Below are 144,179 nucleotides of genomic sequence, written 5' to 3'. Positions count from 1 at the left end.
TAAGGAGAGGTCGCATGGATCTGTAGGGGTTTGATTCAGTGGGCTTTGCAGACAGTACCCCAGAGGTCTAGGAGAATGGAAGTGAGATCTGAGAGCGTTGGTACCTCCAAGAGAGGTTATCCTAGGGAGCGGGCAGGCAGGTGATGAAGACTGAGAACTGCTGCACACAGCTAAGCCCTTTGTAGATCAAAGACTAACCAAGGTTCTCTGGTGGTCATCATGGTTGTAATCGGGGGTAATCATCCCGCTAGGAGAGATGAACAGGTAGCATCCATCCCATTCGTCCCAGCCACCAGCAATATAACATTTATTAATATTTTGCTCAATGCCCAGTTGAGGTTGTCAGCTGAACTGCTCTGGTGTATAAAGCTTGTAGAAATATAGCCAAAAGAAGTTACAAAGAACTAAACAAACAAAAATAAACAACAGACATATGGTTCTGTGCTTTTTCATGCTTTCCTTAAAGATAGGTAACAGGTCTTTCACCTAACACCCTCCCCACCACGAAAAACTTTACATTTGTTGTAGTACATGAGAACAAAGTCATTTCAGGCACTGATTATTTCTGTTCTTTGTCATTGATCCAGATTCATGGAGTCTCTGGGCCCAATGGTGGGTCTGATATCAAAAGAGATAGAGACGAAGACCTCTATAATCCGCCAACTAGCCCTGCTGTCTGAGAAGAGCCCTGATGCAGAGTTTGGCCCAGATGCACACTTAGGACACTCTACTAATTCAACAGCCCAGAAAAAAAATGTTGTTGGGATTTCCCAGGATACAGGGGCTTACCGTTCTGTACGTATAATGATCCGGACAGAGCTGAGTCAAGGCTTGGTCGATTTCAACCATCAGACGGACTCTGGATGTCGGACCCTTTTGCGACTGCACCGAGCTCTGCTCTGGCTGAAGCTTTTCCTGCACAAGCTAGCAGATACACCAACAACCGGACGGCTCAGGAGCCCCTCTGACCTTTGTCGAGAGGCTTACCAGAGCACCCTCGCTCACCACCACACTTGGTTTGTCCGAAGAGCCGCCGAGTTGGCCTTTATTGCCCTGCCGGAGCGGGTGTTCTTCTTCAGGCTGGTGTGTGTGCAGAACCAAACGGAACTGAGCGTGGTGTTAACCAGAGTGGTTAATGCCATCGGGGAAATCTATAACAGGACACAGAAAGCACTAGAGGAAAATGGCATGCTGGACTTACCTTAAAATGTAAATCATCCTGATCTTCTTTGCTTTTGCCAATAGACTTTCAACCAAACAAGATGCAAAGTTATGTTTTGAGGTCAAAAGACAAATGTCTCCTCTGCCGATCGGTACTGAGAGATAATTCAGTGCAGCAGACGACATATAGAGATATTGACTCTCCTAATCTGCTGTAATTGACGGCATTTTAAAACATTTGCACTAAACAAGTCCCAAAGGAGGTAAACAGTAAGTAATCAAATCAGATTTGATACTTTCATGTTTTTTAATCTTTCTGTATTCTTAAGGAAACTTTTCTATAGATGAATTATTTATAGGAATACGTGCAGATACATGCAGATAAATGAATGCTCCCTGATGTTGCACGCTTCCTCTTAACTATCTCAGTCCAGATACCTAAAAGCTGCTGAAGGATCAATCGCTTTAATTATTGATGTCGAATTTTAATCAATATGTACTAAACAACTACATGCCATGTTTTAGAGTCTAAATTAAGCTCTGCTGAGTTCTTTACAAGAATGTGAAAAATCTGTGTTATGTTTAGGAAAAATAAAGATTTAGTTAGATAAGAAATTGATACACTAGCATTTGCCTATTTTTTAAATACCGTAGATGTCAAGAATCCTGTTTGTAAAAATTTTGAATTTTATACATATAAAAAATAATCCAATCTTGGATAAGTATATAATCCCTTATGAATTCTTCCTTGAAACCTGAAATGCACTGGGAAAAGGACAGCAGTGGTAATCTGAGTCTGGAAAAATATTGAATTTCTGCCACATGCTGATCAACTGTTGTAACGTGATCCACCATCCAGCAGAGGCTTCCATCTCGACTAATTGTTTTGATTTTAACCTCTTGGTGTTAAAACCTTTATTTTTCTTGCATCTGAACTGACTATGGATAGAAATAAAAGAAAAAAACCAACTAAATAGGCTTTACAGTATCTTGCAAGAAAACTAGTCTCACAGCTAACATTTACAGTAGCAGCCAATCAAAAGTGCCCTTCCCAGTCGAATGCCAGCGGAATGGCAACCTATTTCCCTGCAGCTCCCAGCAAAATCCACTCCAAATTTCCAGCCATTGGCCTTCTCCTGGGGGTGCATATTTTTTACTCTGACTCCACCGTTTCACTGAATTACAGGGTCTGACAAGGAGACTGAGCTTCTCTTTAGATCTTTAATGTCCACAAGCAACGACAGAAAGAATATCCTCTCTAAAACCACCAGTGAACCAGTGGATGTTAAGAGGAGAAAATGTATAAAACTCCACCAGTAAAAGTTTGACCAATATAGACATGTTAGACATAATTGAAACACCTAGATTCTCCACAATTCAACTACCATTCATTGTTCATTTTGTGAACACAACAAGCACCAAAGCACAAGTAAAACAAATATAGTAACTTGAGAAAATATAAACATGACAAAGCAGCCACAACTACATACATATGAAGGCATCCAGAAGCCGTTTTATAAATCCAATCTTCAATTGTTTATTCTCCATTCGTCCATAAGGGTCCAGAGATCAAAAGTAAACCAGCATATTTGTAATAAAAATATTCCATGATGAGAACATCTCCCATAACATCCTGTTGTTGACATCAGAAAAGTTAGCTAGTCATAGCTAATGCGCAGCATCTTGCTAATATTTACTTGCTAATACTTATTTCCTCGGTTGTTAGCCCACGATGTTTGGCACGGTTATTTACCTCGTCTTCTTATCTACAAGACACAAGCATCTTTTTATGATGCGATTTGAGCCAGATATAGTCCCAGAAATCTCACTTCCGGTCACTTTCTGTAAGCCAGTGACGCGCGTTATTACGCCTTATAGAGTCCTGCTGTTATTGGTTAAGACCACGTAGGCTGTTGGGCTTTGTAGCCAATGAAATAAGGTTTCAAACAAGGCTACGTGCATCGTGGGTATTTAAAAGGAACCGTGTTACAAGCAGAGAGACACAGACAGCTGCATCTGGAGCCATGCGTGTGGCTCCAAGCTGAATGATGGTCCTTTTTTTTTGTTTGGATGCTGATTTTGTTTTATTACAATGCCTAAGGCTGAAAAAATAAATAAAATACAGCTCAGAAAAGGCACTGGGGCTTATTTTAGCTTGAAAAGCAGCAGTTTCACTATATTTTATTGATTTTTATGTTATTATAGGTGTAAAAATTCGACATTTTGTTATATACACTGATTGTGAAAAAAAGTGGATAATACTTGCTTAATAAACGTTTTGTAGCCATCAAAATGCTTCAGTGTTATTCTGTGGGTCAAATAGTAAAGGAATGCATGGTAAAAGCATTTGTTCAAAAAAGTTCACAAAAAGTTCAAAGCCCCACAGCTTGGAACTGTTGTAGCTAGAGGTCTGAAATTTGCTGCATTTGTGGCTGACATGATGTAGAGCAAATGTAATGCAATGAGACCTGCCTTTTCTCAAGCATGTCTTTATTACTGCTATTCAAAAAAAGACCATTTTCAAGAATAAAAAAAATAACTTTGAGTCATGTTTGAACTGTTGCAGCTTAGTCTCTGTGTTCTACTCACGAAATTTATATATTCATTCAGACATATTATTTGCTTTTCCATTTCGGTATGCAAAATAGGCGAGAATTTCCCCAAAATGAGATGGATGTTAAAAGGATATTTTAGTGCAAAGATAGATGTTTAAAAAGGAATTGTAGGGGACCAGCCAAGGACCAGCCAAACACCCATCATGGAAGGTGGGCAAATTTTAAATGGCTATGACTGTAAACCTTTTTTTTTTTATCCTTCCTGCTTTATTCCATATCTCTTTCCGTGGAGGGTCAAAAAGAAGGGCGCGATAAAGAGTCTGAAACCATGAAGGTCAGCAAGCAGAATATACTGTATTAGTAGAAGAAAGCCAATCGTTTGGAAGTGTTTGCATAACTGTTGAACATAATATTAAGCAGTTTTCTGTTAAAACCATCTGCCTGTGAGGTTATTTAAAGAAACTAAATAGAGATAAACATGGTTTGTATATATTTTGCCGGACTATCTGAGCTTGTCCAATGATGACATTAGACAAGCAGTTTAATGGAGAAAATGTAAAAAGCATCGAAATTGTCTCAGAAAAGTCATAAAAACATTTTTCAAAGATGTGTATTGGCATTCTTTAGTGAGTTAAGTACAGAAAGTAGTTTTAGTACCAATATTACGGTATTTATTGAAACCCAGATGTATATCTGGCTGCACAAGTGCAAATGAGCAGATGGTATGGATCATGCTACCGGTACGGATCAGGTAAGGACATCCAGTACAGTAGGACCTAACCGCGTTATCTACCCAGGATGCACTGCACAGGTGAAAACAATGGCGATTGCCATGGATGGAAAATATGACAAAGAATATATATGTATTTTTAAGTAAATATGACAATTTTTAAGTTAAGAGGAAAATGAAAACACATCTAGCCCAAAATGTGTAACTTGTCATCAGTCCATTTAACAAACTCAACTTTACACATTTGGTATCATTTTAAATTATCGTTTCCCTTATGGATGGCTAATAAACAGGTTAAAAATATGTTAATCTTAGTTTGTGAACACTTTATAACTCATTTATTTTGCATTATTTATGGAGGAAAAGAGACTAAACTGTCTTGTTCCCAAATAATGAGCCTAATTTGTTCATCTACATATTTATTTAAATGTTGCTTATATTCAACATATCAGACTAAGCTAGTACCTTGTGAGCACATTAGCATTTGCAAACATTACTAGCTCAAATTACATGCTGAATAAACACATAAATAAACTAGAAAGTATTTACAGATTAAATATGAATTTATCTATAAATTAGCCACCTATATGAGGAGCAAAGATATTTTGATAACAAAATATCTTTAGCATTTCTTTAATATAAAACAAAGGATAACCTCTGGTGTCCACTGAAGCAATAGATCATTGAGATGCTGCTGAATCAGATTTCAGATTATACTCTCTTGAATCCTCATTGAATACTCTGAAAATGTTATATCATAGTCTGACAAAAATCATCTCATAATCTGACAAAATAAACCAAAAACTGAAAAAAGTCAAAATCAAGTTTGAGTTCCTTTAATTTACATTTATTTATTTTGATTTTTATTTAAACATGAGCAAAAATAGACATAAATTGAGAGTCAAAAATAATAATTCAGGATATTTTCATTTATTTGTCTAGGTAGGTATCTTTAACAAGTTTCATAAATGTATATTTCAGGACAATCTTTTGAACCACAATCATAAGCAACAGTGCAACTTTAAGAAGATATGTGTGGGCGATGATATATTCACTGTTTGAACCATGAGTTTCTTTCCAGCTTCTTCTGCTCATGCAGCTTTGCAGTTTCTAAAAGTCCTTTGAGGGTTAAAGTCCTGCTAGTGAGCTATTGTGTGAGCGAATCTGTATTAATTAAACAAAGATAAGCACAGACTAAAATGATAGAAAAAAACCCAGCCCTTTCTAAACAAACCATTGACATTTAGCCTTTTTGTTTAACTCATTAAGCAAACTCCATCATATAGCTTTCATGTCACATCCTTACGCTCTAATCCATTTACAGCAAAAATACTCTGTCATGCACAAACCATTTTATTGATTACCTTTTTAAATATTGCACCTATAATTGTCTGAACATAGTCCTTCTTTCTCTACTTTCCTCTAAACAGCCACACATACAGTATGCACAGGGGATAAATATATATTGCTTTTGATAAAAACCCCAGATTAGCACATAAAAGATAAAGGGATAAATTGAGAAAGGAGAAGGAAACATTCTGTGAACCTGGAGAACAAATATGTCTGTCCACCAGGAGGCACTGTGATGCTGCAGGGGAACATTTTCCACTTGTGCGCTCTTTATGTTGTTTATTGTGTAACAAGACACCTTAATGATTCTGTTGGTTTTTTAGATGAGGATCCATCTGCAAAATTCATTTCAGTGTAAATTACCATTAATATCTTTGGCAGAAGAATAAGTGATCTTGAAATGTAAATGAGGAGAAAGTCATAAATTAATGGCTGAGGGAATTATTAAAGGAAAGTATGGAAAAATTAGAATTAAAAAGGTGTTCTGAAGGAGAGGACTGGGAATCTGATGCTTGGAGCATGAACGACAAAGTAGGGTAAAGAAGTTCAGCGTGCCTGCTTTGGATTAGTTGACCAGATTAAGAGATTACAATGAAATTAAGTAAGAGCTGAAAGCGGGCCAGAGGAGGAGTGCACATATGAGCCCTTCAGTGAAGTTCTAGGAAGCTAAAAGAGGAGAGCACATCAGTCTGAATTAGGATCTCTAGATTAAAAAAATTAGATGCTAATGTTTGATCTTCTTGTTGCTCTTGGATCAGATAAAAAGCCCTGTTTGCAGCACAAAGAACTAAAATATAAACCAGCAAACTCAGATCTTAGACAAAAGTTTAGTTTCTCTACTGCCAGTTTCAGTCCCCATGGTGAAGTTTGTAAGAGATTTTATCTTTAAATGTCTCTTTAATCGCAGGAGCATTGGTTTTTGTTGACATTATAGAAATAAAAAACTAAATATTTATTTACGTGGGTTTTACTATATTATATTATATATTTACTATATTTTTATTCACCAAACTGAAACAATACAGCCCTAGTGAGACTTACTATAACTAACTAACCCTAACCCTAGTTTGTTTATTTTTTCAAATTCCAAAATAAAAGCATATTTGTTAGTAACTCAGAAACCAAAATAATTATTAACTAAAATGAAGGTTTTGACAAGGAAATTTTCAAAATAAGTTATATCATTATTTCATCATAAATAAGTCATTGGAAATAAAATAAAATAAAATAGCCAGGGATGCTGCTCTTTGAGAGCAGAAATTTTGGACAACCTCCTTCTCATTGAATTTGGAATCTAGAATTGTTACTTTCTGAGAGTTTCCATAAACATGATGGAAAATCCTTCAAATATCTGGAAAGAATTGTTTTTATGAAATTAATATTATTAAGAAACCTTTAGTAGTTTGAGGTATCGATATGACATAGTATAGAGGTCAATTTCTCTAATCAGTAGTTTGAATTTCCATTAAAAGGCAGATACTCTAGTAAACTGATCTGCAAATGTCAGAAAGTAGATCAAAGACACATTTCCACTGTCTAGAGTGAAAACACTGATAAGGGAGACCATTTATGCTAAATATCTCTATAGAAATATTCCCATTATATAAGGACCAACATTATGAAAACCTGGCTTATTTTTTAGGCAGTTTATTGGGTGCCGCACAGTGCAGGGAATATCACCTTATATCATTTTTTTATTTATTTATATGCCAGTAAATCACTCTGGTATCATAAAAAAGATTTCCACATCCCTCTGACCTATTAATTTTTATTTATGTTTTAGGCTTTTTTAGCTCAGTTGTTTAGTAAATAAAGCCCTTTTTACTAGTTTACAATAACAAAAAAGGTGAGGTACTGTGCACGGGTGCAGGGAGTAAACAAGGAAGTAGCCTACTGTGGCTAAGCCAATTAGCACCTCTTAGGGAAGTGTGAAAACAATGAAGAAATAAAAGATTCAGTGTGAAAAAAATGCAAAAAATATATTTCATTTCCAAAAGTCACAGTCTGAGCGCTGGTTAGGAAGCTAAAGCTTGAGATGTGGCTGTTTTATCCTGAGACATTGCAGGATCTCTTCATCTGTCTTTCTGATGGTTCTGTGGTTTTGCCATCAGATGGCGCCATATCTGTTCATGTCTGCTCATCCCTTCTAGTGCTGGAATTCTATTTAGGCTTAACAAGAATATCTAAATACGATCAGGACGGACGCTTGGTGTATATAACCTAATTTTATTAGGATCAAATGGTTTTTAGTCCTTTTTGTACAAGCTTATAACATGACTCTACACATGTAATGGTTGTGATATTGGTTAGATATTTATGGTGACTTCTTTTCTCTCAAAAAAGGAAAAAATAAATAAATAAACATGTGGTTAGGGAAGTGTGTCTAAATGCTCATATAAGCTCAAGAGGATGTAAACTAAACACCCTGATTTGCTGATGAATAATTTGTCGGGCGATCATGAGAGGGAAAGAGAAATAGAAAACTAAATAAATAAAAGTCTACATCCTTCTCCTCCTCCAAAAACTGCAAGTGCTTTTATTAAATGAATTCAGCTTCACAAAAGAAGGAATAAAAAGCACATTTCAAGTGCAAAACAATAAAAAATGTGACAATGACATCTATTCCCGGTTTAAAGGAAATAGATGGATGAGAGAAACATGAGAGAAAGAGAAAAATAAATAATAATGTTTTAATGACTAAATAAACAATGAATCTACAAGACATATAGCTTTGGGTTTACCTTCAGAAATGACACTGTACAGTGAGAGGAAAGAAAAATGAATAAATGTTGTCCAAAAAAAAAACTCATGTCTTTTCTAGAAAAACCCTGCATGTTGGGAATCCTTTTTATTGTTTTATGATAAATGTGTCCGTGTTTAAACATCACAGAAAAATGTTCCTGTTTGTTTTATCAGCAGCTGCTCTGGGTTCAAAGTTTAAACATTCAGGGTAAATGATATGCCACAGGAGAGCCATCTGATGAATGGATACATGCATTCATAATGAATGCCTCTTAATGAATATTGCACATTGCATGCAACTTCCCGACCTACAATAAGAGATGGAATATGGAAATGAAATGCACACGCACATACACTCTAACAGAAAACATAAAAAAACAAGCTTAATCTTTTTTGGAAATATGCACTGAGGCTTAAAGCTTGTGTTGTGGTCCTTCCTGGTGGTCAGTCACCTAACATTAACTAGAGCAGAGAGGTGGGACACAGTGCACCTTTTAAAAGCACACTTAAGACAGCACACACATGCAAATGGCTTCATCTCTCCATCCATCTACGGAGATATATGCAGGTTTGTTGGGCTATTCTTTCAAGTGCAACAAAATAGACAGACCGATATAAGGTTATGATGTCATATAATACTGTAGATATACACTTTCTTGTATTGTAGATTGTGTATATTCAGATATATAGAGGAATACCCGAAGGAAGCAGCGGGAGGTGAGCAGCAAACACTGCAAACGTGGTGAGATTGCTTGCAAATACTGAAAACAAAAAACAAAAGCACGTCCTGTTTATATCCCCTAGTTTATCATGCAGTATAAATAGAGGTCACCTCAAACTAATTTACAGAAAATAAACATTTTGAAAGCTCACTGACAGAACTGACCGCAGCATTTCCACCCTCTCGTGCTCGTGCTAAAGGAGGGTGCAATCGACACGCAGGAGGGGTGTGAATGCTGCGGTTTTTATTTTTCTGTCTGTTTGCAGACGATGAGAGAGGGGGAGAAAAATTCTGGGTTTTGTAGGGGAGGTGCAGACTATTTGTCGGAGTTGATCCTCAGCCTGAAAGACACTCTACCAGCAAACTTGTCTCTTTCATTTCCAATGGGGATGTTGTTGGAGTTTATCTTGCACTCAATGTTGACGTCTTGATTGACGGTGATGTTAAGGAACTTGACGGCGACCAAAGGCTGTGAGTAATTCACCTGCAGTAAGAAAGCAAAGGTCATTTTTAGGGGCAAAGCTCAGATTTAAACAAGCAAAACTGTTAAAAAGTTCTGAGTCAATGAGTCAGTTTTGCTTTAAGCAAGCAAAGAACATGTTTTTTTGTAAAAGGAAATTAAAAATAAAATTTTTGTAAATTTAAATTTGACAAAATGCAACAAAGACATTATAAAAATGTTTAAATAAAAAAAAAGTTTTGATAGTAGCATTGCTATTTTCTCAGTTTGTATTTATTTATTTATTTATTTAATTTCTTTACAGATTTTCAAATTTTCCAATGCAACTTTTTTCATTATTTTTGCTGAGTTTACATTTTCATGTGTCTGTTTTTCATATTAAATTTCACTTCGAGTCCAATACAGATCCTCAGCCTTTAGCATTAAAAACGCTGTTGCTAATGTCCTTTAAGACCAACAGAAATACGTTTTCTTTCATCACTCCAGAGAAAAGCCTGTCCTCAGCAGTGAAGAGAATGTAATTTGTAAAACTTAATCTAAAAAACGGAATTTTGAAAAAAAAAAAAGGTTTCAAAGATTAAATCTGTTGAAAAAATAATTGAAAATGTATATTATTTTAATCTTTAGAAAAGAATTATTGAAAGAAAAAAAAAATATATATATATATATATTTCTGGATTGTTTGTTTTTTTGTGTCAAATTTCTATTTACAAAATGTGTTTTTTGCTTGAAACAATAATAGGAGAAAGTCACCCCATATAGTTGCAGATGTCCATTAATTGAAGATATTCCCTACCTGAGCTTTCTTTCCATAGTAAGGGTAGTACATCAGATCGAAGGTGCCGTTGGAAGGAAAGTAAAGCATCTCCCCAATTTTGTCAGAGTCGTCTCTCTGAAATGGAGAAGCAGTTAGGAACATATTTCAGTTTTCTGTTTCCTCTTCCTGAGCTGCTTAGAAAATATGCCTGCTACCTACTTCAAGTCTAATATACACTGAATACAAAACGTTTTAAACTTCCAATAATGTGCTGCACATTTTCATTTAATCCCCCTTCAGCAAAGAACCTGGGTCTCTATTATCAGGCAATGATTGGACAATTTGATTGGATGATGCTAAAACCTAATTTAGATTTTTTTCCATTGTAGCTCTGACTGTATGTTTAGAGTCATTGTTGTCTTTGAAGGTGAGCCTCCAGGTGAGCATGAAGTGTTTGTAGGTTTGTTTTAAAACTGTCCAAAACAACATCAACTGTGGTGTGTCTCTGTTTCGCCTCAGCAGGGTGTCATCATTCAATAAGGATATGGTGAGGCAGTGTTAGTTTGGTCTCCTTTAACTGGAGCACCCTTATGTTTGTATGGTTCCCCAGAGCATGATGATGCAAACACCTATTTTTGTTTTCTTCTGAACAAAGCATACTGCATGTTCTTCGGTTCTATCTGACCAGAGCTGCTTCTTCTATGTGATAATCTGGCCCCAATGACTTTCTTCAAATATTAGTATATTTGCTTATTATGAAAAGAAAAATCAACTAGCAATTTTAGCATTGTGTTTTAGTCCCACAGACAAATGTTTGAATAGACTGTTGATAAGAAAACAAGTGACTAAATCCAACCCCTCAACATGTCACTGTCCGCTTGTAGAGATGCTCTGCATTTTATTCTGAGTATCTTTAGTTAAGAGAAGCCAGACTGACAGGCATACAGGAGAATACATTTAAGTACTCTGTTCGCCAAGGCGGGATCATCCTTTCTTATAGGTCACAATGTTTAAAGGGATCAATGAACAGTTATAACGGCAGCATTTAGTATCGCTGCTTCCTTTTCTATGTCTGCTTCTGTCTCCTTGAAGCCCAGCCGGCCTCAGCATATGGCCGCTCACATTTCTTCTGGTTCTGCTGGAGATTCCTTCCTGTTAATAGGGAGTTTTCCTCTCCACTGTCGCTACAAGCATGCTTGGTGTGAGGGATTGCTGAAGAGTCCATGAGTCTATGCGATCAGCTGGTTTTCCTTAGATAGAATACTTTGAATCAATTTGACTGTATGATCTGGTTGAATTGATTTTATAAAGTGACCTGAGATGGCGTTTTGTGAATTGGTGCTATATAAATAAACTGAATTGAAATTTATTTAAGAAATATTTATTTTCAAAGTGAATACGACACTGTAAAATACTGTACGCCTTTTAGTTTTATAAATTGAAATAAAATACTGTCACACAGATGATGCTATGTTGCTTACACAGCAATACATATAACGATGATGCTATGTTGCTTACACGGATGAAGATGCTATGTTGCTTACAGAGCAACGCCATTTACTCAGAATGTATTGCTTACACAGCAATACATTCTGAGTAAATGACGTATAGGTCCTGTAGCTGTAGCTCTGTCCAACTAATATAGCAATGAGTAACCTTAAACCTTTTCTGTTTGAACTGGAGAAAGTGAACTTGCTTTAAAAAGCAACACTTATCTACCCATAAATGGCAAGTGGATCTTATTTTATTCAGGGATATGAAAGTAAAAGGGGGTGATAACAAATGCATGCCACATTATTCAGTTTTTGACCTAATTTATCACTACCTGCTAAGCCACTAAGCATCTACATTTCACTAGATGCAACTTCTTTGCTGATCTTACCCATTCGTCCTTGCCAACTTTGTATTTCTGATAGGGAACAATTTTGTGGATTAAAATGAGAATAAAAGACAGCAGCAAATATATAGATGATCATTAAGAGGAAACTAAAGGGGAATGGTAGGTAGGTACAGAAAGATGAGAGGAGCTATGAATGGGCTGGACTCCAATTGGTTGTGTTCAGGCTTTCATTGTGAAGGACATAAAGGGATTACCTTTGCACCACAGGTGACAGACGGAGGCTGTCCATCCTTTCCTGGCAGCATACCAATCACCTTGTGGGATAGAAAAAAAAACAAAGCTCTGAATTGAACAGATGTCTCTGATAAGTACCTGTACTCTTATGCTGCTTTCATGTGGTGTCGTAATCATGGTAAATATAAGAGACCAACATGCAAACTGTACATAGACACCAACTCATGCTGTAATTCTGCTGGAAAATTGGAAATACTTTATGATCCCTGAGTTGCAGAGAGGAGGTCAACTTTGACCTTTCAACATGTGAGAGAGCAGAATTCTGTATGATGAGTACTGCATTGGTAATCTTCTATCCTGTTGTGTTTGTAGCCTACACAGTGCTGTGACATACTTTATAAAAAAATCTATAATTTAAATCTACCATTTAAACTTGTGTCGTTTTTGAAAATGACCATGGATATTTAATTTTAGGAAGTTGCCCAAATAGCAGGTCAGGATAATATTTGGATCCGCCATATTTCTCTTCTCTACCACAACATAAGCACTTAAACACAATGAGCTGGTAATTTCCACTTACAAGTGGAAAGGATCCTCTTTACCACATGAAGAAAGTATTTATTCAAACCATATTTTCTACTCTTTCCCAGCCGGTCTTTTTTTTTTTTATTGTTTCCCGCACTCAATGTCTCTTAGCAACAGCATCCAGTTCCCTTCTTTTTTTCCCTTCCTTTCATACCCGATTCAGCTTGATGATGATGCACGGCTTGCCCTCCTGGTATCCATAGCTACGGTCCTGGAGTCCGGAGCATTCCTCCAGAATGGTGCGGTTGAACTGACAGGAGCGCTTCGGGTTATTCTTCACCTCGCCGCTGTCCTCCTGCAGAAAGTACTGCTCCGGGGTGCACTCGTGGTTTTTCTGGGCCTGGATGGAGTCGTTGTAGGCTGCAGGGGGGAGAGGAGTGTGGTGGTGGGGGTTACTCTGTGAAGGCTCATGAGTCAACTGAAGCTCTGCCGCAAGGCAACCTCCTACTCACTGACGGTAAAAAGAATGATACATTATTAGAAAGAAAGCAATTTGGATAATCCACAGCTGTAAGTCCATCGAGTTAGTTCTGGTAGAGCACAGCAGTCCAACTTACATGACAGGAACTCATCTAGCTTCTGAGGGAACTTGTCCCAGCTCTCAGTTTTCTGAATGGTGTAAATGATATCGTTGGTTTCCTGAGGTTCATGATGGGGCCTGATCACTAAACCTGCGGGAGACAAAGAGGAAACAGGAAGGTGATGATGGCTCTATCTGAGTGGGTTCTGCACCCACGCTGTTTGAACTCGCAGTATCTGGCACCTGGTGTAGAAAGGCGGTCCTGCCAGGTGGGTTTGTGGTCATCCAGGGTCTGCAGCATGATGTACATGGTGAGAGCAAAAAGGCCCGCCAGGAAGAGGTAGAAAACTATATAGAAGAGGATGATGAGACCTACAGAGGATGAAGGAAAATATTGTTATATTATGTTTTAACAGTTTTTCATTAATTCAACAGGTCAAAAAAGAAATCTTACACTTAAAAAGACACCAGACAAGAAATACACAATAAACTATAGCTCAAGACGTTTCAGTTCAAGTTAAGTTGCATTTTTTATGCTTTTTAGCCTTAAAAGTAAACTAAAAACACACGGTCATGGAATTAAAACAGTCATAGTCTAAATAAAACTTTTCTTATTAAGATGCAAACATGGTAATTGATGATGAAAACAAGAAGTTTAATGTTTGACCAAAACAGCATTGATTGATTCCCACCTTTTCAATGTGCATAACCAGAATAATCTCAATCACCATGTGCTGACATTAAATGACACATAGAGAGCAAGATTGTAAAAAAAGAAAGTTTAAAGTCTGTTGATGAGCCCTAAGTTTTAACCGAAAAATGGATGCTTTTGCATGACTAATTCAAAGCTTTATAGTGTGTTTATTTAGATTATTTTTATGTTATTTATATGCATTTTGTTTCATTAATGTATGTTTTTGCAAATTAGTTTGGTAATACTTTAAACAATACTTCTTTTTCTATTTTTTTTTATTCAACTTTTCCAATTAAGCATATGCTCTTAATATGCTCTTCATTAAGACAAAGGCTCAGCTTCCCAATTTAGTGCTTCAGCTGAACTTTGATCCACCTTCAACCCATCTTCTCCTTCGCTCATAGTCCATTCTTCACCTCTCTCATCCTCCAGCTTCTTCACCACCAGTGTCCGGGTCCCAAGGAGAAGACTACTCTAATCCACCCTAAAAAGTTATTGATCCAGGCTTATGTCTACTCATAGCTTAATGTCTCCTACCGGGGTCCGAGTGCGAAAGAACTTTGCATTCATGTCAATTAAATCTTTTTAATTTTCTTTTTACATCAGGTCCTAAAAACATCTTTTTTTGTTTGTTTTTTTAAAAGACATGAAATATTTTCACTGATCAAAATTAACCAATAGAAAAATAAACGCACACAACATCTATATTTTCCAGTCACTGAAGGCAGACAAGATTTTCCATAGGGTCCTTGCTGGTGAAGCTGTATGGATATGTATACATTAGTGCCATTGAAATGAATTCATGGTTCTGCATGATATATAGATTAAATGGGGTTTAGAGAAGACTCTTAGGTAGCTGAGGAAACAAATTCGCCCCTAAACCTAGGATACAATTCATAACAGTGCAAATATTCTTTATTAGTCCTCTTCATTTGTAGTATATTTTTGTGACTGATTTAAAAAATTAAAAATGTCAAAGTAGGAAGTACTTTAAAGTACTTTAACATACATTAACCATCACAAATTAACTACTTGTAATCACTAATCCTCTATTGTGTGCTGTGTTCCGTAGAATCCAATTTTTACCAGAAGAATGAGCTACACTCATCTTTTTAGAAGGATGCTGATGACGATTCTCAGTCATCCAGGTCATAGAGTTGTCATTCCAAAAAAGTAAAAAAAATAAATAAATAAATTGAGAAAGCTTTCTGGATGGGAAGCCAAATGACTTCAAACTTGGAAAACAAGTCCAGTGTTTTTTTTTTTTACTTTTTTGGAATCTTTTCAGGAAGCCATTTTTATGCTCAGCAGAATGAGCTTCCATCTCTTGATATAATACAAAATTCTAAATGAAAAACTATTAAACTATTAGAAAACAGTGGTTAGTTACTGACAAATGTCTGTCAGGTCAAAGTGAACAAAACTTTAGTTTTCTCTGTGATTATAAAATAACACTGAGTTATGTAAGTTATGTAAAGACAAACCCCACAAGACCAAAATTACTTTCTACTCTATTTTTTTTAAGCAAAGGATAGAAATTAAAGAAACAACTTGACATGTTTGTGTATTTTTTTACCATCAATTACTAAAAGATTGTGAAACCCACTGCTGGAATCTTTGTGCTGTTGTCATGTCGACCTCCCCAGTATGGCCGCCATAATTTATGTGCTGCAACAGCCAATGCAGGATCTTTTTTATACAAGAACAGCATGATTAGACACTGTTTCCTCAGAATTTTCTGTGTTTTTAACCCCTATATAACAATCACAATATACAGTGTCCTGCAACTGAAAGTGAAATACATTTTATGCCGTGACCACTGTAGAAAAAGGGTAAAAATAAGCAAAAAATGTGACTAGTGTAAAAAAAAAAAGAGCATGGAGCAGATAGGACTTCTGGGTCAGCATGCTTAGTTGAAATCTGATCATTAAAAACGCAATAGTTATTTGATACAAAAAAAATCGGAAGACAAGGTAACATTTTGTTTCAAACGAAAAAATAAACTGCCTGAATATACCTGGATGAAAATTTCCTTTTAATGAAAGTAATAGCATACAAATACTTGTTTTAACTAGTTTTGATGAGTCCAAAATATTTTGATATTTACTTAATATGATGTCTACAAAAACATACAAACACATGATGTAATTGCAGGAAGAAAATAGAAATTTATTGAATAAATGAACCATTTTTCTCTTCAACATAATTTTGATAGCAATATTGACTTGACTTACAAAGTAAATTTAAAGTTAACTCATAATAATTGTATTTGAAAGTCGTTTTTTTTAAAGGAGATTGTAGATCATCTTTGTTCAACTACTGACTTGAATCCTCTAATCCATCAAAGAGGGACTGATAATACAATCTCACCTTAAATGATATTATGAAACATTACAGCTAAATTAATGATTTTATCACTTCAGGAACCTGTGGAACTCAACATGAAGGCCACATTAGACCAACCTCTCTATAACTTATTATACAAAGTCCAAAGTAGATCTTATTTTTAAATAAATAATGAGATTGGGAAATTTAGCTACTTAGGAAACAATCCAAAATAAATTCTAAGTACTGCTAATGTGTGACTCAATACTGTACAAGCTATTATTTTTCAGTGACCTGGATTATTTAATTGTGGAGCAATACGACTATCGCCATTTTGTTCCGCTTGATTTATGCATGTAAATAGCTTTATTATATTTGATGCAGGGAGTATTACAGATTATATAGACACTGCAATGGGAAAGTTAGCTTCTACAAATCAAAACACATTCTATTATCTTATTTTTGAAACAATGCACTTCATTCTACTACTTTCTATGTTTATAAACTCCTTCATTATAATCCTACAATGAAGGATCTCATGGTTTTTGTTCTAAGATATTTAAGCAATATTAAGAAAGCATATTTTGAGTTTTGTTTTCTTTTTTGGTAAAAAATGTCTAGAGGAAGGATTCCCAAACATTTCAATCTGTGAGACCAGAAATAACAACAGACTGGAGGCGCCCTAAAACTACATATTCACCTAAATACTTCACTCTATATTTATTTATACAAATAATTAAAATAAAATTAAAAACTGAAATAAAAATAAAGTATTTGATTTTTTATTGAAATATTTCTTTATTAATGTGCCATTTAATCATCTAATTGTACAATATCATGGTATCTTTAATATTTGAATCTTGTTTAGGATAAATTATTTAAAAATAAATTCAGCATTTAATTGTTTTCATTGGATATTAAGGTTAATGTCTACTGTCCATATACCCCGGTGATCACATCACAATGATTGTGAAAACCATCTTGTGACCCGCCAAGCTGGAAAGTTAACCCGAAGCTTTAAAGGTTTGGTTTGTTTGGTTTAGTTTTTTTGGTTTGATTAATTTTAATTTATTTTAGTTTAATCTGGTTTGGTTTAGTTTGATTAATTTTACTTTAGTTTACCACTTACTAAATCTTTAATCAATCACACATTTAAGAGATGCACTGTACCAGACTATTGTTCTAAGACCTAATTTCCACCTGCAGTCCCTGAAACTTTAAAAAACAGTAAATAGTAAAAGATTCTCATAGAAAAATATGCCTGAATACAATCTATATCCAGAAAAGCATAATCACTTTCTATAAAATTTGCTATAATATTTAAGAGCATTAAATCTTATGGCTTGTGTGCCTTTATGACTGAATATTCACCAAACCCCTTTTGCCACTCCTTTTAAATATTAAAACACATTAACTCTTTAGTGGTAACATGTCTGGATAGCTGTTAAATGTTTTCTAAAAATCTGGCTAAAAGAGTTTGTAGTCTTTACATAGCTTTATTTATGATAGGAGTTTGTTCCAATCAGTTATATTTTTGAGGGAAAAAGCACATTGGCAGTAAAAGTCATGTCCTGAGGAACATCACCAGCAGCACTGGGAAACAGCTGAATGCCCTGTGACCCTCTGTTTCTGCTGGAAGCCCCCAGCGAAGCGCTCTTTCAGCAGTAGTGTTGCATCTACCTCCCCTGCATAAAACAACACTGGTAGTAATCCATGACTAAATGTCAAGGGGAAGCTGATCCAAGGGAGGGCAATTACAGAAGGGTTCCTTAATGATTCAAAGCCCATGTGGTTGTCCTTTTTTATCCAACTGTTTCCAAAAATATGCAGCCTTTGTTAAATCAAATCAAAGTAAAGTGGGAATCAATGGCTTTATTGTGGAAGAACAAGTTATCAGTCTGCAAGTCACTGAGCAGAATTCAAGATGTCTGGAAGAGGCAATGACAAGACAAAGTGCTGAAGCATTTCTCTTTGTCTTCATGGGAGCAGATTGTGCTGACTACAACGTTACACCACCCAGGGGAGTTTAGAGGTGCAAAGTGGCACACAGAACTGAGCATGCAAGCATCCCTCATCAACGTATAGAGGGTATTAAGTTCACAGCGTGCCCTCCCAGAACACACAGATGATGGACGGCGAAATTCTCTTTCTGCCGTTTGCAAACTATAAATGAGAGCTGCTTAGTTGCTCTATATCCAAGAAGATGGTGAAGAGCAACTAATGTTGCCTCAGAAAACTGGATCAAAGCCCTCTTTGAGGATAAAACAAACGTAATGCACACGGTTGCATTTTTTTGTTTTGTATGCCAGCCTGCAGAGCTGGCATACACACAGAAAACCACATATTTCCTGTCTATCGAAGACAGGAAATATGTGGTTTTCTCTCAGAGAAAACTGGGAGCTCATGCTGCGTAATGGCTTTGTAACCCGATATAAAACAGTCTACTGAACTCAAAAGAAAGGCCCAAGGAAACAAACTAAATCTTAGAGCTTAACTGTAAGAGCAAGAAAAAAATAAAATAAAACTGCTTTCACTTTTTTGGCATTGCAGTAAGAGCACTACCCTCTTTTCTTTTCGGAGATGCAGAGGACCAAATTAGCCTTGTCTAAATCCCAGACTCAGAACCTGTTTTGTCAGCTGGTGGTCCTGTGTATCATCAAACCTTTTCTGTGCAGGCTGGCATACAAAGCAAAAAACGCAAACGTGTGCATTACGTTTGTTTTATCCTCAAAGAAGGCTTTGATCCAGATTTCTGAGGCAATATTATGCAGATTCATTGACCCTCACAGCAAGATGAAAAACAAAAATCTACTTCTGATGGAGCTGACCAACTAAATAGTACTTCAAAATACTATTGAACCAAGTAAAAATAAAATATATGCTTTCTACTGAATGTTAAAGATTATGTAGGTTTGAAAATTATGCAGGAATATGTCTATATTGTGCAATCTTAATGGGGTGACTTTATTTTCAGTGTTGCCCTGTAAAATGCCAAGTGTATGTCCTGTAATAAGTGACAACAGAAATAGACTAATTACTAAGCCTTAGAGAGCACAGATTAAACAGGCCGTAGGACCTTGGAGCAATGGGGACAAACTGAGCTGGATTACATTTGCCTCTGTGGGAGACAGAGCCGGCCCAAGGCGCAAGCGAATTTAGCTGCTGCTCAATGCCTCCAGAGCAGCAGGGGGTGTTCTGTGGTAATCCCTAATGTTTATGAAGGAACTCATTTCTCTGTTCCTACTTTTATAAAATAATAAAGAAAAAGTTAAAAAAAAATCAACTATTCTACACTATTTCAGATTTGATATTGCTGATAAAGTCTAATAATTGTTGCAAATGTTATTGTCTTAGCACTTGCGCCAGAATCTTTAAAACTGTTTCCAAATCAGTTAATAAAATAAATAAATTCCAATATAAATCAGTGCTTATTAAGTCGTTACTTACATGTGCAACTTGCCTGTTTTATTAGTTTTGGGATGACTGGTTGTTGGCCGCTCTTTGCTATGCTCCACCCTGTTAATTAGAGGGAGCAGATGCACTGCCTCTCTATCAACATCGCTCTCATTCCACCTACCTACCTCTTTCAGGTATTCCCCACGATATTGTAACTCACATTACACTCACTGTATTCTCATCTGCTTCTGACTCTGGTCACGTCCTAGACTGTCACTTCCAGTCAACAGTCTGTTTTACCATCATCCGTCTTCTCAAAGCCTGCCACCAGCCTGCCTTCAGCCTCTCAGCCATCTTCCATTCTCTCAAAGCCTGCCTTCAGTCTGTTCAGTCATCAACTGCGTGCTCAAAGCTTGTTACCAGGAAGTCCAGCCGGTCACCAACGTGTTCTGACTTGCTCTGCCTTCTCAAGCCTGCTACCAGTCAGTCCGCCAATTATTCCAGGCCATCATTATCAAAAACATTTAATAAACATTTTACAAGTAACACCATGTCAGGCTTAAGGTCAGGTTCCTAGAGGTTCCTCTTAACAAGATGTTGCATTTACTGAATTATGACAAATGTGACTTTGAACATAAGGGTGTTCTGTGGTCTTCTTCCTTTACTGGATTTATACATTATAAAACAACATTTTACATTGACTGCACCCAGATAAGTCGATATTTTCAAAATATCAAAAATGGTATTTGTTCTTCCTAGTCCTTTGCATTGCCAGAATGTCCTGAATTGATACCTTCTTCATGAGCCTATGAAGTCATTAGATTAGGATTAAATCCCTATGCTGAACTACACAAGCCAGGCGTGGCCAGGTTGAGGGTGATACAAATAGCATTTGGCCCTCGGCTTTACCCAGATTAAACTGCCCTTGGTGACATTAGAACACAGACATATGGGTGCTGCTATTTCATGAACCTTTGAAACCATTGAAATGCCTCTCTATGATTGGGAGGGGCCTCAGAAAATGTAAAAAGGGGGAGGGGTTGGATGAGGTGGGGGCACTGATCATCTTAGTGTTAGCAGATTTAAAAACAAAAGCAATAGAAACATTTTAAGGATTTTCCCCTTTATTTAGGGGCTGGAGAATGGTATAAAGGTATAAAAGAATAAAAAATGAAATATGTTTAAATGAATAAATGTTTAAACAGCTTTGGGTCAACTTTGTTTTTTGTACCAACATACCCATAAAACAAATTGTTATGTGCCAATATACCAAAATCATTACAAATGAATTTATTTCTCTTGATGATCAAACATTTTGATGTTTTAATGTAGATTTGTTTTTATTTAGAATGGAGAAAAAAAATTAAATCAATAAAAGACCATTTATTTCCATTGAAATAATTTAAAGGAATTGTTTAGAGAAACTGCATCCAGCTAATTTCTTTTTAGAAACTATTCCTTTATACTAGTAATTAATATCTGAGTAATATTGTTTTATCAACATACTTAAGCATTGGTAATCTGTTTATTTTTCTGTTACTGAAGTATACTCTGAGCCATAATGAAGAAACAAAATCTTCAGAAAGAAGCTTAAATCTCTCCCCTGATGTAATTTAATGCATTTTTTTTTAAGATATCTTATTACGCCATGTTGCATTTATTATGATTTTTGAATCCCATTTAATCCATTTCAGGACTATTAAATATGACTAATTATGAGAAGTAACCCCAAACCAATCCTGGGGTCTTCGAATCACTGAAATCTGCTTAAAAGGAAAATTAGAACATGCAAAACTTGTTCAACTTTTTTTTTTTGTTGAAGCTGGGGACAGAAATGCATCTCAGTCACCTTTAGGGAATTATTTGGACCTGAGACTTTTGCATTTTGAAAAAGTTTGATATGAAGTGACCAACAATTTGTAAGCAAGATCACCAGCCCTTGTGAAACCCGATACATCAAAGTTTAAGATTGTATTCAGAAATAGATAGGGTTGGACATATACAACTTTCTTACAGAGGGCAGTAAGTTTACAGGTGTGGCCATCCCTCCCAATGCCCCCCATACTAGCAACGCCCCTGTGTAGGTGATAAAAAAAGAAGTTGTGGCAAACAAATTATCAACCCGCATCATATTGAATGTATTTTTGACAGTTGGATGCAAGGAAAGTAGTTTCTGCTTAACTTAAAACAATTACTTCTTAGAAGAAGGGCTTATCTTCAACAGGGTTCAGAGTAAACCGATGTCAAGCACTTTGACTACAGCGTAGAGCTGCTGTAATCTAGAAAATCACATGGAAAAAGAGAAGGACACAGCATGACTTCACCCTTAGGTGCAGCATTATAGCCCGGAAAAGCTCTGGCCTATATAAGTAATAACCCTCCATGAGGGAAATGATGTGCCGGCTTCTGCGCGGAGCGGTGCCGCAGTCAGATTTCAGCACCACAGCTCTGGACAGCGACAGTCCCCTCATGATCGGAAAACCTCCATAGATAAACTTCTGCAAAGGTGAATTTCTGACATTGTCACACAAATTTTAGTGATTTTAATGCACCCAAACCCCCCACCCGCGGCGCCTGAGGGATATACTCCCTAAGAGCGACCTGTTACAGAGCCAGGGGGAGCTTGTTTGCTGCATTGCTGTAAGCTGCACAGACTTACTCACCCCAGCTGCTCGCCGTTCTGCCCAGAAACTCCCTGGTCCTTGGGTTCCAAACACACTCCTTCCATTCGCTTTTCTCTCCATCCTTTGCCATTCTGTTCTAAATTAGTTTTGTTGTTTTTTTAACCTACAAAAGTTGCGTTGCAATTGCTCTACACTAGAGGTTGCAACAATTGCCCCTGACACCGGTAACAAAAAACAAAAAAGAAGCCAAAAATTAGAAATGATGAACTCAGACGCTCAGTGCTAAACAGATGGTTGGAAATGAAAGTAAAAAACTGTAGAGAGGCCGGTCTGATGAGAGGGAGCATCCAGGACAGACCTAATAAGTGCCCTCCCCTCGAGCTATAGCCTGCATGCCGCAGAGTTTTGATGAGTGGTGCAGAAATGTAGTGATACTGCGGTAAAGCACTCCCTCCGCCTCTCTCTGTACGTCTCACACACACACATTTACACACACGCACACAAACCATGCCTCATCCTCCCTCCCTCTTCCTGCAGGCTAAGCGAATCATCTGCCCTCCATCCCCACTCCTCAATGTCCCATGTCATGAGAGACAAGTCTATAAGCAAATTGTATGACCGGCCTGGCTCTTATTTTATTGGAGCAGGATGCATCATATATCCACACAACAATCAACAAATAATCCCACAGGGCCTCTAAAGGGCTCTACTTTAACATACTCCTATCTACTAGGTTTTTTTTTTTTTTTTTTGAGTTAAATTAAAGAATCCAAAACACATATTCAGCAACTAAATTATTCTAGAGGTATTTTAGGCACAACTAATTAGAATAAATATGTTGTATTTTCAACCAAATATTACAGTGAATCTTATATAGAAGTTTTTAAGCCATTTGAATGCACCAACTGCAGACATTATGTCAGAATAAATAAGACTGTTAATGAAATGTTTAAAAAAAAATAAAACTACTAACATCATCCTTTGCGACAGTTTAACAGTAGTTTGCATGACAGACACGACGGAGGAAATAAGGAGTGAAGGTAGCGCCCTCATTTGGAAAATGTAGGCATTGCAGGAGTGCAGAAGGAACAACATGTCCCCTTTTCCCCTCTGCTGCAGCTGCTGCAGTGCAAAGCCTGATGCATAAAGCTGTTCTCCAGGTCTGAAGAAACAGCATTAGATTAAAACCAACAGTATGCTATCAGTGTCTTTATTGGTTTCTGGAAAGAGACTGACCAATTGTTGTCTTTACAGTAAAAAAGATTTAAAAAAAAAAAGTTACTTACACAATAGATTTCAGTGTGTGGAAATAGATAACACTGAATAATAGTTGAGGAAAGTAACCTGTGGGGTCCCACGAGGCTAAGTACCGGGACCTAAGTTTCTCATACTTTAGCTAAATTCTATTTGTAGAGCCAAATACATTAAAAATTATGTCATCAGATGACACCAATTTAATTTTTCTTAATCTGAATCATTTATTCAAAATTTAGTTTTCAAAAACTGTTCGATTTTCACACTAAATAAAAACAAAATTCAGGGTGTTTGGTGGTAATTGCGTTGATACTTTAAAACCCTACCATTCACTACAAATACTGATCTATAACTAAATATAAGGAAATCAAATCTCAAATCAGGATAATAACCCTCACTTTGAGCAGGTAAATAAGATGATCTGGCAACAAAATTAGTATTTGTCCCTTAAGATAAGATAATTACCTATTATACACTGGAAATAAGATAATTATTTCAAACATCAATCTTCTTATTCCATTAGTAAAGTGTCTTACTTGCCTGATCAATTAAGGGAAAATAAACTTAAGTCAAGAAAAATTGACTTACTTGAAATTATTTTATGGTTAATAAACAATGCCTGATATGAAAAAGCATCTAATCAATTATTTTTAAAAGCTTTCACCTTCAATTATTTGACATATATTTACAAGTATTGGGAGTACTTGTCCAAGTAATAAATAAATGTCTTCATATTTGAAATCAGAATCTACTTATATTAATAAAAGGATAATATAATTCAGGAGGATAAACTATTTCTGAAATAATTAAAGGAGGAACTGACATGAATAATAGTTGTGTTTCAGATTTTACTGAAACACAGAATAATAAATGCTGATTTGAATTTAATATAATTAGGGTTTAAAAGATTATTGAATGATTGTGAAATTCCTTTTTTTTTCCATGTCATTCAGCCTGTGCCTTTTTCAGATATTAATTGTAAAACTTTTTAAAATATACATTGTGTTGTTTTTAAAATGGGTTTATTTAAAGTTTATTTATTTGATGTAATAAGCATTAATAATTTATTTCAACTGCCTCTTTATTTTAAATAAAAACATCTGTCCATAGTTTTAGGGGGCTGCACTCACTCAATAACTAAAAACATATGGCTTGAATTATATTGACTTCACAGTATTTATATGAGTTCACATCCAATAAAACAAGGAGACCTTTTTTTTATTACTAGTTTGGAACAAAATATTGTTGTTGCATATCAATTGAAATAATCTAATAGAATAAATAAAAACAATTCTGAATTATGCCAGCGTGGTATTTTGTTTTCTGATCTTGACCTAATGTAAGTTGTTTGCATTTACATACATTTAAAAACAAAACATTTCTGGTTGCACCTATTTGCATTCAACCCGATAAGTTCGAGCTGATGTGGGATATTGCTGATCTGAAACATGGTTTGTGTGATAGATCCATAGGGGGGTATAATGCTACAAAATTTGACTAAAGATGCAAAAATAGAAATATTTTTTCTAGCTTGAATAGATCATGGTTCTCCTATCAAAGGAAAACATTATGGAACTGATTTGATTTTTGCACGAGATTGGTGTTATATGTGGGTTCTTATCATCATCAATAACAATAATAAAAAAATTATTTGGACCAAAATCTGAAGTCTTTAAACATGCAAAAAAAAAAGTATTAAAATCCATTGTTTCATTACTCCATCCATCCATACCAGCTTATCCTCGCAGCGTCACTGATGACATACAGGAACATGGACCACTTTTGCTTGTTGTGTAAAGTTCATTATATAAAATTTATTTCCAATGACAATATCAATGCAAATATAGCAGTACAGTGATTTCCAAGGTACACCGTATCTTACCATATCAATAGAGTATATGGCACTCGTATAATGGCCACTGTTTCAGAAGACACACAAAACCAACAGCCTCTGTAAACTATTCTGGAAACAAATAAAAGGTATCCAGTACCTTAGGTTTCGATCAGTCCATCAGACGTATAAGGTGATTACTTGGTATTTAAACTCAAACTGGGCACAATAGGAAGTATCATTTGGAGCATTTCAGTGTAAGGAATCTCTGCATGCATTGCACTTGCCCATTTCATCCGAGTTGGCCTCTTTGTGTGTGTTTTTGTTGTTTTTTTCCTTTATATGAAATGGACTCAAAAGGCGTAGTAAAAATTAAAAACCCTCAAACACGAGCAGGAGGACGTAAACAAATAATAATAAAATAAAAAAAAGGGGATTAAAGAGTAAGTCATACATTTCAAATAGGTCTTTTTCCACTGGATGTACTGCACTGTACAGTTTGGTACTATAACTATTATAAAAAAAGAAAAAGAAAACAAACAAGAGACATTCAAGCGCCTTAAAACTATTACAGGAGAGCTGACTTTTTAAGATACAAACTTAACTTCATGTGGCTTCCTAGACTCCTCCCATCCAAATATATATATATGTATATATATATATATGTATTTATAACAATAAGTATTATCTCAATAAAGTTTATCATGGCAACATTATGTAGTCCAATGAACGACACGGGTATTAAAATAGCAGCAAAGTATTAAAAATGTTAAGACCAAAAAGCAGTTGAAATCTGTACACAAATAAAAGTGAATGTAGAAAAAGGGGGTTGAATAAATAACAGAGCTTAAAGGGAATCTTGCATAAAATTATATAAACAACTGTTGTATTTTTTTTGAGAGGGCTCATTGTTTGCAATTCGAACAATAAGTAATGCATGGGCTGTCTGCAGCAGGTACTTAATTATCTTAGAAAAAGAACAAAAACAAAGAAACAAAGTCATGTTTATACAGTCTATGCTACATAATATGTATTGATTACAAGTATGAAAATGGAGATAACTGCTACATTTTCAATCAACTTGTACAGGTCTATTTACAGTACACTAGGGGTGTGAAGTTTGTCCTCTTTGTGCGGATCGTTCCAGCATTCAGTTTGAGGTGATGTATGCTCACAGTCTCATTAGTTGCCTCGTGTTGCACTGTCTTTGAGCTCATGGGTGTCAGTGCTCGGTGGACCAAACGCTAATGTGCAACGGGATAAAAAGCATGACCGGTGATGGAGTTTGTTTTCTTTTTTAACTCTAATTTGTGTCTAAGTATAATCGGCTGGACTAACCCCCCCTTTCAGTGGTAGATTCATCTTTTTCCCACAACCACACAGGACCAAAGTGAAGATCAAATTTTTTTGTTTGTTTGTTTTTACACTTACAGCACGGCATGTCTACTTTTTGGACATGCAGAGTATGACAAAGTAAATATGACTTTTTCAAGTCTCAGATATGCATGTTAGACTAGCTGAAACAAGTTTTTTTATTCTAAATATGTTCCTTCAGTTTTTTTTTGTTTTTCTTTTCTCCAAAACGTATTGCTGTAAATTTGCAGAAAGGTTGACAAAGTAAATCGATCTACATTACAAAAATGCAAATGGATACAGTAGGTAGTTTTTAACTTCTCAGTGATGATAACTTGCATCCACAATGACAATCTATTGATACCAACACGTCTCATATACATTCACGAGTTTCAAGAAACACTTCGACCTCCGTAGAGTAGTTTTTCGATACTTTGTTGGAGTAAAGTACATGATTCCTTTGTGTCTCAAGTAGTCAGGAGGATATTTGGCAACACCAATCTAGTGTATTAGCGATTATACTGGTGTTTGTGGCAAAAAAACAATAAAAAAAACGACTCGTTGGCAATCAGAACACATCAGTGCAGTACGTAGTACAGAGGAAATACAAATCAGTTGGGTAAGAAAGTAATCTAGTCTGATTGTACCTATTTACTATATTTCCTCACCTCTTTTTTGTTGCTCAAGTTCAGCGTCTCCACTAACCACATGTGGAGATGAGTTTTTAACGAGTTAATAGTAAAGTTTTTATTTCATCTTCATCTGAAAGATCATGTCATGTAATCTGCTCCTCCGGGGAGGAGGGGTCAGATAGCTGTGTCCCACACGACGGCCTGTGGCCTCTGACATGGTGGTGTGCCGGTCTTACGCGGCTCAGGTGTCCGTCTCCAGCTGGGGAGGATGGGCATGCTGTCCTGTTTGCACAGGCTTTTGTCGGGCCGTCTGTGCGCCTTGATCTCCTTGCACAGGCAGCGCTTGCGCTCGATGACCTCAAGCAGCTTGCCATCCCTCTGCGTCTGCGCAGACGGAGTGGTGCCCCCGCCGGCGGGAGGCTGTCCTTGTGCCAGTTGGGCGAGCTGCTGGAACTGCAGCTGTAGGTGGTGCTGTTGCTGAAGGTGCTGAATCTGCTGCTTTAGCTGCAGCTGCTGTTGATGGAGCTGAAGCTGCTGCTGCTGCCGCGACACGCCAGGGCCACTGGGGCTGCAAGGAGCTTGAGCAGGGGACACACCATGCAGCTGCAATGAAGCAGAATGCACATGAACAGATTAAAATCATTATATAAATGGTATATAATGTGTGAATTGTGATCAATTATTGTTGCAGAAGCAGAACGTGTTTTAAATTGAAATAAAAGAATATAGAAATTAAACTTTGAGATAAACTTTACTGTTTTCTCACATTTAATTGTTTAAATTTTCAATATTATTTCATTTTTTTTATATTTTATTTGTTTAAACTTTTATTATAACTTTTTTAATTTCATATTTTCAAATTAAATTTTTTCTTTTTTACTTTTTCAAATGTGGGGCTTTTTTTCTAATTTCATTTTTCCTATAATGTCTTTTTCAAATGTCTGTTTCTCAGAGTTTTATAAATTGCATTCTTTTCAAACTGTTACACAGATCACATTGTCATCACTCATGGGGGCAGGATTTCCTCTGCACTGAGGAGCAAAGACACATTTCTATTGGTCCGCGTGGATGTTAGCAACACATGTTTATTGGTCAATAGTTAGCGTTTGTATTGGCCGTGAAGTGAAGAGAAGACGTCTGTAAAACACAATCAAAAATGTTATTTGTAAAATTCCATCTAAATGACAGAACAAAAACAAGAAACTAGGAAATCTTTTAAGACATTTCTCTTTTAACAATTTTGAAAAATAAAAATCGAAACCATCGATAAAGTTACTCCCAAATACGTTTTTTTTTTTTTATATTAAGGTTTTCAAGTTTCATTTGTGGATTGCTTTTTTTTTTATTATTTAGATGTACAAAATGTTTGCAAAAGCAATGGAACAAAATTCCCTCCATAGAATTATGGATGTAGATTCTGCAGATGTCAAAGAGAGTTTCACTTCCCAGAGACAGCCACTAGGGGGTACTGTGGCTGCACACTCTACAGTGTGAGGCTTATAGGCATGCAGATCCTCTCTGCAGAGCAGTTAAACTGCGTCAGCAGTTGCACTACAGCCAGAAACTGGACAAAAATGTGAGACCAGGACACTGCAGTTCACCCTCCTGATACAGCTGAGCGTGTTTTCATGTCCACAAAGCATTCCTTCCTCACTGCGTCTCTGTTTTCCATCAATGCCCCAATTTTTTTAAATTCACAGACAGACCAGATCCTTATTCTGCTCTGTGGGCATAACGACCAGCTATAAATAGATCAGAAGAAGAAGTGTCTCCAACAGAAGGGGAGAATTTGTAACGAGAACAAAATTTATGTTGTCTTCAAAATAAACAGTCTGAAATGTACTGTCGTCTGCAGCTGTATGGCCAGTGGAGATATATTCACCTGATTCAGGGCTTCTCGTACCGGCAGGCTGCTTTGTCTATGGACGTCTCCTCCACCCACCTGTCTGACTCCAGCAGCAGAGGAGGAGCGGCCCAGCCGCCCCACTTCTGCAAGCAAACAAATGTTACAATGCAATCATTTATCAGATTATCAGAATGAAACATGGAGGTATAAGAGACAACTAAATATTATATATACTGAATATTCTTTCTACTATTTTTAGATTATTTGATTACTTCTGACCATGACTGTTAAAACCAAAGGAAGACCCAAAAGAACTATTAAGATTACCCTATTAAGCAGTTAAACCTACTGTTTGAGTAATAACTGTTGTAAGATGAACTTTAGGTAATAACCAGAGGCAGGTCGTCATCCAAAAAACTTCTTGAAAAGTAAAAAAGTACTTAGAGAAAAGTACTGCTCAAATTCTGAGTAATTTTTGGATCATAACATCTGATTTAATCTGATTCTAATTTAAAGTGATTCAATCAAGACATAAAATTATGTTCAAACTCTGTTTTTTTTTTTTTTCAAATAAGACAAAATGTTTTATTAAAACAAAATGATAAATAAATAAATAATAATGACCCATTTCAGCTAGGGATAAGTTTTCTAAATATAAATTTTTAACATAAACTTACAAACCAATCCTAATGGCATGTGTTAGGAAAGATAAAGAACTTCACATTTCTACACTTTATTGTATTTTCACCCGATCTCCAAATATCTCAGGTTACTGGTGGTGGATGGATTAATGGAAAATTACTTGAGTAAGAGTAAAGTAAGAGTACTAAAAAATACTACTTAAAAAAAAAAGAAATTACTCCTTAAAGGGATTTTTGTTCAAAAGGTTACTTAAGTAAATGTACTCAGTTACTACACATAATAGTAGCAGGGCGTGGGGGTCCTATGATACAGCAGATGGGAATTCAGCTAAAGCTGAAAGAGTAATGCTGTGATTTTAAAATCATTATCGATGAGAACTGAAAACTGCTCCAGGAAACCTATCAGTTACAGTTTTTGCAACAGTTCATATCATCCGCATAAATTGATTTCCTGTTATTTCATAAGAACAGGAGTGGCATGGGCCACCATTGAACCCTCTCTAGAACCACCTATGCTTAATAATGTAGAAAACAAAAACTTAAATTCTTTAAAAGTTTTTTTTTTTTTTTTTTTACAAATTGCACTCAGGAAGTGTGACACACATTTGGAAGGAATTACCTTTATTCTGATTTACTATTATTCTGATTCTAAACTGGCAACCACAAAGCCTCTGGTGGAGCGCTGCAAATATCTAATTAAATACTTTAGTTTTTTTAAGTCTGCCAAATAAAACACACTGAAGTTTGATCGAATGCAGTAATTCTAAGGTGGAGATTGACTGACTGTTGTTTACAGGCTGATACTGATTTTGTTAACAGCAGTCTAACCGATCCCAGATATGTGCTGCCGATTTTTTTCAGCTGATACTGTTTTTACTTCTAACTTTTACCTGTCAAAACTGATGCTGTAATAACAACTATTACAGAAATGTCAGCTTAAACAAAAAAGGAAATGTTAACAAATCAATCAAAAATATGAACTATGGAAAGCAGATGGAAGCAGTGGAAATGCATCTGCATCATGTGATCTCAAGTCACTGCTGCTGAATGCACTAATGATTTAGCAAACTCATGCACATATAGAAATAAAAGACACTAATACTGGCCCAAAATATTTATGTCTAAGGTATACATTTGGAAATCCTCTCCTAGTTACTCAAGTGGATTTATTCACAGAATAGAGCAACAGGAATATGCAAATATTAGGTTTGCTAACCTCCGTTACGACAGGCAGGAAAAGTCTGGCAGGGAAGAGGGAGTCCTGCTCTGGGTAGCGCTCTGAATCCTGGGTTGTTGTCAACACCTGCCAAGGACTCGCTGTGACCTAAAGCCCTGCTGGTGGCACCGCTATAGTGAACAGGGATTCCTGAGTGGCCTCCTCGAGAGCCCAGACCAAGATCCTCCTTGTCCATCCTCAACAGTGCGTCAGTACTGCCATTCCAGGCCCGCCCTTCGTCTTCTAAATCAGGGAAAGGATAAAAAAAAAAAGGTTTGAAAATTAAAGACATACCAAATAAGAGCATTGATTCTTTTTCAACAACTTTAATGATTTCTTGTGATTTTTTTTAACCCTATAATGCCAAATGTATCGTATTTGATACATGCGGTTTCTGAAATGTTTTGCATCTGACACCTTTTGCATAATTTAATGGTAAAAACTTTGCTCAAAATCCTATTGTACACAATCAGATATACCTGATAACAGCCAGTAGAATACTACACAAAAAATTATTTTGACTTATCGCATAGTAATGAAATATTAATATCAAAAATGTATTTCTGTTTTTTCTTTTTACATATTTTGTTAGAAGGGCAAATAAGGAATTCAAACAAAAAAAAAAGTAATTTTCTGTTTTGTTTTATTCTTGGATCGGGCTTTAAAGGGTTAAAGCACTAAAATGGTATGAGCAGATGATGTGTTAGCTGCAGAAGGTAACCGAGGGGGACTTCTGTCAACCTTAAATAACTCAAATCACTGCAGAAGGTTCAAGCAAAACAAGTTTTGGGAACCTGTTAAAGAAATATTTGGTTTGTGTTTTTGGCATGTTTATATGAGCTGTTTATTTAGGAGTTTATAATCTTCATAAATAGGTGCAGGATAAAGTGCAGTGGCCGAGGGGTAAAAATGCTGTGTACATACATGATATCCCACCTAATTCAAAAAGTCCTACTCAACAAATAGACTAGCAAAAATGAGCCAAACGCACAAAACACATGCAAAGGAAAAATGATACAACTAGCAAAAAACAACTACTGGGGGGTCAGTCAGCAGACAAAGACAACTTTCTTTTCTTTCATTGTTTTATTTTTTAATATTTAACTTTTTTCAATCTAATAATTTATATTTTTAGTCTTGTTCATAGGTATTTAAAGATTGGCTACCTATGTGACATGCAATATAAATTTAGTATAATCATTGTTTAAATATTTTTTATCATCACCTAACCCACTACCTGAGTTAGAGCCTCGTCTGTTTGTAGCGATCGTTCTCAGACTGCCTGTAGATCACGCTATCTGCACATTTTTATGGGGCCAAACCAAACCAGTATTTCTGTCTGAACATTTTGGCAGCAATCATTGTTGTAGAGCTGCAACTAATGATTATTTTGCTAATCGGTTAATCTGTTATTATTTCAATGAATCAATTATTTATCTGATAACACAAAGTGCCTTTAGGAAGATTTTAAACAGATTTCATGCAAAGTAAAGCTAAACCTTTGCCTCTTGAGGAGTTCTGGATAGAGCTTAATCACAGATAGAAAAGGTCTTCCACCTTAAAACTAGAGCGTTTATATATATTTTTTCAGTTTGGCAGAATTGCTGCTCTGAGCGATTTCTCTTTCAGCCACTGGCATGTTAGACTTATATCGAGTTAACTATTCATGATTAATAAATAAGATGATTATTTCAAAAATGTATTGTTTCAGATCATGTTTGGAGATCACGGGCTACATGCCAATTCATTCCATTGCAAAAACTATAAATAATTTGCACAATCTAGCCTCAATCCTTATTTTGAATCTTTGAAGATCAGGCCCCAAATCTATCTTAGAACCTCCATTTTGTCTTTTCTAAGGCTCTGGTTCCAGTTGCACTTCTTAGCAGCTTTTCTTAACTTGCAGTTGTGTTTGCTCCTCGCAGTATTTTTCCTTTGCATGTGTTTTAGGTGTTAGCATCATTTAGGTGTTAGCAGCGTTTTCTATCATGCTGCTCTCTATTTTCCCCTTTTCAGATTTTTTGTTTTTTTGCCTCTGTTCTTTGAACTACTCTTATTTTTGAGTTTGCAGGACCTTTTGAATTTGATGCATACATTCACGTGCACCTCTTGGCCACTGTAATACAGGCATAAAATAGGGTTAACTTTAATTGCTGTAATACCTTTACCTTATTACATGGTTACTCAGATGAGCTTTACATTGTCTGTTCTTAGACAGGAAGAGCACCAGCTTCTACTTTCATTCATGCTTCAGTATGAGTTACCACCCAATAACCAAAAGTTTAAAGGTCTGTAAAACTCTCTTTGCATAATCCATTTTGACAATCTATAGTTGATCTAAGCAGGTTCTCACTTACAGATAACAAAGCACATGCTTGTTAACCCTCAGTTAAAATATCCAGTTATATCCCTTCAGGTCAGAGTTTAAATAATGACTTACTCTCTGCCTCTCGGCTCCCATGGCTGAAGGACAGTTTCCTATGCATGGGCCAGTAACACCCTTCATCCGTAGCTAAGCTGGAGCTGCTGTCCCAGGGCATAAAGCCAACTTTTGACTGTGATGAGGACACGCTGTTGCTTTTAGACGTGCCCTCACCCAGACCAGTGAGACTTGAAGGCTGTTGCAGAGATGGTGTCTGAGAGCTGGCCCTCAAGCTCTCGTATGCCGGCGGCCTCCGAAAGCCGCCTGATGGGTAGGTCCACAACAGCGGGCTGTCTGAGGAGGGCGGCTTGTATGCTGGTAGGCCGTGGGGTGTGTGAGAGCGGAGGTGTGGGCGAGAATGAGGACGCTGGGAAGAGGACAGCGGCGTAGGAGTGGAGCTGGTGCTGCTTTGAGGTGTTTGGCTGCTAGAGGTGGTGACGCTCTCTACTGGTAACGAGTGTGGTCCTCCATCTCTGTCTCTATCCCTGTCCCTTTCTCGCTCACGTTCCCTGTCTTTATCTCGATCCCTGTCCTTGTCCTTGTCTCTGTCTCGCTCCTTGTCCCTGTCTCTGCCCCTGTCCCGGTCTTTCTCCCTTTCACCTTTTTCAGACTTCAAGAGGAAGCTCACAGACTTGCCCTCCTTGCCTGTACTTGAGGTTTGCGTCTGGACCGTTGCCTGGTTGGACGTCTGAGAGCTGCTCTTGGTTGGAGCAGGGGAGTCTCCTCGGTCTGGCTTGCGGTAGTGATGATAGTGCGAGGGGCGATGGTGAGGATGGTGGTGATGATGAGAGAATGGAGAAGTGGATTTGGAGGAGGGAGGTAGTGGGGTGGAGTGACTCCTGGCCCTCAGTCCAGGAGCGGGACCTAGCTGGGAGTCTCGGCTGTATTTGTCCTGCTGTGATGTGCCTCCTGATGATTCTTTTGACCCGGATAGGGTGGTGGAAACATTAGAAGAAGCTGATGATGAGGTGCTGGCTTGAGTTGTTGTGTTGGATGTTTGGGCTTTAGCTGAAGACGTCTTGTTTTGAACCCCAACCCCGCTAGAGGCAGCTGCTGGCTGAGGAAAGGCAAGCAGAGGGGGCCTATGCTGCAGGAGATTGGGGAACGGGGCAGGGATCTTCGTATTGGACTCTGACTCCGATTTGCCTCCTTGTAGCAGATAGGGCGTTGGAGCTCGTGGTGTGTGGGGACTGGTGGACAGGACCTGGGGTACAGGAGTGGAGGACGCAGAGGAAGGCAGCGGAGACGAATGGGAGATGGAGACTGTAGCTTTGGGTTTGTTGTAGGATGGGGACGAAGAGGAAGGGCGAGGGAGAGAAGAACTGCTGGAGGAAGAAGTGGTGATATGGTAGTGCTTCGAGGATTTTGGCTTCTCATGCTTCGGAGGGAGATGCCTGTGGGAATCTCTGTCCTCCTGATGCGGGTATTTCATCTCCTCATAGATTGCCTCACTCTGGTCAGAGTCAGAGTCGGGCGTGGTGGCCACGGGGGTGACGGGGTGGGGCGTAGCCGTCTGGCTTTCTCTTGTGAAGACTTGGCCCACCATTTCTATGTAGACTGGCTCATCCTCTCCATCTCCGGTCTGAATCTGAGAGTCTGCTGCCTGGAAGGGCAAGGGGGTGGCAGAGGGAGGCACACGTGGAGGAAGTGAGTCAAATGTCAGCTGGGTACTGGGACTCCTTTTGGGTTTCAAAGGAGGCACCTTCTTTGCTCCAATCTCCCCAGAGTCAGACTTCTTCATGGCTGCAAGACATACCAAGGTTGTCAAAAAAGTGGCTATTTTTTCTTAAGCAATGAACATGAGCAAAAGACGCACTTGTACTCACAGTTTTTCTTTTCTGAGTGCTTGGACTGCGAGCTGGAGCTTGAAGGTAGCGGCGGTGTCTCAGGGGGTCCTCTGCTATCTGCAGATGAGGAGCTGAGGCGGGTACTTGGATGGCGTTTGGGTTTGGCTGGGGGGCAGCGGCCGCCTGGCTGCGACTGAGTGTCGGAGTAATCTCCATTCTCAAGGCCCGCATCCCCACCGCCAACCGCGTGGCAGGACTGAGAGCGGGGTGCCATGGCAGAGGCACAGGTGTGAGGGGACAGGTCCTGGGAGGCTGGCATGGTCATAAAGCCCATCCGGAAATGCCGTCGGAAAGAAGCCAAGTCCCGAACTTTACCCACAGTGGCTGATGGGTCATTCTGGGTGGAGCTGTCAAATGGTAGGTGAAGAAAGGAATTTATCCTATGAACAATCAAATATAAATTAGGGTTGCAAAAAAAAAATGATTCTATCAAATGTCATGATGCTTCATTAGACATTATTTGCATTGATTTAAAATAAGGCTGATTGGATCTTAAATGTAAAAAACAAAACTTACAAGCAAACATCTGAGTCATTATGTAACTTTTTATGAAACTCCCACCCACTAGTTGGCAGTGCACCACACAGAGCCTATTGTCTTGCTGAACTGCACCAGTCTCAGCAAAGCAACCTTGAGATATAGAAAGGTTTTTTCAGAGGTATATTATTTTAAAAATTACCAGATATTGTCTTTGTTATTATATTGTGATATATTGGGATAAATCACATTGTTACAAATGCATCATGATACATATCGTCTCACCAAATTCATTACAATTTGTACCCCTAATATCAATATCTGGGCATTTTACTGATGACTTGCTCACTTTTAAGCCCCATGTGGAAAATATCCGAAATATCCGAAACAAGTGTTTTTCACATACTGCTAGTAAGCAGCTCATTGGTGCAACTTTAATGACTGTGTGGGACTATGGAGATTACTTGTACATCATTGCTTCGTCACAATGTCTCAGGATGCTAGACTCCGTCCATCTCTCTTCACTGAGATCCATTGCAAACTGCAAAATGTCAACGCACCACAGTGATTTATATTTCTAGGTTTCGGCTGCTTAAAGGAATTCCCATTAGTTAATTCTTATATGCAAGGAATAACTTGGACTGTTTCTGGCCTAAATCTGTTCTAGAGTCGAGAAATGTAGTTTCATCTCCAACAGTTTTCTGTTTCATTCAGTTCCTTTTGCTTGAACTGAATTGGCCAAGGAAAGCCTCCGATCACTCAGCTCCGCCCTCCAGGAGCTTGCTTTAGAAAACTTTTAATCAACTCAGTTTAGCTTGTGAGGCTGATTCAAAAACACTTACCTGTTTTTCATAACGTGTTGTTTTGACTTTTGACCATGTAACTTTGTGTTTTATTTATTGTTGCCTCTTGTCCAGGACTCACTTGAAAAATAGGTTTTTATCTAATCTAATAAAATGTTAAATTAAGAAATAAAAAAAAATCACAGTTAAGTAATAAACATGGTATTCCATTTGTACTGACTTGTCTCTTATGTTTCTTCTCTCTAGATCTCCTTGCTCTTCAAAAATTCCCTTTACATTGAAAAAAAATGGCCCACGGGGGTTCAAGTGCAAGAAGCAAAGCTGTGCTACTTTGTTTTTGCTGGACTCAAAATACAAAATCAGCTCCATTGTCAGAAGCAATTTAGCAGCGTATGGAAATCCCCCTGTCTTTTTTACATGTCTACATCCAGAACACGAACCTGTAGCCTGAGCGAAAGGATCTCCCGAATCATTTTGTCTGTTACCATGGGAACGGTTGTGAATATGGTATTTGATGCTGGGGCTTTGAAACGACCAATGACACAGACTCAAACCGTCATAAATAAAGCAGCCAAAGAAGATCAATCAGACAAAGTATTCTATATTTCATACGAAGCAGCAGCTGGAGCTGCAGTCCCTTCTCTTTAAGCATATGGTCCTCATCCTTTCTTAAAATGTGTACTTTTCCGTGATTTGAGCAGGCAAGTAAGACAATCTGCCAATGGACCAAGATTATTTACCTTTAAGATATAACACAACAGCTTTATTATCTTATTTCAAGTGCATAGAATCTAATTATTTTTTCCTTAGGATCATAAATACTCCATTTACCAATCGTCTTATAAGCCTTCTCAAATTATGGTGAAATGCATTTATTTTTCAGAAATTGATGCTTGATTTTGTTTTTGAAGTGCAGTATATTTTCTTTAAATGCAAACATTACAATACAAGTTAGTAAATTTTACTCTTAATTTGAGCTGGTAAGAATTGCCAATGGAAAACAATGATTATTATCTTATTTCAAGTCTATAATATCCCATTTTATCAGCAGATCATCTTATTTATCTGCTCAAATTATAAATACGTTGACTTTCAATAGACCTTTACTTATTTTTAGATCAGTTTCCGCTGTGAAAGTGTTTATTAAAAGAATGATCCTCCCTTTAATTATATGACAAATTTTTATAGTTGCAATAAAGGTTTGCAATTTGGATTTTTGCTGTAAAAGAAAACAAATCACTTTTTTTGGTAGATATGAGATTATTATCTCTATAGTGAGGAGGGATTTCAGATGAGTTTGTCAGGTCAGAGGTTCAAACTACGGAAACAAAGCTGAGAAGACCAGAGCCCTGCTGAGCTAACCAAAGGTTTACAAATGTGTTCTGACAAGCCTCAGCTTGCTTCTACTCAGCTGAGTAGTGTGCTCTTCAGAGGGGGTGTTACACTGCTTCACCCCCCAACAGCATGAGAGAAGTCCCTTAAGTCATTATCGAAGGGTTACTGTGAATCTTCGGGGCTTAGCAGAGAAACTTTGCTTTTGTAATAGATGACATACACTGCCTTCAAAACTGTTAACACTTATTGCATCTTTTTCATTTTGTCTTCCAACAACTTTTGTGTATATAACCTTAATTTGAGAAGGTAAACAAGATGATCTGCTGGTAGAATGCGTACTTTTGCCAATAGAATATGATGCTTAACTTACAAAATATTGAGACAGAGTTGTTGTTTTTTCTTATTTCAAACATAAATTACCTTATTTAATAAACAAATTGTCTTACTTATCTGCTCAAATCAAGGGAAAATAAACTTATTTCAAGAAAATTAATATTACGTAGGACTTCATCAAAAATTTATCGCACGGCCTTAGGTAAACATATTACCAGGGGGATATTTTGATGATCCACCTGGAAAAAAACTATTTAGTTATGCTTCATTTTTTGCAATGCAGAATAAATCAAACTGATCTAAGACAGACTTAGTGGTTTGATAGAGTACTTAGATGATAAGCATGATCAGTTCGACCAACAATGCAAAATTGTCCCTCTAATCAAGTCTTACAATCTTAAATCTAGCCCAAAAAGTCTTTTTGATCTTATTTTGAGATTTATATACTAAGCAAGAGTAGATTCTCAGATTTTCTCAAAACAAGAATTCTTACCAAGTGCAGTTGCCTTTCTGCAGGGGCAGATTATTACAGAGATTCTGAGTAGAATTTATTCAAAGGAAGAATTATAATCTGCTCTTCTTAGCATATCTCTAAACAAGCTTATAAGAGCCTTTTGACTAGATCTAAGATCGTAATACTTGGTCAGATTGACAGATTGATGACAAAGTTTTAAAGAAGTTTAAAACTGAGTCTGATTTTAAATCATAACCCCAGAATAAAGGATCTCGTTCAATCTGTTATCTGAAAATGGCTGTAAATCTAAGCAATGCTTAAACTAAGTTTACAGGCAAGAACAGGATCAATCCAGATGGATACACAGCAGTTATTAGCTGCTCACCTGCAAAAGTGACGAGAAGAAAACTGTCATTGAGACAAAAGCCTGTCTGCAGTTTCTCGTAAGCAAAGTAGTGAACGAGGTAAATGTGGGGGGGGAAAAAATTAATCCAAACTGCTTGGTGGAAAACTGAACACTGAGCACCTTGGAAAGCATAGTGAGATATGGTGGGTCATCATCATGCTGTGGGTAGGTTTTTCTACAGCAGGGACAGGAAAGGTGGCCAGAGTTTATGATAATATTGTGGTGCTAAAAAACAGGGCAAACAACAAAGAAAACAGAAGAGCCTGTTTAAAACACGCAGCAGAACCCAGGGAAATCCACTCAGAGTTACTGTGGAAGGGAAGCATGGCATATTCAGCTGTAGGGAAAATTTAGATAAATTAAATCTACATGCAAGCCTTTAGGGATGCATTTTTGTTTTCTATTAAATCCAACTGATCCTTAGTCACCCAAAAGACTAGGAGTCAAAATGACAGTAGAAGATGCTTCTATAAACTATAGCCTAGTAGGGCTATAAACAAATTCACGCCTCACTTTTCAGATTTTTAATTCTAAAACATTTTAAAAACAATGCAGTATGCATTGCAATGCAAGTGTTTAACTTCTTTGTGTTGATCTGTCAGATTAAATAAAGTATCTAAATTATTCTTCAAGACACTGAAAGATACAAAAAACCAACAAACCACAGAAGAATACACAAGTTTCCAAAGCACCAGAAGGAGGGACACACAGGCTCTCATTTCCTCCACTTGTATCAGACGGTTCTCGCCTATGTACCACTCCTAATGTGATGGAACGCAGACGTTCATTTGTTTGCGCCCTTCAATGCCTGTGGAGAGTGACTCCTTGCAATCAGCATAGATACCAGAAAGACAAATTTAGCTTCGGACAGAGGTTGAGCATTTCCCTTCTCACAGCTCCAAGCTCACTTTTTTCTCCTCCTCTTGTTTCTTCAGACGTAGAATCAGATCAAAGACGGTTGTTCAGAGAGTATCAGGACTCACTTCTTTTTATTTTGCACTGCCTTTCATATGTTTTAAACCAATAATCTGCAGAAGCTAAGGTAGAGATAAAATAGAAGAACAATAATCTCTTGTCAAACTTTATTTGCTCTTTCAAAAAGAATCCAGTAGCAGGCTAGAAAAACCCTAATGTACCGTCTGTAAATACAGAGATTGAGATAGGTGGACTTTTCGCTTGGCTCTGCTAAAGAAGAACCTTTATAACTAAATTGTTCACTGACTGAAAATTGCTCCTTGACACTGAATTGGATTTAGGGCAGCACAGAGACACTTGTTCTGCTTACTGGGATCTGAAAGCTATGTAGAAACCAGTTTTAAATCGAGACTAGAACTCATTCAGCAAAATATGACAAGATAAATGTAAATACAATAAAATAAAATGGAATTTGGTCCTAATAAGTAGCAGATCATTAAAAAAACTCTGAAAAACAGAGAATAACATCTAAACAGCGAAACATAGAAAAATAGATCAATCAATAGACAGACGGACGGACGGACGGCAGACAGACAGACAGACAGACAGATGACTTTCTAAGGATTTTCATCCTAACAAAACACAACCAATTAGTGAATTTCAGACCCAATGACACACTCACAAATAATGTATCATCCCAAAGACAGACTACCCAAACCAAATCTGGGCGCCATTGTTAATGCCCGGACGCCTACAAAGGAGTAAGCAAACAACGACTACATAAACGTATGGCGCAGCACAGGCGAACCAGCAGTTCTGGTTAAGATTCAGCCGTACAGCAGAACCTGAAGAACAAATGGCACATATGGTATAAGATAAATGTCAATAAAATTTATTAAAAGTATTAATTCCTTGTCAGCTCATACATACTTGTGGCATTGGAAGTAATGCATACTCATAAATGTGTTATTTACAGTTGTAATTTTGCAAAGTTGCAACTTTTATTTGTAACTTTTAAACGTGTTTTCTCACAGATAATACAGCTGATCTTACATCTATGTATCAGTTGAGAACAAGAAAGAATTACAATTTTGTTTATATGTATTGACTTACACTTGAAAAGTTCAGACACCTTTAATGACATTCATCTTACAACAAAGAAAGTTATAACAACGCTGGCGTTCTGATCTTGGGGTGTAGAGGATAGATGGTTTTAAAGAGTGATGGAAGCCATCTTTGGCTATAATTATATTATTATGATACTTAATTATTATATTGTGATACAAATAGCCAAACCCAGAACACAAACAAAAAAACATGTGTTTAAAAAAGATCAAGGCTCCAACTACAGATAGCTCTGGTGCGAGATAGACTTTTGTTTTTAGAGAAGACTCTAAAGGGGTCGATTAACATCCTCAGCAAAAAGTGAAAGTCTGGTTAGCTCTGATTTCATGTACAGCTTGCAAAACTAATTCTATTTAAAAAGTAACATTTGCAAAGCAAAACAATTGGAGAAATGATTAATTTATACCTGCCGTTGACCTTAATGAGGATGCTTTTAAAAGCAAGACATCTGTGTGTGGATTTCTAATTATTGGTCCCCAAAATTATGAAATAAATAACTTTACAAATAAAAGCCTGTTCTTTGGTGAACTTCCTCCTGCAGTTATTGTAAAGAAACTACTGAAAGTAGCTTTTTATGACCTTCATATTTAAAATGATTGAAGTTATCCAGAGCCACAGTCTGCAGAGCCCTGTCTTAGCCAAACCAACAGGCTTCTCCTGTCACCTTTAATCTTGATTTATTATATTCAGATATTCAGAATATTGTCAACTTTACAAAAGTTTTAATGATTTTAGAGAAATCGCATCTTTGGAAAAAACAAAACAAAAAAAACATACAAAAAACATACATAACGTTTCATTTTTAACTAATTTTTCTAGGCCAGATTTGGAGTGTGTTTAACCAGCTAAATACAATAAAGAAAAGAAAAAAAGCGTGACTGAGAATATCCAATCTGGTTTAAGGTCAAACTGGTCCAGTTATGTCACCTCTTGTCAAATGCTGAGGTTAAACACCAACATCTCAATCTGGAGCTGTCCTTATTCTCCGAGACCCACTGACACAGTACATGCTTGTTTGCCCTTAAGTAATGGGTTGATAATCTATTTCCATCTCTTTTCCTTGTCAGTACTATGCTGGTTTTACCAAGAGTATAACTCCTACCTTCTGGTCCCTTTGATGCTGCTGGTGAATGTTTGGCAGCATGTGACCATTAAATATCCAGAGGCCACAAAAAAGTCAAGATAAATATGCTTAGTCATGAATGAATTACCACGAGGAGAGGAATTCGTTAAAACCATCAAAATAAATCAACTTTAACTGAACTTTATTTTTTTATTCAGATAAATATTATTATATTTCTGATTGCTAACTGATGTAACAGTGTTTTTTTTTTATTTAGGTACCTGAAGTATCTGTAATTCATCCTTACCTGCCCAGTTGTCTGCTTAAAAAGGTTTAAAGTGAAAAGAAATGTGCTACTCTTGCTCATATTTCTGTGCTGGGATCAGTAAAGCTTTGGCTGATAGCGAGGTTTTCTCCCACCAGTCGTCTCTATTGGGAATAGTCTGTCTGCCTGTATTAGCGCCATAAGAAATTGACTCTATTTTTAAAACTCACACTGAAACTCACCTTTTTACCATCCTGCAGCTCTCTCCTGCTGAATGTGATTTCTCTCCAAAGGCCCTACAGATCTCCGTTCCAGTCTATTCTCTAGTCATTGGTCCTTCCACGCACGCTGCATTCCACTTCCCACTTTCTGTCCCTGAAGCCTCCCACACAGCTTTGTTTTAGCCGTTCATCGTGTCGAGACTGTCCCACTTGCTGCACTGCAACTCAGCCGACCCCAGATCCAGCAATGACATTGATCTGTGCTGCTAACATGTGGACCGCTGCCTTACCATTCAGAGACAGAAAGCATTCGCTGGAACTTCTGCATTCCCCTCCACAAACAGCCAGGAACACAGTGCATGTTTTGCTGGGCTGTAGGTGACTCACAGCTCAACGTCACATCTCTCCTCTGATGCTCGGATAAACAAGATACACTCACTCGGTGTGAAGCGTTTGGTCTTCACCACATTACTGTCATGTGCAAACTGTCATGTGAGTGTGATGACAGAGTGTTGTCAACACCCTCTGCAGGACACTTGTTTGTTGATGCCACTGAGTGTTTGTTGGTGTTTTAGTAGCTTAAGTTGACTATGAAAATCCATACATAAAAGTCTAGAACAAAATGTTTCTAAAGGTAAACTAATCTGCATCTTTGGGGTAAGATAACTGTCAATATAAATGATTACATAGGTGTTTGAATATATAACTCAATAAATCGAAGTATATTTGCAATTTGTATTTGTTTGTTGTCATTAACTCTTAGACTTAGACAACTTTTATTGTAATTTTGTATACAGAACAAATTTCGTTCAGCACAGCTCGCATGACATTCGATTTCTTAAAGTGCAGCAGTACAAATCAAGTACAAATCAAAAATGTACGAGTACAATTTAGAAATTTACAAGGGCAAATCAACAACCACTGATGGAGCTGTTTCACTCCCTACCAGTATGTAGCAGTAATCTCCCCTGAAAGATGTTTGCAAATGTCTTTAAGCGAGAAGAAATGGGAGAAGAAAAAACAGAACCATCAACTGAACCCTATTCTTCACATATCTCGAAAATAACATCTTGGCAAAGTTAGATTGTTCACTCGATGGTTCTCTTTTCTTTAACATTCTTTTCTTGTTGTTTAATGTTAAATGCCGAAGAACTTTCAGGGGCTTTTACAGCCACCAGCTGATAAGAAGTGAAACAGGTTAGTCAGGAGCGGTGGATTTGTGTACATTTGTGATCTGTTGTCCTAAATTTGTGATTAATTCTCGTAAAAAAGAATAATTTATTCCACTAAAATTTGATCATAATTGTAAATTTGTTATTTGTTCTTGTAGACTTTTGATTAATTGTTATAGTTTTGGGGAATATTAAAACTAAATCTCAAATCTAATCACATTTATTGACATACATATACAAATTTAGACACCTATGCAAATGTTTTTAGTGACAATTATCTTACCCCGTAGGTATCCTGTCTCTTGATAAACAAAAGGCTTCTCAGGCTATCCACTATAAGTAAAGAGTGTCTTGTTAAATTGACCATAACACATTAAATTTTCAAATTTTGGCACCAACATAAATATCGACATTTTTCACTAGGATTTTATTTTATAGATAAATACATGGAGCCACATATATTTATCCACCTTTCTCCTTCACTCTGACTATGTTTTACTCCACTAATTAACCAGACAAGAAAAAAGGAATTTGTTAAATATTACTTTCATTTGGCCTCGAAGGCAAAAATACCTTGCAGGTCAGCTGGTTAAAAAACAATTAAAATGTTAACCATACCCAATCACATTTTAAAACTGAACAAATTTTTACATAAAGTATATTTTCCCTCAGTTCGTCCTTCATTTGGCCAATCTAAATCTCTTCCTAGACTCAAATTTTCCATGAATTGGATAAAAACAGGAATGGAAATGTATTTATTATTATGTATTATTTTATTATCTTTTTCTGAGCCAGGTGATTTAAGGAAAGTCAAAACAGATTCTGATAAAACTTTACGAAAGGCTCATTAACGTTTTACACCAAACTGGAATGCAAATCATATATCCTAAATTTTTTTTGAGAACTTAAGGTGGTAGGCTGGCCTTTTTCCAAAATCATACAGACGAGTCTTTCCTGTTGGTGACAGTGTAAGTTTGGAGTAGGAGTTATGAAAGCACATAATTAAATCCTCCACCACCTGACCAGGTGAGTCATCATCTTCCTGTAACAGGCTGTCAATAACTGTGTCATCTTTAAACCATAAAATGTGGCTGGATCATATCAGATAGGAAAGAAAAGAAAAATCTAAAACCAGCAACCAGTGCAAAGGAACAGAGGTCATCAGTAATTACATGAATTAAGGTAAGAGATGTTAAAACTGCATCTTAAAATGTTCTATCATGCCTGCAGACAAACTGTAATCAGTTGTTTTTTCAAAGCTATTGTCACTAGAGAAGTCAGAGCCAGACGTCCAAAATCATAAATGTCCTTAGAGGACCTGCTTTTTGGCAGAGGGATAATGGTACCCCTCTGGAGCCTGTCTTAAAAGCCTGTGAGTTTTGCCGGAAGGCCTGGAACCAGAGACTGGATGAAAGCAGCTCCTTCCATGACGGCCTCACAGATCCTACAGCAGTGAGGTCTCACTCAGCCCCCCCAGTACCCCTAGCATCAATAGATATACTACTTATTATTATTTCAGGAAAATGACATAGAATTATTTATTTCTTAGAATCAAATATCTAAATGGTTTTTGATTTCTGATTAGGCAAATAATTTTAAATAAATGTCATTTTACCTGAATGATACTTAATCAAAATTTTGGACTTGTAGTGGTTAATGATTCGAACACATTCAACTTAGTTGTGACTGGTAAAAGCTGAATTATCTTAACATTAAACTCTTCAACATAAAATTTGGTTCTCAAACACAAAACTCATGCCGAAATGTGAATTTCCCTATGATTTATGGTTTTCAACCAACTATACAGAAGAGATTTAGTTTTAGCTTGGTTTCACTACTAAGTTTTTAACAATAATTATCTGTGACCTTGTAAATTCTTCTATTTTAAATTGAATTAGTTGCAATTTTTTTTCCATATATTTGCATAGTTAACGGGCTGTTGAGGATTTGAACTTGATTCACACTTCCATCTGTTGTTTCTAACACAATGCCAGTAGGGGGGAGTGTTCAAAGTTGGCTTTTCTAACATCTTTTCAGCCTCTTTCCCTCTCAGCATGACCCTTTTTTTTAAATGTGCATTTCATTATCGTAAATCACGTTTCCATCCACAGCTAAAGGATAATCTTTCACATTAGAAGCAGGAATAGATGACTGCTCCCAAATGTTCCTGTGACCACACACCTGTGAGGGAATCTCGCTGTGGATCTAAATGAATAAACAGAGAAAAGTCAATGCATCCCACTGTTACACTGTTTTTGTTTGTATTACCTCCTTTTTAAAACTATAGACCTATTCACAAAGGAGACAGCAGAGATTATCTATGTGCTCCTTTTCTCGCCTCAGTAGTAGAGATCAAGTGCTTTTTTGAAAGAGGTTAGTCAAATTGAAGGGTGTGTAAGTCATGTGACAACATGTTATAGTGTGAAATCTATGTTTTTGCCAAAATCTATTTCATATCTAGTTTTATAAAATAGCTTTAGATTTTCCTTTTTATTGGTTTATGCTCAGTCAGCCCTCATATTCTCACATACAGAACATATTAACTTCTCTTTGTGCATTCGTACAAACCTCCTTTGACTTTATGAACTGCACGTCGAATAAGGATTTTGAATTTAAACTCTTTCACACCAACTAAGAGGTTTAAGTTTCCTCCAGCTGAGCCTAGCTGTAATCCCTTACATGCAGCTCTCCTCGTCCACTCACCTCTTCTTACTTCCCTCTTGCTCTCTCTGCCTCCAGTCCAAGCGACTCTTGCGGTACAGCAGGTTCATGTCGCTACAGGATTGCTCCTCCTCGCAGCCTATCACAGCGCAGTGTAGCCGCTTGCTTCGCCTCTCTATGTCACGCAAGAAATGCTCGACTTCCACATCCTGGGCAGAGCCAGAGCTCATGGTACAGGAGAAGACTCAGGAGCGGGCGTGTGCCGAAGGCAGCTCCCCTCTGGAGGAGAAGGAAACAAGAACAATGTTTGATCATTTATGAATTATTAAAAAAAGATGTTCAATAGCTTCCCACGCTGACTGTAGATGCTAAGACTGACAGCTGTTATTCACAGTGTGTGTAAATAACAAAATAAACCCAAACAAACTTGAAAAAGAGATAGTTCATTACAATGCTTATTGTTGCGCATTAAACTTTCCTGTCAGCCATCACAGTGGGGGACAAATGGAGAGGACAAAAGTTGATGTTTTGTTTACTTTGTCTGCAAGTGTATTTATACTTTCATTATTCAGTTATGAATATTTGAGTAAGCATGGTAACTCAGCAGCGGAGCAGCTTTGGCTGCAGGCCCTGGGATGGCCTATCTAAGCTTGCCTGCTAAGCAGACAGTAATGTGGTTTGTCATATGTAGCGCACGCACAGCTTCCCGTTCACGCTAACCCTATGAGAAAACAGGCCTGTTGTGGGGCAGATAATTGAGAGTCCAACCGTGCATTCATGTCAGAGGATGTGAGTTTTAGAGCACAGTTGGTGAAGAAAAGAACAGCTGTCAGCTGATGAAGCATGATGCCAGTGTTTTTCCATCAGAAATAGAAACAGAGTTTGGAGGTGTTTTAGTGAAGGAAAGCAAAGTGTTATCACTGGTTCTCCTTTGTTAAGCTGCGACAAATATGAAACTATATTTGAAATAAGAGGTGATGCTACTCAATTCAATCTTAAGTCAATACGCAGTGGATTTCCCCTTTTATTGCAGTTATCTCCAGAGATTGATAATGCAGATTTTTAAAGGTCTTATTCCAATATATATATTAAATATATATATAATATATATACACTATATTGCCAAAAGTATTTGCTCACCTGCCTTGACTCACATATGAGCTTAAGTGACATCCCGTTCCTAATCCATAGGGTTCAATATGACGTCGGTCCACCCTTTGCAGCTAGAACAGCTTCAACTCTTCTGGGAAGGCTGTCCACAAGGTTTAGGAGTGTGTTTATGGGAATTTTTGACCATTCTTCCAGAAGCGCATTTGTGAGGTCGCACACTGATGTTGGACGAGAAGGCCTGGCTCTCAGTCTCCGCTCTAATTCATCCCAAAGATGTTCTATCGGGTTGAGGTCAGGACTCTGTGCAGGCCAGTCAAGTTCATCCACACCAGACTCTGTCATCCATGTCTTTATGGACCTTGCTTTGTGCACTGGTGCACAGTCATGTTGGAAGAGGAAGGGGCCAGCTCCAAACTGTTCCCACAAAGTTGGGAGCATGGAATTGTCCAAAATGTCTTGGTATGCTGAAGCATTCAGAGTTCCTTTCACTGGAACTAAGGGGCCAAGCCCAGCTCCTGAAAAACAACCCCACACCATAATCCCCCCTCCACCAAACTTTACACTTGGCACAATGCAGTCAGACAAGTACCGTTCTCCTGGCAACCGCCAAACCCAGACCCGTCCATCAGATTGCCAGATGGAGAAGCGCGATTCGTCACTCCAGAGAACGCGTCTCCACTGCTCTAGAGTCCAGTGGCGGCGTGCTTTACACCACCGCATCCGACGCTTTGCATTGCACTTGGTGATGTATGGCTTGGATGCAGCTGCTCGACCATGGAAACCCATTCCATGAAGCTCTCTGCGCACTGTTCTTGAGCTAATCTGAAGGCCACATGAAGTTTGGAGGTCTGTAGTGATTGACTCTGCAGAAAGTTGGCGACCTCTTCGCACTATGCGCGTCAGCATCCGCTGACCCCGCTCCGTCAGTTTACGTGGCCTACCACTTCGTGGCTGAGTTGCTGTCGTTCCCAAACACTTCCATTTTCTTATAATACAGCTGACAGTTGACTGTGGAATATTTAGGAGCGAGGAAATTTCACGACTGGATTTGTTGCACAGGTGGCATCCTATCACAGTTCCACGCTGGGATTCACTGAGCTCCTGAGAGCGACCCATTCTTTCACAAATGTTTGTAAAAACAGTCTGCATGCCTAGGTGCTTGAATTTATACACCTGTGGCCATGGAAGTGATTGGAACACCTGATTCCAATAATTTGGATGGGTGAGCAAATACTTTTGGCAATATAGTGTATATAAAAGTGAAGCAAAGGGCAATGGGCTCCATTTCTTTGAAATCAACTTCCAGTTTTATTGAATGAGGCAGGCACCATGATAAAGCTTATAAGTACAGTAGCTCAGGTTATCCTGAGTTATCTCTATAGTTATACTGCTGTTGGCTTAGGCTACTGGAGGATATAGGGACCACTTTTCCTCTCTCTGCAAATTCTACTTCTACTGTCCAATTTAGCTTTTTTTTTCCAGTTCAGGCTGTAACTTTATGTTTTTTTCTGCTTTTTCTCATCATAGAAACTTCATATGGTCTATTTACATTTGGCTGTAGTCCATCCTGGAGGGAAATAGCTGGGCTGCTGCCATGAACACCTTCGGTGATAGATTTTAGAGTTGGGGCTGTTTACAGCTTTCCCTGTGACTAACTGTATGTGCTCTCTATTATCCTCTTGACTTTAAAAGAGCCAGGTTGTGCTGGAGGTTTCTACTCATTAAAAGGGAGTGTTTTCCTCTCCACTATTGCTGCATGCATGCTTGGTGTGAGGGATTGCTCCAGAGTCAATGACACAATGCAATGTCTGCTGTCTCGACATGTTAGTCCAGGATGTACAAATTCTGCAAAGTCAATTAATGGATGCTATCAGTTTGTGTTCCTTAAACAGAAAACATTAACCAATCGGACTAGGTGATCTGATGTAGGCATAGTGGTTAGAGTAGTGCGCTTGTGCTCTGAGAAGGTTGGAAGTACCCGGTTTGAGGCCCACAACCTGCACTCTGGGTTCCTAAGTAAGACCCTTAACCCCACACTGCTCCCCGGGCGCTGCACAATGGCAGCCCACTGCTCCCCAAGGGGATGGATCAAATGCAGAGGTGAATTTCTCTAGTGTGAGATTGATAAAGTTCAATTTTTGTTATTATTCTGTAACTGTCTCTATATAGTGCTTTGAGATCACATGAATTGAACATTGGTTCAATATAAATAATTGAATCATAGGCAATCTTCAAAGCCTTGAAAATTGTTTAATAAGCTTATGCTGCCCTAAACATTCACACAACTTAACCTCTGACATATCTGTTGAATTTATCAGTCTTCATGATGTAATTCATTCATTGATTTCTTTACAAACCTTTTAGACTTTCATGAAAAGCTGTAATTATAACCATTAAATTACTAGACTATTCACCAACTAAACCTCCTGAACACAGAAGGCTGCATGCAGTTTGTATTTATTAAATATAAGGGAGTGATAAAAAAATATTTTTTCAAGCATTTTTAAAATTCCCTTTAACAAATAATAATAATTAAAAAACTAAACAATAATGCTTAATTTCATTTGCTTTTGTTTTTAATATATTGGTGGGTCCATTTTCAGGAAAAATTGCAGGTCGTGGGGTTCGGCTGCTCATTGTGGGGCACCACGTGGGAAATTGCTGTTTTTGGGTCAGGGATCATGTTTACGACTAAGGTGTGAATTGAGGTTAGGGTTAGGTATGAACCCATAACTGTTAGGGTAAAGGTAAAGGTAATGGATAGGATGTAGAAATTAATGGAAGTCAATGGAAAGCCCCTGCAAAGACAGTGAAACAAGTTTGTGTGTGTGATCTGGTATAAACCCATACCCCAGGGTAAGGTACATACAACAGTAAAAAAGTGGCTGAATTATAACTTCATGGTTGTTTAGTGATAGATTTAAATAACATTAAGAGATAAAAACTAGAGGACTTCCAGATGTTTCAGCAGTGCAGTTACTGTACCTTCCTGATTCAGTAGATCATCAGGACTGTTTAGCTTATATTATCCACCGGCTGAATTCCATATTAAAAAGTAATTAACCCTCAGCCATGCCAACTTTTAAAGATAAAAGCTAAACAATGGAAGTGGAAGCAGCAGGCATTGCTAACCGGGCTGCCTGCATGGCTGTGTGTGATTCTTTTGTCATGGTCCCAGTGTGTCATGCAGTGTGTCAACGTTCCCTCTGCTATTCCTGTCTCCCACAGCCCTGACCACAACCTCGACCACTGCTGCTGCCATGCCTGCTGACTCAATGTTAATTAGGTTAGGGAGCAGCGACTGGAGGTTGGGCTTTCGCTAAGTGTGGCTTTGATTTTGGTTTCTGGGATCTGGCAGCTGAGCCGGCAACCCTACAATTGTTGCATTATACGCTGTGGGTTGCTGTGGAATTAACCAGTTTAGATGAAAGACAGAGCCCTCCATGTTTGCTCTGTAGATGGTTTTCCATTAACTGATTCCTTTCTTATGATAACTCCAAAATGCAGAGGTCACTGTCAGTTTGTACATTAGAGACAAGTAATTTTAGGGGCATCTGCGGGGTCAAGAGTTGCTTGACTTCATCTAAAGGACCAGGAGGCAGATGGTTGACGTGATTCAATCAGCATGCAACACTGCAGACAACTCATTCACTGACAAGAGCAAATACATACACAGGCCAACTACCCTCCTCACATGCTAAACTCACATGCACACATGGTGTGAAGCATCAACAGCATAAGATTCATCGGCTTACAAAAGTGTTCTTATAGCTGCAAATTGTCATATGTTTTCCCACATCAATATGACCCTCAGCATAATTTTGTCCCAATGTCATGGGACGAACTAACGGAGAAAGAAAAAAATGCGGTTATCAGTTCAAATCTGAAAAGTGTGGTGTGCATTTGAATGGATGGTTCTAGACAGGGGCCAACAGGGGCCAGTGCCCCTTTGGAGCAAGCCCTGGTTCATGTTCTTGGCCTCCGATCTGAAGACATAATATTAAATAAAATATAATAAATACATATTATTTGCTCCTACAGGTATTTGCTCCTACAGAAACTGTAATCAAATTCATTTTTTTTTTTTTTCTGTTTTAGTTCAACTTTAATTCAAAATGAAAGTGTTGCAGTTTTAGCTTCAGCCATATTGCAATAGGCAGGGGTTTACCATTAGGCAATACTAGGCAGTTGCCAGGGGCCCCAAGTTTCTGGGGGCCCCATAAAACTCTGTTTACATGTGTAGTTAATAGAACTATTCCTTATTTGTGCACATTAATGCTGTTATGGATAAAAATCCTTTCGCGAAAATTCCATCAGAACGCTTATAATATTAAGTGTGTCTCAGCGCCCCCTCAGTACCCACCATATTGGATCATTCCATTTGCTGCACATGTTCAGAAAAGGTCTAAACAGACAGCATCAAACTATTTGAAAACAAGCTGTGCAAAGAGCAGTGTTGCGAACTTAGCGCTTTTGTCGCTATATTTAGCGACTTTTCAGACTGCTCTAGTACTTTTACTTCAAAAAAGCGCCTAGTGCCAAATCTAGTCACTTCTTTCTGCTACTGCAGACCGAAGTCTGCTCTCCAGAGCAAGTAAATTGGTAACCCCGCCTCCTGCTCTCCTCTATCTTGTCTGCTCTCATGATTCATGCAGCTATTATTTCATACAAATAAAAAAATGGAGAACAGATAAGCAGATCATGGCTTGTCTACGGTGAAAAGAAGGAGTGTGTTATTTACTTTTGCCTTTTTGGAAACACAGGAAGGAGCAATCAGCTAAGTGTGCTTAGTGATTAGAAAAAATCTTTCATTCCTTTTGAGACAGCATGAAAAGTCAGCTGAGTACAAAACATAGAGGAAAACAACAAGAAAGGGGAGAAGAAGAGAGGGACAACACATAGAACAAATAATGTATATCCATTCTATTAAAATTTCTGTGTCTGTATAATGGATCTGTTTTATGTGTTGTCTTCTCAGTTCAGAGGGCCTTCTGCCTGTCCTTGCCTAGGGCCCCAAATTTCCCAAATTTGCCACTGGGTATACAGTAGTATACTGCAGCTCTATAGCCAAAGGGGCAGCTGTGGCTCACTTTAAGGTGAAAAATACTAGTTTGACTTCTTATGGCCAGTAAGTGGTCATATCTATCATGTATTAGATTCAGTTCTGATAAAATACAGTGAAGTTTGAGCTACTAACTGGAGAGGGTGTGGGAAAAAGTAAGAGTAAGAGACTATGTACATTGTTAGGCTTCTATCTTTCACTAATAATGAACTCAACACTTTGAGAAGGTTTAATGTGGACTTTTGCCCTCCAGCCGTCAACGCAGCTGTTGGTCCAGTGGTGCTGCAGCACCATGCTGTGAGTGGTGCAGTAACACCGCTGCGCAGATGGACAGACCGTAGCACCTCCTGACCTTAAAAAGGCCGCACCATATTCAAAATAAACGGCTAATTCCATTGGGTTTGTGAAATTATAGTTTAAATGGCAGAAATTGAAACAAACATATTTTCAAAGGGCTATTTTTTCTATTTTAAATTCATTTAGTTTGCTTTAAGGCACTAGTAGCAGACAAGAACATATTGTACCAGGAGCAACATGTTCATTTATCAAAAGTGCTTCTCCCAGAATTGGTTATGTGTGCATTTGTTAATGTTTGCAGCAATTTAACAGCAAATAATCAGTGAACAAATTAACAATAAAATAACAAAAACAAAGTTTTGTTTAGATATGTTCAAATGATGCAGCTGTTTCTTTTTAACAATGTCCTCATCCTAACCTGTCAAGTGCTATATTTCACAAAAAGGTAAAAATAAGAAAAGGGCAAAGAAAGAGCAGAGAAGAGAGCTAGGATGGAGCAGGCCATTCAGGAGAAGAATGAGCAGCTTGAAACGCACACAGCCGGAGAGCAGGGGATACTGATGCAGCAAGACGGGAGGGGCACGTGGTGAAAAACGGGGAAAGCCGACAAACACAGACTGGAATAAGATTAATATACTCAAGTAAAAAACATATGATCTACACATGATGGAGGGGGAGAGGTCGAAATAAAACAGAGGGACCATGAGGACCAGAATATAAAGAAAGACTGAAAGGCAATCAGACTAAGAATAGGGGGTAGGGAGGTGAAATCAAGCCGCTCACACTGCATGTGCTGTGTGTGGTCTCCTAGCAACACTTGCATTTCTTCCTCCGCCGCTGCATATGTACGACGCAGGACGACAGCCTTGTCTTACGGCATAATCCCTGGGTTACTTTGCAGCAGCTTGGGCTGTACCTGCTCCTTCAGCAGGTACAGGCTGTCTGTTTCAACACTGTCTGTTCCTGAGGCGAAGATGGCATCTGTATTCATCATCCACATTGATGCACACCATGATGATGAGCTGACCTTCACTCTCGCTTTAGCTAGTAAAGATGTGGCAGAATATCAGTAATGCAGGTTATTAAAATGTATATCAGTCCTGTGATCCATTTGTAAACAGTAATATTCAAAAGTCAACAGTATCCCTGACCTCAGTGTATTATCAGGTAAAAAGCAATTATTCAATTATTATTCAGGAGATGTAGGAGTTCCAGTTGCATTTAATGACAGCTCTAATGTGAATATATATGAAATATGAATCTAAACATGAAGAAATTAAACAATTTTTCTTCTTAAAGTTATTTTCCACATCTATTCAAATTTGCTTTCTATATAATACCAAGTTTTTGTTTATAGTGTGTGGACTGGGATAAAGGATACAATATATTGCTTGATCTTGCTCGACATATACCAAATGTAACATATTCCTCTGAAAAAGGAGACATTTGTCTCTTTTTTTGAATTAACGAGATCATTTTTACAAAAATAAATAAAGGCTTTCTGGTTTTTGAATTAACAACATAGTTTTAATAAAATAAACAAAAACATTCTGTTTTGATGAATTAAAAACACAATTTCCATAAAAATAAACTGAAATATTCTATTTTTTTTTTTACTAATAAGATAACTTTTGCAAAAATAAATTAAACATTTTGCTTTTCTAAATTAAAAAAAAGTTAATAAAACTAAATAAAAATGTACTGTTTTTCTGAATTTAGGAGATAATTAAATATAAAAATTATATAAGGGTACTGTTTTTCTAAACTAACGAGATAAACTGAAGAAAAGGGGTGAAACAACCGAGCAACGAGTAGCACACAGGTATGTACACATGTTTTATTCTCTTTAAATTAGAAAAAAAAACATGTTTTGTTCATTTGTTTTAAATAATCTTGGTAATTCAGAAAAACTGTTTTTTTGTTGTTGTTTTTTCTAGGTGAATTCAATACGGTCCATACAAGGGAGTGTACTGAATTAGTTTGATAAATATTTGTTGAATTGTTCATTAAAAGGGTAAAGGTTCCATGCCGTTTGAGGCCCTGATAGAGTTTATCCTGCTGAGTGATTCTTCATCAGTGCAAACAGTTCACCTGCATAATGTTTAAATAAAATTATTGGAATTTGATTAGTGCTTTGTGATTTTAGAAAAGCTATTGCTGTAATGTAAACTTAGCAGCAGTGGCGCATATGTGTTGTAAATACAGCTGATAAAATCAGAAGCAATCTGGCTAAGTGGGAGATAAAATTGGAAGCTGAAGTATCAGATGGACAGACAGTATGGATAGAATTTTGTTCAATTCTCTTGCAAGCAAAGAACACGTTTTAGAAACTTACATTTAAAAAAGAAAAATGCAACCCAGAAATTAAACTTTGAAAAACTTCTTAATAAAAAGAAAATTCTTAATAGTAATTTTGCGATCAGAGAATTAATCTTTTCAATTTTCTTTAATTTTCATTCAATTTTTTAATATTTTCTGTTACATTTTTTTTTTTCTCATTTCTCTTTTTCAGATTGAGTTTACTTTCAAATTACATTTCAGATTAAATTCTCTTCACTTCAAGGTCAATACCAATGCTCACTCTTGACCTATAAAAAGAATGTTGTTGCTAACATTTAAGCTGGCCAATAGAAACTTGTCTTCACTCCTGATTCCAGAGGAAAGCCCGCCCCCATGAGGGGGAAGTTTTTTCAATATAAATGGAATAAAAAAAAAAATTTAATTATGAATTTTAATTAAACTGTTAGTGGCGAAAACATGTAAAAAATATACAATATATGTACATACACATTTAATTATAAATAAATAAAAAAATAAATATATATATATATATTTCACTAAGATTTTAATCTTACAATGAAGATGTGCTGCTGTTGTGGAGGGGTTATTCTTTCAACAAATGGTTTTTTAGAGTCTGTGTGCAATGACTCTAGGTAAAGATTGGATTAATTTAACATATTAGTTTAAGACTATTTTAATAATTGATAAACATAACAAATCAGGGCTGATCACGATTAAGCATTTAAGCCTTAAAGGTGTCTATTTCATAAAATTGTCTGATTTTTAAAGATGATTATCATGTTGAAATACCAATATTGCTAAAGATTCGTTGATAATAGTACTTTAGGGGTTAATATGAGTCAACAAAATGCTCAGAAACTTCATTCCACTGGAAGGAAGGAGAGTATGACCAATATTTTAATATTCTAAAAAATATGGTCTTTGATCAAGATGACAGCTGTTGTTTTGTTCCTTGTTTTCTTACTTTTTCTTGTTTTCTTACTTAATTCTTACTTCTGTGCCTTGTGACGAACACACCCTCCCTGACAACTGGTTTGATGCTACAGGATTCAGCATGTGTGCCTGGGCTTTAGGGCATACTGTGATCACCTGAGCTCAGTGATCCCCCAATAAAATCACCCTCAGACACCTATTTTATGGATTCAATAAGGGAATCTTTGAATCCCACTGCATCAAACAACTGCACTCTGAATTTTAGCTTCAGCATGTGACACTTGGCTCACCACAGTTTCATTCATGGCAGTTTTCACACAAAATTAGGTCAACAATAAAAGTCTTTTAAATTAGTTTTGCTATAATGTTGTGTCCTGTCTCCCTTCTGTTGTTATGGTTTCTAGGCAGTCAGAACAACCTTGTTCCAAAAACTGCAAGGATTTCTCACACTTTGTGCTGCAATTATACAGTATCTCACTGTTTTGACTTTATGTTCCTAAAGTCTGGCTCTGATCCAGTAGCTGGGAAGAAACAGAAGTTTCTCATCCTTTAATGCTAATCAGACTGTGCGGTTATGGTTTGCCCTTGGGGGAAATCTGAGGGAAACTTAAAATCCAAAGTTCCACCTGTGAAGAAAGTGACTGTAATAGCAATACAAGGAAACAGCTAACAGTTAAAGCAGCTCCTTTACCAATGATTACAGTAAGACATTATTTACTGCTTTTTGCTCATTTATTATAAAACTCTGGCAAGCATATGGAGCCAAGCCAACTATTACATAACCAAGCTTTTGGTAGATTCTGAGGAGAAGTTATTCACCTCAGACTTTCTGCTATGCTGTATACACAGCAAAAACTAAAATCCAAGATATTCAATATTTCTTGAAATAAGTGGGGTTTTTTTCCCTTGACTTGTGCAGGTAAGTTAGACAATTTACCAATGGAATAAAATGGTTTAGAATTTAGACAATAAAACAGAAGAACAATAATAATGACTAGTTTAAGGGCAGAAGTACTAAATATATGAAGTCAGAATTCTGCTAAAGGGGGCACACACATTCTTAACAATAATATGAGCATTTTCATTTAAAACACAACTACCCCACCTTGCATTTTGATCATTTTATGCATGAAGATTTAAAACCATGAGGTCTCCAATAGATAACAAGCATGAGTGGAGGGTCATTCTCTGGACTCTCTTGCTTTTTATGCATTTGGACCTGTTTCTCAGCACCCATATCAAATTTTGTCACACTAAGTGTGGAACAAGCAAGAGAAAAAAATGCCTCTGATTGGCTACTTTTCAGGAGATCCCGCCTCTTGTGTCGTTACTGCTTTCTTCCTGGTTGTGGCTAGTTGACTAAGTAAAGCATCTTCAAGCTTGGCTAACGTTCCTTCAGAAAAGGAAGAAGACGAACACAAAACAAACAAATGAATGTTGACGATGATTTTCTGGTTACACAATGATGCTTGTATAATCGGAATCTGGTCTAGCTAAAAAACAAACTGGAACAGATCGGCCTGCATTTAAAATCTCCAAAATAAGCAAGCTGATGGAAACACCGCTTCTCTTTAAAGTTAAATACTCCATTGGTTAACGATTAATGGATCAGTTGTTCTCATACCTACTGTTGCTGAATGTGGTTATCACTTTATTGGGTCAATATTAAAAGCACACTGCAGACTTTGTGACCTAAAGTGTTGATGCATATGAGTTATTTTAAAAGATTCCTCAGGTCAATATATAGCTCTTCACACAATCAATGATACGAGCAGGCCTCCCCTCTTGAAATACCGCCTATGTAAGTTTTGAGAAGACGGACCGTCATTGGCCAGGTCATGTGACCTGGAAGAACATATCGATTGATGGCCACAGGCTCTATATAGTCATGGAGTACTGCTCATGGCTGAGGCAAGGAAAAAGTTTTAACCTTCTGAGAAGGCTAAAAAGAGAAAACGTGAAAGGGATTGTGCGTGACGAAACACAAGAGATGATCATTGAAAGGAGTTTAATTAATTGATTGATTGGTTGATTGACTTTATTGATTTCACAGTGGATAAATTTACTTGATACATCAGCTCAAATAGTCAAGAGTTTGTTCGTTGGTGCAGGCTGAAAGAAGATGCTGGATCTAAAAAATATTCTCTTTTCTCAACTTCATTATTAGCCTAGTAAGTTAACACTTTGCATCTAGTATACGGTCATATATCTTTATTATTTCTGATGTTCGGTAGAAGCAAAATAGGGCATAGAAAGCTAGCAGGCTACAAACAAAAGCTAATTGAGGTGCCCATTTTGATGTAGTGGAGCTCCACCGCGTAGCGCGGTCCGGCCTGCCCCGGCGGTGCTCTCCAGAGAGCAGCAGCGTTTCTCAAGCACTCCGAGCTGAACCTAGACGCCTAGCGCGGCCCCTAATCAAAAGACACAAAAGACTGGCCGGCTGACTGTTTGTTGACTTTTGCGACAGTGCTGCAGTGATTGTGGCTACTAGGAACGTGAAAAGTTATAGGTCTAGCACCCCTAGTGACCAAAAATTACACGGTGTGCCTTTAATAACAGTCAAAACTGAAAGCTGCACTATGAAAACATTTAACTGGGAATTCCCCACTAGCAAGGTCTAGTCAACTCTAAAAAGGGTTATTAGGAAATAAAACTGCACTTCAGAATTTTGCTCAAAGTTTAAAAATTCTTCCAGTTACAATCCTGTGGCATGACTGGAAACCCTATAATAACAAGGATAACATATTGAATACATTTGTTTTGTGTACAATCAGATGCATGCAGTGGACAGAAAATTATCTTTCAAATTACTTTAGAAAGCCTTCAGACAAGTCATCAGTGCCAGATTATTTCGAGCCATTGGTGAGACTTATTTTAGTGTTCCCTTCTTCTGATTACCTGATCCTGACCTGTTATGCTTCTCGACCTCTGAGCCTGCCTGTTCCTGTCTGATCTATTTGACTGACCTGTCTTGTGATTCTTGCCAGATCTCTTCCTATTTTTGCACCGTACCTGGAACTGTGACCCGACTCCATCCTGGATTCTCCCTCTGGCCTCATTGTATCTCTGACCTCCTGGCTCTTACAATCAAGCACATCTCCAACATCGGGTTTGGCATTGCCATTTGGATTATCCTGCCTATATTCGTCTGCTCGGTTTTGATCTACTACCTGTCCTCCAACCACCAACACATTAGCGTCTGGTACTCTCTGTGCGGTGACCTCCGCACCGTGTTGGCAGCCGGCCAGCTGGAACCATCTTCCCCCTCTTGTTTAGACTGAACTATAAGACCAGGTTAGAGACTCACAGCTTCATTATCATCCACCTCCAGAAAGAAGTGGTCACTAAAGCTGGGCATATACTGTACGATTTTTCGAGCTGATTTTCCAGTCGTGCGAGAACTTTTTCAAGTGGGCCGAGTTTCAGCTTCCTTGTGCGTCCTGTGTTGTGCAGTATACAGGAGGTAATGAGGGGCGATTAGCCTCTCGCGACCACCTTCCGATCAAAAATCGTAAGGTCAGGAGAAAATCAAACAAATTTCAAATTCAGTCGGCCGTGGTAAGGTGTCTATGGACAAATCTTGCTGTTAAAGCAGAGCTAGCTGATTTACCTTGCGCACGTGCAAACAAGGGAATTCTTCTTGTTCTTCTTCCAGATTTACGAGTCCGACCAGCGGCATCTTTCAGCGCTGAGTCCAACGCATGGTTTTTTGGACGTGCAGTGTGAGCAGGGAGATCGCATCAGATGGTCGGGGCGCACAGTGTGAGAACATGTATCGTGAGCTGTGAACTTTTCAACCCTGCGGTTCCGATGTATAGTTTAAGCTAGAGATGCATGCAACAACTGAAAATATTGTACGGTGTATGCCCGGCCTAACCTGCTGTCTCCACCCCAGAGGTCCCTGCCTTAAGGGCCCTTTATATTCCTGCAGTAGTGTGACTGAGTGAGCTTGTCGCAGGTATGACGCAGATATTTTTGACTTATGCCCAATTTTGAAGCGTTGTCTGTACTATGTTATTCAACGGCACAAAGCAAGAGGGTCAATCACAAACTAGTTGTGGGTCTAGATATGGCCGAAGCGGTGAGGAAGTGAAAAAGGAAGTGAAAAAGCGCAATGGGCAAGTTTGTGCGACAATGAAGGGACATGAAAAAGAGCAGGAATCCAGGCGAAAAAGGGTCCCAGCGTTCTTGCGCACCTCGCTCTTCTAGCTGGTCCATCTTAATGAGTCGTTTTCCATCATGGCGGTCATACCAACAAAACAAGCCGGTAAGGTACCAAACAGGAAATGCGCTTAGTGTAGAGCAAATGTAGATTTGACCAATCAGAGGTCTCCTGTCTGCGGTCACCTACAATTTTGGACAGGAGCATTAGATCGTCTGTGGCGGGGGCATACCTGCGTTACCTAGGACACTACTACCTGGTTTCTAAGCATAAACCAGCCTTCAGACACTGCTCACTCCAATTCTGCTTTCAACAGTGTTGGGCACGTTACTTTGAAAAAGTAATTAGTTATAGTTACTAGTTACTTATCCCAAAAAGTAACTGAGTTACTAACTGAGTTACTCCACAATAAAAGTAACTAGTTACTAGTAAAAGTAACTATTGCGTTACTTTTGCGTTTATCGCCCCCGTAACCCTCACCACCCGGCCCCCACCTTCTCGCGGTGTGTTTCCAAAGCCAGCTGAATAGAGTGGATGACAAAGACAAGAACCTGCAGAGAGTTTAGCATTTATTGCAACTTAACGTAAATGACATCAGGGGGGAACGCAAGGTGAAGTTTTTTAACAGGGCATTCAGATCTGGTGAAATTAATAACTGGGGATGTCTAATTCTGAAATCCTGTGTGTTTGGGTTGTTATAGATACTGCAACATCTATCTATCTATCTATCTATCTATCTATCTATCTATCTATCTATCTATCTATCTATCTATCTATCTATCTATCTATATGTATACTCTGCTTGTGACATAAAATATGGATCTCCATCCCTGCCACAAAGGCCATCAAATAATGTTTAAAATAAAAAATACAGTAGGTTGAAAAGGCAGAGTATCCATCCATCCATCCATCCATCCATCCATCCATCCATCCATCCATCCATCCATCCATCCATCCATCCATCCATCCATCCATCCATCCATCCATCCATCCAGATTTCTCCCTTTCATTTGATCGTTCACGCTCTCCATAGTTCTCCTGTGGCGCGAGCACAGGGCGACTGTTGCGCGCCTTTAGCGAGCATGTGCGTTTCCTGTCGCTTGCGCGATGAATCGTGCCGCCTGCGCTGTGAGGAGATGCAGGGGAAACCGTATGTGATGGGGAAACGCAGCTCGACGTAACACCGATATTTCCATCAGGAAAACGCTGTTTTGCTGCTGGAGTCATCATCACTCTCCATCTCTCTGTGTGTGCTGTACGTTAACACCCACCAGCAGAAACACCCACCTATTCAACTGACAGACGGAATCTCACTATTCATCAGCCATTCTCATCCTCCCCTCTCTCATGACAAGGCGCGCACCTCTGGATGACCTAAAAAATTATCCTTAATATCTCTTAAACAAAAGTAGCACAAACAATATTTTTTTCTGCACAAATCTGCACTTAACGTTGCACTAACCATTCAGTCTATTTGCAGAGTTTTTTGACGTGGGGTGTCAGCTTCATGCAGCTGCGCACGAGTCCTATCATGAAAAAAGGTTCATTGTGCGACCTGAGTAACGCGCAGTAACGGGGTGTCTTCAATGGTAACTGCGTTATAGTTACAGTCAAAGTAATTAGTTAGATTACTCGTTACTAAAACAAGGTAACGGCGTTAGTAACGTTACTTTCAACGCCGTTAGTCCCATCACTGGCTTTCAATAAACATTTTGAGAAATGTAACGTTTCTTACATTTGTATTTGTGGACCAAATCATGCATAATTCTGGAAAATTATGCAAAATGTTTGTAATATGATAGAAAAATACATGTTAGCAGTTAGCATGGTAGATTGGGAAGGCTTTTTTGGAATTCATTGAACCAAGTTGTAACAATTCTGAGAACTACAGTATATTACAGTTAGTGTCTCTGTTAATTGGAAATTGTGTTTCAGAAATTTCATGAATCAGTTTGTTTGTTTTTTTATTCAGTAGCCTAATAGGCTCCTATAGTGTTATATCTAATTAACAAGTTTAGTTTCTTTTTTGACAATTCAATCAGTGTTTAAAGGTGGAGGATGCTGTTTTTCCAGGTGGATCATAAAATAGGTGGTTCTCCTAATTGTCAATTATACTGGTGATATGTTTATGTAAGGTCATCTTACGTGCTCAGGGGTGAGTCTGACATAGTGGAAAAATTGCAAATATTTTTTTGGAAAGTAAGCTTGTATGAGCGATGCAAACAGCAACATTTAAACAAAGCGGGCACAAGGAGAAATGGGCTTGTGTATGCTCCCGCACATGTTTAATATGTGTTCCCTCTCAGCAGTGGGTACAGGGTTGTGCATGTGCCTTTTTTTTTTTTTAAGTGGAGAGGCCGGGTCTTTTTCAAAAATTTGCGAAATTTCACCATTTTACCTTAAATACAGCAAAAACAATAATTTATATACCGGTATATATAAAAAAAAGTGTACTATTTTTATTTGTTGATTGATCAATACGTTTAATGCAACTTTGGATTAATTCATTAATTGATAACTTACTTCCCTAATCTGCATTAATAAATGGAGCAAAGAAGCAAAAGCAGACACAGGACTTTCAAACAGTGCCGTAAAGGTACATATGAATCTTTAAAAGTAAAAGAGAACAAAAGGAGACAGGAAGCAATGAAGGGTAAGGCACTTCTGGTAAAAAAAAAATCCGATCTTGGTCAAGAGAAGGATGCTGGCTCAGTGAAGCGTGTGCAGCTGCAGAGAGGAGCTTTTCCCCTCATGCACAAATGTGAGCATTAAGGAGTTCCTCAGCCCTCATGCTTTCCCTGCAGCGCCATATACATTGCTGTGTCTGGGTTTCAGCTGCCAGATGAAAGAAAAAAAACACAAAAAAGACAAACAAATGATTAACCGTTTCTCTCTGTATCACGTGACATCTCCGGTTTGTTGCTTTGTTTTTCTCTAAGAGGGGCTACTGGCAATTTTTTACTTATCATCGTATAAAGGCAGAGTGGACGCTGTACACATACTAAACATCCCCACACGTGGCTCTTTTTTCTGTTCACATGTCATTCACAGGCCTGCCTCTTTCCTCTGATACGATAAACAACAGCATGAAAAAAGAAGTGGAGCATCCTTAAGCCGCTCTGTGCTCACATGTGCTAAGTGCAGCAGGTCACCTTGGTGAATGCAGCTTCTATGAGAAAGGGTATGAAGGTGAGGGCAAGCCAAGGTGGGAAACCAGGGAGATCACTGACACTCCGGGTTCCTTGACCAAACACAGAGATTACACTTTCATTACTTCCATACAAAGACCTCATTACATTGTCTTTCTCCTGTTTTCACTCTATTGGTAATCAAATATAGCTGCTTCCTGCAGCTTTTCACGTTATGTACTAAGGATGAGCCATGCTTGGTACAAGTGTTGACTTATGCTCACTCGGGGTGGAAGAAATATGTGCATGTCTGCGACAAAACTGAGCCTTTCAGGGAGTTTCAGAGTCTTTGTCCTGGTTGCACGGGGGCATGCACAATCAGGAAAAGCTATTTGGAGGATATTTTTGGTAGCAGTCAATGAAAGATTTAACGACCACTCAATTTGTACAACGCTAAGTGAGGGGACTCCAAGCATATGTATATTTGAGTGAATTTCTTTGGGTCTTCCTTTTGTTTCATATGTAGTTAAGCAACAAAAAAAAAGCTTTTGAGTTTTATCTCTTAAACAACAACAACAACAAAAAAGTCTCAGTCTTGTCATTTTCATGACGTTCCATCGCGCTCAGATACAAAAAGGTTCAGATTAGGGATTTTCATACAGGATCAAGTGGAACAAAGCATTTGGTGATAATAATCAAAGTCACAGATTTCCTTCAGCTTCTAAATGATCTGTAAATGCAATCCATTACAGTAAGGTTTCAGTGTTTGCAAAAGTATTCACACCACATACCGGATGAATGCAAACTTCTGCTAGAAGATACGCAGATGGGGTAAGATAATTTGTGCCAAAGAATTTTTGAGTTTGCAAACACTGAGCAGAATAAACTCCTTCAGTAAATACATTTTGAATGACAGATTCATGGTATCACACTGTCTAAATGTTAGGACTTACATTTTTCAACTGTAAGTCTCTCTGTATAGGGTTGGATAACTTTCAATAAAAGCTTATGCATAGGTGTCTGAATTTTATATGTAAGTCAATAAATGTGAATAAATTGAAACTACAGTGTGTAAGATTTATCTCCATCTAGTCGTAGTGAAGTATTGGAATCGCCTTTAATTCTTTCTGAATGGAGGGGATACCTTAACCTCTGCCAAACTCGTCAAATCAGCTAAAATAAAAGATAAAACACAGAACATTTATCTGAAAATAGGACAGAAAGAAGCCTACGCTCATTACCTGCTATGACTTCTGTCAAGAACATAACAGCAGCTGATAGACTGTTGCATTGGAGCTCATCCCATGTAACAAACTAGCACTCTCTAAAATAAACTTCCCTAATGTATAAAATCACATTACCTGGTAAAATTACATTACCTGGTAAAAATTACATTACCTGTTCTGATGGTATGTTATTACACTTCTATGGGGAGTGGTGACATAGTGGTTAGGGCATAGAGCTTGGAATCCTGAGGTTGTGAGTTTGAAACCCACTCCCACAGACTGCCACTCTGGGTCCCTGAGCAAAGACTCTTAACCCCACACTGCTCCCTGGGCGCCGCACAATGGCAGCCCACTGCTTCCCAAGGGGATTGGTTGTATTCAGAGAGTTAATTTCATTGAGCTGTACTTGTGACACTGTATTGACAATAAAAAATAAACGCTGGAAAAAACATTTACGCAGAATATGTATTTATTAATGCAATATTTTATTTTTTGATGAAAAAGAAAAAACATTTCTTATACACTGCCCCTTTAAGATTTGTATTTCTTACTTGTCAATTCATACATACATGTGACATTGGATGTTTCCTTTGTGAAAATAACAATTTAGAAGTGAGAACTTTGTAAACCTTCAAGTAAAAATCAAAAATCTACAGAAAGAAGTCACAAATGTACAAGTATGAAACTACAACCCCTGATGAAGCTGTTAAACTTCTTACCAGTTGGTGGTGGTAATGCACCTGAAAGTTGTTCACCAACATATGAAAACGGAGGCTGAATCCCAAACCGGGCCCTAAAAACCAACGCTAAGCACTAATCCTACGTTTGTGCGTTCCCGTGGAAGGTCTGCCACACTAAGGACCTTCCCAAACCACTTAGTGGGTAGGGCGAATGGACCGTTCAGCCTTTGAATAGCAAGTCCGCGGCTGAATTTCAAACCATCCCGTAACCATTAACCCTTAACAATCAAGTGTCCCTCCCAATTAAGTCACACTCACCGCTGTATCTTAATTTAAGGTAGGGGGGTATAAACCAGAATGGGATGGTCTCTTTCCTCCAATGGAAAAGCAAAGCAGTCGTAACTATGGCAACACGCTAACGTCCCATGTGCGTGACTGCAGCTCTGTGGTGCAGGGTGACATAAAATCAAACATTTGGCCCTTTCTTATAACCAATATATATACGGTCAGTTAAAACGTTCACAGAGGATCTTCCCTTTCGGAATTATTATGTTTTTCTTATACCTAACTTAGGATTTTCTGTCAGTGTGATGAAGATGCAGCAACCCAGCGGTCCACTCGCCCTACCCAATACGTGGTTTAGGACGGCCCTTAATGTGGCAGATGCTCTGCGGGAATACCCAAACACAGGGTTGGTGCATAGGGGCTAGTTTGGGATTCACCCTCTGTCTTTGTCTTCTGCATTTTCTTTTTAAAATGTTTGGCGAAAAAAAAGCCCTTCAGATGTATAACCGCCACCAACTGGTAAGGAGTGTAACTGATTTGTTCTTGTAAAATATAATTTCTAGTTGTAGTTTTTTGAAAATGTAACTGCTAAGATATAATCAATTAGATAAAATAACTTCTAAGTCAAATATATGTATGGCTGACAAAGAGAAACAAGCACAAATCTTTGCTCTACATGTTTATTGACTTACATTTACAAATTCAGGAACATATGTATATAGATTTTTTTTTACTGACCATTATCTTGCCCCAAACAAAACACTTATTTACTGCCTTATCATTATTATATCAAAACAATCCAAGCAGATATTACTGGATGCTAACCTATATCATGAGGTGTAAAACCTCTTTGAAAAGCCCAAAGCACAATATCCTGCAGCACCAGGCTGTCCTTGCCACAACATGACAAACCTCATAAACTATTCAGCAACAATTAGGCAAAGTCCAACAGCCTAAAGCGAAACAGGAGTCAGATGAACATCCCAGTGCGCTTAACATCTGATTTGCTTACAGCTGTTCTTTGTGGGCTTGACTCGCATCTTGCAGAGAAGGCACAAGCAAAACAAAACATAACATGCCTTAGAAGGCTTTATTTGGAGGGGAATAATCAGCTGTCTTTCTTTGAAAGGGACACTATACAAAAAAAAAAAAGCAAGGCTCATGTTAGGATTACTTAGCAAAATATGTTTTTAGACCTGCTGAATGGTTGTTTTTGCTGAGTGTTTTTTAAACCATACATTAAAACCTAGTTCAATTAACTTTTTTTTTTTTTTCTAACAAACTACTGGGAGCACTGCACTGTCGCAAAATTAACCAGCCTCCCTCAGTGTTTTTGAATCTGATAGCCGACCACTTTTGACCAGCAGATTAAGAAGTAATGGAGTTACCGTAAACAGTAGCGGGTCTAGAGTAAATTCATCAGGGGAGTCAGGGTGGGGTCAGTGTTTTTTTTATCGGGGCTCCAAACAAAAGATTTAGCCAAAAAAAGAATTTAAAAAAAAGTTTATTGTTTGAAATATTAACTGAGCTAAAGAGCCATTCCCGGCTCTGGAAACCTCAGACATATCAGATCAAACCAGTGATCATATCTCAGTATGACTGAAGCTAAAAGTGCAACAACTTCATTTATGAATACAATTTTTGTTAAAATAATAAAATGCAATTTTGGATAGGGACTTTAGGAACTTTTCAGTTGCGGTTTCTGTGCTAGAGTGCTTCATAACAGGAAATGTATGTATTTAGCACATTGGGGGCTAGGACAGGGGCCAGGACAAAATCTACAGGGACCCTGGCCCCTGTTGGCCCCTGTCTACAACCACCCATGCTTGTAGCCGAGGCAAGAATTACCCCTCTAGACTAAATCCTACATCAGAGAACCAAACATGTCTGATATGGTACAGGTCAGGTCTGCTTTGTTGCCTAACACATTTTGGCTTAGTTAGTTTAAAGGGAGCTCAGACTGCCGTTAATTGGATCTCTGGATCACATTCAGAGACAGATTCCACCCTCTAAATCTACAGAGCAACGTTCTGTGCTGAGTGCTGAACGCTGACCTGAAAAAACATTTAATGTATCTCAAATTAAGTCTGGCAGGCCTGGTACGGGGCCCAACTGACACCTGCTAATATTTATATAATTATAGATATGGCCAAAACATAGTTACATGGTGTTTCATCCACACACCTTTCAAATGGGGCTTTCAAATTTCTAAAACATGTTTAAAAATAAATTTTTCACAAATACTTTTTGCTTTATAGCTGTGTAAACAAATAAAATGAGATTTAGAATTCCACCTGACATGTGTGACTCTGCAGGATTAATGTACCAACAGCTATTAATTTTTAGCCACACCCCTTAATGAACGGCGTCACTGGAAACTAGAGCCTCAGACCTTTCCAAGGAGGGGTCCTAATTTCAGTGTGCGGGGGCCCGGTCCTCCTACCGTCCCCAACACTTACTCTCTGGCCAAAGCACCTACCTGTGACAGTAAATAACTCAATGAGCTCAAAAAGTAATACAATGTTAACCACGTAAATGATGCATGCAGTATATATAGGCCTTCCTTGACATGCACATCCTTGTGACAGTTGGCCTATGGTGTAATTGATCTATTTCTTCAAACTGTAAAATCCTTGCAACAAACTAAATTATAATAAAACTAAAATACTTTCTTTAAATCAAACTATGATGTTCCTCTTATATTTGGCGAATTCATGTTTGAATAGTTTGCAAAAATATGTTGTGGCGAAAAACCATAAGTGGAAAAATGCCAGGGCCGAAAATCGTTCCCAGTTCAAGCCTGATTTCAGGTGAAGGTCTCCAATAATTTAAATCAGCATATTTGTCTGACCAGATACCATTTCATGATTGGAAAAATGCATTTTTGCACTTTTGGCATTGTGCCCAACATTTCCGCCTAACACACTGCCCACTAAAAGCCTTGTGGACCAAATTTGCTTGAGTTATAGTCAAGATGTGGAGCTATAAAGTCTGAGGATTGATACAGAGTTTTAAATGGGGTTTCATTGTGTTTTTCAGTGTTTATTATAATACAAAATAAAAAAAAATATGTGAAATATTTTTACTTTTTTCTTTGTTTAATCACCTATAAATCATACATGGTGACATTTAAAATAGTGGTTCCACCTGAAAAATATTCCTCAGTGCCTTTCTGTCACATAAATACAAACTATTGCATTTCCAATTTATAGTTTGGGAGCTGTACTTGCTTTACTTCACATGTAATTTTATGCTGAATTTGCTCCTAAGACCCTCTGGGCTTTAGGGGTTAAACTAATACTTGGGTAAATAGTTACACAGAATTGCTTTACAATTCAATACAATACAATAAAAAATTTTATCAAAATCTAAAACACACCATTTCTGGCCTCATGAATGCAGCTAAATCAGAATATATTAAACTATATATTTTTAAAGTTGGATTTATTAATATATTGTTAATATATTAATATACCCTGCTATTGTACTGGGTTTGGTTGAAATAATCTATTAAAGCTGAATACATTTTGCTGTTTCTCAACTTCAATGGCTTTGAATTCTCTGTTGAAGAGAAGAAATATATTTTTCAAGAGTTGCAGGTTGATCACATTTTTTATTCTTTTGTTTCAAACAAGCTCAATTACTCTGAGTTGTATGCCTCCTGTTGCATTTGTCAAATTGCTTCTCTTTAAACAGGGAAGGTGATTTCACCAGCGTTGGTGTGATTAGCAAAGCCAGGTAGGCTAAGAGTGGTTGTTGAACAGTGGAATCAGCCTCCTCCTCCTCCGGCTCCAAAATCCCCCGCTGATCGGGTCATAGCGTAGGCTGCCTAGGATAAGCACACGCATGCCCACACACAGCTCTCCCACCTATTTCTTTTCTTTCTCCTGGACCGTTTAATTCAGCACAACACTGTTCACCAGGATTTTAGCAACTGACTTTGGAGTTATTTTAAATACCATACAGCAGCATGTTTGTAGAGAATGAAAGCGAACAGAGAAGAAAGTCTACGGTTCGGACGTTACATCTTCTATATTTGCAAGCTGTAAATATAGAGGGTTGTATCTCTAAGACTTTTTAAAATGCAGTTATTTGAGAGATTGAAACGTATTGGTAACATTATTCATGGCTTTCAAAATTTTTAAAACAGCGAAATGTGAAAGTGTGATTTTAATTCTCTGCCAGCAGAGCTTTACCTCAAAGGGAATCTGTCTCTACCAACTTTTCTTACCCACAGACGGACATTTTTGTCCATTCCTCTTTCAAAAAGAACCCAATACATTAATAGATTTAGCTCTGGACTTTGACTAGGCCATCTCAGTAAATTAGTTTAGTTAAAGCGCTATATTGTATGGGGGGGATTTGTTCCATTATTGTTTCAACAAAGAAACTGGTCTTGTAAATGGAAGTTTGAAATAAACAAAATGCAATCCAGAAATGAAACTTTTACCAGATTACAGCAAAACTGGGATAGACAAAATGACTGATGGATATTTTAAATGTAAATTATACAGCTGAGTAAAATAAAACTATTCTTTTCAAACAATTTCTACCCAATTTTATATATGCTTAAATAATATATATATATATATATATATATATATATATATATATATATATATATATATATATATATATATATATATATATATTTTTTTTTTTTTTTTTTACAGATTTGATATTTTTACATTTTATTTGTCAAATTTCTCTTTTCAGATTGCCCTTTACGCATTGTATTCTTTTCACCTCTGTGGGTGAACATTCCTCTGAAGTCAGAAGCCTTTCTATTGGTTTCCATGGACATTAGCAACAGTATTAGTGGTCAAGAGGAAGTCTTTGTATTGGACTTAATGATGGAAAGAAAGTAATTTGTAGAACATCATTTTAAAAGAACATCATTTGAAAAACTCAATCTGAAAAAGAGAAATAGAAACATATTATTTCACAATGTAAATTTGGTTAAAAAATATATAACGTTTAAAAAAAAAATTTTATTCTCAAAACCATTTTTATAAAATTTTTCAAAGTTTTTATTGCTTGACTGTATTTTTTTCAAATTTCCAGAATGTGTTCTTTGCTTGCAGCAATAATGGAACAAAACTCACTCCATAGCCTTCTTAATTCATTCTATGTTAATACTATTTTTTTTATTTAGGTTGGTTCCTACTTCGCTCCTCCACCATTCATCAGCTACATCAAGTCCCTGATTAGTTGTTATGACCTGACAAGACAGAAAACTTCCATCCATTCCAGGTGTCATGTTCCACCCGTGTCACTTTGTGTCGCTTTGCTCTGCTACATAGGGATAACATGTAAAACTGTTGCTCTGGTTGACAAAAATGTGTTTGATGAGAACATACCTTTTGTCTCATTTGTTACTTTAAAAAAGATCTGAGAATAAGTAAGAGTGTGTTAAGATAAGTCAATAAGTTGAGCAGATAAATAAGATGATCCACCAGTGGAATTAGTACTTTTTTTGCCCTTAAATAAGATAATTAGATATATGCCGTTGTTTTTTTTTATGGTAAATGTACATCATCTTATGCAATTAGCAAGCTGTCTAACTTACCAACTCGAATGAAGGAAAAATACAGTTATTTAAAGAACAATGCAGTGGGGTACTGATTGCAAACTAAAAACAGGAATTCTTATGTTGGGAATTTTAGCAATGGCATTATAGAAATATATAAAGATTTGGTTTCTGATTAGAATAATGTTACAATGTTTTCTATGTCTTTTGTTATTTTGACTATGTGGTAAAAGTTTTTAAAATATCTGATGGTGACCTCAGTCCTCTATGAGAGGCCTTTAAGGACCCTTGCTCCAAGCTAAGATGCAGGAGCAGCAGTGAAAGGACAACTTTTATTGGCCCCTACATGTGTGAGTAACAGGTTCTCAGCCTGGGGTCTCACTCAAGCAATCCGTTTTCCTGTCACTCGGTTGTTGAGGGAACTGATGGCATGAAATAAAAAAAGACAGTAACGGGGTTAAATGGCAGGTGATAGCAGATTACATACATCAAAGTATTCAACAGCGTTTACTATAATGGGAGGTTTATAGTAAACGCTGGCCTAAAAAGTTAAAAGCAGAGCTACAATGTCCAGAGAAAACCATGCGCTGCTTTGTGTGGAGTTACCACATGAAAACCCAATAAATTAAACCAAAGTTTGAGGAAACCTTAAATGTACACAGTCATGTTATATGACATTTTCTCAAGGAAGGTGGATGTGGCTGTGGACCCGAACGCAGAGTAGAAGGAGGCAAAGATAAGTTTTTGCTGATTTAAGCCAACAGAAGCAAAATCTAATAACAATTAGAGAAAAAAAAACAGGAGACGCCAGGGGAGAAAAACAACAAACAGCAAAGTTACAATAAGAAACCAGCACTGAGGAACTCTACAGAAGATGTATATAAAGCTGGGCATACACTGTACGATATTTTTAATCCTTGCAAGCAGCTACCGCTCAAACTGTAAGACGAAACCGCAGGGTTAAAAAGTTCACAGCTCACAATGTATGTTCTTAAACCGTGTGGCGCGACGCTCTGATGCAATATACCTGCTCTCACTGCACATCCAAAAACCACACGTCTGACTCAGTGCCAAGAGATGGCGCTGGTCAGACTCGTCAATCTGGAATCCCATTGTTCGAGGTTCTTGTGAATCGGCTCGTAGCTTTGCTTCAACAGCAAGATTTGTCCACCACCACCTTACAATGGCCGGCTTAATTTCAAACATGTTTGATTTTCTCCCGACCTACGATTCCTGATTGAGGCTGAAACTCACCCTGATCAAAAAAACATTCTTGCATGACTGGAGAATCGGCCCAAAAAGGGCGAAAAATCGTATAGTATATGCCCGGCCTAAGGGAGACAGAACAAAGACTGGGCTAATCAGCTAAAGAGGAGCAGGTGTTGATAGAAGCAACTACACAGAAAGCACCATAGTGTTAAATAAGCAGGGTCAAAGTATATTGTCTCTTTTGGAGTTATTGCAAAAAGAAACTGGAGTAAGATATACTCTATGTAGAGAGTTAATTTAACACTAATTTAGACTGGGACAAATGCACTCAGATTGGTGTTAAATTTAACTAAAAGTGTTACTTAAACACTGCAAAATGTACTGTGTAGAAGCTAGGGGAAAGACGACTGACACAAGGGGGCAACAAAGAGTAACACAAAAAATACAACTCTGCTAGAAAACAACTGCAATGACACAAAATGGGAAATAAACCAATGAGCAAGAACAAAACAGAACCACATTGCAACTGACAACTCAAAAAGGAACCCAAACAGAAGTCCACAAAGGGCAGAAGCATGACAAATTTTAGATTTATATGCCCACAACTCACTTTGGTGTCATGGAAAGATTTTCTGAAAGATCAACTACTGAGTCCTGTCACTGTTTTATTTCATATTTTTCAGCTTTACACTTTGTTTTTGCTCAATTTGTTAGTAAATAAAACTCTTTGTATAATAACAAAGTAGGTGGGATACTATGCATCTGGAAGTAGACTACTGTGGCTAAGCCAGTTAGCACCTCCCAGAAAGGATGTGGAAATAAAGAAAATCAGAAGATCAAGTGTTAAAAACAAAGAAATATTTGATTCTTAGGGCCCGGTCACACCTAGCCGATTTAGACAGGGTATGCCTGACGTCCCAGAATGTGCTAAAACGCTGGCATACTCTTGGCTTTCTATGTATTTTTTCAATTTGGACGTATACATAGAGTATGCATAACAAGTCCAGAGCGTATGTCCAGCGACAGCCTTACTTATGCATGTCGCACAGCAGTTTAATGCCTATTAAATGATGCACAAGCATCATTTCAGCCGATTCAGCGTCATGTCGTATAGGAAGTTTGTTGGTCGTGGGCGTGAATGCAGGGAGGATCCATCACACTCACCCTCTCGCTCACCCTATGATGGGGATACAGTCTGGAGGAGAACTAATAGTTTCCTCCTGTGAATCCCCTTTTGATACCAAAATGCTGCCAAAACGCCAATATACAGTAACTGTAAGTTAGAAACATGTTCAGCGGTCGTCTGGAACACGTCAGATATGTTGATATGCGTTGGAGATACGTTCTTGATAAGTTACGCATAAGTAATACACAAGTACAAGTTACTTATTTGTTTTTGATAAGCTAGACGCCACGACCTATGAGAAACTTACACCTAACGTATGTCAATGATTAGATAATTAACCTGTTACCTGTAACTTATGGCCCACGTATGAGCATATGCTGGCATAATTCGAGATATGGTAAGTATGTCGGGATATTTTGATGTACTCGCCGTATGTCGACGTGTGCCAGGATGCTTCAGTATGTTTCAGCGTGCTCATAACTTATACAAAACTGACTCATAACTTATCCAACGTATTCCAGAGTTTTTGCCAGATTTATCATACGTCAGGCATACGCTGGTCTAAATCGTCAAGGTGTGACAGGGGCTTTAGATGGATGTGCTGGGAATGAAGGATTGGTGTTTATTGACACTAAAGCAGCCAATGCATTCACATGTGGCTTATAAATTGATAGAGGTGTGAGTAGAAACACGCTTATTAATACTGATACTAGGGATAGTATCTCTATACAGTAGTCTCTACAGTTTATGCACAAACAATATGATAGAAGGATTAACTGGTCCTTAACAGTGTCGCTTTTTGTGTTTGTTAGGAATAGGTATGTTCTTCTCTTTTGTTCTGATACAACATTCTCGTGAAGATTGGTTAGAATATAGAGTTGCTGGGGATCGATTTATTTCATCTATACTGGTTGGTCTTTGACCACGCAATGAGGGACTGCAGGGCGGTAAGACTGTATTAAGTTGTTATGGAATCCTCTGTGTTTACATCTTGAAGCTTTTTCTCTCTGGTTATTTTCCTGAAAAGAGATCACTCGGGACAAACTCTTTAGATAACACTTAGTGATGTATATGTATTAAATAACCATGAGACATGACAACAGATTTAGACAGAAATTGTAATCTTACTCTGATCTGAGAATTTGCTTAGAGTTACAAAAGGCAACGCTTACCAACCGGGCTCACATCTTGTGAAGTGGCCACGATTCACAGTTAGAGAAGAATTTTATACAACTCCAGTCTGCCACATCATTACATCATACATGTTTGCAGATGAGGAGACATCCATGGCTCCAGCATTATCAAAATATTACACTCTGTTCTTAAATCAAGGACACCGCTCTGATTCCATTCCCAAATCTTTGCCACATGCATGATAAAGATGATAACTGTATATCCGCACAGAGGAACTGTCTTAATTAGATAAACTACCTGGGAAAATATTTGTTCTGACACTCAACAGGCAGGTAATATTACAGTATAACATAGGGCTGGGCGATATAGAAAAAAAGCTTATCGATAAAAAAAAAATGCATATTGATCGATATCGATAATTATTGAAAAGATTTGAAACCATATTTTATGTGCAGCTCTGCCTGGACTTTTTATAATTTTGCTAAATGATTTAATTTTAATAAAAAACACAAACACAGACTTAATTAAATCTTTATTTAAGCAACTTTTTTAACCATAACAGAATTGTTTTAAAGAAAAATAACTTAAGAGACCTGGGTTATGTTATTAAATACTGACAAAGAATAAACTAAAGTGACCAGAAAAGTGACCAAAATAAATATAACAAATAAATAAATGCCCCGCCGCCGCCGCCGCCGCCGCCGCCGCCCCCGTTTCCTGCTTTAACCTGAGTTATTACTTTGAAGTTTCTGGCCCCTCAGCATTTTTATCTCAATTGTTAGAACTACGTGGGAAACTGCCCAGAACTGAAAATATATATATATTTTCCTGAAGATTCCTCGGAGGAGAGCCGCGCCGGGGCCTACACAGCTCGTACTCCTGCGGCTATGAGCGGCTGAGATGATAAAAAAAAAAAAAGTTGGTTGTGTTATCAGACTTGGTTTTCACTGGTTCCCTACACATTTTACAGATGACTGTGGTTTGTTTTTGGTCCGACTTGCCATGACCGAAATACTGCCAGACTGGCGAACTACAAAAACCCTTCTTTGGAACAATTTCCTCCGCCTCTCCTTGCTGCATCTTCATGTGCTCTGTGTTGTGGTTTGAGAGGGCGGCGCTTGGTGACGGCGTGCCTGGGTCCGCGATTGTGATTGGTTGGGAGGAAGCAGCGACTAGCATAAACCTACATGCTAGGCTACAATGAGAAGGAAGGAAAACTGCGTTTCTTTTTTATCGAACTTTTATCGACCCTCTTTTTTTCTATTGCGCCACACGTCTATCGATCGATATATATCGTTATTGAATTATCGCCCAGCCCTAGTGTAACATACTCACACATCATTCATAATAATAATCCTAACAAAGTAACAGAGCTTCCTGTGCACACTGTGCTGGAATTCTATTTAGGCTCAATATTTAGGCTCAAAATTAAACACTAAACACTATGAGGACGAAGACTTAGTGTAAACAATCCAATTTTTTTATGATCAAATGGTTTTTGGTCTGTTTTCTATGTGCATATAACATGACTATTCACCTGTAAAGGGCTAAGAACACTTTCAAAGGCTTTCTCAATCATGTGAATTTGAGATTTTAAATTTCAAATCTGCTTGTGTTCAAAATCAATGACTTGGGTATTTGTTTTGCTAACAAGCAGCCAAGCAAGTAGGCTAAATGATTGCTCTGACATTTTCAAAACACACTTAAGATATACTATAGCTCAGATTTGTTTCTATGACCGAATGCCGGTGCCTCGTTCAAACGCTACCTCTGTTATGTTGAGCATTTCTGCTGCCAGACTCTGACCTTTAGCAATGTAGCAGACAATAAATTACCTGTGCAAAAGTTTTTTATGGCTCCACATCCGTTTCAGACCCACTTCACAGTTTTCAGTACCCAACAGCCATGAGGATGAAGTTGCTATCTCTTTGTGAGTCTGTGAAATATATTCAAGGTCTTTTGAAGGTTTTGGTATAAATGTAGAACATTAATGAGAGCAAGCATTAACATAATGATCTTGACCATTCCTGACAAGTATATGCTTAAAGAAATAAAAAATGCCAATATTTTAGCTTCATTTGTAATGAGGAAACAACGTTTCATTTAGAAAAAAACAATATAGTATCTCGTCTGAATGAAAAAGGCTGTAAAAACGGAGGACAGCACGTGTTTAAAATGGCCTCAGACCGGTTTCTCAGTGCCAACGAGGGGGGAAGAACTGCTGGTGTCCAACTTTATTTATTTAGCATAGTACCATGCAAATGACTTTGAAAGGTTTAATGAGAAGAAAACAGAGGGAAATGAACAAAGATGAGTTGCCTCAAGGAAATCATTACCACGCATCATTACCCTTGACTACACTCTGCAGTGAAAACTGGATTCCGTAAGATGTTTACCATTAAGATAGAATTGCCTTCAAAAGGAGCATTTAATTTAAAATCCCATTAGTTAATTTGTCCACATAGCTCAGACATAGGACAGACATATATGAGCTTTTAAAAGCCAGAGTGCCCTGGGACAAAAAAAAAAAACACTGACTAATGTGCCTGCAGAGGGAGTTCCCAGATGAAGCACAGGAATTATTTGTTAAGCTGCAGGAACATTCTGCCTTTTAAAGATTTGCTGTTTTTGTGCTCTTCTGATAATCCATCAGTGCATCAGAAACAAAATCCAAGTTGCAAAAGTTAAGTATTAATTAAACAAATCTCCATCTATAACCTCTAGTTAAAACATACATTTTATAATTTTTCATTGCAGGAAAAGTATTATTACTTTTTTTTTTTAAAAGCTACCATTATTCATGTTTTTTAGATTTTTCAATTATTAGCACATTAAAAGCAAAGATGTCTTAGAACACCTTAGGATAGTGTTCAAATTGTGTTACATTTAAGTAATTTATTTTGCATGCATTTCCACATTTATATAACTAACATCTGTGATTCTGCTCAGAAAGATTGTTCCACGTAGGGATTGATAAATGTGACTTTTCTACATCAAAACATGATTCCTGAAGTGATGGACAAATTGACCAATCTATTACAAGAATAAAGCACTAATATCTGCTGATGCGTCATTCTACCTCTAATATTGGTATAACTATATCTATTTATATATATATATATATATATATATATATATATATATATATATATATATATATATATATATATATATATATATATATATATATATATATATATATATATAGAGAGAGAGAGAGAGAGAGAGAGAGAGAGAGAGAGAGAGAGAGAGAGATAGATAGATAGATATATCTATATCTATCTATATATATTTATATGGATATATATATATATATATTTATATATATATATGTATTTCCCTCTCAAAAGAAAGAAAGAAAGAAAGAAAGAAAGAAAGAAAGAAAGAAAGAAGAAAAGAAAGAAAGAAAAACCTCAGTAGTTTTAAGAAGCTTCAGTTTAAAAAATGAGGGAAGTATCCACATTGATCTGAAACAGCATCTGTAACATGCTTTGTTAAATGGTTTGCTCTTTAATCAAGGAGCCACCAGGGAGAACCTTTAACCTTATAGCTATTTATAATGAGACCTCTGATTGATTCAAGTTAATGAAAACTAGTAGAAATCCACAGAAGCAAATCTTATCCTGAAGCTGATTAAAACTGGGGATTGAATATGAGTAAAAGTCAATGAATTTAACCAAACAGCATCTACTTTAATAAAAACAGAAAGGACACATTAAAATGAGCATCATTAATATTTATTTGTGAAGATTACCATAAGCTAAACAATCAGTTCCTTTGAGAATTGCTGGGCATTATGCAATACACCAGAATAAATATAAAAAGCTTTAAACTGCTATATACAGATGCATTACAGCCAATGAGCTCGAATATTTCACTGTGTAAACGTGAGTCAGTACAACATAAAACAATGTAAATCAACCCAAATATAACGAAAAATTTTGTCTGTCTTGTGAAAATATCATCATGGTTTTATGATACCGATCCAGGAAATAGCTTCTATAAAAACACAAGAATGTGCATTCAAACTAACAGTTTATGTGTTTAACAATCTGCTATTGCTTATCATCAGTAATGCAATTTCACTGCATCATTCATACTTGAGTAAGAATAAAACAGAATATAATTGTTATTTTAAACCCAACGAAAAATACAAAGAATTTGTATTAGGGCTGAACGATTTTGACAAAAATTTAAAATTTCTATTTTATTTCAACAAAAATTAAGATTCAATTTGTTTTTACTTCAGGTTTTCAATGCTTTCATGACCTTTCTTGACGAGGGTTGATCATCAAGGGATTTTACTGTTACTGATGTATGGAATTGGTCTTCTGGTCTTACGCATAAATCTAACTAGCTCTTCCCTTCTGTGTGTTGGCAAACCCCCTTTAAGCATATTACCCCCACATAAAGGCCTGGAGGGACAAAGTCAGGGTCTTACTTATGTTAAATCTAATGTAACCAAAATGTAGTTCTTCTGCTATTTGAAAATTTCCTCGTTTGTAAAATAGTGATTATAATAAATTGTAATAAACTGCTCAGCCCTGATTTGCATCATTTCCAGATTAACTCTTGACTCTCAGTTTCAGCCAATTTGGATTTGGATCACAAAGTGGCCTTTGTGATCCAAACTCAAACAAATTAGTTTTTGCCTACAAACAAAACATTCTGTATCAGTGTTTTTTTCTAAGAAATGAAAAATAATCATAAAAACTGGTAATAAATAGGATAAATAAACAGGAAATAATCATAAAAACCCTCATAATGCCTCCTAAAGAATTTAAGGATTACCTTTGTACCAATGATTGAGGGTCTGATCACCATTTGGGTCTGGTCACTGAAAGATTAGGATTTCTGATGAGTATAGCTCTAAGTCACCATCTGTTGTTCATATCAGTTATTCAAATTTCCTCACGGTGAACTATGAGTAGATTCAAGGAAACTGGGCTGAAATCAATGTTGAAAATGTATGAAGAGCTCTAAGCATCTCTTTCTGAACAGCTCTTTTTTATCTCAAATGGAACAAGAGCAAAGCACAGGAACCTGATTCATTATGACCCAAATCATACTCAGCGCAGACCAAAATCAGCTTATAGAGTACTCAATAATAAAGAAATTACTAACATTATAAGTTCTTTGAAAGAAAAAGAGACTATCATCAAGTCAATTGGTAGAAACTAAAAGAGTAGATGTTTTGCCTCAGTTTTTTACAACCTTATTTTAGAGAGAGAGAAACTACTTTAATTACAGTGCCAAAGTTAATTTCACAACTTCTAATGTAATAACATGGAAATAAGGATCTAATTATGACAATTTGTAAATTTTCCCACTCTGACAATCATTAAATCAATCAACAAATCCCCTAAGCTCAATGATCATGCTTTTCAATCTGTATGGTATGTAGGTAAGGGGGAGACCATAATGGTAAGATCTCATACAACAATTGTTGTTAATACAAAATGAATATTCAGAAAATCAGAGCCCTATTTCTTAATTTGGCTGCAGTCATTTGCAATACTTTCATGCTGCAGTATGAAAGCCTTTCTTCATAATTTCTGTTGCCAAAAATAAGGATTGTAAACCAAGTATAAAGAATGTGCATTCTCCTAAATAAATGCCCTGCAGACTAAAATCAGCAGATCATTGTATTATTTTTGAAATGCACCAATGGTTACCAGGAGACATGTACTTTAGTATTACTAACCTAATGCCCTGCTGCTGCTCAAACTCTAAGGGAAAAATCTGTTTGGGTGTTTTAGGAAATCCACAGAAATAAAAGGGGAAGAAATCCACTAATGCTCATCCAGGCATGGCTTTCCTGGGTTTAAAATAATGTCTCAATCAACCAGCAGCTCACCGTCTTCCATTCCAATCAGTGGCCCTCCTCTTTTTTCCAAACAGTGAGCATCATGCTTTTTGGAAATTAAAAATGATCCACAGCAGCTCAAAGGACTGAATCTGAGAGAGAATTGCAGATGGTTGCGTCCTGTTCTGCCCTTCTAAAACTCTTAACCAGTCTGTGTTTCTGCTTGCTTTGGCAGAATAAATCTTCTGTAGGACTGAAGGGTTTCAATGAAACACAAAACGACTGAACTACAAACTCTGAGCTGCTGTTCTCAGATTAAATCAAATCTCCGGACTGAGTTTTAGGATCACCAGGTGAGTGCAACAGACAATGACAGGTGGTGCGGCTTCAGCCCCCTCCCCTCCTCCCTCTGCATTAAAGGCACACTGCTCAGCGTGTATATCTCACCACACGCACTCGATGACCCCAAATTCACAGCTGCTCTCACCCATCCCTGCTCCACTGGTCCAACCCAATGCATGCAGAGACAGCCTGCTCCTTTGCATGTTAGCTTAAGAATAATAAAAAGGCATGTATAGGAGGACTTCTTCTTAATATGCATATCCAAGGTCAAAGCAGACCTGCTGGTAATTCACCTAAACTCAAGCTCTGAACATGAAAAACTGGTAAAGATAAATCTTCATGTCCTTTTTTTTAACGTTCAAACCGGATGACATGCGCTTTTAAGCCTCTGTTTATTTAGTAATAGATAATAAATCACCAGATTTGCTTCAATAGCAAATAGAATTCAGGCTGCATGGAAGATTTTCATTAACATCAAGCAGCCTTTTCTTGGTTTTTAAGGAAATAAGGCAGAAAAGGAAATCTAGATAGCCTGAAATGTTTGCAGTTAATGAGTATTTTTTAATATATCATTTAACTACTTATGCTGTAAATTACAAAGGGGAATGGGGGTTGAATATATCAGCTTCCTAAAAGCTGTAATAGGATGTATGGCTAAGAAAAGCTTAACTTTGAATCCAGCCTTAGCTTGATTGGAGACATCAGTAATGCTAGTAGCATTAGCACTAGCAAGCTAAACTTTGTAAACGTAGACAGTAATACCAGTGAATGTCACATCTTAGCTGTCAGATAACAGGTTCATATTTCACCTAATGAAATTGATTTATGGTCTCGGTTGCATGTAATGCCATATATTTTATTAACTAAAACCTTCTACCACAATACATTGCAATGCTAACAGCTGTTTGATGCAAGCTGGGGTTACCAGGGTAACGATTTAAATGCCACTTATGTTAAATTGGAGTTCAAATTTTTAACATTATTTCAGTAAATTTTTACGGCTTTGTGACAGTAAAAACATGCGATAGCTTAGCCAAATTCAACAGTTGTTGGGGAACAGATTTTTTATTGGTAATTTATAAGTTTAGCGACAGTGCTAACTCCTAACACTAATCTCAAAGTCACTGCTTATTGTTGGTGGATCTGGTTCTGGTGGTATTCCAGAGGTTTAAATGCCACTAAATGCTAGAATAGATTTAAATGCTAGAATAGATTTAAAAGGTGTTCAAACTTTTAAATAATTGTTTCTTCCCTTTACAAGCATAATTGCAGTGCAAACGTGAACCTTAAACATGCTAGCGTGCTAGCATGATTGTACCCCCTAGAAAGGCCATGTCCAGTAGGGCTATAAGAAGCACTTCTTGACTTTTGTCGGAGAAAAAATGCTTTCACCTTGTTAAAAATAGATTTAAAGTCACATATTATACTTTGACAAGTTCAGTGAAACTGTTAACTGGGAAAGCTAAGCTGCTAACCAGCCGAGCTTCTTCACCTTGAGGCAGTAGTTTCAAACGACCTTGGCTTTTGTTATCAGGGGAAAGCTTTACATGCCAGTAAAAAAAGATAGAAGTGGTTGCAGAGTTGAGTTTTAGAGTGTGTGCTGTTTATTGTCATACCACGACATACCAATCTGATGTAAACCACTCCATATTATCCAAAGTCAGCAGTTTTTTTTTTTTACCTTGAAACTCTCCCATAGACACAGTTTGTACTAAATCTCCCCTTAAATAGGGTTTGCAGGGCTTTAGATGGTTTCCGTCTGCCTCGTGTGAACTCCTATTTGTGCCATACTCTGAGTAATTTCAGTAGGTCACGCAGCCCTGAGTTTACCTGGTCCATGTCTTCTCTGTACATGGATTATGCTGACGATGTGGTTTAATCCACTTTTTCTATTTATTTGAGTGAATGTTTCATTCTGTAGATGTGGCAGTCATCAAGGTGTGAGTGTGGCCAGTGACATTAAACTCAATTCTTTCAAAAAAAAAGAGATTAATTCCAGTACATTTGGACCTTAAAAATAGTGACAATTAACCTGTCCATAAAGAACATTGATATTTTTTTGGCCTAGATCAGGGGTCTTCAATGTTTTCCAGGCCAAGGACCCCCAAACTGAAGGCGAGATGGACCCCCTAATTATACATATTGTATGAGATTGTGTTATATCAAACTGGTGCTATAGTCACTCTATAACAGATGGAGTAATGTAATGAAAGTAATTCCTCCCTGGGATTATTAAAGTATTACTGATTCTGATTCCTGGTTGATGGGACAGGTGTTGTGAATGAAACGGTGCCCAGATTGAAAGAGCTCCTGTGTGTCGCTGAACGTGTGCATTGATGACTGAAAGATATCTTCTGCCTCCAACAGTCTGTTGAATTAATTTTAATGTGTATTTAAATACATTTCCATTAGTTGAAAAAATTGCAGGGGGGATTATTTAAAAAAAAAGGCTAATAAACCAAAACCTTCTAGACCCCCATGCAGTACCTTTGTGGACCCCTGGGGGTCAGGGACCCCCTGTTGAAGAGCTCTGGCCTAGTGGGTTAGAGCAGGTGCAAGTACCCAGTTCAAATCCACTGCCTCCACTCTGGGTTCCTGAGCAAGACCCTTAACCCCTGATTGCCCCCTGGCACCTCACCTCACGATGGCTGCCCACTGCTCCCCCAAGGGGATGGGTTAAATGCAGAGGTAAATTTCTCCAATATGAGATTAATAAAGTTCAATTATTATTAATTTATTCTGAAATTATTGTCTGAAATTAATAAAAAAAAATCTGCAAGGAGCAGAGACTTTTACCCATTTATAACTGAGCTGATTCAACAACAGCTTGTTTAAAGAGGCCTGGAACAGATCCAAATGAAGAAGAGATTTATTAGATCAACAATGTAAGGGCCATTAAGGTCAGCTGCAAAGAAAAAAATGGCTTAAATTCTAACATCAGAGTAAGGTGTGAGCGCTGGCACACAGAAATCTCTTCTTTAGGCTTTTCCTCTGGAAAGACAGTCACGCCCGTAGAAAATGATCGGTGTAAAAACGATGCTGAGTCGTCAAATCCTACGTTTATTTCACAACTGATCAACGAAGGCGAACATTAAAGGTCCATTTGCTGCGACATTAAACGGAGCAATAATTGCCCAAAGGATTATTGCTGCGAGGAGAAAAAACACCAAAAGATGTCCAGACACCTGCACCTCCCAAGACGCGCCAACACATCCTCACCTGGCTGCGCGCGCGCGCACACACGCGCACCCCCATACACTTCACAACGTCACTCGTTTTTTTCCCCTTTTTTTTCTCCACAATCGCAGAAATACCGCCCATTCTCCAGCACACACATTCAACCTTGCTGTATTTACAGCCCCACTCCTTCTGCCATAAGCGCAAGCATGCGGTTTTTTCTCTCTCCTCCATCCTGCCGTCTAAAGGGTCCCCAAATACCATCGCTGCCACTGCTTTGGTTTGATTTAGAGAAGAAAAAAAAGAAAAGGAAGAAAGCAAACGGTGCGTGTTCATGCATATCCAGTCAGCTGATGATGGCTGGTGGCTTGTTTTATGGTGAAATATTAATAAAGGCTTGTCACGACTGAACCCAAACAGCGCTGCGCAGGGATCATGCTGGCACATCTTCTCTCTGTTATGGAGAAAAAGGCCCCGTATTTTTATTTCATTTTTTTACCCGACAGGATCTGCGAGTCCTCAAGGTTGAATAATCTGGCTTGTGAGCACACATCGGGCTCGCTGTCAGATCTAGACTCTTACGATTTACGCGTAAAAATACCAATTAGGCCCGACGTTTCTGTGCCATCCAGACACAAATTCCCGTCTGCTAATAAACACACACGCACGGACGGCGCATTTGGACGCTGACAGCTGGCTATATGGGTTAGGTGATGCAAGCGGCTCTTTATGGAGCAAAACATGTAGCAGAATCAAGGTGTGATACATACCTGGGAGACTACAGGATAGGGTTGGCGCAGAGGCTCTATCCAGTTGTACAAAAAAAAAAAATTGGAAGAAAAAAAATCAGACAACAACAAAACCACGCCGGCTGTTGATGACACAGCTGTCTTTGGCAGACAGAGGAGGTCGGCGGAGAAAATCCGATCGCAGATGTGTCAATAGACGCTTGAAATTCAGACGCACATCAGTGGACTGACGCCTTACGTGAAAGCTCTCCCATTTTCACGATAAACGGCGCGCTCTGTGTGCTGCGGTCTGCGCGCAGACCATCATGCTGGCTTCAAAACCAAGGTACACAAACAGATCCTCGGTGAGGCTCCCCCCAAGGAAGAGCCATGCTTCCAGTTCAGATCAGAAGCGAGCAGGGAGGAGGAGGAGAGCGGTGAATAAAAACGTCAAAACAGAAATGCGCAGACATCAGCGCGCTGCGTTGGCTGGGCATCCTCGCAATGAATTTGCATCCATATTAATATTCATAGAGCGGAGTGCTTCCTGTGAGCAGACGACTGCTGGTGTTTGTGGAAGGAGGAAAAAAAACAACAATGCAGAAGGGGGGGCGCTCTGAGTCCAGCTGCGGGGAGATGCTGCGTGCTTTAGTCACTACTAATAATAGCTGCAGATAATGCAAAAAAATAAATAAATAAAGGCAGAAATATTACAAACAGTTGATGTTTCTAGACCGACCCAATGATGTGACGTGGGATGAAATTACATATAATTTAAAGGCTTGCCATAATAAGTAAACATGTGATTCCTAGTGTGATGAAACATACTACTTTTTATATTGTCATTAAAGCAAGATTTTGATAAAAATGTAGAGTATAACAGTAGGAGTTTTGCATTTCACCTGCAAAAAATCAAAACAAAAGTAGTTTTTGCCTGAAATGAGTGATTTCCTTGTGAAGAAGTTAAAAAACAATCCACTGAAGGTTTGAAGACGTTTTGCTCATGGGCATAAGTTTGCATAAGGACCATAGGGACATGTCGCTACCAAAATTTTGGACTGACCTACTTGTCTCTACCAACAATTAGATGTGAATAACATGTTTATAATTTACAATATAGCTTTGTTGCAGCAGTAGAGGAGTTCTGGATGGAGAATATTGACAGACGAAAACATTTTTGATCTAAAATGCAAAATGTTTATATATTTTTTTACAATTTTGCTATAATTCCCACTGTAAGTGGATCGCTCTGTGAGCTGAAGACATGTTTTAGAGTCTCTATACTCCAGTTAATGATTAATCAATTACTGAATTTGTTGACGTTTCAATAATCGATTATTTCGATGAATTGTTTCAGCACAAGATAAAATACATGATATGGGTTAAATAGAGTAACTACAGCCTAGATGACTTGTAGGGTAAAATTAATATTCTAAATGCTCAGTGTCAGTTCCAGTGCTCATTTAAATACAATAAATGAATTTGGCCTCCCTTGAATCTATTATTTTGCATTGATTTATGACACAGAGAGAATATTTAAAAGAGTGGGTTTTACCTCTGTTTACCTCTGCACAATTGTATATCTTCAAAAGAAAAAAACAAGATAAATCCAAATATAACAGACATATTTAGACTATATTTTGTTAAATAGGCACAGATTTACTTTCTGTCTTATTCGCTAGTCATTTCAAATGCAAACCTTTTCAAAGTGGAAAAAAAGTCCAATTCCACATTGGTCAGAGCCAGTGATGCTTCAAAGATTGATAAACAGCATCTAGAGTGTGTAGCGCTTATAAAATTTGTACAAATGTTATAACGCCAAGAAATGGTGATTTTCTCTTTAAACAAAATACACCATGATTTTCACATCAAGCATAAAAAAAACGACTGCATATTTTTGCATAGGACCAATGACATCAGACCAATAGTGTCCCTACCAAAGCTGAAATCAAACCTGCGCCCTTGGTTTCACTTCCCATCCAGGAAGCTTTCTCAATTCAAAATGTCGAGGAAGCTTTCTCATTTTGATGGAAAAAGCTTCCTGGATGGGAAGCGAAACGTCTTCAAACCTTGGAAACAAATTCCAGTGGATTGTTTTTTTTTTTACTTTTTCAGAATGACTATGACCTGGATGACTTAGAATCTTCACCAGCACAGTGATTTCCTTGATTTGAGCTGGGGGAGGTAAGAAAATATACCAATGGAGTGGAATGATTTACGTCTCACTAAGAGGACTTAGTCAAATATTATTGTCACTTTGTATACACAAAATGTATACAAAACTAAATTTTGTTTATACAGCTTTCCTACAGTGAATTTGCAGCAGCTTAAGAAAAACAACCCCATTATTTTATTTGAAGTGTATTTTATCTAATTATCTTATTCTAAGGGCAGAAATACAAATTCTTTCGGCAGGTCATGTTATTACTGGATTAAATGAACACTTGATTTTAAGAAATATTTTCTTCTTTTCAGGTCAGTTTTTGCCGTGCAGGTTTGATAACACCCGAATGTTTCACACTTAATTTAATGTTGGATTAGATTACTGTCAATGAAAACATGTTAGGTGTTATAGTTTGTTAATATACATCAATGAATGTGAATAAATGTAAGATTCGTGTTTGTTTGTTGCTGTCAACTCATGCAAAGGCCTAAATATGACATCAGATTTTCGTCTGTGAGTACAGAAGCTTGAAGCCATAAAGAAAGTTATAACTTAGCAATGATACAAGTAAAAATAAAAAATTTAGGAATATGAATCACAACTTTAAGAGTACAAATCTACAACTCCTGATGAAGCTGTAATATGAGGTTAAGATAGCTGTCAATAAGAGTGATAAGCAGTCGTTAAAATTTGTAAATTCGCAATACGTAGTAAAATTTAAGATTTATCGAGAATCTCAGTCATCCAGGTGATGGTGAAGTTTGACAAGTTCAGTCTAGGCAACTGGACATGAAGTTTTCTAGAAGACGTTTTGCCTCTCATCCAAGAGTCTTTTTCAGTTCTAACTTATTGTGGGGAGCATTCCTTCACGTCTTCTAGAAAACTTTCTGTCCACTTGCCTAAACTGAACTTTTCAAACTTTATATTTAAGATTTGTTTTTGTATCTTGTGTCAACAGATAAATACGTGTGACGTCAGATGTTTTTTTCTGTGTGAATGTAAATTTAGAAGTTACACATACAAGGTAGAGTTACATCTATGGAAAAAAATCAGGTACAAATCACAAAGTTGTGAGTTTGAATCAACAGCCCCTAATGAAGCTATTGTACTCCTTACAAGTATGTGGCAGCAATAGACCTGAAGGATGCTAAGCAGCCACCTTTAAACAAAGAAGAAAAAGGCAAAAACAGAACTATTAATCAAATCCTATAGTAGGAATTAGTGTGTCATATGTATGCTGTATGTATTAGTATCTCGACGTTTTTATTATGGGCTGTGTCTGAACGTGCCCCCTAACCCCTAAATCACTCAATCACTACAGAGCGGGGACTATATAGTGCCCTATATAGCGATTAGGGCGGACGCAGCCTTCGCTTTCCTGTTCTTCTCTTTAATTGGTGGTTGCTGAGAACTTGAGGTGGTTAACTGTGCCGAGCTTGGTTCTTACAACCATTTACATATCCTGCTAGCGCGGTCCCTTGCCTTTTATTGGTGGGCCACGATACTACGGCTCTCAAGGCGGGAATTACGCAAACAAAAATGGCGGTGCCAATACCATTTAGCAACTTATGTGCTTGAAAAGTTTAGTATCGTGACAACCCTAATTGGCACAAGATAAATAAACTGAATTGAATGCTGTAACTCCAGTGATCACATCAACTCCCTACAAGACACACTGATTACAACTAAACAAAATGCAATATTATCCAAGAGTTATGAATACTTTTTCTACATGCAGTTTATTTGTGAGGTAAAGGACTATTAATATAGGTACTCATTTATATTTCAGTAACAATATTAAAAAATTCTAATGAATCCATACAGGAAAAGCGAGAACAGAAAACATTGGCATAATTCTGCAAGAGACTGAAATTGTGAAATCATTCATATTCCTACATCATGTGCGTGTCTGTACTTGAAGAATCAATCTTTATCAAAAACACAATTCACTCCTGTAATTCCTGTTTTATGAAACTCTTGGAAGATCAAGCTGAAATTTTGCATGTGAAGTTGTTTTAAATCTCTATAGATTTAATACTAAATCACAGCTCTGAACTAATTGTGTTTTTTTATTTACTGGTGTTAAAACTGAGTCAAGTCTGAGTTTTTGCATTTGAAAGGACGCACACAATGGGAGACTTTTGATCAAATGAAAGTAACTTATAGTGATGGTGTCCCATAATATAACCTTGTAAAACATTTTGCAAGGTCATATAACAGGCATCATACCCATAAGTTACTTTAATTTCATCAAAAGTCTCCCGTGGTGTGCGTCCTTTCCAATAGAAAACCGTATCTCTGTTCGACACTCAACAGGCTCCAATTCAGACTTTAGTCAGTTCAAACACCTGTAAGTCAGAAACAACAAATAGTTCAGAGCTGTAATTGCTACTTAATCTATAGAGATTTAAATAACATCAGATGCAAAATTTCAGCTCGATCAAACATCTGGAAGTGGGTCAGGGGCATTACTTATTGAACTTCCCTCTTATGATAGGAAAACCATGTAAAACCAAACAACCACCTTATCAGTTATTATTAGTTTCTGGTAAGAAAGAAACCTTGAATCACGCTCTGTTTTGTAATAAATTACCCAAGACTATTGTTACAGAGAGAGTAGGGTTACGAGAGGTCTAGTTTTTGAATTTAACTAATGACATTGTCTATCAACAGATGGGATTCATTCAGACTGACATGTTGTCATGTAATCTTTCTGATCCCTAGAGTGACCAAGCAGAGCAAAGTAGCCCTAATCTAATCTAACATCATCCCATGCCCCCTGATGATGCTCCAAGGATCCAAAATGCAAAGTACCCAACTATAAATCTTTGCTATGTTTATCTCAGACTCAGTGTGAATGTCAAAGTATCGGGGTGGGAGTGGATTTGTTATCAGCAGCCTCACAGTGAAATCTGGTCAAAGTGCACTGGAGTGAACTATGTGGAAGCGGACTACGCTCATCCATTTAAATTACGCCGCCTGGAATCAACTCCAATAAGGTAAAGAACAGTTTTTTATGCTATAAGCAGAAAGCTCATAAAAGCTTCTTTAGGCTGCCATGCTGGGCCCTTAGAAAGGCTGCTGTGTGGCCCTACAGGCCGACTCATAAAAGCTTTATTTGTGAGCAAATTAATAATCTTGTGTGTGAGCTCATTCATGGGGGAGTCTTTTGATCAGGCTGCTAAATGTCGCTGCCGTTTTAGAGTTTCTTTCATCTATTGAAGAGGGTTAGGGGTACAAGCAGTGGAGCAGGTAAAAATGCGTTTTTGATCATAAAAGAGAGGTTATCGATTCTCTTATCTTGAATTTGTTTTTACAAGCGTAAAATATATTGTGGCAAGACAAATAAGCTGTATTGAATTTATGCCAACTTTAAAAATGTTATTGATTGCTGAAAATTAACACTTTGACCCACACTAGGTTGGAAGAATGACTAAAGAAAAAACCCAGATGAAGGAGTTCATAGAAGCTCTTAGCGTTCTGCAGTGGGTCCTGAGTTTTCTCTTCTTAGGTGAGACTCTAATCTTTTCTAATTCACCGTTACATCGAACAACAACCATGCACTAATGTTTCCTCATGACAACACTACCTGTACCCCCTACATACGGATCTAACACTTCTGGGTTATCACCCATCTGCAGGACTGGCCTGCATTATCTTGATGGTGAGTCTCATGTTTACGTCTCTGTGGCTGCTGCCCACTCTTTGCTTCGTGTGGCTGGTGGCCGACTGGCAAACTCCAGAAAGAGGTAAAAAAAAAACTATAATAAAATGTGCCTGTAACTTTGCATAATTTCTTCATTTTATCCAAAAAGAAAAAAAAAAACTCCATTTGAATCTTTGAGATGCTGAAGCTACTTTTTAATCTTCCTAAACTATCTTTATTGTAGGATGTTTCTGCAAATGGAGGCCATCGTCCTCCATATGACCTTGCCTGTCTAATCACTGTCAATCAAGGCAGAAAAGTCTGCAGCCCCATTTACTGTTTTACATCCAGATAAAATTCAGTGCAAACACTTTCCTTTTCCTCTACTTCACATACAGAATCCTCTTTAGTGTAGTTTGACCATATATAACCTCAGAGGTGTGTTCAGGGAAGATCTGTAGACAAACAGGATAAAGTTTTAGAGGAATTGAAAGCAGGGCTGGGTTATTACGTTTGCAAACCTTGGACCATCTGAGAACAATGTTCAGTTCAGTATCAACTAGGGATCCAATTTCTTAGCATGTTTTCTAAGCCAAAACAAGGCTTTGTTTTTGTTCCACTTTATAAAGCCTTGAACTTGATGCTATTTCTGACATTTTGAAGTGAGAAAGCTTCCTGGATGGGAAGCGTAACGTCTTCAAACTTTAAAAACAAAGTCCAGTGGATTGTTTTTAAGACTTTTTTGGAACAAAGCAACATGTAATAATAATTAAATTTTATTGATCTCACATTGGAGAAATATACCTCTGCATATAAACCATCCCATTGATGAGCAGTGGGCTGCCATTGTGCGTGCCCGGGGAGCAGTGTGGGGTTCAGGGTCTTGCTCAGAGAGCCAGAAAGGCAGTCTGTGGGAATGCACCTCGAACCCAGAATCTAGAGATTCCAAGCTCTATGGCCTAACCACTAGGCCCCCACTCCCGCATATTTTAAAGTTAAAAACTAAACAGTCCATAGAAATAATTCAAATAGATGCACAATGGATAAACAAATCTAATATACATATGGTTGGTGAAGAACAGGGAAAAAAAAGTGTAATATCTCATCACATGTTATCTTCCAAATCTACTAAGAATGTGAATAAATTTATCTCTGGAATAAGTTTCATTTCCTGTAATAGACTACAGTATGTGGAGATGAGACTATCAAGTTATTTCTTTACATAGATTTCGTTTTAAGGGGTTCCATTTCAAGATCATGAAGCAGAAAACATCTAGAAGAAGGTGCTCTGGGCAGATGAGACCAATTATAAACTTTTTGACTTACATTAGAAAAACCTTAATTCTGGTGGAGAACCTGCAGTCCCTGAACACATCATCCTCACAGTCAAACATGGTGACAGCAGCATCAGTCTCCTCCTTAGAGAGGACAGGAAAGATAGTAATAGTTATTATAAGCAGGGCAACCCTAAAGAAACAAAAAAAAAAAATAAAGGAAAAAGGCTAGATGGCCTTTAAAGTTCACCCAAACATATTATTACCCATTATTTTAGCTTTTCTTTTAGCTGCTGTGCTTCTTATCCGGTGTGATGCTGCACTGGTTTGTATTTAGGGGTGTCACAGTTTTTTACAGGTCTAAATTTCAGCATAATTAAAATAAATTAAAAAATGAATCCCAAAGGAGAATTAATAATAAACCACAATTCACACTTTTGACTTAAGAAAAATGTCTCAAAGAACACGCATTGTTTTCCTTCAAGTACACTAGTAAGAAGCTTGTTGTGAAGCTCTGGATGGTTTCATGAGGCGGTTTGGTTTCTGTGTACTATTTGCAATAAATACGGCGTCTTCAGCAAAAACAGGCAAACAGGAGCAAAAACAGAAATGAACATTTTAGTCCAGATAAACCAATAAATTAGCTGCCATTAAAGAAAAGTGTAAAACATTTTACTGGCTTCTTTATTTCTGTTTTCTTTTTGCACATCAAATAGTGATCATATTTTAAGTTTGTACCTAAATAAATAGTTGGTTTAATTTATTTCATTTTCACCAATGTAATTCTTTACAATGTTAGACTGATGGATATCTAATTAGTCCATTTTATTTCATAAACTCACTCGCTCTGCCACTCTTCCATGTGTCCACCAGGGGGCAGAAGAACAACATTTGTGAGGAATTGGAAGGTCTGGCAGCAGTTCAGAGATTTTTTTCCTGTAAAAGTAAGTTTCTTTCACTGATCCCAGCTTCATTTCTATCATAATTAGGGCTGAAATGATTCATTACATTATTCCACTATTGAAATAGTCATCAACTAATCTGGTAATCGGATACAATTTTTACCTAAACCAAAAATACACAGATTAAATCATGCCATTAGCTCTACTAATAAACTACAGACATAAAATAAAAATACAATCTCTTTTCCAAGCGAGAGCTGTCAAGAGCAGCAAAAAAATTTTTCCAAAAAAACAATAATGACATGAAGTATTGTTATAAAAAAATTATAAAAAGAAAGTAAAATAAAATCTAATTTCACTCACATAATCGACACAGACAGACAGACAGACAGACAGACAGACAGACAGACAGACAGACAGACAGACAGACAGACAGACAGACAGACAGACAGACAGATAGATAGATAGATAGATAGATAGATAGATAGATAGATAGATAGATAGATAGATAGATAGATAGATAGATAGATAGATAGATAGATAGATAGATAGCAGTTCATTTGAAATGTGGGACGCATTTCTTTCCAATATTTCAAATGTTTGTTTGTTTAGAAATGTTAATTTATGAAAATGAGGTTTTTCTTGATTAATCGAATTATTAAAAAAAATCAAGATCAATTGAGTACTAAAATGATTGAGGAATGAATCAATAACTAAAATAGTTGATAGATTAAGAGATAACGATCGTAGGTGCATCCCTAATTATTATAAGATGTAGTTAAAGTTTTATTTACACAAACTTTAACCTTATATCAGAAGCAGTGCAGCACAAAATGCGAAATGCTATTTATCTATATTGATAGATATAATTCCCAAAAGTATTAATTCAATAATTGTTCAAATATGTCAAACGGAGCTGAAACAGAAAAGCTTTTACCGTTTTTTTTCTTACGTTGTTTCAACAACCCAATCGTTTATGTGTTTCAATAAGTTCACTGATTTACACTGATTTAAAAATTCTAGTGCCACATAAACACCTGCCTTGATGCAGAGATTAATTTGAAATTATTTATCAGTTATTTAAAACATTTTAGCACAACATGAAATACAGAAACCAACTTAAGGCATTTCAATCTATACCCAGAAAAATATGAAAGTTCTTAAGAGAATTATTTTAATCAGCGAATCAATTTAAAGATGTTACAGGCTTAAACCAATATATCATTTCTATAACATGGGGTAAGGTAAAAAATAAAAATGTCTCATTAAATCATATAAAAAAGAGCAGTTGCTACAAGAGATTTGCACATTCAAGGAAAACAGAACTCAGTGCAGTTGATCCAGAGCAGTAATAAAAGAAGTTATGAGATGAGCCTTGGTATTATCTGCTTCTCTATCTCAGCAGATATGGTGATACATTTATCAGATTGAATTCTGGCAACATGCACCTGATTTAAGTGGCCGTTAATCACGCCGCTTTCATTAACTCTCCCTGTCAAGCCCCTCCCTGTTCGAGCCGGTTGGCTTCAAGCACAGATCTTCCTCAGTAGATTTTTTTTCTTTCCAGCTGGTGAAGACAGCAGACCTGAATCCAAATAAAAACTACATCTTTGGCAGTCATCCACATGGTATCATGTGTGTTGGAGCCTTTGCATGTTTCAGCACAGAGAGCTGCGGCTTTGCTGAGACGTTTCCTGGACTTCAGGCCACCCTGGCGATACTAGCCGGTCTCTTTAAGATACCGCTGTTCAGAGAATACCTCATGTGTGCAGGTATCTATATTTTTCCTCAGAATCTTAAAAATCTGTTTCTTTTTATCAAAAGTATATACTAAGAATGTTGAAAATGTTTTTTTGTTGAACCCTGTTTTTCTCTGACAATATCTAAAGAAGCATCCTTTAATTTCAGCCATTGTTCTGTGAAGTCCTCTGAGATTTGAAACATGTAGGGAACAAATAGCACCCTGAAGACCAGAGTCATCAGCAGGTTAGCAAGTAATTATTTAGGTTCAAGGAGGCCTTTAAATAAACCCCAATTTCTTAACATCTAATAGAAGAATTTGATTAGGGGTTTTAAATCAAAAACTTTTGGCACAACAGTAAACGTAGTAAAAAAAAACCTGTGTCAACCAGAACCAGCAGGCAAAAAGTTTATAGTAACCCAGGCAGAGATGGTATGTTCCCAGATTAACCGTTTAGCATGCACTCGTTGGTAGCTGACACAACTAACAACTGAGTGCTAAAAATTAGAACGTAGACTGAAGTGAGAAACTCCACAGCTAAAGTTAAACACGGAGGTGGCAGCATCATGCTGTGGGAGGTTTTTCACTGGAAAAACAAATTTAAAACATAAGTAAAAATTTTTTTATATATATATAAATGGCCTTGCCCTTCATTTGAGCAGGAAAATAAGATGATCTGGATCATTTTGGCCTAAAAATAAAAATAATTAGATATTATGAACTTGAAACAAGATAAATAAGAGTTTATTTTGCTTCTCTCAATTGTTGCTGTGTTTCTAAGGAGGCTGTTTGAAGGCGATTGACGAAGAGAAATTCACTCAATTATTTTAAAGAGGTTCAGATCATCAAAGCACAAGCTCAATGTTAGTCATATTGTTCTGCATATGGGGAGTGATTTGGTGCTTTTTTCGGGCGTTTCAATTAAAATAAACAGAAAAAAAAGACTGGAATAGCACCTCTGATCCAGTCTTTTACTAACTGATCTTAAAATCATCTCATTCTTTTTTTCAAATTTTCGGAATTACCTGCAAAAAGCAAGTGAAAATAAGGGAAAATTGGACTTACTCGCATTTCAGTTTTTGCTGTTAGATCAACAGAAAATACATTACTGAGAAGCAGAAATTCATCATTTCAATAAGGGTTTAAAGGAAAACCAAAATTCAAAATCTGGTGAGACTCAGAGAAAAGCTATGATAAGAAAATTTTTTTATTGACCTGAATTAAATAAATTATTTGGTGCTCTGGCCCTGGCATAAGATTTTGATGCTGTGAATTTCATTCACCTGAACGAATAACCTAGGAATAAGATTAAAGTAGTCTTCCCCCAAGGCCCAGATACTGGTGGGGGAATAAACTCTATAAAGAGTGGTAGCGTCGGCCTTGGCCTCTAAAGGTCTCGGCCTTGTTTCAGTCTCGGTACTACTTGGTCTCGGTTGGTGTGGTCTTGACTAGACAACTAATGACTAGATTGTCTGAGGATAGTCTAAGAGTGAGGGAGGAGATAGTGTGAAGGTGGGTCTCATAGTAACCCAGGCTCCTTCCGGATTAAATTTCTGCATATGCTTCATTTAGCCCACTTTAGTCTGATACCCCTAAATATAATCCAGAGTTATTTACTAGAAACCTTATTAATAATTATAGTTTGCGTGTGTGGGATTTAATCTCACACAGCAAAAACTTATTGAATAGAATAGAATAGAATAGAATAGAATATAAAATCCCTTTATTGTCCCGCAATATCTAAAAAAAGAAGTAAAAGTTTCTTAAAGTAAGCAGATTAACCCCCTAATCCGAGCTGGTAGATACTCGGACTACTCATTCCATTCTGCCAATGGAATTAGTACTTTTGCACTTAACATAAGATATTATACACCTGTGATAAGATAATTGAGTTGTTTTTTTTTTTTATTTAAATGTAACTCATTTCAACGTTCAATAGTCTTACTTACCTGCTCAATCAAGGGAAAATACACTTATCTCAAGAAAGGAAAAGACTCACACGTGTAAAACTGCATTGTCAAAATCCAGACCTGAATCCAAAGGAGGATCTTTAGCAAATCTTTAAAAAAAATAATTTTCATAAATGTTCTCTATGAAGGTGAGCTTGTAGAAAAAGAAGAAAAAAAAATTATCCAGATGTGTACAGCTGGTATCTACAGTTATGGGTGCAGCAAAACATAGCTCAAAAAATATGTTTAAAAGCAGGGGTTCCCAAAACAAGGTTCAGGTCAGAGAAACATTAACTTTATAAATCCTGAATCCTTTGCTTACGTTAGACGACCTTCTGTTGGTCTGTGCAATAAGGTCTGTGTCCAGTCAGCAAACCCAGCCTCGTCCACCTCCTCTCCAAAAGCGGGAAAGGAAACGCCGTAGTGATCGTGGTTGGGGGAGCTGCAGAGTCTCTGGCATCCTCTCCTGGAATCAACAGAGTGGTCATGAGGCAGAGGAAAGGATTCGTCAGGACGGCTCTGGAGCATGGGTGAGACAGCACAGATAAAACCTGCCGGGGCACGCTGGAGGGACGCCATCCGTAATACCTGCTGATTCTCCACAGAGCAGATCTGGTGCCCGTTTACTCGTTTGGGGAGAACGAACTGTTTCAGCAGGTGATTTTATCAGAGGGCAGCCTGGGTCGCAGGCTGCAGGATCTGTTTAAAAGCATAATGGGTTTTGCTCCATGTCTGTTTGTGGGTGAGCGCTTTGCTCTGCTGCCCTTCAGGAAACCAGTCACTACCGTTAGTAAGTATACTCGCCCCCTACCACCAAATCACCCTTTGAACCCGCTTTATTCTCATAGCCCTTTCTTTTCAGTTGGGAGTCCAATCTCGGTGCCCAAATGTGTGACTCCAACGGAGGAGCAGGTTGACCACTATCACAGGCTCTACATGGAGGCCCTGACCAAGTTATTTCATGAACACAAGGTCAGCTGTGGACTTCCTGAGAGCCACAAGCTTGAGATCATTTAGACTTTTCTTAACCAAAGATCGTTTTTAACGGGCACTGCTGTGCAACGACCAGAGCAGATGAAGGCTGGGACCCTAAACCCCTGGAGAAGATTAGAGGAGATCAAATCCGCCTTGTTTGATGTCACCCCCTTTTTTTAAGCATTTTTAAATACAAATAAATAAAGCACTTTTGAAAGAAAAGTGAGTCCGATTTATGCAAGGAATATTGAATGATACTTTGAGTAACTAGTCTTTCAAAGGATCATGGATCAGCTGAGCAGCATAAAAATGTCAACATATTAGGATTGATTTAGAAATTGTCTTTTTCTGCTTCGGAGGATTTCCTTATTCTCAAGCTTAGATTCAGATTTTTGTGGTGTTTTATGGGCAAAGATTATTAAACATTTGCTTGAGGTTTGTGGGAAGCATGAGGTTTTCCTCTGCTGATACTCTTAAGTGGAACTATTTAATATGGAACCTTGATGGATGATATGAGATCATAAAAATCTGTATTATTTATAGCGGGTGTCACTTTCTCTACTCTGTGCTTTTAAATCTATGAATCAGACTCAGCATCACTGTCAATCATTTCTCCAATTAAACTAAACTGTTTTCCCATTTTAGTTCATTTTAAAAAATCATTTAAAAAAAAACATTTCAAACTCTTGTTAGACAGAAGGTTTCTCTCAGACCTCGGGAGCTTAATACCTCATCATTAAGTATATTAGGAACCATTTTAGTGAATACTTGTGTATTTTACAGTATACCAATATAAAGTATACAAACTTTTTAAATGTACGAGTAAAAGCTAGAAACCTATAAGGCTATAATTCTACATGCCTAAGACTTATTCTGCTTTTCACTTTGAATGAACTTTTAAACCATTTTCATTTTATGTATTTATTACCAGAGGTGGGTAGTAACTAGTTACGTTTACTTGTGTTACTTTTAGCACGTACTGTAGTACTTTTACTGTACTTTTCCTAGTAATATTATTTTTATTGTATCGTTACTCTTACTTGAGTAAATTTTCTGGTAACTCTACCTACTATGAAAAATAAAGATCAGGTGAAAATACATTTAACAGCAGATAAGTAGTTTATCCTTTAATATACGATCCTTACTTTATAGATTCAGTTGATGAGATAAATTAAAGAAAATTTATGTCAAAAGTGTTTCTGCTGCACAATTATTATTTTTGTTTTGTAATTATGTTATTTATTGCATACTTTGAAATACCATAACTTGCACATCACTGATTGTCTGATTACATCCATTCTGAACATTTAATGGAAAAAAGATTCAAAAACTACTCAGTCCTTTAGCAGTTATTTTATCAAGAACTTTTTAGTACTCTTTGAGTTAATTATTGGATGACTACTTTCTACTTTTGAATAAAGAAAGATAAAGGTATTTGTACTATGAAGTAAAATTTTGCGATACTTTGCCAATTTAAGAACAGGTTTCCAATAAAAGTGCTTTTGATTTACACATACTTTACATTTAACATTTATATTCTAAAATGGAATCATTTGAGCCAGAAAATAACAAAGCAACGCTGAGTAACTTTATGAATCAATAATTAGCTTATTTTCACATATATAATATAATTTGGCCCATTTTTCTTCTTTTCAATTTTTTTATTTGGATTTGAATCTATTTTTTAATCTGTGATTGAAGGCTTATTTTCATAATGTATGTAAATACAAACTTTTCAAAACATTTTTTAAAGTGTCCTATCCTCTTAATGGGTCATGTGACCCAGAGAGCCGCTTTACGGCAGTTCGGACTCCCATTAAACACGAGCACTGAGCTAAAAGCTATTGCTAGCGAACAAACAGATTTGGCCCTCGCCTGATCAGAAAAAAAAAAAATTGGGTTCTCTGATGTGGGATTTAAGTTGACCGTAAATATATCTTTACCAGGAAGTCCATGACTTTTCACTGTGCTGCTCCAACGTGTTCTGCTAGCAGATTCCAAAACACCGAAGGAGAGCGTTTAATTTTGCGACAGTAGTGTCGCCAGTGTCCTTCAGTGTATTTGAACATGGAACTGGGGCGCCCCTAGTGGCTAAAATGTAGTATTGATTTAATTCTAATAGGTTTTGCCTAATTTTTTTGGTACTTTATTTATATTGATTATGAATAATATACTTTTTTTTTTTCTTTAAATACAATAAACTGATTTGTATTGTGGCTGCATTATGCTGTGAGGATGCATTTATCCATACAGGGCAATGACAGGAAGAATTGACAGTAGAGGCGTGCTTTTAAATGTCTTATTTTGTAATATTTTCAAATAATGAACAGAACGCTTGTAGTAAAGCGGATGGATGGAGCTAAACGTGGTTGAAAAATTGTAACTGCCTGGTTTCTGTATGTTAAGTCAAAAAAAAAAAAAAATCCATCAGAGTGAACCTAATTAATCCACACATGCAGCAGATTAAAACAAGCCAAACCACAGCAAAGTAGGCTGGTTTACAGCAGTGCTCACAGATATGTTTTTCTTTCAAACGTTTTTTTATATTTGGAATTGAAAATTCTGTTAACTTTTTAATTGCTGATGTTAAAATGTTGTAAATCTGAGGACTGTCCAAATGATTTATATTCAGGTCGTCTTTATTCAGTATTTGCTGCTCCGATTGTGCAGCTCCAAAGCTTTTAATATCATCCTGCTCACCAGGTGTCTGAAAAGGCCACAGATGTATTTAAAAATCAACCCTAAAAAGAAAAGACAAACTTAAGAAATGATCAAAACTTCACAACTTTTATGTCTCCAGTATTTTACAGTGGTGCCATCTCATTGTTCTTTGGTCTAAAACCTGGGCTTGACTAATCATGGTATTTTAAACCTGTCCTGATCTCAAGAGAAGACTGTTAATGTGAACTAAAGTCCTTTCAGTTAGATTCAACTTCTCAGATCAAACAAAAAGATCTGATGCCATAACTTAACACATAGACGTATTTCAATAACAACTTTATTGATTATCAGTTTACAGCTGTTACAGGAGCCTTTCATAGAGCCAAACAACAATTACAAAATGAAACATCTATGGAAGAAATACTGCATCGACAAAAAGGGAAATAAACAGGCAGAACACAAAGCGAGTGAAAAGCTGAGGCAAAAAAACAGGATGGGTTGACCAGCTAGAAGAAGTCTATATCATCTGGTGCATCTAGGTCCCGATATTCTATGATATTTCGCGGATCTCCCCGGGATATTCTGAGGAAAAAAAAAAAAAAGAAGAAAAAGATAAAATGAAAGCTAAAAGTTTAGAAATCCATCACAGTTCAGATGTAAAATGTCTGGAAGCGTAGTAAGTAGTGCTGTATTATCACCTTACCGGATGTTACGTGGCTTTCCCAGGTAGCCACCTTGTCCACGGAAGTTGTCGTAGTTTCCTCTGCCTCCTCCAAACTGGTTTGGAGGATAAGGGGGCCCACCTTTGGGAAAAAAAAGAAAAAAACGTAAGGGTAAATTATAGTTCTTCCCTCACAGGATGTTCTCAGTACCAAAACAGACACAATCGTAACCTACCATAACCCATCAGAGGTGGACGAGGCTGACCGAAGCCCATTGGACCCTGAGGGCCTTGAGGAGGGAACGGCAGAGTGGGAGAAAGCAAACCTGTACATAGAAACCAGAGAGGAATTAGACACTGGTGCCAAGTTTTCCACTGCAGACTCAACTAAAACAAATTCCTCTCATTTTAGAAGGGTTGGAAACATCCTGATGAATAACACCAAGTAGGCCAACCTTGCCCAGGACCTTGAAGAGGTGGAAGTTTCATCTCTGGCAGCGATGGTCTTTTGGCATCCATGAGAAAATTGTTGAAAAACAAAACCTCCTTTTTCACTTCTTCGATTTTCTCCCCGTGTTTGTTCAGGATGTGCTTCCGAACGAACTCTGGACCCTAAATTGAATTAGAAAGCAACAAGCATCATAGACTGAAACATAAATAACGTTCATAGAAAACACATCAAATTAACATCTAATCTCTTTCCACCGAGCATCCACCTTGAATTTCTTGCCACTGAGAGGGCAAAGCCATTTGTCCTTCCCCAGCTCCTGGGTGTTTGCAGATATAAACTTCTCCACCTCTTCGTCGGGGTCCTTGCGACCCATCTTCACAGCCTCTTCCTCAGAGAGGACTTCCTTTAGGTTAAATAAAGGCATCAATTTCTCCTCTATCACCTTTTCCCACTGTTGCACTGTTAAAATAACCAGACAAGCAGAAATATGCGAGTTTAGTTCAAGAACCATTTCAATATTGTATGAAACACTAATTGTCTTTAAAGGTCTAGAGTAGAGTGACATCTAGTAGTAAAAGACAAAATCGCACAAACAATGGGTTCCTGGATATTTTCAATGATTGTTTCCATTCCTTGTTAGTTTTTTTTTTTTTTTGAATCAGCATTTAAGGTTATCTTATCTTCAGGTAATTTTTAGACACAACACCAAATGTTTTCATGGTTATCAGGCTGAAAACGCATATTTAAGGAAAAAGGACAAAAACTGTATAGTTTATTGTCTAAAAAAAATAGATTCCTCAGAAGTGTTTAGTTTAACTGGCAAACATCAAACAGAATCCACTTTTTAGCCTTTGAATCTTTTTTGAAGTGAGCTATGAATCTCTAAGAGTACAGAAAAGTTGGCAGTCACCTTTATATTCTACAAGGATCATAATTTTCAATCTGTTCAGTTTCTCTTTTCTCTAGTACATCTGTTGAACATTAATGTCACAATATAAATGCTAGGTTTATATATTAACCCACACAATTCATTAGATAATTGCATCTCTGCTCTAAAACAATAAAAATAATCCATCGGGGAGGGAATAGTCTGAGACCTGCATGGGGGGGACGGGTGTGGAGTGTATTAAAGAGACCACACCAAAATGGGTGTGTTCAGGGCTTAATTTACCTGCTAGAAGAAAGGGAAATAGACTTATTTAGAGAGATTTTTACCTATTTAGTTCCACTTAAGTGTGTCTGAACTTGTAAATGTAAATCAAAAGGCGCAAATAAATTGAAGGTTTGTATTTGTTTCTGGTTAGCAAATCAAATACAGGCCATTCTCGAACAACTTTCAGGTCCAATACCGCCATCAACTGGTAAGGAGGGAAACAGCTTCATAAAAGGTTGTAGATTTGTAATCTTAGACTTGTGACTTATCATTTTCAAAGTTTCAACTGTAACTTCTATTCTTTAATGTTAAACCCATTCTTATACATGAAGTATCTGGTGTCACATAAACATATGAGATGAAAGCAAGGAACAAATACAAATCTTACATTTATTCAGGTATATTGATTCATATTTTTATTGACAGTATTGAAATAAGAGCAAAGCCACCAACCTTCTCCATGTGTTACGCGGTTGGGGGGGACTGGGCCTCGGACATGGATCATGCCACAGCGGTTAGGCATTTCATCCTCACTGGGGTATTCACAGGTGTTATAGTAATCAACTGAATGCACAATTCGCAGATACAAGAGCAAACGATCCAAAACCTGAAAACAGAAAAGTAACAAGGGGCTAATTTTGATTTGGAGTTTCTCTAGAAGTGTTTTAATCACTACCATCAGTAAAGTGTAGTTTGTTGTTTTCCCCGGACATGTGTAGTTTTATCATGAAAACAAACCTTGGCTAGCTTATCATCCCTCTCCACAGTTAACTCAGCAGGGTTTCCCTCCTTAGCGCTCTCCTCGACGTCCATTCCGCTGCCAGAACCCAGGAGCTCCTCTTCCTCAGCGCTCACCTCCTCAATCAGGTAATCAGTGATGTTCTTCAAGATGGGGTTCTGAGCCGGCAACTTTAAGGCAAAAACAAAAACGTCCATACGCATAAAACACAGCTGGCTTATCAAAGGAAAGATCCAGCTGTTAATAAAAGCTCAGAGGCAGATAAATTTATGCAAACCTCGGTGCGGTGACCGTCCTCCTGAGCTTTGTTGCTCCAAAGATCTCCCTTTTCATCCAAAGCATGAATTAGCTTAGCAGCCACCTTGATGTCGTTCCGCAGCACCTGCTTGTGCTGAGTGATGCCGTTAACATTACGCACCCTCCGGGCCAAGTCTCTGTTCACCCCTGGAGCCAGTTCACAGTCTCTGAGCTGTGAGGGATGAAGAGCGGAACCAAACATGGAGGCAATTATTTCAGATAAAAGAGTAGACCAACAATAGAAAAAAAAAAAAACATAAAACAAGTTATATCATCAACATAAATTAGAGTTAAATTAAATACTATTGAAATTGTTGTTAAAAATAACAGTCTCTGGATTATGGCTTTATGGCTGTAAATCAAAGCGATCGAAAACCTACGCGTATATTCTGAAGGTTCCAACAGATTTCCTTGATGTTGACGCTGCGATCAAATGTCACCCAGCACCGTCTGAAAAACCTGACATGGCCCAGATTTCATTAGAAAACAGAAAAAAAACACTACTGACTAGTGATGGTGAGATGAAGCCTCATGAGGCATTGAACCGTTTGGCCAAATTGCTTCAACGATCCCCACAGTTCATGAGGCTTCACGTGAACATGTCACCACCTACTGGTAGACAGCAGAACTACAGTTTGTAATAAAATCTGTGATTTTTTTTTGCAATTGTTTTTCTTTTTTCCCCCTTTTAAGTTCCTTTGAAATTGTTAATGGTTGGTGTGCATAATAAAATCTTTTGTAAGTTTTTTTTTAAGTGTAAAATTTCTTAGAACAATAATTTAAGGTGCACAGTTTTTTCTGCAATTTCAGTGAAATAAACTCAAGCAGACAGTGAAAGTGTTTGTGCAAATTGGGCAATGATGAACGAAATGAAAGGTGTTAGTCATTTTTATTCAAACATGATAGTTTCTCCATGTTATTTGGTTTTAATCAGGTTGGAAGTTGAGTTCAACCAATCTTTTAAATAAACCGACCTAATTTTCCCAATCTATATATTCACTCGGGCAAAACAATGCAAATTAGTCTCATCAGCCAAAATAATTAAGTTTAATCGCAACTTTCAAAAGAGAGAGACAGGTTTCGAACCATCAACCTCTAGCATGAGAGTCTGCCTCTTACAGAGGACGCCACTCATGTAGATAGTCTGATTTGGGAGAAAATACTTCTTAACCCTGACGTATTAACACTGGCTTTGTCTGGTGGTTTTGCTCAAATTTTGATCATTATATTGTTTATTTAAACCAAATTAGCTTTAAGCAACTAGATTTGTTGGAAAAACAACCAATTTATTCTTAGAATCTATCCAAACTTTTTCCAGCTGACAGCAGCTCTCCTCCAAACGTCCACATCTTGACTGAACACTGAGGCTGTTTAGATGCCTGTCAAAATTCTTACGCTTCCCGAACCGCTTACCGAAGCGGTCACGTGGTATGACGGTAGCGAGGCCTCGGACGTCATCAAATTTTGCCCCTCCTCTAAATGAATCGCGCCTCGACACGCGCTTCGGGGAAACGCCCCCTCCATTACTCGACACACACCTCGAAGCCTCGGCTCATCTCATAACATCACTACTACTGACCCACCAAGGGGGAAGGGAGGGGATTCAGCATGAAAGCAATCAGCTAGAGACAAGACTAAAAAGCAGTAAAACTTTGAATTAAACTGAAAAGGTAAACCAATATTTCGGAAAATAAACACTGCAATTAAAAATTACTCCAATCAAGTAATGATCAGGATAACAAAACCAACAGGAAAACAAAGAAAAACTTTGTGAATTATAGCTTGGTTTTTAAAAAAAAGCAAACACAACTGCAAGATCACTCCAGCAAAGCTTCAACAAACAAAGGATAGCTATAACTAAGCCTGAAATGATTAATTGGATTAATCATCATAAAGTGATTACTAAAATAATCAACTAATTTGGTAATCAAATGATGTACACAGACTCTAAAAAAACACTTGCTAAAAGACCAAATCACTTAGAGCATTAAGACAAAACTCAAATGATATAAACTAAAAACATCTATAAACAGAATATCATATATATTCATAGGATATAAACATATCTATTTCAAATGTTACTTTACTTAGAAATGTTAATTTACTTAAAGTATTTATTTTTAGCTAATTCAACTAATCCCCCTCCAAAAATAAACGAGAATAGATTTTTCAGTTAATATAATCGATAGGGGCAACCCTACTTTTGACGTAAATGAAGCACATTGTTAGCTATGGGCATTTTTTCTGATCAGCAAACCTTTATTGCATTTATTTACCAAGTTTCCATTTACAACATTTTTATTTTATTTTTTTTATTTTACATAACATGTTTTTTTTTTTTTTTTCTGTGAATAAAACCTTTTTTCCCTAAATTTCTAATTAATTAAATCTTTTGTGTTTTCTTTCTTTTGTTTTGAGATTTTTTCCAAATTTATATTTACAAAATATGTTTTGTTTTTTTATTCATATTAAACAGCTTCCAACAAAGCCTTGTTTGGCTTAGAATTTGCATGTTTTCTAAGCCATAACAGTTTTTGGTCCACCCTATAAAGCCTCAAACTCAACGCTATTTCTGACATTTTGGATTGAAAAATTTTCCTGAATGGGAAGTTAAACGTCTCCAAATTGGAAACAAAGTCCAGTAGATTGTTAACTTTTTGGTAATTTAGTCCCGGTTGAATAATGTGGGAAAGGTGAAGGTGGATAAAGAAAACTGTAAACCAAAGTAAAAATAAAGAAAAATTCTTTCTAACCTGCGTTCTGGGTGAGGGTCAGACAAGCAAACACGTAAAAACCCAGGATATCGTCGACAAAGCTGTGGGGTAAAAGTAAAACAAATGAAACAGATTCTGAGTTTCAATAACGATAAATATCAAGTGCATGTGAGCAGATGAACAAAGGGAGCAATTTTCCAGCTTACAGCAACAATCTCGGCCTTGGAAATGGTGGGAGCGATGCTCCTCATGAACAGGGAGAAGGTCTTGTGCAGCGGCCGTGGTCTGGGGGAGTCGTCTTTGGGTTTCTTCTCTTCCTTCTTCTCTTCTTCGTCGTTCTGCTTTGGTTTCTCTTCTGCAGGCAGCGAAACGGAACATTAGATAATTCTGAGTGTCCTGAGACTCAAATGCTGCGAATCAGATACCTCACCTTCTCCCTCCTCCTCCTCATCCTCCTTGTCTTGCTCTTCTTTTTTCTCGGGTTTGTCGGAGCAGTCGGAGTTCGAGTCAGAGTCTGAGTCAGATTCGCTCTCTGAGGCGCTCGCTTCGTCGTCGCTGTCCCCGCTACGCTTCCTCTTTCGTCTTGCCTGACAATTAAAAAGAAAACCCGATATGTTTGGTTGTTTTCGTTATGGCTGATGTGAATACTTCAAGTAACGGAGGAAAATAATAACCTTCTTGGGTTCAGGCTTCTCCTCTCTGACAGCTTCTTTTTCCGCCTCCTCCTTTACATCCAGTCCGTCTGCTTTGGCCTCAGCTCCGCCCGAGTCGCCCTCCTCCTGGAGCAAAACGCCATTGTTTCCATGCCCCTTTCAAACCATCGTTTGCCAACAGAAAACTTCACACACCTTCTCAGTTTTGTCTTTCTCCCCTGAAGGCTTGCGCTGTCGGTCCACTGCTTTCTGGTCTTCCCTTCTTTGAGATTCCCCTCCTCCCCCAGAAGCCGATGCAGACTTTTCCCTTTCTTCCTCTTCTTCAGGTGGCATGTCCAGAATGCGGAGATCATGGTCAGTCCCTCCTTCCATCTTTATCACGGCTGGGGGAAGAATAAGAAGTGATGGTGAAGTAATGGAAAGGTTTGTAGCAGGCCGTCATTCCGACCTGATGCTCGTCACACACTAGGTTGGTCTCAGCAACTTATAAACGCAGCTAGAAATGAACACATAACTTCCATATTTACATAAACTCAGGTGTCAAATATAAACATTCAAACAAGATATTAGTGAATATTAAGACAGACACTTTCCGTTAAAAATGGAAATACAAGAACAGAAGAAAGGACATTACAAAGAAAGAAGGTTTACAACCTTTAGACTGGTGGGAAAAAGTCGAAAGTCAAATTAAAGTAACTTTTTTTTTCTTTCTGGAAAGCGCTTTGAGATGACGTGTTTTGATTGGGTGCTTTATAAATAAACTGAATTGAATTCTTTCCAATCAATCAATTAATTTGAACAAGACTATTTTAGTAATATAATATACATTGATAGATAAGTGTTGGGAATAAACAGAATTTATCACTGGATTGTAAACAGCTATAAACTGTCTGAAAAAATAATGAAATATTCAAACAATACAGACAAGGAAAGATTCACCCCTCCAGATTAAATCCAACATTGTAGAAGCAGGAAGTTGTGATCAGGTAAAAGTCAGATCAATTTGGTTGGCTAATGCAAAATTGTTGCTAAGCTAGCCACCATTTTAAAGCAATCACATTACTCCTTCAGTGACGGACCCGACCTAAAACCCGACAGATTTATCGACAGTACAATTTTAGCTTCTGACTCAATCAACACCGGCCAAAATGTGGCTGGTATAAAAATTTTATTTTTGCTGCAAACAGCTGAAAGAAACTTCAACTTCCGCCCGTCCCTGCACACACCAACAGCTGCTGCTAGCATAGCGCGGAGGTGAATAAAGAGATAGAATGTATGCAGTTTGCAAAGTGGGAACCTGTGATTTTGTAAAACTACACTTTTACACCCATGACGAAAAACGTCCTCATGGAAACACGCTGTAAGGGCACATTAAGGAGAGCAAACAAGTTTTATATGTGCTAGTTTTGATGAACATATTGCATTTTAGCTCTTTGTTAAATAAACATAATTTAATAACACTAATATGTGGTGTCCCACATCAGTTCACTCTGACATACAGGCTCATAAATACAGAAGTTAATGTTTTCAGTAAAATAATTTTTAAAAGGCTCCAACTTCTGTATTTAGTTTTAATTCTGTTTGGATGTTTTAAAAGCTGCAGCATTGCTGCTAAAATCTAGTTTAGTCCCTTGTTTTCAGTGGAGGAGGGAACTTTTTAGTAGCTTGTAAATATGACAAACTTATAACACTGAGGTGTTATTTAAATGAGTCTTAAAAATAAATCAAATACTAAACATCTCTCATTAGCATGTCTCTTCTTACTTTAAGCTGTATGCAGCCACTTTTTTCATCTTTAAATGCTCATCTGTAAAAGTGAAATCTAAATCCAATACTACATTCTTTTACCCCAAGTTACCGTAAAAAGTAGCCGTCAAAGAAATGTTCCACATCAAAGTAAAAAAGTATTTGATAAAAAAGCTACACAAGAACTGAGAGCCTGATCTACTAAGTACTCAAGAACATAACATAATTTAATATTTTAAAACTGATGTTAGAGACAGACTGATCCATCGGCCCGTCCATATTTCTGGCAGATAGTTTTTTCTTTTATCTGTCTTTACGTGCAAACATTGGCTGATTCAGTATTGCGTTCAGCAGCCATGCATTAAGACCAAGTAAAGCAAATTTACTGCTGTTTCTCCTTATTTGCTATGAATTGTTAACGTCTTGTTTGAATTTTAAATGAATTGACTTTTGCAATGTTCGTCACTGTGTAATTTTAAATGTAAAATTGAGGAAGAAAAACCCATAACCTTGAAGAATCGGTTCAAAAATATTAAGCGCAAATATCGGTGATGGGTTAGACTGTTGTCCAAATAATCGGCATCAGACTTGAAGTGAAGGAATTTAATAATAATAAATATTTCTGTTGAAACATATTTCTAATATCTCTGCATAAACTGTTCTCTATAAATTCTCCTCAGAAATCTCACCTGCATCCAACACCTTGATGATGGCAGGAGTTTGGTCGATATCCAGGGAAACGTTATCGAACCAGCCATTCTCCATCAGGAACATGAAGACGTTCAGACGATTGCAGAGAGAGCTCTGAGCCTCTGCCTTCAGGCGGCTGGCCTCATCTGGGTGGTATTTGGATCTGAACCTGCGTTCAGAGTAGGAATCCACCAAAGAGACGGGGGAATGATGGGGGGGTGGGATGAAGGGTTGGTAGAGTTTCAGAAAGAAACACATATTATACATCTAAACCACAGCCGTCAGCTCACACATTGTTCAAAAAAATATTAGAATGATGAGTTTAAGAGGATCTACAGAACAAGTTCATTGCAGATTTCTGGACTATTATTGAAACAATTAAAAAGCCAAATTAAGCAACAAAAAAAATCTAAATCCAAGTTTATTCTGTTATCTTAACCCTAGACGTTGACTGTCAATGATTTCTATGAACATTAGAGCAGAAAGAGAAACAGAAGTAACTCACCAAAAATGTAAGGAAAAAACAACCCAACAGATTATAAAAATCAATCACAGAATCAGAATGTCAAATATAGTTTATCATTGAGTGGTCCACAGTTACCTGTTGCTCTGCCAGTTTAATAACAAATATTTTTAGAGAGGGGGGGTCTCTTCTGTCAAAATGCGCTCCACTTCACCACAGAGGTGTGTCTGTACACACATATATTCGGATTTGGGATTCGATTTGATCCGCATATAAAAAGGAAAACAAAAAAATCCTCCATGTGAGGAGGACTGCTTGGCTATCTATCTAAAATCCCTGGTACTGTGAGTCTAAAAGCATCTGCATTGTGCGCAGTGCGTGCCCTCGCTATCTAAGAGCGACTCTGGCGGAGGAATCCCACTGTTTTCTTGGAAAAGGTAAAAAAAATTGAAAAGAAAAAAAAAATCGGCGTCAACTTGGGAGTAGAAGTGAAGGGAAGAAGAACGGGTTAGAATCAAAACAGAGACAATTTTGCATCATACCTGTGAAGTAAGCATTAACAAATAATATACAAAAGTGAATTAATATCAAACAGAAAGATCACAGAACAAAGAAACCTACAATCCTCATCACATCCTCCATTCAAATTCAAATGCACACCAATTTGTTGGCACCCCTGGTGAAGATGTTTTTTTTTAATGACACTAGCATAACCTCATATTGAAAAATGTGTAAAAAAAAAAACAAACAAAAAAAACAACTGCTTTTACCCATTATCATCTATGGAACATCTATCTATCAGAAGTTTTGGCTTTTGACTTGATCTTACGCTTTTCTTTCTTTAAGGCCAGTGTTTATCTTCTCATCATGCATCCTAAGGGAGGTTAAAGAAATAATAACTATTCATAACTGCAGCAAAGTGTATTGTGGTCTCGCTAGAGAATCCATAACAAACATTAACCCCTAATTATGTCTTACTAGCACCTACAGCCAAGTGTTGATGACTAAACTTTTTCACCAACAGGAAAAGTGTAAAATGTGTTGTCAGGCATTTCTGCTGTAAAATGGTCAAAAACATTTGGCCATATAAACACAAAAATTAGAGGTAGACTCATATTTCCACTTTTTTTCTTGGATCAACATGCGTGAATGATCCGATTCATTAAGATCTTGATCTGAGATCACAGAAGGTGCATGCATTGCCACTCCAACCATTTGCTGTCCATGACTGTTTCATTATGCATTTGGTAATAAAAGTTTCTTTCTACTTATATTGAGTAGTGTAAAATTTGCAATTATGTCATTTTATGGAAAATTAACCGTTCTTCGAGGTCATCTTAGTCTGTAGTTTCAGGTATACATGTAAGTGTGAGATTATGCTAATGCTATTACAAACATTTGCTTTTATTTTTCCCCACATCTTTACAAGAGGTGCCATCAAATTCTCTTGTGTCCATAAATATTAGCTCTGAAATAATGCTGCAAATCACTAGATTTCATCTCTAATGGTCTTATATTAATCTGTGAATCAGTTTGGGTGAATTAGCATTTTCTCTTCTTTAAAAACTACAGAACAAACTGTTAATTGTGTGTGCTTAGCCGATTAAGAAAAACGTAGCTGCTCTAATGGTTGGTTAAGGGTGTGCTCTGAGAGAATGTCTCAATGAATCGAAGCTTGATAACTGAATGTTATTTTCTGATTGCTTCTATCCAAATGCAACAAATTAATTTTGTTATTTACAAGTAGTATTCAATATCTACAAACAGAAAATAATCATAATGCTGGTTGTTTAAATCAGACTGACATCAAACAAAGTGAAACTCAGGTCGTACCACTCTTCATCCTTATGGGCCAAAAAGAAGTCCTGCATCTGCTGCCGACGGAAGTCGATCTTGTACTCGTTGTAGCGTTTGACGGCTTCTGTCTCGTCCACGGTGTCATCAAGGGACAGCAGGAACTCTTTAAAACTCTTCATTATTGGAGGAGGCGGACCCAGATCCATGTCATGGATGTTCCCAAGTCTAATGGAGGAAAGAAGTTTGGTGGAGAGTTAAGGAGGAAAAAAAAAAATACAGTCGAGGCTTTCAAAATTATACCACAACTTTGATGTCCACGAAGTTAAACTGTGATTAAACTATTGTTACATTTCTTCGTTGATTTTTAGTTTCAACCATAAAACCTTATATTATAAAGATTATTTCTGAACTTACCTGGCCTGAATGGGGATGCCCTGGTGAGGCTGCATGAGGTGCAGGTCAGGGTGGCCCCAGTGCTGTGGGGGTCCGTAGCTTGGACCTCCTCCACCACCATAACCCAAGTCATACCCTCCACGATAAGGATCTCCTCCATGATCATCCCTATCAATTCATTTAAAACTATTTAGATAAAGGATGCCCTCGTGGGTATAAATATGTTGGTCCATCCATCTGTGTTTATTCGGTCTCACCAGTCTCTTCTCATGCGTTTCTGCTGGGGGCTCATGTCATGCCTGGGCGGGCTAAATCTCTCCCTCCGACCACGATCGTAATCCCGGTATTCACCGCGGCTCCGACGCTCCCTGCCCCGATCCCACTCCCTGCAACATCAAGCATGAGATGGAAAAACAAACATTAGTCTACTTTATAATTATTTAGCTCCCTACTAACAACAAACAGTAGTAAAACAAAGTTCCTTTATGAGGTTCTGGACAAATCCTCACAATTCAGATCCAAACTGGTTCCAGAAAGGGCCGTGTGGCTACAGGTTTTCTTTCCAACCAAGCAATAACACACCAGATAACAGTCAAGCATCAAGTCATGATGTTAATACTGAACTCACTTTATGAAATGAAGGAGTTTGTTGTGCTATTGCTTGGTTGGAAAGAAAACCTGCAGCCACCCTTTCTGACCTCATGGCCACATTATTCTGATAATACCTGTCATTCCAATCATCTCTGCGTCGATCTTCTCTTTCTCTGGAACGATCATAATCACTTCTCTCCCGCCTGAATTTGTCCCTCCTCCTGCGATCGTATTCATCATCGCTGTCTCCCATCTTTTAATGAAAAACAGCAAAAACAAAATAAATACCTTAACATACACAACGACAGTAATAATGAATGACTCATTAGACCTTTGATGAGCTCAGATGCGCTTGCATTCTTATAACGAATAATTATTTATTTGCTATTTATTTTATATTTTTTTGTTATCCACGCTTTTGTGGATCTGATCTGTTTTAAAGTTTGTATCTGGATTCTTTTGATTTACTAACAGTAAACCTGCCGTTTCTGCCTCCACTCAGGGACTAGAGATGAAAATTAGCTTATAGCTACAACACGTTCATTGTGTAGTGTCCCGGTCAACAAATAAATAAAATAAAACTGGGTGGAAATATGCAAAGAAAACACCAAAACTATGAGTTCACCTGGGATATAGCATTCGATGAAAAAGCTAATATCCATTGAAAAAGAAGATATAAATTAATCAAAACAGGCACAAGCTTATCCGTAAGAGACGTATACCTGAAAATAAAGCAACATGAGTATTGATGCTAATACTGTATAGATAGAAAAAGAACCTATAAACGCGAAAAGACAGGCAAATTAATATTTAGAATGAGGCTAACGCTACCATGGCTAATTTAGCTAACATGCTACAAGTTAGCTGTAAAACTGCTTTGGCGCTTATTCATATTGTAACAAATAGATACCTAGTTCGCCAGTCAACATTAATAAATCTTGTGAAATGTAACAATAAACACGAAGAACTATTGTAGTAAACTGCTATGAGTTTACATGCATGATATTCACCTCGCTTTGCAGTTCAGTCTCACCGCTTTCTACTGTTGTGCAACAGGAATTAGCTTTAGAGAAGCATTGAATAGAGGCAATATCGCCCCCTATTGGATTGGAGTGTCACTTGAATTTCTGATTTTTACTATTTTAACCTCTAAAGGTCACATTTTAGACGACGTAAAAACTATTTACTGAAAGACCAATTCTATATCAACGGAAGAGGATTAGGGCCATTAAAAAAAAAGTTAACTGATTTTTACATTTTATTTCAGTTTAGTATGGGAAAAAAGTCAGAATTCTGAGTTTTTTCTTAGAATTCTGACTTTTTTCTAAGAATTCTTACTTTAATCTCAGAATTCTGACTCTTTTCTCAGAATTCTGACTTTAATCTCAGAATTCGGACTTTATTCTCAGAATTCAGACTTTTTTTCTCTTATTAAAATGAATTAAAATTTAAAAATCAGTAAAATTTTGTTTTTTCAGTGGCCCTATTCCTCTTCTGTATATAGCACTTCAAAAATAAATAAAGTATTTAATTATTTGCATGTGTTTTTTAGATTTACTTTTGGAAACTTATATCTAGGTGATATATCAACAGATAAACTGGGCTCAGAGGAGGAGAGACTTCTAAACATCTTATTGGCAGCAACTAAAATGGCTATAACAAGGAGATGGCTCAAACCTGAACCATGAACAACTGAGGACTGGATGAAGATTTTTCAATAGATCTATGCAATGGTAGAAATTTCTCTTTTAGTTAAAGAGCAGAGGGATGAAAAATGTTAAAGGTGTTATATCAGATTTTTCTGTAAAAATTGATGCTTCTTACATATAACTATGCACAGATTTTAAGGTTATTGTGAATAACATAAATAATATTGAAGTAATTATTATTCCCTGCCACTCACACCAAGTTCTTATAATCTGTTCTTAAGTTTGTAATAGTTAAGAATAGAATAGAATAGATTAGAAAATCCCTTTATTGTCCCACAATGGGAAAATTCTGGAAATTTTAGTTGGTAAAGCAAGATAAAGAACTCCATATGTCGAGTAGGTATCATTTAACATGCTTTCTTAAAAAAAGTAAAGTTAAAAAGTACATATTTTGTATTTATTCTGTTATCATTTTGTACTTTTTAAATGATTTTGCTATACTGCCAAAGCCAAGTTGTACAGATCAGTTTGTATTCAATATAACAAAAAAAAAAACTTTTTTCATTGTTAGATGATGGAAAAAACATCACACTTAAAATTTGAGAGGTAAAATGTCTTTTGTAGAAATTGTTGAAATGTGCTGTATGTTCATTTCCATGAACTTAAGTTGGAACTCTTTTTTGTGAATTACTGCATCAATGCATCAGGGCATAGAGCAATCAAGGCCTGTGCTGATGCTCATTCCAAAACAACAAATATAGGGTTAAAACTAATCCAATATAAATAATTAATGCAGGTATAGGTGACACTGGTAAAATTAAATACAACAAATAAAAATAAACCTGCAAAAAATATATCAATACAAAACATCCTGAAGGTAAGGGAACTCTGTTATTTTATGTGAGAAGGCAGATTTATTCAGATTGTGGGAGGAGGTGAGAGAATTAATTGAGAGGAAAAACTCTGAAACATCTAATATGTCCTAAGCTCTTTCTTCTTAGAGTTTATCCTGATAAAAACAACATTCAAATAATTTGGCTTTTCTGGATCGCTGTCTAATTTGTGCCAAAAAGGCTTTGCAAATGTCTGGAAGAGCATTACTGTTAATTACATAAAAAATATATGCATAGTTTTTAACTGCCAAAGACGAGTAAATACAGCAAACGACCCAGTTCTTATTTCTAAGAATAAGAAATATATTGGTGTCGTCAAAACCCATTCTATAAGCAACAGAGCTCCACTGTTGTCAAAATTCTCAGTGTCTACTGTGATGGCCAAACCCATGGCCACACCTTAAGTTTGTACTATACATGCACCTTTATTTATTTAATCCATACACATACTTTTGTTTGCAATAAAACTTTATTCTTGGTTCAAATGCATGTGTTCTATTTGTAAGTGCGCACATTTAGTTCACTGTATTTGTTTGCACTCATTCATATTTCTGTTTTTGTCACTAATCTGTTTCTTACCTATGGTGTATAGGAGTTTGGCCAGACAAAAGATGGCAGCTGGGGCTCAGATCTGCTAAATGCAGGAGTGGAAAATGGACTGTTCCATCAGCTGCTGCTTAAAGGGGGGAATTTGAATTTTCCTTTATGACTTGAACCCATGTATTTTTTGTAAGTTTCTTTTTTGGGCTAAAAAAAATAAAATAAAAACTATTTTTGTATTAATTCCTGTGACTCCTTGTGCTTTTTACCTTGGCCCCTCACATCTACCTGCAGCAGAAAAGCGTAGTCTGCTCTGTGATTGGTCTCTCATGGTGACCAAATGATCATCAGCACAGATTTTAATATTGATACCTCCCAAGTTGTTTTATTTATTTCAGAAAGTTTTTGCTTTGCTTATATCAGAGATGTAAGACAGCTTTTGTGAAATGTTTATGTGAAACCCCCCAAAAAAATAAAAACAATAAAGATCAAAAGTATTTATATGATATGTTTTATAATATGGGAAACGTTTTAGAAAGTCTGACTCAATGATTTAAGTAAAACTTAGATATTTTGAGAAACTGGTAAAGCAAAATACACTCGCAGGTATTTTCTATATTATGTTTTTTTTGCGCTGGAATACCTTTGTCTGAACAATTATAAACCCAAGTGAAAAAATATTTGGACACCCCTGATGTAGTGAGATTCCCTCTGGCTGTGATTGTTAGGAGGTTTAGAAAATGACATGTTGCCAAAACAAGATTATTCAAAGAATCACTAGCTGAGGCAAAAATAACTTTCCCACCTGTGTTTCTAGTAAAAACTGTATTTTTTTCCAAATAAACGTTGTTACTATAATAAAAAGTAAATGGATCTTAAGTTATATTATCCTCTTTTTTCAATCAATGCTGCCAATAATTACAAATGTCACTGTAACATATCAAACCTTTTTTGGTCGAGCTTTAATTTCAATCAATGTTCAGACAATTTAGTAAAATATACTTTTTTTTTCAAGCAATATTTTATTGAGCAATCATTTCTCACTATATTGTATCATAATCATTTTACATGAAAAAGCTGAATATCTTCTTTCTTTGTCCTTCCTCTGAACCGCAGTTGCTGCCTCATGTAGTCAAGCATGGAACGCGGCCACACTTGAGTAGACCTTGTATTGTCATCCAGTAAAAATCCAGGTTGCATGTCTGAAAATCCCCGTCCATCTTTGGATGCAAGTTCAAAGTCTTCTCCAGCTGCAACATCGGCTTCCATGGCAGTGGAGCTCATTTGCTTCGGCTCAGTGCTGTCTAAAAGTCCCTGACAAATGAAAAAAAAAAAAAAAACATATGTATAGAGTTATAATCTAGAATTTTAAAACAATGATGGTCATTTTGGAATCATAAAATCGGCAATTTAATTTATAATCTATTGGGGATTTAAACATTTTTTATGTTTGTGTGGCTCTTCTTTTAGAGAAATATGAAGAGAAACAAAATAGCAAATTTGTTTCCCTTCAGAACTCAAACACCCAAACCAAGAGTAAAAAATAAAATTAAAACTTGTTCTTTACCTTGTTGTGTGGTTCAGGAATTGCACTTGAATCCAACAGCAGAAGTGACATTACTGCAGAGAAGAGAAAGAGAGATCTTAGCAGAGAGGAATACGGAGACATCGTGTTAGGTGTAATATTAAGAAAGTTCAAATGTGAGCCGTCTTTTGAGAAGCATCGTTTTATAGGTTTACATGGTTAGCACCATGACGACACCGTCTGTTATGCTGCTGTGCTTTTGTTTCTACCTCAGTTCTCAGGGAAAAACCTTAGAGAAACTCTATAAGTCAACAAAGCTGCAGTGCCATGCTCAGTTGCTTTACATGTAGACTATTATCCCATTTATTCAGTTTTCATATGAATTGTCTTTTCTTCAGCACAGCAGGAGGCATCATTAAAGGTGCAAGTTTTAAAAAAGGAAAATGATTAAAACCGGTCAGTTCCTTGATGAAATACTATTTCCTATACAGCTCTGTGAAACTAGAATGTATTCATAACTTTTGGATTAAGACAAAATTGTACCATTGAACATTTAAATGAACAGAGCCTAAAAAAACATTAAAGTTTTTCACATTTTGTTATGGATCAACAACAAACTTCGGTGTTTTTTTTACTGAGAATGATAAACCAGGGCTGGTTCAAGCTTCCATGGGGCCCTAAGGGACATTTGATTTTGGGGTGTTCTGTTTCTGCCAGTTATAGAGAAAGCTGCAATCACCTGTCAAATAATCAGAACATCTACTCACCTAAAACATATTCATTAGCCATGTTTCCATCCAAATCCCAAGCAAATTATAAGCAGACTTTAAAAATTTCATAAAAATGTAAATTCTAATTTGATGTGTTTTCATCTATTGGAGTGAATTAAACCAGGCAATGAAAAAAATATTGTCATTGTATGTTTAGGTTACATTTGGATATAAAGAAAAACAGGAAGAAGAGCTAGCAAACAATAAGTATGTTGCAATCATGTAAGGTTTGCTTATCATGTCAGCTAATGTTAGCAGTGGTCCATGCCATCTGGAGACGTCAAGAGAGAAACACAACTCTAATGCTGCGTTCACACCGGGCCGCTGGAACAGCTGAAAAGTTGATCCAGTAGTTTTTCGGGGGAGACAAACACTACAGACAATCTGCATATGAAAAATAAATAAATATCAAGGAGTTAAACTCCAAAAATAAAACAAAAAAACAGAAGAATGGATTGTTATGTAGAAGTAGCAGAGATAAAAATATTCAATTGTTTATTTTGGTACTTACAGTTTTTAACAACAAACCTTAAAAACCCTTTCTATTCACTTCCAGCCGCTACGAACGGCAACGGAAAATCTCCCACAGGCAGGTCGCAACAGTTACCCCAGTGTGGCTAAATCTGTTTTACCACAGATTTCTTAACATTTAGGTTTACATCCTTTGAATATTTAGGGCTCTGGTCTCCTCTGTGTTAAACTTGGGCTTTTTGGGGTGGGTCTGGGGCCCCTCACACCTGCTATACCGCACGTCTCCCTGCTGAAGGAACCTTTCAAACCTTATGATAAGAACACTCATGTGTATACACCATGGTGTTTAGATCCAGGTGTCCACGGATACAGTTATGGCTAATGCTAAGCTGCAGCTACAATCACATGTAACTTTGAGTACTATTTTGTAATCTTAATAGGTTTTGCTTTCAGTGTTTGTATAAATGCATTTCCTTTTTTCTTCTCTTCCTTCTCGTATCATGCAGCGGTGGAAGCAGACTCCTAGGAGTTATTCTATGTTTTCTTGTTTCTCCTTCATTATTTTTCCCTCTCTCCTAAATTCTTAAGACCTCTCCCTTTCTCACGCTCCTTTTCATCTCCTTGTTATAAGTTGATATTCCCCAAAGCCACTTATAATAATGTTTCATACACAATGACCAAGTAAAACCTTATGGAAAAGGCCATGATGGTCCACTTATGGAAGCAAATTTGTTTGGCGAATATCCAGCGCCCGACCGTCAATTCTCAGGGCAATAATGCCAAATAGGTCACATAAAAAAAGAACTATGTGTTTTTCTTATGATGACATTAAAATCATTGTAAGGGCAAAAAAAATAATAATAATAATAACAATTTGCTTCTGGGGGCCCCCTATTTGCCTTGGAGCCCAAAGCAACCTCTTAATTTACTTATTGTCAGTACATATTTTTTAGTAATTCATTTATGCTTGATATTTTGCCACCATACATAATGAATGATAATCTTCACTGCAAAAACAATCTAGAAATAAGTAAAGATTTCTTACATTAAGTGTATTTTCCCTTTAGTAGGTATATAAAATGATTTGCCAATGGAATGAGTATATTTACTGGTATAAATATATCTAGAAAACACAACAAAATAGGAGTTACACCAATAAAACAAAAAAATATGGATCAAATTAAAACGGAATACTCAAAAGAAAACTTAACAGAACCAAGACCGTGACAAAGACATTTGTTGGCTAACCTTCTTTAGTAAAACCAAAAATAGTTTTCAGAGTAGCTGTTATTAAAAAGCGAAAAAACTGGAGAAAAATATATTTTTTTATATTTATGACTTTTGCACTTGATTTTATTTTGAATTAACAAATTAAATGGGGCAAAATCTCGACAAAATATATTAAGGGTAACAACAATGTGAGAAGAAGTAAAAGAGCTAAACTGCTATGATTAACAATTAAATTATTGTTCGTTTTTTACTTTTATTCACAGCTATCACAGACAAATATGGGATAGTTTTGTGGGACAACACTGTTGTTTGTTTTGTTCTTAAATCTTTCCCCATAAATTATTCAAGGCTGAACAAGTCAAGCATTGTTCCACCTAAATTGAACAGAAAAACAAGGGAACCAATTCTAAAACTAACATTTTATAAAGGTCTGTCAGACAGACTAACACTGATCCTATTTCAAGTCACCACTTGTTATATGGTACACCATCAGATGAAAGATAATCCACTCTATTGCTTCTGCAAAATTAAACATTTTCATTTTCTTCCTCGTTTCTTCTAGTCTTCGTCAGCTGAACTCGAATGAGTCACAGATGGTTTTATTAGAAATAATAACTGAAAGAATAAAGTTTTGTTTGGTATTAAACCTGTAGCCTTTAATCCATTTTGATAGGGACTAATTAGCCGAATAGCTGAATGAAACATGTTCCAAGTTATGAATATGTCACCCACGAACACTGGACCAGTAGAAACAATGAGAGCCAGAAATACGCAGTAGATGCAAAGCATATTGTGTCGACATAAAACCCCTGAGCTTTCTTCTTTAAGTCAAATGGTGATTGCAAGTAGTGCACTTTTTTTTAAAGACTACAAACTTCAATGTGTTTTATTGGGATCTTATAATAATAAAACATTTTATTTATGGGGACCGTTTTGGACACCTTACATAGTTTAACATAGAAAAAGACATAATATTAAAACACACAGTATAAATAAGTAAAAAAACATCAGAAAGGGATCTGAGAAGATGTAAGTAAGCAAACAAAGGGATATTATGAAGGATTAGACCCAGAATCAATCAGTGGGGAGGGAAAGATGGAGGAGTAATCAACCAGAGGCAATAAAGTACTTGATACTGATTTAGTACCTATTTAAATAATTGAAGGTTATTGGATTTAATTTAGGAAAATTTAGGGTGAACCAGTGTTTATTGCTGTCAAGGTTTGGTGGAAGTTGGTTGAGGACCCAAATGCAGAGATAAGGAGGCAGAGATGGGTTCTTGCATAATTTAATCAAAAAGGGCAACACAAACAAAATACAATAACAAATGCAAGAAACCAAAAAAACAGGAGACGGCAGAGAGAAACAACACATGGGGAGCAAAGCAATGAAGAGAATCCAGCACTGATGAACTGCAGAGGAGGATTATATAAGGGAGACAGAACCAAGAGTGGAGTAACTAGTTAATTGGAAGCAGGCGTTGACAGAATCAGCTAGAAAGGAGCTAAGGGGAAAGGAAAAGGGCACCACGTGGCAACAAAGAGCAACCAGAGAAAACAGGGCTTAACTGTAACTAGAAAGGAACTTGAATAAGGGTAAAGAGGAATAAAACTAATGACTACAAAGTAAGGATTAACCAAGGGGAAAACTAGAGGATACGAGAAGGAATAACTAACTAAAACTAGACCAAGGAATAAACAACAGCATAAATGATACAATTCTTGACAAAACAGAATAGCAAAAAAATTCATAACTGAGAACTAGTGTTGTGCCGATGCCATTTTTTGGCCCTGATACCAATACCTGATACCTGGCTGTGCAGCCTTGGCTGATACAGATACCATCTGTGTGAAATTGATGTGTGTGTGTGTATATATATGAAGATATTAAGAACTGCATACTATTTGGATGCAAAATAATTGCCATCATGGCTTTGTCAAGCTGCTCCCTACCTTTGTGAAGCAGGAAAAAGACTAATATAAAGTGAACCCAGATGGAAGTTCTTATTGCCTACCTGGAATGGGTGACAATAGTTGAATAAACTTTTGACTCTCAAAATGGTATCGGTGCCCTATTTGTTGGTACTCGCCGATACCAATACCACAATTTTAGTGCTATACTGGGGCCCCGTCCAATACTGATACTGGTATAGGTGAAACAGCACTGAGAACCCAAAATGAAAATTTACAGAACCAAAAAGTGCAGAGTGGCAGATCATGACAAATGCTGACAAGAAAGGCCCAGAACAGACTATACTCCCTGAGGTTCCTCAATATGAAGCAAAAACTGCTTGTGTCTTTCTCAGAGGTGTCAAGAGGTGTCTTATTTAAGTAGAAATTTGGGTATCTTACTTTACTGGAGTAAATATTTTTCAGTCAACCTTATACTTTTACTCCTTAAATTTCCATGACATCATCAGAACTTTCTACTCTTTACATTTTCAAAAAGTGACCTCATTACTCATTATAATAACAAATTGTCATCTTTGGGTGGAAGAAAACACATATAAAGTGTGCTATTTGGATAAAAACATTTTGACAGTGAATGGATGAAAGGAGTAAACGTTAACCATCCAGTCACCCTATTGGTCCGTCTGATCAGGACTATAGACAGAGGACCTTTATGTCAAAATTCAGCATGGGGGTAGCAGAGGAACAGAGGAAAAACATCATACAGAAGTCAACAGGAATGTTCCAGCCAAGAACAGACAACTTTTGTACATCCATGGCCAAATGGAGTATTGTGCATGGTTTTTCATTAGTTGCTTTCAGAGATAATGATTTTTCTGTACAGTTTACCTGAATAACCCACCGAAATGATTGTTGCAAAGTCTGCCTTGGATTAACTGGTTCCTATCCTGTTTTGTAACCTTTGCTTTATCTCCAATAAATGCCTATAAAGTCTGACTCTTTGCCCCATAGGCAATTTGTCATCATATCTTGGGCTTCATGAAGCACATTGCTGCTCACCAGTGCAAAAATTGGTTCTTTAATATATTTCCACTGTACATAAATGATGGAAATATATCCAGCTGAGATAGGCAGCCTAGTTAATTCCAAATTATTCAACGTTGGCATTTTTAAATAACAAACAAGCTTTTGTACTTTGTGGCATTTTTTCTCCTATCCTTTTCCTCCATTAGTTTAATATTTCAGGTAGTTTGATCCAGTGATCGAGGTATCTTTAGTTCTAGTTGAGTAATGATGGTGTTTTATTTTGACACCTCAGTGCTCCATAGAGACTATACTAACAGACTGCATCTATGTATGGTATATACCAATGGAAACCTCTATGCAGGGTTGTGATTACAGGCAAAAATAAATCATTAGCTGCACTGTCCCTTCACTGGAGGACTTATTAGAATGGTACAGAGCAATTAAAACAAGAATTGATCAGATAATTTTTATTCTACAGCTGTAACAAAACTCACTGTTGTCCGAAATGCAGACTGACACCAGGAAGCAGCCTGGTGAGTTTTAAACTTAATTAAGCTTCTTCAGGCAGACGAACCAGTTCCAGGCGAGGAGACACAGAAATGAACAATGGACTTGATGAGGTAGAAGAAGAAACAGGCAAACGGTAGAACAAATGAGGAAACAGGTGTAGAGAATTGACTATTTATCCAAAGTCTGAAGGGGGAAATGGTCTAGAGCAGAGGTCTCCAACTCTGAGCCTTTAGATCTATGATGCAGATATTGGATGCATCCCTGTTCAATTCAATTCAGTTTATTTATATAGCGCCAATTCACAACACGTCATCTCAAGGCACTTTACAGTTCACCAGATCATAGTGTCAAATTGATTCAAAGTTTTCTATATAAAGAAAACCAGCTGATTGCATTGACTCATTGACTTGAAGGCAATTCCTCACACTAAGCATGCTTGTAGCGACAGTGGAGAGGGAAAACTCCCTTTTAACAGGAAGAAACCTCCAGCAGAACCAGGCTCAGTGTGAGCGGCCATCTGCAGAGGCCAACTGGAGTTCAAGGAGACAGAAGCAGAGATATAAAAAGCAAGTGTAAAAGGCGGCCCCGTCCAGGAAACACACAGCCAGGCAGACGAGCTCCGAGCCAGCTCCCATGCCAGAGGACGAAAGAGAGCACATCCAGCCAGTCACAGTCAGAGATACAGGACTACAATGAAAAACAGGCCGATCTCCAACATCCATAAACAAAGGTGTTGATGTCAGCAGCATCTGTTCCAACACAGCTAAATCAAATGACTGAATTACCAGTTTTTTTTTTTATCATACAGAGCCCAGGGTTAGACAACAAACCCATTTTTATATCTATTCCCAGGCTCCATGATTCAGTAGTCATTCTATCCTTCTCCTTTGATCACCTGTGAGCTTCATCCTTAAAAAGCCTTGTTTGACTTATTCTACTTTCAACAGTGACAGACAACTCACCTGAATGACATCACCAATTATGTAATTCTTTATTTTGCAGATAATAGTGTTGCATGGGTTAAAATGCTGTGCTCATGTTCAGCTGATCACATCAGATCTTAGTAACTATAAAAGCTTTCTTTTCATTATAGCAACTATATTACGTGACATATTAAGACCTTCCTCTCATATCTTTATGGCTTTATTCTGGTAATATGACTTTTTCTTTTTTAAATCTGTCCTACTCTTATAATGGTCATAAAGCTCCCGTAATGTCAAAAGTGTTACACTCAAGGAAAACATGCTAGTTTGTGATTTAATAAAATGATTCAAGTTAGATGGATCCTTTCACACAGTGCTGAAGTGCTGCTTTAGTTTTTTTTCCAAGTGATCACTAATGGGAATATAAAAGACTAAATAATAAGACTCTCCCAAGATTTTTATTTTATTATAGTGGCTTTATTATCAAGAATCATGTGTCAATGAGCATCTGTAGAGAGAAATCACGTCAACTTTCCTTTTCCAGCAAATTATGGCAACACATCCCATTTAAATTCTTTTAAATCGTTCACAATAAAGACATTTAATCTTACCTTCTATGAGTCTTTACAGACTGTACATGTAATGTCTGATAACTCAGGCACATTCTAAAAAAAAAAATAAATAAATAAAAACCTGTGATAATTGAGATTTAAATGATTTTATATTTCCATTTGTTTCCATTAACAGACTAAAGCTCAGATATAGAAAAAAACTACAGTACAAAATATAAATTCAAAGCATTTTGTAAATATGAAAAGAGTCCTTCTATTGCGAACAGATCCAGATCAATCCTTGACAACGTGGGGAGGCTCACTGGCAGAAAAATGTGAAGGAAGGAATTCTAGTAATCCACATTTTTAGTGATGCACCTTCAACCCCTGCTGACAAGATGATAATCCCAATCATTTCTCCATCATATTTAGTATTTTATGATGCATTAAATCAAATAATACAATAATTGCACTCTTCCTCAATAGAAAAATCATAAATCCTAATGTACATGTATGAACAGCTTGTTAAAAGCAAAATGATTTAAAATAAAATAAAACCCTGTTTATTCGATTTTAGAGTCACACAGATCAGCAAATTTTAACAGTAGTCAATACTTTTCAACTTCAGAGCTCATGTTACAGATGGTCCTTTTTTTCTTATTTAAGCATTAAAACAGTACGGTCAAAACCTTCTAAAACGTCCCATTTGTGTTTTTCACACAAATGACACTAAACAGGCCGTATTAAAAAGAGCATAACCAGCCTTAGTTTAGCCCTGATCTATCTGATGTTAGGGTACAAATAAAACAATCTTTCCACAGAAACAAACTCCCTCCACTTAAAAAAACAAAAACAGGAAACAAGTTATTACACCATGAAACAAGACACAATTCAACAAGAAAAATCAAACTAAAACTGAGGAAGGAGTGTCTACCTCGACTACTCGATTAGCGAACATTTAACATGAACATCAAGGCCAATGTAAGGCAATGCGTTTTAATGCTCAATCTGTACGTATGTAAAAACTGAAAATAAAGAAGTAAAAGAAGCAAAGAAAACAAAAATGATAACTGAAACCCATCCGTTCTTTTTTTTTTTTTTGCACTTGGTTTTTCACTTCAGATTCTCACTGACCTTTAACTGTGAAATAAACCTGAGTTCACTCAAAATCAATAAATGGGATCAAACCAAAAACTGCCCACAGAGCAATGCCAACATCAAGGTATAAAAGCTTTCAGACATTCTAGAATAGTGGATTTTATCATCGAAACGAGAAACATTTATTCTTCCTTAAAAGTAAAAGCGAGAAGACACCCCCCACCCATTCCAACCTCAGCAGGATTCCTCCATAAACCACTTCAACCAGATTAGCTTTGGTCAGACCTACAATGGGGCGGCTTTAGTGATCAGGTCCTGTAGTGTAATAAAGTCACAGAATCAGACAGGAAGTGGGCGGGCAGAGTGAGAGTACGGGTTACCATGTCTATGTGAGGGGAATAGCTTAAAATTTACTTTGGTGAAACAGATTTACTGCCTTAACTTTCAAAATAAGTCTCCCTCTGATAAGTGGAAAAAACATTTGTTAGAAAATGACAAATGTGGAAATTGTTTAGAAGTGTGATAATAATCCAAACAGCAACAGCACGCTAAATCGGCACACTTAAAATGGCGAAACTTCCCTCCCCGTTTGCTTTTCTTCCTTTCGGAGTAAAACTGGCTTTTTTTGCCAAAAGGTTCACACCACCAGGTCCTTCCTGCCAATTAGCTGAGCCGTGTCGCTGTCACTGTAGTGCTGATCCTCTCCCCCGTCACTACTCTCAGACTCGGTGTCTTCTTGTGGGGAGTAGTAACCTTCGTAGCTCCGGATGGGGGAGTCAGGTTGCGGCGGAGAGACAAGGCACTGGGCAGTGGTGGTGGTGGCTGAGTAGGCCCCTGGGTTCCCAGGAGGAGAGCTAGGCGTGGACGGGCGGAGCAAAGGAGTGCGCTCAGAGTCCCCCGTCCCCTCTGCTGCCTGCTCCTCCTCCTCTCTCGGACCACCGGTTTCCTCCTCGGAGTCGGACTCGGGGTGCCCTGGGTTGTTTCGTGTAACGCGCTGTTTGCACACAGGGCATGTCTTCTTGGTCAGGGTGAGCCATGGGTCAACGCACTTGCAGTGATACGCTGACAAATGAATTACCAGAAAAGAAACAATTAAGTGTACAAATAAATGTTTTTTTTTTTTATGACACAGAAATATTAAAAAATAAGTTAAAATCTTCAGAAAACTTTAAGATGATACATTAGTGATTTCTTCCTCTGAGACTTTTAAATGGCGCAGAGGACGTTTACCATGTGAGCAAGGTAAAACTCTCAGCTTGTCTCCTTCTTCATACTCATCCAGACAGATGGCACATAGATCGTAGTCATCTCCTGAAAAGAAAAGAAGGCCCAGAAGAATGAGGACTGGATTCATTAAAGTGAAGCTGAATGAACTGAAGCTGCTTTCCCACTGAATACCCAGGTTTTTCAAAACCGGGTCGACCCGCTAACAACTGGCTTTTGGCTCTTTTCCAATTTGACCGAAAAGCCGAGTCTAACCCCTCGCTGGCAGCTGCGTGGCCTCTGTCCGCAGCTGTGTGACTGGTGACATCATAACGTTGGGTTAGCATTGATGATGTCACCAGTGCGACAGGCATCAGGAAAGTAAACAACGGAGAGCAACATTTAAAGAAGCCAGGGCATAGTCAGTGTGCTTTATTGTTTCTGTCTATTATCTGTCTGAATCCCTCTCACCAGAGCGGCTCCCTGTTTATCAAATGTAAACAGAGTTGCTCTGCTTGTTAGATCAGAAGCGACTGGCACGGTGTCGACATCCATATGTTGAGTTCAATGGTATTACGTAATTTAGCGGGTCGACCCGGTGTCCTGTCTGATGAGTATACCCGGTCAGACCAACATACCCATAGTCAATACTCGTTTATCCCTTTAGTTTTATACAGACAATAGACTTTAAACTACCTCAAGGGGCGTGTATCCCTTTAGTCATGTACAAAAAACTATTTAACCACTTACTTTTTGGTGTTTTTTTATGGTGATCTGAGCGTGCATTTTTTTTTTTTGTACAAAATAAAGGGATTAACGCAAATCTGACGTCTTGCGCATGCATATTGACTATAGGCCAGAGATGGGAAATGTGGAGTCAACAAATCATCTCCATATCATGTATTTAATCTACTCAGCATATTAACCAGTTGAGTCCAATCTGCACAGGTTGATTCACGGTGAAGATTGGACTCACCTACTTCAGTGGGTCATGGAGAGGACTTGTTGACTCCACATTTCCCATCTCTGCTATAGGCATGCTGATCTGTCAGAACTCTTCTGGTGTTCCCACAGCATGTCGATCAGAGCAGAGGCAATTTAAATGTGGGTCGCTTGCCGAGCTGTTTGAACCGGTTAGAAACACATCAGTGATCTGTTCCCACTCCCACTAAAAGCCGACTGTTCCTGGCTTTAACTGGGTTTTCAGCAAGTGGGAAAGGGGTACGAGTGAGGATTAGCACCCCTCGTCTCTGTCTCTGCTTTGGAAACTGCTAAGAGACCTTTTTGGAAAGCGAAATGAGAATTGTGAGTTCCTGGTAAAGACAAGGAAACATTCACCTGCCTAGATTAAATCCTAAATTAGATAATCAAAAATGTGTCTGATCTGGTAAGGCTCAGATCTGTTTTGATGGCTAGGAACTAATGTTAGCTTAGTTGGCTCTGCTGTTTAAGGGGAGCTCAGAATGTTGTAAAGCGGCGCTCTGGGTCACATAACTGATTCAGAGGCAGATCTGACCCTCTCAGGTCACTAGGTGAGATTCTGAGAAGAGCCGTCTGCTTGAAGGATTGAGACTCAGGCCCCGTCCACACGAAGACGTTCCCTGGCCTAAACGCACAAATTTTTCACCAAACCAGCCTCTCATCCACACAAAGCCGGCGTTTCGGGGGTCTGTAAACGATCTTTTTTTTATTCAGCCTTCAGAGTGGGAAGATTTCGAAACGCCGTTTTCGCGTTTCCATCTTTACGCTCTAACCGCATATTTTTTTTTACACGCATGCGTCATAGCGTCGCCTCTAAACACGCATGCGCGACCAGTATCACAACAACAATGGCGCCGTTGCTGCTAATGCTACTCACCCTGCTGTCGGGCTTACAACAGAATCTTCTTCTTCTGGAATATCTCCAGGAAGAACAGAGCAATATCAACGACATAGTTCAGCGCCTGAATTTGACTTAACCACGAAAATGGACCCGCAGGGCAACCATGTATAAATATTAGTGCGCATGCCCAACATTTCGTCGCTTATTTTTGCTTTGGCACCACAGCGCCACTTACAGGCCTGGCATACATTTTGCAGCGTTTTCATGCATTCGTGTGGACGCTCACATTTATTCTCCGTCTTTAAGACAAACGTTCTGGAAAATATAAGCGTTTCGTGTTCGTTTTGACTTCATGTGGACGGGGCCATAGTTAGAGGCCAATACAGGACTTCAATATGTATCTTGATATATAAATAGTGAAAATATTTTAAAGTAGGACCAGGGGCCTCAATCTATGACCAACATGACCTGAACTAGTGCCAAATATTTCATAAAGTTTCTAAAATATACTGAAATATAATTTTTTTTTTTGCAATAAATGCAAATAGTCACCAGCTGATGAGAGTTAAACAGTTATACTGAATGTGTTTTCAGCGTTTTTGTCTGACAGACTTTTGCCTATCTATAAACTAAATATTCCTTCCCCTCACAATTGCTGAATGAAGGAAGCGGATCATAACTACGCTTGAAAAACTCAGATGTTCAGGCAGCAGCTCCATCTGGTATTCAGGGAAACTTAGGAGTCCATTAAAATTTCTAGCAGACACAATCGCTCTGCTACCCGATAAACAGGCAAGAGTTTTTTGTTTTGCTTCTGTGTCTCTGTGTTGTGTTTAGTCACAGGACTGGTTCTGTCATGTTTGGACCTGGTTCTTTCTGGGGAGAGCTATTGGAAACCGACATACAATACCTGTAAATTATATGGAGAGCATTTTATAATAATAATTTTTTAAGCAAAGAACATGTTTTGTAAATGTTTTTTTTTTTTTTTTTAAAGACAAAAATGTTTGTAAATAAAAATTTGAAGAAAAAAAATGCAATTAAAAAAAATCTAACTTTCTGTTTTAATTAAGTTAAAAATTTAATAGATTTGTAAAAATTTTAATTTTTTTTATTTCATAATAGTTAACAAATTCTATATTTCAGTCCAATTTTCTTATTGAGTTTTACAAATTGCAAACTGCGCTTAAGAGCAGAGAGCGCCCCCAGAAGTGAAGAATATTTGATCCATAAAATGTAATTTGAAAAGAATGTAATTGGTAAAACTCGATCTACAACAGTGAAATATAAAAACAAAAACAAAGAAAAAAATAAATGATATATATATATATATATATATATATATATATATATATATATATATATATATATAATATGTAAAACGTTTTTTGTTTTTAAATAAAATTCTATCAAATAAATAAAAAATTATGTAAAAAAAAATGTAAAAAAGAAAATTTGAAAAATGAATTAGAATTGTATTTTTTTTAATCAAGAAAGTTAAAACTCATGGATTGAAACTTATATGCAAAGTTGCATTCCTTTAGACAGTATCAGTCCTTTGCTTGCAACGAAAATGAATGAAATTCCCTTCATTAAAAAGTAGCTATTGGTGTTAGAACTGTAACTTTGACATCCCAGATTATTCAGCGCTCATAAAACTGATTCATTAGACACACAAATATACAGATTTAAAGGAAAATATCAAGCATATCAATCACCTGCTGATTGAGTTGAACAAAATACAACAAAAGGATCAATGGTGTGATTAATGAGAGTCATGGTAAAAAGAAGAGAGAACGCGTTACCTTTCCTGAACTTATGAGTTGGAATGCGCTTCAGCTGCTCTTTGGTCAAACGGTTTTTCCTCAGACGTTTTCTGTACTGAACGCATCGTATAACCTGGAAAAAACAGTTAATACACTGAAACTTCAAACAGGCTGATTAAAACATTAGGGTGATGTGTGTCTAATCAATAAAAGCTGCATTTAAAGGGGAATTTCAGCAGCCTCTCACCATATATGGCTGTACAACAAAAGCAAAGTGGGCCTCTGGTAGCCATGGCAAAGTACAAGGCAATAATGTTATATAATTACGTTTTATCCAACAGACTTAACTATAACTTCATTTGAGTGCTGGTTATCTAAAAAAAAAACACTTTTGTGTAAACAGCCAAAATCTGTAACCATTTAATTTTAAAATTATGTTTCTCTGGATCATTCCTATTTTAACTCCTTCTACAGGGGTAATAAACTTTGAACTCAGGCTTAACTAACCCAGAAACCAGCCTCTAATTACCATCTTTTTGTCTGTTATAATTAGAGCTATACAGTTACATTTCAATGACGGATATGATAATATTTTTTTTTTTTTTTTGGTGTGCATTGCTTTTCATCCCCTGATTTCCTGCCTGAACGATCCTCTCTGCTCTAGATTAATGTAGAGTCAGTTCAGCTAGCAGCGTTGTGCAGATGTTATCATTTAAAACTTTATATTGATAAGCAGGAAAATAGCTGGTACTCAAAACCATCTGTGATACACAGGGAAATAACTAAAGCCATAAAAATGTTTTATCTAAATGAAAAATTCCTTTTTCCAACCTCAATATGGAAAATCCTTCTTAACAGAATTACAGACGCTAACTAACTATGTGTGCAAATAAATGCAAATCAACAACAAAAAAATAACACAATGTTAAGGGTGTTTGAGGTATTTTTCTCAAAATGTGGAAATAATCCAGAAATCAAACATTAGCAAAAGCAAAAACATGCAAACAAATATTGTCCTTAGATCAATATCATGCCAGATTAGTTATGTATCCAGATACAAGGTCAGAGTTTGATATTTTTTATAGTATATATATTTTTCAACAACCCTAATGGTGTAAATTCAAACGGACGTGTATTTTCGAGAGGCTGCCAGTGCTGGGTGCTTCTGGGACGCTTAACACGCTGCAGCCCACCAGGTGAAACGGGCTGCAATCAGCTCTGACAATGTGTTGAAAGTGATCTACATTAAAGTCGTAGTGAAGCGGCTGTTTCAACTTTGCATTTTCGAAATCTCCAGAGTGGTGCCCGACTTTACACGGGTGAATAAAGTAAATTTGCCTGATCGATTATCAGGGGGGCGGGATTGTTGTGGCGGAAGGTTCCCAAGCAAGTTTGGTTGTGGTCGGTGTCTCGGAAGCAAAACACTACTGCCACCTACTGGTTTGTGACATTGAGCAAGTCTTAGTGCTGTATCTTATGTTTGTCACAACGCGCTATTATCCATGATGGTTACAATCAGTGCACTATGCGAAGCAGAGATAACCGATTAATGAAGTGTTTTATCTCTGGCCAGAACTTTGATGTCAAATCCTCCCGCTTCAAAAAGGCAGTCCAATGACAAACCTCTCCGTGGAGGATCATGATTTGGAAAGGTGAAATAAGCAATTTTTTTTTTCCACTTTTATCCAATGTATTACAACATCCAACTGCCATGTACGTGGGCATTGTCACTTTAACTATAGCTCTCGCAAATTTCAAACGTGAAGTTCTCTTTAAATCTTCAATAATTGTTGTTGATTGCAGATGTGTCTAGTAGATCCCATTGATTTTGCTTGTAAAGCAGGGAGAATGGCGCTAGGCTTACCGCACCGTGACATCACTGCTGGAAGGTGTCAGGAGTCAGGTGTTACTATATTTGGGCAAAAATAGCCGGTCCTGGACTCGGTGATCACAACGAAAAACCGGCTTGTCTTGTTTGTATGACCGCAATTGTGGAAAACGACTCATGAAGATGCACCAGCTAGAAGAGCCTTTTTCCACCTGGATCCCTGCTCTTTTTCGCCCTCATGTCTCTCTGTTGTCGCACAAACTTGCCCCCACATCCTCACCGCCTCTGCCTTATCTAGACCCAGACCCACAGCTAGTTTGTGATTGTCCCTCTTGCGTTGTGGTGTGGAATAACATAGAGCAGACCTCGCTTCAATGTTGGGCATAATTCAAAAATATCTTCGCAAAGCTCACTGCAACATACTGATGCAGGAGTATAACCCGCCCGTTACTCCTCACTCATCGAAAAACAATCCTCTGTTAGCAGTAGGAGGGCATGGTATACTGGAAACATTCCTAAAGATCAGTAATATATCCTGATGCAAGCATAGAAATAAAATAAAAGAAATAATGTATTATTTCTACTTACCAGGATTACACACATGACAAGAATAATCATGCCAACCACCCCAGTAAATGGAATCAGGTAATATGAAAGTGGAAAAGTGAACTCGGGCTTCAGTATCACATAGGCTCTGTCGACAAAGAGACAAACAACTTTAACTATTATCAGGTCCAAATCTAAAGCTGGCTGTTAACCCATTTAGGCCGGGAAAGCATTACCGCATTTCTACCATTCAAGCCGGGGGTGCTGTTGCGTCATTCTACCATTGACGCCGGGAGAGCATATAAGTCAAGCAAGAAGAAAGAAGTTTTTTTCAAGCAAACATGGAGGAGTTTGACAGAGAAGAGTTGTCGGAAGGCAGTGATTTTGAGGAGTGTGTCGGCTTTGATGACGGTATAGATGAAATGATGACTTTGAACGCGCTGAACCAATCGAACTACCACCGCAATGCACGGAGTGTTTTCAACCGCACACCTGGAGTGAAAGTTGATTTGCCTGCAGACGCCACACCGCTGCAGGCATTTGAGCATATTTTTAATGAAGAACTTTGGATGCATCTAGTTACCGAGACGAATAGGTACAGTGACCAAACAAACCAAACTCCAACAAGAGCAAAGATGGCAAAGTGGTCACCCGTGACTGTGACGGAGATGAAGACATTTATTGGGCTGTGTATGTAAACCTCTCTTCAGGACGCAGTTCCCCCAAAATATGTCCCGGGACAGATTTGTGGCCATCTGGAGGTAGGTTGTATGCAATTTATAACACAGACATATGCATTATTATGCATAATAATACTGTTAATAAGTAATCATCAGATAGTTATTTATGTAATTTTTGTTCTTTATTTTGAAAACGTTTTATATTGCACATTCTCAATGAAGACATGATCACATATGGAAAAAATAAAAGGTTGAATTTTTTTTTTTTTGATTACTGCTTTTCACATTTTTTTTTTGGAAGAATTTCAAAGATAAAATATATTTTGAGTTCTATCTGCTACAGAAGCTGAGATATCAATAATTAAGGCGTTGACACAGTTGCTGAATTTACAGAAAAACTTCAGGTTTTAGGGGTATTTTTTAAAATCGGCCATAGGTTTTTAAGGTGTTTTTTCCAGGCGTTTTAGGCCTAAATGGGTTAAACAGCATCCTTTCTCTGATCAGGTATTTTTTTCCTCACCCAGGTTCGTGAAGTACAGTCTTGAGCAATTTTGCAGCACGGTCGCTGGTGAACACAGAGGGGATTTCAATCTGCCCTGCAATCGTTTCTAAAAAAAAAAAAAAAAAAAAAAAGAATTAACATTAGTTAAAAAAGGAGAATCCCTTGAAACAAATGCGTCACCCTCCAGGCCTGCAGGCTGAATGCAACCGGCCACAGCAAGTTATCGGTTCAGCAAGAGCCAAAATGGCACATGTCATCAAACAGACATATGTTCCATTAAAGTTTAAAAAGTGGCTTAAAGTGCTAAAGAAATAGTAGTAATGTTATAAGACTAGAGTGATCTATGTAGAAGGAACATAATTAAGTCAGATGTTTTATTTACACAACTCCAACCGGACCCTTTAAAAGACTCAATAAAGCTAAAATGGCTACATATAGCCTGTCCTAGGTTGTGCTCTGGACTCAGCTGAGGAAGTGGCTGAGAGGAGGGGGTCGTCCAAGCTTACGTCCATCATGAACACCTTCCACCCTCTGCACCAGACTGTAGAGGAGCTGAGCAGCTCCTTTAGTGAAAGACAATTACTCCCTGTTTGTAAAAAGGAGCGCTACCGCATGTCATTCATCCCTGCCGCAACCAGACTCTGCAATGTGACACTACAACAGCAATAACTTGTGCAATGTATAATGCTGCATTCACACCGGACGCAGCTGGCGCGACAGAAGCAGCGAGTTTACATGCAAAGTCAATGGTTGACGCGCGTCAAGGCGCAGCAAAAGGTCCGGCTGCGCGTTTTGAGCAGCAGGCGCAGGCGCGCAGCGCGTCTGAGCAGCTGAAGCAGCACGTCGGGCGTCTGACGCGCTGCGCGCCGCAAACGCGCTGCTGCTCGAGATGGAAAAATTGAATTTTTGCTGCTCGACGCACCGCGTCAACCAATCAGAGAAGCTGATCTGGGAGCTGGCAGGGAGAGAGACACAGCGCTGATGATCAGAGCGCTATGATCACTCCTCTGAAACAGTTTATTGATGCCTAAATTAACTTAAAATGCAGAAATCTACCGGCAGAATATGTTCCCTTTTATTATCCTGGTGCCTGCAGATCGGATTATTTAGATGAAAAACACCTACCAGCCGCCGCGGTGAACCGCGAGGAGGCGACCCGGCCAGAGGCTGCTGTTAATAACCAATACAATAACCCTGTATAATAATCCTCCTACAAAAAAAAAAAAACTGTCATATTTGGACAGGCTGTATATACTGCATATATCCCATGCACCTTTTTCTTCCTTTGGCACCTTCTTCTTGTTCTTTGACTATTTGACTTGATGTAACGAGTTAATCTCTCCACTGTGAGATCACAATGAGTCTCACACCCCTGACTTAGAGTGATGTTTGCGTTTTAGATCTGTAATCGCCAACATCTCTTAAAGTGATCTCCTTCAACAAAAGCTCAATTTTGTCTGAAATTTGCCTAAATTTGTGAATTATGCTGAATTTTAACGAGCGTAACGGCCACAGAAACGGTTTATGTTTTTTAAGCGCATGAGCACCAATTTGACAGTGTTACTTTGATAGCTCCGACTGCGCCCTGCCAACACAACCAATCGTCTGCAGCGTGCCTCAGACTAACGCTGAGTGACGTCCGCTCACATGCAGGTGAATGCTTAGCCTCACCGCCGAAGAACAGAGAGGGTAACCTTTGAACAGGACTCCCACATCTTGGTTCACGTAGAATTCAAAGACTTCTCACGACCAATTCTCTAATCTAAGAAACAATCACAAACTGATTAATAGTTTAGGATGCAGATATTAGTGCTAACTGATCTAGGTTTAATCAATAAAGGCACCTCAACAATATGCAGTTTCTGAAAATGTACGCCAAAAATAAAATCTTGTAAATCTTCTATTAAAGGCTTTTTCATTGAAAGCTAACCACTGCAGCAAGCTAAGAGAGAGGCACGATATTATCCACTGTTCTGAGAAATTAAACTACAGGCTGGATTTCATACATAGAATATTGACAGTTTTACAATCTTTATATATTTACTGCTCTACGTGGGTCACTCTGTCAGTTAACGATTAATTGATTACTAAATTAGTTGACGATTATTTCAATGATCAATAAATCACGATTAATCTGATTGTTTAGCCCTAAAGAGAATATTCACTCAAATTTAAAAGGTGAAGGGCTAGTATTTAGTTGTCAACTATTCCATATCAATGCGATTTTTTTCACCATGGTTTTTCTCCCACACATTTAATCACTGCTGTACTTTATGAAATGGAAATGTTAATTTACTGTCTGAAAGCTGTACTAAACGATATTTATTTTTGTATACACTACATGTTTATAAAATGATAATACAAGTTGTCCAAGTCTATTCAACATCCAGAATCAATCTTCAGTCATGTTTAATTATTGATTTGCCCACACTGACGTAGGTTATGAAGTCAGAAGTCTACACATGTAATAAATACTCAAACAAGCAGTTTAATTTAAAACACACACACACACACTACTCTCTGCGTACATTTTGAACGTTTTATGCGTGTGGATTTAAAACTATGAGCCTCACAATAAATCACAAGCATAAATTTAAGCTCCTCCTTTTTTCTCTCTTCTCACTTTGCAAGCTCCGCCTTACTCACCATTACTGGAGTTCATATTGAGAAGAATGTCTGAGTTGGTGTTGTGAACGATTGCTGCACTGTACCCAGCTTTCTGTGCATTAAGAACCTGAAACAATATCATGACTACATGAGCTCTGATTGTGTCAAACACCAGTGGCCATATTCTGTCAAACACTGCTCACCTTTATATCAAAGTTGCATTCATATCGCCTAATGAGAGCGATAAATTTAGTGGTGTTGGCATCATAGTTTGTTGGCAGTGGAGGAGGAGGATCCATCGTCGTACAACCATTGAGCGGACGGGATACCACCAAAAGACCCTTTTAGGATAACAGAAAAAATAAAATAAAAAAAAGACCACTGAAGTGAACATGTTCATGCAGTAATAACTAAATATCTCCGCTCACCATTAATCCCTCCTCAGGAAGAGGAGGTCCAAACAAAGCAGGTAGGTCCTCAAATAACATGGAGGTCATATTGTAGAAATGCTATCAAAAGAAAGTGTGACATGATTGAAATACAAAATGACTTTCAGGATAGAATATCATCATTATACCGTTTAAAACTTTAACTTTACTTACAACAAATATATATGCATGTGTTGGTGAGGGAACACACACGCAGGAGAAGACCAATAAAAAGACACTCTGCTGAGTCCACTTAGGCCAGACACCGAGGTGGGCCATCCTGGGATGCTTTCAGTGCAACTAAGATGTGAAAAAGAAAAAGAAAATGTATCAAACAAAAAATACAGAAATAAAGTAAATGGCATACAAAAAAAAACAATTTTGAGTCTTAGTGGTCTTATTTCAAAGCGAGTGGCAAAACCTGGATAGTTTCTGCCAAGTTCTAAAAAGACGTTTTTTCATGTTTTATTTACCTGTTTAACCTTTTATCAAGGCTTCTTCTATATATTATTCTACACATATGTTTGAATCTGTAGCTCAGCAGGTTAAGAAACTGTGAAGTTTCTACGCAAGTTACGGGTTCGTGACCACAATCATATTTTCCCCCTTCACTTTATTTTGGGGAGTGTTGGTGGTTACAGCAGTGCACTTGTGCTCTGAAAAGGATTCAAATACCCGGTTCGATCCCCACAGCCTCCACTATGGGCCTCTGAGCAAGACCCTTAACCCCACACTGCTCCCCGAGCTATACAGTGGCAGCCCACTGCTCCTGAAAGGGATGGGTTAAATGCAGAGAGTGAATTCCCCATTGTGGGACAAGAAAGGGATTTACATTTATATATAATTAGGTCATTCTGACATTTTGAAAACAGCAGATTCAGCAGTACATCTGCACCTCAAGAACAGCTGAAAGTAGGGTTGTCACGATACTAAACTTTTCAACTCGATACCGATACTAAGGAAAATATTCGATACTCGATACCATTTTCGATACCACACGGATAAAAACAAAGACCACAAAAGTCTACAGAAATATTTTCATTAATAAATAAAATACAATAAATAAACACAATAAAGGTTGTATGCTGTGCACAATATTAAGCAAGCTTGATAAAAAACTTAGAAAATTCAAATTAAGTGTTCCTTCCTTGGCTATGCTTTGCACACATAACAATGACACTGGCCAAACCAGTTAAGAAACAAAAATAATTTTCAGCAGCTGCACCTCTTACAAAAACAAAGTCTGAAACTGAAAAGACACAGAATTATTCAATCACACAGTGTTCAGAAAGTGCATTGTCCTCTATTCTGCACTTTAGATGAATGACTGCTTAGGTGCCACTGGTGACGGCACTGTATCGATACTTTTAAAAACGAGTATTGTATCCGGATACAACATTTCAGTATCGATACTTTTTTGAGTTTCGATACTTTTGACAACCCTAGCTGAAAGAGGTGAAGGAAGCCATTTTTGTTGAAAGAGAAAAACCGAGACCAAACAGAGGGAGGATTGCTGTTTCAGCTTCCAACTCAAAAAACCCATCTAAAAAAAATCATCCCAAGGTGATTACATAAGAAGGCTAATCAAGATCTAGATGGCCATGTAGACAACCTACACTAAACAAAACCAACAGACTCCAGCGACCGGGTCACCGATTTAAATCTGACCTGGAATGTGTCTAAAGGAATGGGCCTCCATGTGTGCAAGAACGTCAGTGCCCCAAATACAGGTGGCACTAGTGAGAGATGTCAGAACTGACAAAAACTCCTAGATAGCTGTCAAAACTGTTTCATGAAAAAACAAGCAAAAGTCTCACTGCCTCTGATATATTCTGGTTTTGTGGTTGCCACATAGATTATTGAAAATTTGCACAGGCAAATTTCTGAATGACATCAGAGTAAAAAGTTGTATCTTTTACTTTAGGCTGCATGGACTGCTTTAGAGAAACATTTGCATTGAAAAGCAAAAATGCCAAAATTACAATAAAGGTTAGTGACATGGCAACTTTTTCAATTTTCCAAAACATAATTTAACAAAATTCAAATTCAAAAAGTTTTTATCCAAATCAATACACATTCCTGCTTAAGCCTTAACACGGCTTTTTATTAGAACACATACTACAATAAAAATAAGGTCTGACCTCAAACGTGCTTGATTTGACCAACGCAGCCTTTCTTTAGTTGCAAAAAGCAAAGTAGGAAATCTCAAATTAGGGATGCAAACTTATAATGGACTAGTGATTAATTGTCAGTTAATGGTTTATTACATAAAGATTTCCTCAATAATATTAATTGAATTTTTTGGAGTTTTGCAATATTACGGCTGTCCATTGGAGGGCGCTGTTGTTCATTCCTAGACTGAGGTTCAGAGGTATTTGCATTAGAAGCAATGCACAAACTGTGGGAGATAACTGAATGGATCCAGAGTCTTGTCCAGCATTATCACCACTGTTTAATGACAACAAGGGTGTAGAATAAGTTAACTTTATGCGGTTCTGACTGTAAATATAAACACTGGATAAACACCATAAGGTAACACCTAAATAAGCCTATTTAGTCACGTAGCATTGAGGAGCAGCAGAACTCTGGAGAGGAGAGGATGCAATAATAGAAAAATGGAGGACATTAGATTAAAAAAAAAAAAAAACTTGAACATGATAGAAAGAAAATATGCAACAAGTAAGGGAGACAGGAAATGCTTTTGTGGTTTAATGCACTTCAATGTGTCGAGTTAATGTTCTGAGAGCAACCGGAACCACCAGTTGAAAGGCTCTGCTAACAGCACAAAGTCTTTCCCACCAGATCAAACTAAAAACACAGAGAGCTATGTCAGAGTTATCCACTTCATTGAAACTAGATGCAAATAACCCTGATAGCGTTTCAGAGCAACATACCCTGTATTTTATTTATAGTTTTATATATACACGCTTTCTTTAGAGTCAATAACCTAACAGGCTCCGGTTTTGCAATATTTTATAAATACATTTCAAAATGTGTAACAAATTGTTTTTTTGTTCATTTAAAGTCAGGGTTTAATACAGGCTACACAAATGCTGCTTATAGATAAGATCGACCAAGTTTTGAATAATTCATTAATCGATAACTTGCTTTGCTACCTGAAATATATGTCCATTGCATTACTTTGTAGAAAATCCATGTTATATCCAAGACAATGATCTAATTTTATTTTAAGATTCAAGCATGGCTTTCTTAGCCTCGTGAGACCATCCTGATCTCGCAAGCTTTCAGAGTTTCAAGGAGCAAATCCAGCAAATCCATCTGGCGGAGTCAGGTTATTGCTTTCTACTACGGCTGAACTCTTTTTGCCAGAAATCTAAATAATAAGTAAAACTGTATCAGGAGCGTGTAACAAAAGCAATTTCCATCTGGGATTATTAAAGTATTTCTGATTCAGAGATGTCTGATTATAAACAAACAAAAGAAATAAAAATAGAGAAGGCTGTGGTTTTTAGAAAGCAGTTTGTTTAGGTCAAAGGTGCTTAACTAAAAAAAAAGTCAATATTAGCTTTTGTTTACAGAATTTAAGGCAGCTCAAAATTTCTACTTTTCAGACATTTGTCTCTAAGAATTTCTCTCCTTTTTTAAAATTCACCAAGGATTCCTCCCAGTAGTTGAAATGGAAATGAGTGCTGATGATTACGATCAACATTAACATTTGAAGGCAAACAGTAAATTCAGGTTGTTTAGTGATGGTAATTCAGAGATATGCAAATAAACATTAAAAATGGCAAACAGCATGCAGAGGTTTAGCAGGGATTGAGGTCTTCCTTTTAAAATGCAAACTTTAATGCAATTTGTTTTAAATTTCTTTTGTTTCAAATTAAATGACAAAGGGCAATTGGGACTAAAAAACCACAGCTGTGGGGGTCATCTTTTTGGGTGTCTGTACGAGCTGCATTTTTCTATTTTCTTAAATTACATGCAGGCCGTAGAAAGACACAAAGTAAAGCAGTAGGGAATTTATTCCTCATTTTTGGATAGTAAAAATGTGTGGTTAATGTTTAGACCCCTTTACAGAGTTACCCCAAAATAATATAAATGATAAATTTCAGGATAATCGACCCTGCAAATAAACCTTTTATGAAATAGTGGAGACAAAGATCTACATAAGATTCACAGCAAAGATAAGGAGGAAAGCACTTTCCACCTGTCATACATGGTTTTGACCTACATTTGCCAGAAAGAATGTATAGCCAAAGGTTAGTGATGTGTTGTTCACATGTACAAAAAAAAAAGAAACTAACTTCCAAACAAAACCTATTAAATTTAACTGGAACTTCATCTGCTTTAACCATTTGTTTATCTACTTATAAAGGCAGTATCACAACAACAATAAAGAAAAACAGTAAACTGCTGAATTACAGAAACACCTTCTGTTAGAGGCACATAAGTTAAATGACGCTGAGCCAAAATGTTTGTGTGAGATTTTACTGAGACACTTACCGGATTTCTCTGTTTATATCTGAACTCAGTTGGAAGAAATCGAAACTCCAGACGTTTAACTAATCATTTAATTAAGCGGTCAGTTCTTGCTATACAGTTCAAACCGTTTATAATCTTATAAATACACTTCCAACAGAAAATAAAACACACGAAAAGGATTAACTTGAGGCTAGCCGACGCTTGGCTAGAGTTAGCAAATGTTAGATAACAGGTTCATTTGTTCTCTCCCTTTTAAGGCCCGTATACAAATATTTCGTTAAAAACAAGAACTAATCTATCCAACGAAAACCCGGCGGAGATAAAACCTCCACTTTTCTCCTGCTAAGTTCGCTGTTTTCTGCTAGGATTTGTTTGTTTGCTACCGTTTCCGTCTTCTTCTTGAACGTTGCTGTGTTTTGCTGGCTGTTAACTTGCAAACGACTGAAAACTCACTACCGCCACCAGCTGGGGCGATATGAGAATGCTGTTTTAAACCTTTATTATCGAATAAATAAATAAATAAATAAATAAATAAATAAATAAATAAATAAATAAATAAATAAATAAATAAATAAATAAATAAATAAATAAATAAATAAATAAATATTTTTTTCAAATACTCTCCTGCCAGCATTTTCTAATTTTAAGGAAAATCTTGTTTTAGACACCCAGGAGGCTCATAATTGTTTGCTTAATTGTTAAAATTCTTAAATAGAAGATAAGATAAGAAATGGTTATATGGTCCCACAGTGTGGAATTTCAATTTCAACAAAACTAGTTTGGAGGAAAATTTTTATTTCAGATGTTAGCATTCAGTTCAAAATTTTTATCAAATGTGTGCATGTAGCATGAAAAAAATAGATCACATTTGATCCTGGGTTGTAATTCATAGGAACCTTAACCACAGATGCAGCGCAGAGGAAGTGATAGTTTCCACAGGCACATACAGAGAAAGATCGGTTTTAAAGGTGTTGACAAAAACCGAGCAAAAATAAGGTTGACTCAAACCTCATGCAACAGTTTCACCTCCTTGCTTTAGCTTTTTAGACAGATATCTTGTATCTTGTATCACCGGCATGACACGTGAAATATTCTATTATATTATTTTAGGAAAATTGCATAAAAATATGACTGCTCAATTTGGGGAAGGTTCTGTGTGAAAGTAACTATTCTCAAAATAATCTACTCTATTTCCAAACCAGAGTGGCCACCTGCAAAGAGACATCTGGGCAGCCTCTCTATACAGAATATTTAATATCCTTTTCCTTTTAACACCATCTTTATCAACTGTCTTTGTCAACATTAAGGTTAAAATTTCTTTACTGAATCATAAATGCAATCGACATTACAATGCAATATATTTAGTTACTTTATCTTTAAGCTATCTCATCACATTCTGTATTATTACAGAAAAGTAAGTGGAGCTAAACTGAGTGAAACTGAAGCTAAATAGACAATCACTAGAAAAGGGGCATTTGCAGCAAATTTATTTTATATGGGAGCAAAACAAATTTCATGGCATGTGAATATTATTCTCCATGGAAAACGTTTAAAGACTTAACGGTTATATCTCATGCAATAAAGATGGGCTGCATTTTGAACATAGGGCCTTGAAATGAGGTTAAAGGGAGTGATAAACAATGAGGTAAGGAAGTTCTAACTCTTTACAGAGTTAAATTTCACCAACGATCAGTCGTTAGATTTGTGGTCCCCCTTCAGCATGTGAAAAACAAGTAATGGGTGTCGTCTGCAAAAAGGTGCTGCTTATTAGCATTGATTTTGTTTACAGTCAGCCGGATTTAAATGGGTCTTTTGAAAAGAGAAACATCTTAGATTGCAGGAACTGTTTATTGACTCCCCCAAACATTTTATTTCGATCTTATCTTATTTTTATTCATTTTAAATGGATAGAGCAGAGTATAACAAGATTTTCAGGTATAACGCCACAGTGAACATCCCGCATTTCTCGCACGATTATTAATTCTTCCTTTGTTGGAAAGCAACTAAAAACAACATTAATGCAAAGGTAGCATGTGGTAATATTTCTATAAATGTCTGCTTAAAGTTACCACCAAATTATCTTTGACATGTTTTCCCAACATTATTTGGTTAATGTTTGCTTTATGTCCTTTAGAAAGTAAATATCTTAAATATAACTGTGTATTTCATGGATTTTGGAGATTTAGATACAGTATGACCAAGGAAAATATAAGCTAAGGAAGCAGATTAAGGAATTTTATAACAGCTCCTCTGGGTCTCAGAGTGGTCAAGCACAACTAAGGCAAGACAAGTTTATTTCTATGGCACATTTCAGAGGTAAGACTATTCCAAATCCAAAGCAGTGCTGTGCGTGAAAAAAACCAAAACAGTAATATAGAGCAACACGAATAGTGAAA

General features: G+C 37.4%; 6 protein-coding genes across 15 annotated transcripts in view; 2 read left to right on the top strand and 4 right to left on the bottom strand.

Annotated features, from left to right (window-relative positions):
- The window catches only part of gltpd2 (glycolipid transfer protein domain containing 2), an 8,254-nt gene extending 6,965 nt beyond the window's left edge, over positions 1 to 1,289 (top strand). The window contains exon 4 of the mRNA XM_038294508.1: positions 588 to 1,289. Within this exon, the coding sequence (XP_038150436.1) occupies positions 588 to 1,206 (619 nt within the window). The 3' untranslated portion in view covers positions 1,207 to 1,289. The remainder of the gene's footprint in view (positions 1 to 587) is intronic.
- Positions 1,290 to 8,306: 7,017 nt separating this feature from the next.
- atp1b2b (ATPase Na+/K+ transporting subunit beta 2b) lies at positions 8,307 to 23,143 on the bottom strand. Of its 2 annotated transcripts, XM_038294558.1 has the most exons (8): positions 22,734 to 23,143; positions 13,899 to 14,027; positions 13,693 to 13,806; positions 13,290 to 13,495; positions 12,571 to 12,630; positions 12,359 to 12,385; positions 10,516 to 10,611; positions 8,307 to 9,743 (listed from the first exon to the last, which is right to left on the bottom strand). In XM_038294558.1, the coding sequence occupies exons 1-8, from the start codon at positions 22,822 to 22,824 to the stop codon at positions 9,576 to 9,578; spliced, it is 891 nt and encodes a 296-aa protein (XP_038150486.1). In that variant the 5' UTR covers positions 22,825 to 23,143; the 3' UTR covers positions 8,307 to 9,575. The 2 variants fall into 2 exon arrangements, with proteins under 2 accessions (XP_038150486.1, XP_038150487.1); XM_038294559.1 differs by lacking the exon at positions 12,359 to 12,385 and having other exon boundaries at positions 22,734 to 23,142.
- A 2,591-nt stretch (positions 23,144 to 25,734) lies between these two features.
- On the bottom strand, positions 25,735 to 99,923 carry LOC119789591 (neuronal tyrosine-phosphorylated phosphoinositide-3-kinase adapter 1). 5 transcript variants are annotated; one of them, XM_038294538.1, is made up of 9 exons: positions 99,797 to 99,923; positions 97,201 to 97,344; positions 92,339 to 92,430; positions 47,009 to 47,243; positions 35,716 to 36,083; positions 33,908 to 35,632; positions 31,468 to 31,710; positions 29,647 to 29,753; positions 25,735 to 28,367 (listed from the first exon to the last, which is right to left on the bottom strand). In XM_038294538.1, the coding sequence occupies exons 4-9, from the start codon at positions 47,194 to 47,196 to the stop codon at positions 27,939 to 27,941; spliced, it is 3,060 nt and encodes a 1,019-aa protein (XP_038150466.1). In that variant the 5' UTR covers positions 47,197 to 47,243; positions 92,339 to 92,430; positions 97,201 to 97,344; positions 99,797 to 99,923; the 3' UTR covers positions 25,735 to 27,938. The 5 variants fall into 5 exon arrangements, with proteins under 5 accessions (XP_038150466.1, XP_038150468.1, XP_038150467.1 ...); XM_038294540.1 differs by lacking the exon at positions 99,797 to 99,923 and having other exon boundaries at positions 47,009 to 47,245; positions 97,201 to 97,350; XM_038294539.1 differs by lacking the exons at positions 92,339 to 92,430; positions 97,201 to 97,344; positions 99,797 to 99,923 and adding an exon at positions 85,245 to 85,789.
- On the top strand, positions 81,490 to 98,075 carry mogat3b (monoacylglycerol O-acyltransferase 3b). Of its 3 annotated transcripts, none has more exons than XM_038294543.1 (9): positions 81,490 to 81,620; positions 90,091 to 90,365; positions 90,787 to 90,877; positions 91,008 to 91,115; positions 93,160 to 93,230; positions 94,756 to 94,960; positions 97,234 to 97,408; positions 97,484 to 97,668; positions 97,741 to 98,075. In XM_038294543.1, exons 3-9 carry the CDS (start codon positions 90,796 to 90,798, stop codon positions 97,893 to 97,895), a joined length of 981 nt encoding a protein of 326 aa, XP_038150471.1. In that variant the 5' UTR covers positions 81,490 to 81,620; positions 90,091 to 90,365; positions 90,787 to 90,795; the 3' UTR covers positions 97,896 to 98,075. The 3 variants fall into 3 exon arrangements, with proteins under 3 accessions (XP_038150471.1, XP_038150472.1, XP_038150474.1); XM_038294544.1 differs by having other exon boundaries at positions 81,508 to 81,620; positions 90,213 to 90,365; XM_038294546.1 differs by lacking the exons at positions 81,490 to 81,620; positions 90,091 to 90,365 and adding an exon at positions 90,406 to 90,618.
- A 910-nt stretch (positions 99,924 to 100,833) lies between the features above and the next one.
- srrt (serrate RNA effector molecule homolog (Arabidopsis)) lies at positions 100,834 to 113,957 on the bottom strand. 3 transcript variants are annotated; one of them, XM_038294529.1, is made up of 20 exons: positions 113,873 to 113,957; positions 112,997 to 113,115; positions 112,529 to 112,657; positions 112,293 to 112,439; positions 111,915 to 112,103; positions 109,618 to 109,787; positions 107,378 to 107,565; positions 107,204 to 107,308; positions 106,960 to 107,116; positions 106,736 to 106,884; positions 106,569 to 106,630; positions 104,196 to 104,274; positions 103,796 to 103,987; positions 103,518 to 103,688; positions 103,233 to 103,386; positions 101,892 to 102,085; positions 101,631 to 101,787; positions 101,412 to 101,501; positions 101,213 to 101,317; positions 100,834 to 101,096 (listed from the first exon to the last, which is right to left on the bottom strand). In XM_038294529.1, the coding sequence occupies exons 2-19, from the start codon at positions 113,113 to 113,115 to the stop codon at positions 101,214 to 101,216; spliced, it is 2,556 nt and encodes an 851-aa protein (XP_038150457.1). In that variant the 5' UTR covers positions 113,873 to 113,957; the 3' UTR covers positions 100,834 to 101,096; position 101,213. The 3 variants fall into 3 exon arrangements, with proteins under 3 accessions (XP_038150457.1, XP_038150455.1, XP_038150456.1); XM_038294527.1 differs by having other exon boundaries at positions 101,218 to 101,317; XM_038294528.1 differs by having other exon boundaries at positions 101,218 to 101,317; positions 101,643 to 101,787.
- A 10,807-nt stretch (positions 113,958 to 124,764) lies between these two features.
- Positions 124,765 to 142,218, bottom strand: rnf167 (ring finger protein 167). Its single transcript, XM_038294537.1, has 10 exons — positions 141,805 to 142,218; positions 137,515 to 137,640; positions 137,341 to 137,421; positions 137,116 to 137,253; positions 136,952 to 137,039; positions 134,324 to 134,411; positions 133,166 to 133,271; positions 130,789 to 130,882; positions 127,189 to 127,269; positions 124,765 to 127,020 (listed from the first exon to the last, which is right to left on the bottom strand). The coding sequence occupies exons 2-10, from the start codon at positions 137,617 to 137,619 to the stop codon at positions 126,596 to 126,598; spliced, it is 1,206 nt and encodes a 401-aa protein (XP_038150465.1). The 5' UTR covers positions 137,620 to 137,640; positions 141,805 to 142,218; the 3' UTR covers positions 124,765 to 126,595.
- Between the last annotated feature and the right edge of the window lie 1,961 nt (positions 142,219 to 144,179).

The sequence above is a fragment of the Cyprinodon tularosa genome, unplaced genomic scaffold (genome assembly GCF_016077235.1).
Source record: "Cyprinodon tularosa strain WSP-4 unplaced genomic scaffold, ASM1607723v1 ctg341, whole genome shotgun sequence".
In the NCBI taxonomy this organism is placed as follows: domain Eukaryota; kingdom Metazoa; phylum Chordata; class Actinopteri; order Cyprinodontiformes; family Cyprinodontidae; genus Cyprinodon; species Cyprinodon tularosa.
The sequence above is the reverse complement of the archived record's forward strand: the minus strand, read 5'-3'. Positions and strand labels throughout refer to the sequence as shown.

Bases quoted from the DNA above. Each gene is read 5' to 3' on its own strand.
- mogat3b (XM_038294543.1), top strand. From the start codon at position 90,796: ATGACTAAAGAAAAAACCCAGATGAAGGAGTTCATAGAAGCTCTTAGC. The intron at 97,409-97,483 runs GTGAGACAGCAC...GATTCTCCACAG, and splicing joins AGGACGGCTCTGGAGCATGG to AGCAGATCTGGTGCCCGTTT. The intron at 97,669-97,740 runs GTAAGTATACTC...CTTTCTTTTCAG, and splicing joins GAAACCAGTCACTACCGTTA to TTGGGAGTCCAATCTCGGTG.
- LOC119789591 (XM_038294538.1), bottom strand. From the start codon at position 47,196: ATGAGCTCTGGCTCTGCCCAGGATGTGGAAGTCGAGCATTTCTTGCGT. The intron at 35,633-35,715 runs GTGAGTACAAGT...TATGTCTTGCAG, and splicing joins GCACTCAGAAAAGAAAAACT to CCATGAAGAAGTCTGACTCT. The intron at 28,368-29,646 runs GTGAATATATCT...GCTTCATTGCAG, and splicing joins TACGAGAAGCCCTGAATCAG to CTGCATGGTGTGTCCCCTGC.
- atp1b2b (XM_038294558.1), bottom strand. From the start codon at position 22,824: ATGGCAAAGGATGGAGAGAAAAGCGAATGGAAGGAGTGTGTTTGGAAC. The intron at 13,496-13,692 runs GTAAGTTGGACT...TCCCCCCTGCAG, and splicing joins GCTAGATGAGTTCCTGTCAT to CCTACAACGACTCCATCCAG. The intron at 12,631-13,289 runs GTATGAAAGGAA...CTATCCCACAAG, and splicing joins TCATCATCAAGCTGAATCGG to GTGATTGGTATGCTGCCAGG.
- srrt (XM_038294527.1), bottom strand. From the start codon at position 113,115: ATGGGAGACAGCGATGATGAATACGATCGCAGGAGGAGGGACAAATTC. The intron at 106,885-106,959 runs GTGAGGTATCTG...CGCTGCCTGCAG, and splicing joins TGAGGAGGAGGAGGGAGAAG to AAGAGAAACCAAAGCAGAAC. The intron at 103,387-103,517 runs GTTTGTTTTCAT...TTCTGTTTTCAG, and splicing joins GGGATGATAAGCTAGCCAAG to GTTTTGGATCGTTTGCTCTT.
- rnf167 (XM_038294537.1), bottom strand. From the start codon at position 137,619: ATGGCCCACCTCGGTGTCTGGCCTAAGTGGACTCAGCAGAGTGTCTTT. The intron at 134,412-136,951 runs GTGAGTAAGGCG...TTTTTTTTTTAG, and splicing joins CAATATGAACTCCAGTAATG to AAACGATTGCAGGGCAGATT. The intron at 130,883-133,165 runs GTAAGTAGAAAT...TGTTTTTTCCAG, and splicing joins TTGTCATGTGTGTAATCCTG to GTTATACGATGCGTTCAGTA.